This window comes from Engystomops pustulosus, chromosome 5 (genome assembly GCF_040894005.1).
Source record: "Engystomops pustulosus chromosome 5, aEngPut4.maternal, whole genome shotgun sequence".
Taxonomy (NCBI): domain Eukaryota; kingdom Metazoa; phylum Chordata; class Amphibia; order Anura; family Leptodactylidae; genus Engystomops; species Engystomops pustulosus.
In genome coordinates this window covers 31,088,841-31,233,019 of record NC_092415.1, presented here as the reverse complement: position 1 = coordinate 31,233,019, position 144,179 = coordinate 31,088,841, and the positions used below count along the sequence as shown (strand labels likewise).

Here is a 144,179-nt window from a genome sequence, read left to right as displayed (position 1 = left end):
GAGACACTGAAGGGGTTAACTGTGGATGGGCGGTATGTTTCCCCTAGGTTTTTCTTCTATGCAAGGCCTTAGTGCTGAGGTGGGTTTGTCCAGCACCTTGGACACAGGTGATGGGTGCAGACTAATGAGGCTGCATAAATTGACTCAGCAGAGTTGAGTTGGTTGTCTCTCTGTGGAAGGAGGCTGAGAGGACACAGCCCTGACCTCTGTGTCTGGAGCAGCCACGTGATCTCTGTATAGTGTGAGGTAGGGGACTACTTGTATAGTTAGTACCCTGACGGGTAGGTTTTTTTTGTTTGTTTATTCAAATACCTGAATGTAAAGGCTGGTTTATTTTGCTGCAATAAACGCAGGCAAGACCTGTTTGGACTGTATCCTGGTGTCACTGTCTTGAACTGCATCACAGCACCCCGCTACCACGGTCTCTACCGGGCCAAATCTTCCACATATGGTGCTTCGGATTGCGGGCAGTTCAAAAAGACATACACCTGAAGGGCTTGCTACATCCTGCAACATTGCATGGCCTGGGTGAAAGTGCAGGATAAAGCCAAGATGGAGGACTTTATTAAATACCTGCAAGAGGAGGCCAGAGCTAATCGGCAGCAGCAGCAGGAAGAGTCCCTGGCTAATCGGCAGCTGCAGCAAGCCATGCTCCAGCAGCAGGAGGAGAGGTCCCGCCAGCAGCAAGCCATGTTCCAGCAGCAGGAGGAGAGGTCCCGCCAGCAGCAGGAGGAGAGGTCCCGTCAGCAGCAAGCCATGTTCCAGCTGCAGGAGGAGAGGTCCCGCCAGCAGCAGGAAGAGTCCCGAGCCATGTTCCAGCTGATGATGGAGAAGTTTTCTGGCATTATGGCAGCACAGCAAGCGACGACTACTGAGGGGTCCCATACTGGTCTACAAGGGTACCCGGTTGTCCAGCGTTCCGCACGGGCTGCAGTACAAGAGGCTTTACAAAAAATGGCGACGACCGACGACGTGGAGGCGTATCTCACAGTGTTCGAGCGAGTAGCTGAGCGAGAGGAGTTACCGGCTGAGCAGTGGGCAGATGTCCTGGCACCGTTCCTGACCGGCGAGTCGCAGAAGGCTTACTACGACCTGAGTGAAACGGAGGCCCGTAAGTACCCCCAGCTAAAGGCGGAGATTCTGGCTCGTCTTGGGGTCACCATTCAAGTTCGCTCCAGCCGGGTCCATCAGTGGGCTTACTCAGAAAAATTACCCCCACGCTCCCAAATGCATGACCTGATCCATCTTGTCCGGAAGTGGCTACAACCAGAGGACTGCACCCCAGCACAGATGGTAGAGAGAGTGGTCCTCGACAAATTCACCCGTTCTCTGCCCTCTCGGCTCCAGCGGTGGGTTGGACAGGCCGGTCCCACAAAAGCTGAGGAGCTTGTGTCCCTAGTAGAGAGGTATCGGGCTACGGAGGACCTTCTACTTACCTCTCCGACACGAAGCAGTGCCAGTGACAGGGTCACCAAACCAGCTGGTAAGACTGCTACTGTGGAAAAGGGGAGACATGTCAGGTTGGGAGGGGGTTCATTGGGGGGCGTGGATACCCAGAAACCCAGTGAGGCTCGTGACAGAGGTCATGGCCGTATCCAGTGCTGGCGGTGCCATGAAATGGGCCATATTGCTGCCAACTGTCCACTGTCAGTGGAGCCAATGGACTGCAACCAGACCCGGCGAGTGTCGCTGTTTGCCCGGCCAGTTCTGGCGGCTGAGTCAGTAACGGATGCAGAACCCCAAGTATGCATGGTCACAATCGGTGATCACACAGTGGAAGCCTTGCTAGACTCGGGGAGTCTGGTCACCCTGGTGCGGGGAACTTTGGTTGATCCGGGACTATACAGTGGGCGGAGAGTGGGAGTGTTGTGTATACATGGGGACACTCGCGAATATCCCACTGCTGTCATCAACCTACACACCCCTTGTGGTACTGTTACCCATGAAGTGGGGGTGGTGGGGACCCTTTTTCATGAGGCTATTATCGGCAGAGACTTACCGGTGTTTTGGGACCACTGGAGACGAAGACCCACCTCAGGTGCTGTTGCAGATAATGGACATCAGGTATGTCCGGCCTTGGCCCCTGAACCCTTTGAGGCCGATGTACCCACACCAGCAGTAGGGGTGACCCCATGTGATGAATTCTCTCCCCTAGAGGTCCTAGCTGGTGAGGTCGAGGGCCACGAGGAGGTGGCCGACATGCTGGACCTTGAGATTTCCCGTGAAAATTTTGGGGCTGCACAGCTACAGGACCCTACCTTGGTTAAGGCACGGGAGAATGTTAAGGTGATAAATGGGGTACTCCAAATACCAGGGGCTGATAAAATATACCCCCGAATGGTGATTATTGGGGAACTGTTGTACAGGGTCGACCAGATACGGGGTGAGGAGGTTGAGCAACTGGTAGTACCCCAATCTCACCGTAGGCTGGTGCTAGAGTTGGCACACAAACATGTGCTGGGAGGGCACTTAGGGGCTGAGAAGACCCGAGAGAGGATCCTGCAGCGATTTTTCTGGCCCGGGGTGTGGGAGGAGGTAAACCGGTATTGTAGCTCCTGCCCTGAGTGCCAACTTACTGCCCCGGTCTCCCACTTCAGGAGTCCTTTGGTCCCCCTACCAATCATAGAAGTGCCCTTTGAACGGATTGCAATGGATCTGGTTGGCCCCATAGTCAAATCCTCCAGGGGGCACCAATACATCCTAGTTATCCTGGACTACGCTACGCGGTATCCCGAGGCGATTCCATTAAGGAACACCTCCTCCAAAAATATTGCTAGGGAGCTGTTCCAGGTGTTCTCCCGCACAGGCCTCCCCAAGGAAATCTTGACTGACCAGGGTACCCCATTCATGTCTAGGGTAATGAAGGAGATGTGCAAGTTACTACAGGTAAAACAGCTCCGCACCTCTGTGTATCATCCTCAGACAGATGGCTTGGTCGAGAGGTTTAATAAGACCTTGAAGGGGATGCTTAAGAGGGTGGTCAGCAAAGATGGGAAGGACTGGGATTGTTTGTTACCCTATTTGATGTTTGCCATACGGGAAGTTCCCCAGTCCTCCACGGGTTTCTCACCATTTGAGCTGTTATATGGCCGTTCCCCACGTGGGCTTTTGGATGTAGCCAAGGAGACCTGGGAACAGGAGAGGACTCCCCACCGTAGTGTGATAGAACACGTCTCCCTTATGCATAGCGGCGGTAATGCCCCTTGTAAAGGAGCACATGACAAGGGCAGAAGAGGCCCAGTCTAGGGTCTACAATAGGTCAGCCAGACTCAGGACCTGTAACCCAGGCGACAGAGTGCTAGTTCTGGTGCCCACCGTGGAGAGCAAGTTCCTGGCCAAATGGCAAGGACCATATGAGGTCATGGAGAGAGTGGGGAAGGTAACCTACAGGGTATCTCAGCCGGGGAGGAGGAAACCCGAACAGATATACCACGTGAACCTCCTAAAGCCATGGAGGGAAAGAGAGTCCCTGGTGGCCAGGGGAGTAGAGAAGGCGTCTGTCTCCAAGAAGGGGACACCGGAGGTAGGTGTACCCGATGCCAAGGTGCCTGAAGTACGGATCTCGGAGTCCCTCTCCAGGGCCCAGATTCAGGAAGCGAAGGAGTTTGTGCTCCGAAATGTAGATGTGTTCTCTAAGTTACCGGGACGTACTTCAGTCATCAAGCATGACATCATAACCGAACCCCACATCCGGGTACACCAAAAACCCTACCGGGTCCCTGAAGCGCGCCGGCTTGCCATATCCGAAGAAGTCAGGCAGATGTTAGACCTGGGGGTTATCGAGGAATCTAAAAGTGACTGGTCGAGTCCTATTGTGTTGATTCCCAAACCTGATGGTTCCCTACGGTTCTGCAATGATTTTAGGAAGTTGAACGAGGTGTCCAAATTTGACTCCTATCCCATGCCCAGGGTTGACGAGTTGATAGAACGACTTGGACAGGCTAGGTTCTTCTCCACCCTTGACCTGACGAAAGGGTATTGGCAGGTACCCCTGACTGACAGGGCTAAAGAGAAGACCGCTTTTGTTACCCCTGATGGGCTTTTTCAGTACGTGGTACTCCCCTTTGGGCTACATGGGGCTCCCGCCACATTCCAGAGGTTAATGGATCTCGTGCTAAAACCTCACCGGAGTTATGCCTCGGCCTACTTGGATGACATCATAGTCTATAGTAACGACTGGGAGAGTCATCTAGCCAAAGTACAAGCAGTGGTAGACTCCCTGAGGGCAGCAGGGCTGACAGCGAACCCCCAAAAGTGTGCACTGGGTCTGGAAGAGGCCCGTTACCTGGGGTACCGTATTGGGCGAGGGGTCATCAAACCCCAAGTAAATAAAGTAGAGGCGATCCAGCAGTGGCCACGACCTTTGAGCAAGAAGCAAGTGAGGGCTTTTCTGGGCATAGTGGGCTATTATCGCCGATTTATCCCCGATTTTGCGACAATAGCGGCACCCCTGACTGACCTGACTAAGGGTAGCAGGGCGGTGATGGTAAAGTGGAGTGAAGAGGCTGAGGGGGCGTTTCAGCGACTTAAGACGGTTTTGTGTGAGGGACCGGTACTGATCACCCCTAACTTCACCAAGACCTTTATTGTACAGACTGACGCTTCTGACGTGGGCTTGGGGGCTGTCCTGTCCCAAGTAGTGGGGGGTGAGGAACATCCTGTAACATTCCTGAGCCGCAAGCTCACACCTCCTGAAAAGAACTACAGTATAGTTGAGAGGGAGTGCTTGGCGATCAAATGGGCTCTGGAATCCCTGAGGTATTATTTGGTAGGGCGGCAGTTTACACTAGTGACTGATCACTCTCCCCTAACCTGGATGAGTCAGGCCAAGGAGAGGAACGCCAGGGTCACAAGGTGGTTCCTCATGCTCCAGAATTTTAAATTCACGGTGGAACATCGAGCAGGAAAGCTGCATGGGAATGCCGATGCCCTATCCCGTACCCACTGTCTGATGGCCAAAAGTGTTCGTCCCCACAGGGTCAAACAGAGGGGGAGGGTATGTGAGACACTGAAGGGGTTAACTGTGGATGGGCGGTATGTTTCCCCTAGGTTTTTCTTCTATGCAAGGCCTTAGTGCTGAGGTGGGTTTGTCCAGCACCTTGGACACAGGTGATGGGTGCAGACTAATGAGGCTGCATAAATTGACTCAGCAGAGTTGAGTTGGTTGTCTCTCTGTGGAAGGAGGCTGAGAGGACACAGCCCTGACCTCTGTGTCTGGAGCAGCCACGTGATCTCTGTATAGTGTGAGGTAGGGGACTACTTGTATAGTTAGTACCCTGACGGGTAGGTTTTTTTTGTTTGTTTATTCAAATACCTGAATGTAAAGGCTGGTTTATTTTGCTGCAATAAACGCAGGCAAGACCTGTTTGGACTGTATCCTGGTGTCACTGTCTTGAACTGCATCACAGCACCCCGCTACCACGGTCTCTACCGGGCCAAATCTTCCACACTACCTATTGACTTCAATGCAAAATGTATAGTTTGAGCACTATGGACCAATTGATATAAAGTCCCATTGAATATCACATACATAGCCACAGATGTTTAAAGGATTTTCTAGGCTTTCCTAGTTGGAAGCCTCGGTAGTCACGTGACCGTTCTGGCCAACCAGTGGTAGCGTTGGTCACATAAGCAGAAAACGGTGACAACTGAATGACCAGAATATGCATTGTGGGAATCGGGAACTTTATTAGTGAAAGTAGTTTTAAATCTGTTCTTCCAGCCCCCTGGCAATGTTAGGATACTCCTTTAATATTGTATAGCTGAAGGGATAGGCTTACAAATAGCACGAGGGATATCTTCACAATATTAAACTTCGAAATCTAAAAAAAAACATTTCATTATATAGTAAATAAGGCAGGTTAAGGCTAATTTTTCTGTAACCTAACTGTACATTGTAGATGGGGCAGCGCCAAATTTGGCTTCACTACCTTCCACAGTTTGAAAGCTCAGCTGTTTCACTACGAGAATTGGCTGCCAAGTCTACTCAGTATGTGCACATTTATTATGCTTATAATTAATAGGCCCTGCGCTTGCTAAATTTTTGGAAAGCAACTCACAGCCTGCCCAGGTAATGCCTTCTGACAACGTTTTGAAGAATGATTATGTCATTTGGCAGAGTTCTAGCAAAAAGTTGCTTTTTTTGTGTGTGTGTAATGCATAGCCCGCCATATGGCCAGAGAGAAGGCTCAGCCGGATTCCACAGGCTCGTATTGGAGAGTATCCCACAGCACTTGGAAAAGAATACGGATTTCTTGCCAAAATGTGGACTCTGTTAATCTCCTATTATTGTGAGGAAACCAATTCATCTGTATTAATTATAAACAAATTTTAATGACTTCAGTAAAAGCTCATTATGTACATATTGGTTGCCAACCCAAGTGTTTGAACCCTGTAAAGCTTTTAACGAAAAAAAAATTAGGCTTACAAATAACAGTAATTTCTTTTTATTGAACGGGATAAACTGATAACATGTTTTTTGCCTGCATGTGGCCGCATTCTTCACACTTCGACGTTATTCCTATAAGAGATGACAGCTAGTAAAATCCTGTGATTTGCATTCAGTAAAAACAAATGGTAACAGGCAGCGAGGAAATCTTGTGGGATAATGCAGAATCAGTAGCACGTTAATTTACTGCATTGATAGAAGCAGCATGGGAAGGGTATGAATGTATATAGAGACTTCCATACTATTATATTCAGCAATTTGTACATTAATGTATTTGGTGTTCTTAAAAAGACTTTGCCGATCTCTACGTTCTCTTACTGGTTGCCTCTGTGCTGCTGAGTATTGCACATGCACCACCTCTGGCACCTGCTCTCTTAAACGACAGCTACAATAAGGAATCTACCTATTAAGGTAGACCCGATGGTAGGTTCCTACTAGCATCCTAAGCTCTAAACTATAACAGCTCCTAACCTGATCTAAACTTACTTGCAAACTTTCGGAAGAGGCTCCTGGGATGGGGAGTAACCTCAGCGGGCTGTGGGAGCAAAGGCTACTCCATGCTCCAGTAGACTATGATCCTTCCGCATTGGTGCAATCTTGGTATACAGCTTATTCTTGCACCCATCTATATTCATGCCACCGGCTTCCTTAAGGTCTGCACATGCGCAGTAGCCCCTGCTCAGTGTCAGCAGCAGAGCACAAGTGAATCACAAGCTCAAAGAAACCGTCAGCATGAATACAGCCTGTGCACAAGCAAGTTGTAGTTAGATTTAGTTAGATAAAGTTTAGATCAGTTTAGGAAGTATTAAAGAGTAACCGTAAAGATTTTTTATTTTTCACAAATCAATAGTTCTTGGGATGTAAAACAACTTGCCTATTATCTCTGTTACCCATCTGCAGTAGTTTCTTTGCTATCCCCCTCAGATGACCTCATTGCTGCAATAGCTGTTTCCTCTCCCTTTGTGATAAGCCTTAGATTCACCCTTCACCACTGACTTTGCTTCTTCTGCCGACCGTTATGGGACTTAAAGTCTATCTATGTCCAGAGAGGGCACAGGTACAGCTGAATAACCAGATGGTCCAGGAAACTATGCCAGCAGGCAGAGTGATGGTGTCATCATCTGTCAGCATCACAGCACAGAGTAAGATAAGAAGAGGAGAGCTGCTGGGGAACAGGGGACAGGTGAGAATGTGGAGTTAATTTTTTTTTAATTAATTTGAAACGAGAAAAATAGGAAGAGTGGGGGGCACAATATGGGGGGGATAAGAAAAGTCTCACAATATGGTGAAATATGGGGGCCCGCAATATAGGGGGATATGAGAGGGTCTCCACATTAACGGGGGTATGAAAGGGGGCTCACATTATGGGGGTATGTTAAGGGGCCCACATTATGGGGGGTTTGAGAGGGGGCCCACATTATGGGAAGATGATGGGCAACAATATGAGAGGGAGATAAGAGGCCACAATATGATGAGGAAATGAGAGGTAACAATATGAGTGGGGGATGAGAAGAGGCCACAATATGAGGGGGAGGTTAGGGGCCACAATAGGAGTTGGGAGAGGGACTGATGGCTTTCAATAGATCATACCTAATGCTGGACCTTACATCCACGTTCACAAGATTGAATTAGATTTTAGGCGCATCTGGGAAATCTCCTCCCTGACAGTCTGTACTATGCCGTTTTCCTGTGTAGTTTGCAGAGGGCACCATGATTTGTGGAGCACGTTCTTCATGAATCTGGCGCTCCCTGCACTGCTCCGACAGAGTGCAACAACGTTTTTTTGGTGCACCTTCAACATAGGGCGTGCAACACACTTCTGTTAGACTCTGCATGATAAATGTGCAGCACTTCTGACTCATTATAATAATTTTAAAACTGGATTTGATTTTAAATATAAGAAGATTACCACAGTCACAGTCTGGATCTCTGAGTACGTTTCCCTGGTTTAACATACTGGATTTTAATGGTAAATTTCCTTTAATGTTGTTACCAAATAGAACCCATCATCCCCTCTACTACAAGGGAATATTTTTTGTACCAAAAGTCTCCACCTTTCTCTGTTTCTCAACTTAAAGGAAATCTACCATCAAAATCAAGTATGGATAAACCAGGGACACTTACTCATAGATCCAGTGGACTGTGGTAATCTTCTTCTGTTTGTTATCCATGGCCTCTTTCCTTCTAAAATCAACTTTTAACATCATGCTAATTATACTGGAAGGCTCTGGTGGGTGTTTCCAAAACCCCTCAATGTTGTATCTTCACAGGCAGTTACAATGAGCAGAACCTGTCTCCCCCTCCCCCTGCTCTCTTCCTCCCTCTGCCTGTGTGACTTAGCAGAAAGTGCAGGAAAAGGAAAAACCTGCTCTGCTCATTGTAACAACCTGTGAATATGCAGCATTGATGGGCTCTGGAAACACCCTCAGAGCCCTTCAGGATCATTAGCATGAATAACAAATATAAGATGATTACCACAATAACAGTGTCTGGATCTATGAGTAACTGTCTCGGGTTTACTGAGGTTTCACTTTGATGGTCATCAATTTTGAAGTCCTGAAACATCTATTAGAAGTTAATTGAAATTGGGAGTATAATAACAGGGACCTGCTTACTTATCCAAGACACCTCCTTTCCTTTTCCTTTGCATTTTTATTTGGTAAATCTCCATTGTGTTGGGAAACCGAGCGCAGCATAGACGCAGGTGTTAGATATGAAAGATGATCTTTAGAGCGTTTCTATTGTTGACGGTGCACCGGCCCCTTCCTATGAACAATCCCTCGGCCTCTGGCTGTTTTCTAATTTGTAAGGACTCGACGTGCGCCTTTAATTTGTTTAGGAAAGTCAATGGCCGTGTTTACATCTCTGTAAATGTTATTAGTAATGTGAGTAGGACTGTCTCTCGACAGGGAATGAAATGTGAGCCTGGACGTATGAGGGAGAAGAGTCAGGCGGAGGGAGATCAGAGATGTTCCCATTTGTGTTGCAGATGGCTTCAGCATCTCTCAATACTAGACCCATTTCCAAGGTCCTATTATTGTCTTTCGGAGATCTGGCACCAGAGACTCGGAAGTAGTCATTGTCCACGATGCTCTTAGATGTCTTCTCCTTCCAGCTTGTTTTGGTAAACAGTTTTTATGTGCGTTTATTTTATTACTTATAATGGAGCTCCAATTGTATATTGCAGGTGGCAGCACAGCAGGTGTGGATCTTAAGGAACCATGCGACTGTGTTTGTAGATGTCTCAGCAACGGTTTCCCTTCCACAACGGTTAATGCAATTCTTATTCCTTCCAGGAACCACAACTGTAATATATTTCCTGCTCTTTGCAATTGATGCTGACGGCAAAAGAAAAGTATCATTGCTCGGTTCTATAGAGAAGGATGGAGTCTCTTAATGCGTTCATCGCTCATTCGAGTGGAGCTCGCTAATAATTATCCTCCTTGGCAGCAGAACAGACTGAATGAAGGGAGTTAATATCTTAATCATAAATTAATGATCATTTCAATTGCTGTAATTTAAAGCACCATAGAAAACAAACACGAATACCAGGTTGTATTGGGGCTATATGTAGCCTATAACAACACGTCTCCTATCTTCATACTTGAAGCCCCGGTGGGATTTTGACCACTGATTTTACATGGCCTTTGCATGAAGAGGTGCTGGAGGGAGTGCAGAAGTGTATCTTCTAAGAAGATACATGTATTCTTAATAGTACATGATGTTCTGGTGGACCAGGAGCTGAAAGGGAACCTGTCTTCACATTTGTTCACAAATAAAGTTAGTGGCAGGTTCCCATAGAGCCCCAGTAGCTAACTGAACCCCTTCTTTTAACTAAAAATGGTTCCCCTCAGATTCCCATATATTCAACTTTATAATATTACCTGGTTACCAAGGATGTCTATAGCCAGTCGAGGTGGACGTGGCCTCCTCGGGCTGAATCCATCAGCTCCTCCCCATGTTTTCTCTGCATCTGTTATGTCATGTGACCAGGTTGACATCATCGCAGGTCCTTTGGCCTGACATTAGCAAACTGTACACGAAACATATATATATCATGAAGTCACAGCATATTATTTCACATTAAATCACAGCAGCCGGCATGGAGAGAAGTATAAGTCCTTGCAGGCATGCTGGGATTTTTAGGCATGGGGTACAGTTTTCTAATATTAAGGCTGAGATGATATCACCCTGTCAAATGATATTAGGTCAAACCCCTCGACTTGCTCTATAGATCTATAGAAAAATGTGATGACAGGTTCCTTTTTAAAGATAATTATCTCAAGATATACAGCCTATTGTTTATTCATTCCCTAATTTTAGAAGCCATAGATTAGAAATTAGAAATTTCCTTAAAGGGCTTGTCCCAAGCATTTGTGCTATCCACTACCCACGGAATAAGGGATCACTAGCTGATCGCTGAAGGTCCAACTGCTGGGTCTCCTTACAAAAATGGGACACCAGCTCTCTAGAGAACAGAAATCCAGTCCTCACTGATGGGTGAAACATCAGGAAAAGCATGTGCCCTGCCGCTTCACTCACTGTCTGTGGGAGTGGTTGGAGAAAACCTAGCACTGACCGTGGCTATTTCCATCATTCTCATACAACTGAAGGGTAAAGGCTCCACCAATTAGTGAGAATGGGATCTTTATTCTCTGGAGAGCTGAGGATCCCGTACTTTTTATGGTGGGTTTTCAGCAGTTGAGCCCTCACCGATCGGCTTAAATACTTGGGACGACCCCTTTAACACTGAGTTTCCCAGGATACCACAGCTTCTGCATACCTATTTTTAGACCCATAGAAAAGTCCTTAACCCAATGGGGCAGATTTACTTACCCGGTCCATTCGCGATCCAGCGGCGCGTTCTCTGCGGTGGATTCGTGTCTGGCCGGGATTCACTAAGGCAGTTCCTCCGCCGTCCACCAGGTGGCGCTGCTGTGCTGAAAAGCATCGGAACGCACTGGAGTTCACCGACCCGGTCTGAGTGAAGGTAAGTGCAAGCTCCGCAACAGATTTTTTTTTTAAAATGCGTCGGTTTTTCCGAATCCGCCGGGTTTTTGTTCGACCACGCCCCCCAATTTCCGTCCCGTGCATGCCAGCGCCGATGCGCCACAATCCGATCGTGTGCGTCAAAATCCCGGGGCAATTCAGGGGAATTGCTGGGAAACGCGAATCAGGCCCTTAGTAAATGACCCCCATTATGTCACAACAAACAACCACAACACAACATTTTGTGTATTGATTTCTCACTTTCCACATTCCAAATATCTCTTTTATTTTTAAAATTTCCAAGCGTTCTTGAGGACTTGTTTTTCGTGCTACTGGCTCCATTTAATATTTCAAGCAATGTTGTGGAAAGCTGAAAAAATCCAAATGTGGTAAAATTGCCAAAAAACACAATTTTAACAGGATTTCAATTCACAGATTTCAATTTGCTTTCCAAATTACACATCTCCATTATTCTTTGAATGATTCCAAAGAATAAAATATATGTACTGTAGTTTCGGTTTGCCCTAAGGGAAATCTACCATCAAAAACTAACACAGGGGCTCTTACTTACTCATAGATCCAGGCACTGTGACTGTGGCAATCTTCTTATATTTGTTATCCATGGCCTCTTTCCTTCTAAAAATCAACTTTAAAAATTATTCTAATGATCCTGGAGAGCTCTGGAGGACATTACCTCTCCACTGTAGCTCCACAGGCTGTTACACTATGCAGGAGCACTTCCCGATCCCATTGTGTCCTGAAACTCATGTGCTGCAGTGAGATTACATCAGACAGAGGGCGGGAGAAGCGCTGCGGGAGCATGGGAAGGGTAAGACAGCGTTACAGCCTATGATGCCAAAGCAACACCCTCCAGATCCCTTCAAGGTCATTAGCATAATTATAAGTGTCCCTGGTTTATCATGATGGATTTTGATGGTAGATTTCCTTTAAAAATTAAAAACACTTTGCAAAAAAAATGTCTTTGCATATGTCTTCGCCATATTCCTGCAAATGTAACTATTTAAGACTTCAACATACAGACTTGTGAAAGATTCATATTTTCCGGGATCGGCTGATGATTTCATTGACACAATTTCCGGAAATGCACAAAGTTTTGATTACTTTTTATTTACGGTAAATATTTATTAATGACAAAATAGGTCATGATCAGCGGACGATCGGTGGGGTTTTTTACACTTTTTTTTACAAATTTCGTTTTATACAACGGTTCATTATACAAATAAAAATCTGTGTTGTAGAGGACTAAAGGGGTTATATACCAATTTCCAGGACAATTGGATCAACATCAGTTCTGACTTACGTGACTCTGACCTGAACTGAATCTTTTGAAGCTTCTATGAATTGAATCTTGTTCCTGATTATTCTTGCATTTTCTAACCAGTACTAACAGAATTTGACGGATGTATTGACACCCCACTATGAAAAGAAAAAATGGCCACACCCATTTGTCAATTTTCTCATGAATTACTAGGATAAATAACAGAAGAATGACACAGGGTAGAATTATTACAAAATATTCTCTTTTTTTTTGGATCATGATATACTAAAGAGCCCAATATTTCTCACAGGCGCGGCCACCCCCATGAGATCCAATAACATTCCTAACGTACTGGTGATAATGTCCCCATAATGTACTGTCAGTGTTATAGATAATTCTAGTCCTCCAGCCATGTATGACCACAGCTCTCCCTCTAGTGTGAAGATGCCAACTCTCACAGCGCAATCTACAAATTTTCTTTGTGGAGAAGGAGGAAGCGGAGGATGGGATATCCCTTGTTGCCTGGAAACTAGTGCAACAGCTGATCCTAAACCTTGGTGTCCATTCTTCCTGCATGATGACAGGGGTGTTTTATAGACCCGGAGGCCACTGTGGGAAGGTGGGCATGGGCAGCATGGAGTCAGGGGAAATATCAATCAGACTCCTGATGAAATCCTGAGCACTCACTGTGTTTGTGCAGTGCGGCCGCCCTCAAAAGATAGGGCAGGTCCTTTGCTAGTTCTACGCCAGGTCTTTCTAAGGATAGAATTGTGCTGCACCAGTTGCTTCCCACTCCACTGCTGGAGACAGGCCCTCTTTATCCATCAATGCCCACTGGCACATAAGCCCTGATGAAATCCTTCCTGTATAATCTGCTCTGCTCCTGCTCTATAACATGCTGCCTGCAGATAGGACACTATGTACAATCTGCTCAGCTCCTCCTGCTCTATAACATGCTGCCTGCAGATAGGACACTATGTACAATCTTCATGGCTCCTACTGCTCTATAACATGCTGCCAACAGATAAAATACTGTGTACAATCAGCTCAGTTCCTGCTCTATAACATGCTGACTGAAGATAGGACACTCTGGACATTCTTCTCAGCTCCTCCTGCTCTATAACATGTTCCCTGCAGATAGGACACTATGGGGGTCATTTACTAAGGGCCCGAATCGCGTTTTTTGACGGGTTATCCAAATATTTCCGATTTGCGACGATTTTTCCTGAATTACCCCGGGATTTAGGCGTACGCGATCGGATTGTGGTGCATCGGCGCCGGCATGCTCGCGACGGATTTGGAAAAACCACCGCAAAAAAAAAAGTGTCGCTTCACACGCACTTACCTGCACCCAGCGTAGGATGGTGAAGTTCAGTGCATTCCGACGGACTTCAGCGAAGCAGCGACACCTGGTGGACATCGGAGGAACTACCTTAGTGAATCCGGACCCCAATCCCCCGCAGAGAACGCGCCGCTGGATCGCGAATGGACCGGGTAAGTAAATCTGCCCCTATGTTCAATCTTCTCGGCTCCTCCTGCTCTATAACATGCTGCCTGCAGATAGCACACTATGTACAATCTGCTCAGCTCCACCTGCTCTATAACATGCTGCCTGCAGATAGGACACTGTACAATCTTCTTGGTTCCTCCTCCTCTATAACATGTTCCCTGTAGATAGGACACTATGTTAAATCTTCTCAGCTCCTCCCGCTCTATAACATGCAGCCTGCAGATAGGAAACATGTTCAATCTTCTCGGCTCCTCCTGCTCTATAACATGCTGCTTGCAGATAGGACACATGTTCAATCTTCTCGGCTCCTCCTGCTCTATAACATGCTGCCTGCAGATAGGACACTGTGTACAATCTGCTCAGCTCCTGCTGCTCTATAACATGCTGCCTGCAGATAGGACACTGTGTACAATCTGCTCAGCCCCTCCTGCTCTATAACATGCTGCCTGCAGATAGGACACTGTGTACAATCTGCTCAGCTCCTCCTGCTCTATAACATGCTGCCTGCAGTAACCTTTACCAAACACTTTCCTGTACATGGTGATGACTGAAATGTGTTTTTGCGTGATAAATCATGTGTCAGCTGGCGCAGTTGAAAGATGAATTTGGCACAAAGCAGGAAAATCAGTGCGTTTCAGAAAGTCGCAAAAAAGGTGCAAATGCAAAGCTTGTTTAAAGAACTGGGGGTTCGGAATTCATTCAGATGCTGGTGCTCATCCGGCATATTATAGTATATACAGTAGTAGTAGTACTAATAGTAGTAGTACATATGTTAGTGCTTATAGCACCTTCCATTATTGTACATGACCTCAGGGACCTCCAAGACGAAGTTATAGTTACACTATTGTAACCCGAGTGAAAACATCAATACTTTAAGTTTATTGCCCCTTCATCTCACCATGACTTTGCTCTTCAGTAAGTATCCAACACCAAAAGGCCCCGTCTATAATGGAAGTGTTGTTGCCGGAGGGGGCAGAAAGTTAATGAATGACCTCTGCCTCATATTTGTACATCAATTCCATGTTCTGTCTTTGATCATCCAGAAAAACAATGACGTCTATTCAACGGACTGTAATGTCCCCTCTCAGGGACCCCCATGTATGAGCCCAAGGTTCAGTTAAAAGTTGCTGCATCCCGACCCTATAAAATTTACTCAGAAACGTTGAATATTTCAGAAGTGTTATTATATATCATCATATACCTATTATCTATCATCTGTCTATTTCACCATGGATCTGTGTGTCTTTCATGCATCATGTCTGTATATATATCCGCAATCTATAACATTATCATGACATGAATTACATCCATATGTATCTTTGTTACTATCAAGTGAACTCTTAAATATCTGCCATCTATCTGTCTCTCCATTATCTATTCATCACATAAGGAATTTTTTATTATTATAATAAAAATGTAATAGAAACTGCAGATAGATAAAAATTGCTATGAAATAAAGACATGATGGGGCATATTTACTTACCCGGTCCTGTAGCAATCCCCGATTCGGACGGTCCGACGAGGATGAAGTCCGGCGCGACTCATGAAGATCGTGCGCCCGACTTCCTGCATCCGTCACTTCCCCGCTGAGGTCCGCCAGAGTTCACCTTCTTCTTCCCGGTGCTTGTAAGTGCGTGTCTTGCGACACAATTCTAAATGTTAAATCTTGGGCGTTGTCCGAATCCGTCGGGTTGTCCGACGGCTCAGCCCCCAATTTGTGTCGCGTGCGAGGCGGTGCCAATGTGCCAAAATCTGATCGCTTGGACCAAAATCCCCTGTTAAATGCGGCGCAAAACAGGAATCGTCAGGAAACCCGACGTAAATGCGCTCCACGGACCCTTAGTAAATGAGCCCCGATATCTCTATTTCATAGCAATTTTTAGCTATCTGCAGTTTCTATTACATTTTTATTATAATAATTATATTATAATAATAATTAATAATTCTTTATTTATATAGCGCACACTGATTACGCAGCGCTGCACAGAACTTGCCAAATTGGTCCCTGTCCCCAATGGGGCTCACAATTTAATCAACCTAGACGATAGTAACCAGTGTTGCATGTGCCCACTTAGCCACAGAATGCCAGAATGAGGGGCTTACATATACATTCACATATAAATATAGTAATGTGTATACCCAATTGGACACTCCCTCGGCAGCAATGCCCCTCAACACCCTCCTAGCATGTAGGTGGTGCGATGGGAAAAATTTGCTACTTTAATAACACACCGTAGTCTTGTCATCACATAACCGGCCTATCAAGAATTTCTTGTGACTCTATTTCCATGTACAATCATTTTTTTACAATCATTATTGTATGAGCCCAGTATTTATGAACATTTTTTATTTAAAGACCATCCACTTTTGTAACATCCTTGTAACTCTCCAAACACTGAATTCCATCAAGAATTTATGAACAAAAAGCCAGATCACTGGTGGTGGAGTGTCCTAATTAGCCTGCTGGTTCCATCTAGGGGATGGGGGACTGTTTTTTACAAGTTTTTGGGGATTTTTAATTACGAAATATTAACTTTGTAAAACAGCCAAAGGCACTCAGGCTGAGGCCACCGAGCACCTCTCGGCTTCCCCATCTTTTAATTGATGCTTGCCGCCCGCTGCAAGCTTCCTACGGCTCCCGGTCGGCTGGAGGAGGCTTGCATCATTGGGCGTCTATAAATTAGAAGCCGGGGAAGCCGAGGGCACTCGGGCGCCGTCTACCTGAGCTCCTCCGGCTGTTAATGTTAACAAAGTTAATGTTTTGTTATTAAAGATCCCAGAAAACTTGTAAGAAACAGTCCCCCATCCCCTAGACCAGTGATGGCGAACCTTTTAGAGGCCGGGTGCCCAAACTGCAACCCAAAACCCTGCTTATTTATCGCGAGGTGCCAACCAAAAATTAAAGCAGTGACTTATTGCTCCCTCTTCAACAACTTTCAATCATATTGGCCTCCTGAGGACAGCAACACAGTAGAAAGATGGAAAATTTTCATCAATTTAGCTTCTTTCCAGGTACCCTCTGTACACAGAGAATCGTGGGGCCAGCAGGAGGTCCTCCAAAGATAATTCGGCCCTGTCTACTCATTCTCCCTCTTCCTACAGTCCCAAGTACCGAAGTAAGTATCAAAATATGACTGAAAGTAGCATCTTTTAAGTTTCTTAGAACTGCAGGAAGATTCTTTGAGTCCTGTCTGGTGTGCTGGGGCGATGGCCCGGGTGCCCACAGAAAGGGCTCTGAGTGCCGCCTCTGGCACCCGTGCCATAGGTTCGCCACCACTGCCCTAGACGGAACGAGCTGCCTAATTAGGACACTCCACCGCCAGTAATATGGGACATTTATATCATCATAATGTCATTATAAATCTCCAAAACTTGAATTGTATATTATATATGTATACATAAATAATGAATAATAATAATTCTATCTTTTAGATTAATATATAATAATTAATCTATTATATAATTAATTAATATTATATTCTATCTATCCATCTATCTTTCTATCATATATTATCTATCCGTCTTATTTTCTTTCTTTGTCTTTCTTTCATCTTAGTATTAACCATCTCTTACTTCTTATCTTTTCTGAAATACATTTTGCCCATCAGAGGGATATTTTCCAGGGGGAAATAAAAAAAACAACCCCCCAACAAACAGCAGCTGACATCATGGCACTCGATAGACAAATCTGTGCAGCTTCTTTTTATTAATCTCTGCATATTGTAATGAGAAAATAGAGGGTATTAATTACATCTCATTATGTTAATATATATCTTGGCATGTTATGTGCATGGTAGACATAGGGTTACACTGTCATGGTGCCAATTTCATAAGAAAAAGTTAATTAAATATAATTGCGCTAATTGTCTTAATTAAACATGTAATTAACATTGTTCTGAACATTTTTTTCATGATGCATATTTAAGCCCATTGATCTCTTCTTCTTTGACTCTTCCATGGGAGTCGAGTTCCACAAAATAAAGCTGTTTATGCTGCGACATTGGTAAAGACCGAACGAGAACGTTGCAGACTTTCTACTATGTCCAGTGATTTAGGGCTGGGGGACAGAGGCACAACATAGGGAGACAGAAGATGATGTCGTACCAAGGCCTAGAAGTCTTTATTTTTATCATATGTGGAGCAATAAAAAAGCAAAGGTTTTTCATGGGGTTCAGTAATTTTAATTTCAACAAAGTTTTATTCAATGAGAAAACAAGAAAGTGCCTTACGGGGTTTAGTAACTTTAAATCATCCAATGGATTATAAAATATATAATATAGTAGTGGGCCAAGCACAGAACCCTGGGGTCCACCACTCATAACTGGTGACCATTCCGAGTAGGAATCATTGGCCACAACTCTCTGGATACGATCCTTCAGCCAGTTTTCAATCCAATAATAAATAATTCCTACCAAACCATTAGACCTTATTTTACCCATCAGGCATCTATGAGGTACAGTGTCAAAGTCCAAGAACACAATATCCACAGCTGCTCCTCCATCCAGGCATCTGCTCACCTCTTCATAGAAGCAGATAAGGTTAGTTTGACAACTTCTATTCTTAGTAAACCCATGCTGGCTGTCACTTATTATACTATTTGATGTCACATACTCCTGTATATAGTCTTTATCAATGTTTTCCCCACAATGGGAGTTAAGCTTACAGGCCGGTAATTGCCTGGCGAAGTTCTAGAGCCCTTTTTATATATTGGTACCACATTTACCTTGCGCCAGTCACAGGCCCAGGAGACAGTTTAGTATATTACAGGATTCATGACCTGCACTGGCACCACCCACTCCGGATGTTATTTCTTCCATTGTATAAACGGAGCTTTAAAAAATCCATTTAGTATCTCCGCCTTCTCTTGGTCTCCTGTCCCCAAAGCCCCATTTTCGGAAATAGGGATCCAACCTGCTCTGACCAATTTTTTTTCGTATTGATTTACTTTTTGTTTTGCTATCTTTGGCCACCTGTCTTTTATTTTCTATTTTGTCTAATTTTGTCTGATTTTTTCTGAGTTTTTTGGAAGTATTGAAAGCCTACGGTGACTCTTTTTTATTTATTAATTGTACTTTTAACTGTAGCTGTAAGACTCGTGTGGTGTAATATAGCCCAGCTATACTTGTTACCTATTGGAATAAATTTAGAAGTGGTGTTAGTTCAGGCACCACATATGCTGATAAGACTATCATATTGGGTGCTGACTCTGAGGAGGAATTTATCAAGGTTTGCACTGGCATAAAAGCCTTAACAGTGTCGCAATTTGAGCCATACATCCAAGATTTACAACTATTTTCCACCTTACACCACTGCCAGGTGGACATGAAATAGGTTCACCATCTCAACCCAAAGTAGTAATAGAGAGGCTTGAAGAGGGTAACCGCTGGTGTCATGTTGGGGTGGCCTGGGGTGTCCCTGCCCTACGCCAGAACACAAGCTCGTTTAGGCATAAGCTATTGCAGAATTTTACGCCAGGCCGATGGGCGGGTATAGCAAACATAGTACCAGCATATGACAAATCGCCCCTTGGTATCACATTCTGAGCGGTCCACAATAACCAAACACTAAGGGGCACATTTATGATATGCTGACGTGTGATACATTCTGTATCCATGCACCCAATGGATTTATTAACCCCCTGGTAAATACCGGTGTAATACAGCGCTGCACCGGTGGTGCAGTCCTAACACCAGTTGCAGCGTAAGCTATAGCTGGTACACAGGTGTGGAACAGGAATTGCCCAACGTTGGCCAACTCTCCCATTAGCCTTGCCCCGCATCACGCCCCTCCACGCCCATTTGGCTTGGAGGTGGCTTAAGGGGAGAGGAGAGTGCAATTCCTAGCCATGCACCAGGAATTGCATCTATTTCAGGGCTTGTAAGTCTGTCTGCCCCTAAGTCTACATCAGAGCCACATTTTGCATTATTCAGGATGAGTTTACTCGATATTCTGTAAATCTTTACTGTATTAATAGCTAACAAATAATATATGAGATGCATTCACTACAATATTTAAAATTCCCATTACATCACAGGCCAAGTTTACAAGAAGTAAATGATGGTCTGCCCAATGATGGCCACATACCGGCTCTCTGTTTAATCTTGGGCGGCTGGGCTAACCAAACAGTGCATACCATCCATATATACACAGCGTGGAAGGAAGCCTTCACTATATATCTATCAACCGGCTCCAAAATGTCAGACGTCGTTTTGGGATATTTCGCAGTAAGGGTCTGCCAGCTAGCATTTTTTTTTAAAACCATGGAAGGAAAAATCTCTTAAACGCTTGGTTTAGTGGAAGCCACGCAATTCATCAGAGACTTGTTATTTTAGCCGCCAACATATATCTTCCTTGGGTCTATTCATCACCGTGTCTGGATCGTGACCCTGTTATTTTCAATACGTCCTTATAGAATTCAAGAGACGTTCTGTATTCACATTCATTAAGCTTAAATATTGTATCTCACTATACAATGCTCTAACATTCTTCATGTATAAATTCATTAGGTTTTTATGATCTCTAAGTCTTTGTAAACAAAAATATTGAAAAATAAATGAAAACGAAGAACAATAAAAGTTTTCTATTTACAGTCAGGAGCTAAAATCTTACAATAGGAGGTTCGCAAGTTCAGATATTTTTTTAAGAGAATGAAAAAAATAACTTGATTCAGGTTTTTTTTTACAACTTTACTTTTTCATCTTTTTTATTTTCACAGTTATTTCAGTTGATGGGACTTCTGTCCTATATGTCTTTCCCCCATATTTCATACAGCCGGCATCTATCGCCAAGGGTAAAATCAATACAAACCAGGAGGAACCAAGCTGTCCACGCAGCTATTCCTTCCAACCTCCCATATCCATGCATGCTTGGCTGGGCTGAGCATGCATGTCTACTCAATACCTCAATGCTCAATTTCCCCTTTTAAGCGGTGCCAGTTTTGTCGCTACTTACCTGCCCATGCTGGGTGCCCCTCTCACAGCACTATTTGTAGTACCATAGCTCTTGGTTGGGTCTTTTACATCCAGAGGTTCTTTCCTTCCTCAATAAATCTATATTAACAACAGTTTTAGGCTTAAGATATAGCCATCCATTACACTTTTTATGATCCTGAGTCCCTGACCAAGAAGACACTCAGCTAAAAATTTGTTGAATGCGTTACATTAATTGTGCATATTCTGTACCAATAGGTGGTCTCGGCATATTCTGCATCTACTGGTAGCCTGGGCATATTCTGCATCTACTGGTAGCCTTGGCATATTCTGTATCTACTGGTAGCCTGGACTTACTGATAGCCTGGGCATATTACCTACCTACAGGCCATCTGGTCTTATTCTGCACCTATTGGTAGCCTTGGCTTATTCTGTACCTACTGGTAGCCTTTGCATATTCTTCACCTATTGGTAGCCTGGGCTTATGCTGTATCTACGCGTAGCTCGGACATATTCTTCACCTATTGGTAGCCTGGGCTTATTCTGCACCTATTGGTAGCCTGGCCTTATGCTGTATCTACTGGTAGTTTGGACATATTCCGCAGCTATTGGTAGCCTGGGCTTATTCTGTACCTACTGGTAGCCTGAGCATATTCTTCACCTATTGGCAGCCTGGGCTTATTATGCAGCTATTGGTAGCATGGGCTTATTATGCAGCTATTGGTAGCCTGGGTTTATTCTCAACCTATTGGTAGTCTGGGATTATTCTGTATCTATTGATAGTGTGGGCTTATTCTGCACCTACTGGTACCCTGGGCATATTCCGCACCAACTGGTGGCCTGGGCTTATTCTAAAGATGTAGTATTATACCTCTACTTATTAGAGGGTTGTCTCCTTATATGTATTATAAAGAGTAACTGAGGAAAGAAATCTAATTTCCATGAGGTCTTCTCTGGGTGATGGTCCTTTGAAAAGCTTTCTGCGTCTTTAGGTAGTCTTCACTCCTCTAATGAACAAAGGTACAGTTGCATTTCATTACCAGCATAGGGAAGGGTTAATGTCTATGGGGCATAGCTCAATATTCGTGTTTGAAACAAGATGCTTGAGATGTTATACAAAGAAAATCTGAAATTTGTAGACAAGAAAACCTCTACAAAGCTGAGATTGAGTTTTTTAGCATTGTTTTACCATGTCCCCCTCTCTCTATATTCACCCATATCATTGTGCAAAGGGTGTGCACAGAGCTGCGGTTCACAACTGGAAAAATTCAATTTCCTTGACCGTGGAAATATTCCTTGGGGAAATCATCTCAGCCGTAGACATCATGTGATCAGATAATATTCGTTCAGGCCATTAATTAATCAATGGAATTTCCGAATACAGATCAAACCTGTCTGCTCCCCGACCCTATAGCACGTGTGAGTGCACTGCGCCGGTATTGTAGTCTGTAAATACAAATGTCAGAGGCTTGGGCTTTATCTGTAAGTAGATTCATACTGTTCTAACCACAACCAGCGCCAAATACTGAAGGGTTCCTAATTTAATAAAGAATTGATTTATAGATTGGTCCAGGAAGTAGTTTTTGGTGGGTGGTTCCTCTCTGGTTTCTCAACACCCAACTCAGCTGGATAGACAGGTATCTTCCAATATGCAAATAAAGGTAAACCTGCACCTAGACCCATCAAGACTGAGGTTACATGCGTCAATCATGGCTCAATTTGCACTTGATTTTTTCAGCCATAACAGGAAGTGGTAAAACTAAGTTTATGACTCCTTTAGGTCAGTCAATAACCCGGCCATCATTATGCCATGAGAATGTAGACCCATGACGATGAGAACAAGAGTCCTAAGAGGAGAATCCTAAACTTTATTTGGATTTTCAGATTTAGAGTCAAGAAGGAGAATTTCCTCTATGAGATATGAGAAAATTTGGCTTTTACATCATAACAGTTTTGCCGTTTTATGGATCAACATGGAAGGATAATAGGCTGAGGGCCAGTTCTAAGTTATTTCAAACCAAGAGTTGAGACTACATGGAGATGAGTTACAGGCAGTCCCCTGATTACTGTACAAGATAGGTTCTTTAGGTTTGTACTTAAGTTGAATTTGTATGAAAGTCAGAAGCATTATATAAATGTAACTGAAGACAACATTTTTTTTGTCCCTATGGCAATTTAAATTTCAAATTGTTTTTGTTATGGCAACAAGGATCATCAATAAATCATCATTACAGACACCTTACAGCTGATCATTGCAGCCTGGGACTAAGGTAAACCATCCAGAGAGCTTCAGCAGAGGTCACAGGGGGCAGAGAGGTCTGTCTGTAACTAGGGGTCCTCTATAAGTTGGGGACCACCTGTATAATGGAAAGATTTGCACCTGTTCTATGTGTTTGACCTGTCCTGATTTTGTCTTACAATAACTAATGCAAAAAAATGATAAAAGATGTCAACTGACCCTAAACTGGATGTCTTTTTTCAGTCTTGTGAACTATGTTACTATGCAATAAAAATCTGATTATGAGAAAATTAAAAAATGCCTAAATAATCATCACCATGAAATAAAACATCAAATCTGACACTCAAACCCCAACCTATTGATTTGTACATGTTGTCATATCCCCACTTCCATTATCTCTGCTGTAGGTCCTCAAACAGAAATTATACTAAAATACTAGTCAATAAAAGCAAAAAAATTGGAGATCACAATTGAAGGGAAGAGGCGACACAAACAATGGAAGAGCGTTGTTTCTCCCTTAACCCTTATGTTTTGCCTCCTTTTTTATGAAGAGGTCGGGGATTTTATTTCCACATGTAACAGAAGGGACTTAAGTGCAGTTGATGATTTACTTAAGCCAAATTAGGGAGCGGAGAGAGCGCATTTAATGTTATTAAACCTCCCCCCCCAAAAAAACATGGCAAGTCGTTTTAATTATCATTGACCTACATGTATTATTGTATTTCGCATCTTCATTAGTGACGGATATTTTTGGTTTGGATAGGAAAAACTGGTCATTTAGGGTTTTTATTTGACGGAATTTGGGGTCGTTGTTGTGTTATGACTGAAATAAAATCCTTCTTTTTTTTCTGCCTCAACTAGTAAGACAGGGCAGTACCCACAGTATAATATATAATATATATATATATATATATATATATATATATATATATATATATATATATATATATATACATATAATAAATATATATTTGTGTTTAATGCCCCCAAAAAATTATACCAAAAAAAATAAATAAAATTAAATTAAAAAAAAAAAAATATATATATATATGGATAGATAGATAATAATAATAATAATCTTTATTTATATAGCGCCATCAAATTCCGGATTGGTTTACAAATAGATGTATTTAATCCCTAGGCAATATTCATGTTTTTGTCAAGTAAAGTCTTAAATACACTTAAGATAAAAAAATATACTAGCAAAATGTATGATAAACCGACATATATGTAGCCAATCTTAGACTACGGCTAAATAAGACATTGGAAGATTTAGAAGTGGAGCCCCAAATATAGTATAAATCAATTTTTTTTTATTGAGCAATCTAAAAATACTGGCCATAATTTTAAATGTTTATCATTCAGTTTTTGATACAATACACAAAAAAATATTTTTTCCTTATTTTTCTTGATTTTTATTTTATTTATGTTCAGTTTTGAAACATGAAATGTAGCAACAATAATGATAATAGTAGCGATAATATTAGTAGTAAAGTTGTAGTAGTAATAATACAAAAAAATAAAAAATTAAATACTATAATAATAATAATAATAATAATATCGTTAAGACAATCTGACTGCCTGTTTGATCCTTGTCCCAATTACCAAGTATCTTTATTGAGCATCAAACAATCCTGCCAATATATATATATATATATATATATATATATATATATATATATATATATTATATATATAGTATATATATTGTATATATATATATATATATATATATTTATCTATATATATTATGATTATCATACCATGCCAAAGAAACCATGTAATGAAGAATTGTCTTTGATTTCCCATGCTATACTATTATAGTATGACTGTGAATGTCCATTGGTATCCAGGTAAGAGATGTCTACATGTGGCATCTGATGAAACTTTTGATATTGGCTCCTGTATTGGAGGTTTAGTTGACCTTTGGGTCTATACCTACCTTGAGTTCTATTATATCTACATCATCCTCTAGATGACGGAGCATTGTCTCCAGGGTTCCTCTCCTGAGTAAAGTCTTCCTCCTTGGGACATGTTAAGCAGCCTCATGAAGGGAGCCAGAGAGCACTTACACCTCTTTGTTTTCTGCAGCACCATTACTTAATGCAAAAACAAACAGATTGAGAAAAAAAATGAAGTAACAGAAGGGGATTAGTGGAGACATGTGAAAGAGAGGCTGGGATTGTAGCTGCACTGTCTGCACAGTGATGAGTCCCAGGCAGAGAGGCAGGAGCTCTGCATCCAGATGGCCAGGGAAAGTGCTGCTCTTGGGTTACTGCAGGGCAGGCAGCTTGGGAGCTTGTTCCAAGTCCACCAGGTCTGAGAGAAGAGAGAACAAGGGAGAGTGTGAGCAGAGAGAAGTAACTGGCAATGTGCTCTCCCCATTGTTAGCATTACTTGACCCCCTGTGACCTGGGCAAGACACAGATGTCTGCTACCTCTATCACCTCCCACTGCTGGGAGCCCTCCCACCCTTGCACCTGGGTAGCTGAGCCTGGCTGTCTGCTGCCAGTGTGCTGCCTGACTTTACAGGGAGAGCAAGAGAAATAAACATTGGAGAGAAGGAGGAGGAGGAGGAGGGGAGGAAGAAGAAGAAGAAGAGATTGCAGCCTTATGCTGGAGATCAGAGCAGATCAGGCTCCTTCCTCCTCCATGACAGAGCCACACAGCAGTGCTGCCTCTCTGCAGACCACCAGTGACAGCAGCAAGAAGCCTTGACTTCTCCAGACCACTTGTGTCTGCAACACCAGGATCTTGTCAGCCTGGAGGAGCCCCCTTAGTCCTGCTACCCCCCTTCCCCTCCTCAGTCAGGAGCTGTGGGCAGCTGGAGTTCTTCACTTAGTTTGGACTTGGATCATCTTGGACTTGCAGCATTCCTCTTCTTCTCCACCACTACCAGCACCACCTTGGTTATAATTACTTTGTGCACCCCTCCTTCTCCCCCCACCCCCCAAAACCTTTTCACTTCTGCACATCAGACAACAGGAACTTTTATTTGCAGTTACTGTACAAGCCTGTGGCGAATGGTGGGAATTTCAAGCCCCTTCCAGTGTAAGTAGCATCAAGTCAATGTCTGTCAGCAGCAAGAGCTGGGACCTCATACCATTGCATTACATTATTTTTATTCTAACCCTAACCCTGGTGTTTTATGGGGTGTTGTACAGTTTGTACAGTACGGTCAGACCCTATAATAATAGAAATGCACAACATATGTATATAATATATCAGGATGATGTATAAGAGATTTATGCAGCTTTTAAGTATTATAATGGTTTTTTTTTTGTATCATATTGTATTTTGCATTTTTTTGCATTTGTCAGTAAGCTGTGCAATTTATGGACATATGTCTTTATTATGTGTGCTTTGCAAAATGTCCTTTATTGATGCTTTGTCATTTTATCTGCACCCCATATTGGACATCAAGATTTCAGATTAGTTTTTTTATTGATTAAAATATAATGATAGAATAAGTCATATCTAATCAATATCAGACCAACCCTGGCTGGGTTATATACTAGTATAAAGCATAATGCCATGGCTATGCTACAGCCAGGGAGTATTACAGTAAAATCTACTGGTGATAACATGTATCCATGTATGTCCATCTCTGCCTCCTCTACTGTATACAGTCATACTGTATGTACAATATGGTGTGACATAAAACAGGAACTGGCTCACACTCCATATACAGTATGTTAGTAGCAACTTGAGATGTTCTCACTACATAGTGTCCTACAAGTCATCTGGCAAATTGGAAAAAAGCTACATTGTAATTATTATGATGATTCTATTAACAATATATATTAGAAAGTAACAATTCCATGTTATGTAAACAAATAACAATTCTATGTTATGTAAACAAATAAGACTGTTCTCAGGGAATGAGGTCTATAACCATGTAGGCTAGGGTTAGGGTTCACCTTTCAGGCTGTAAATCATTGCCACCTGATGACCTCTTTAATTGATTGATATATAGATGTAGGTGCCTGCTGTCTGGGCTAGAGCTTCAGTTCCTGGTACAGTATATAGGCTGACATAGATCTATGTTTATATGTATTGTAGCTGGAGCCTTTAATCCTGGGGTGGAAATGAGCAGGCATCTGGCCTTGCTGCAGAGCAGATTGAGTCTGGCCAGAGATAAGCAGGAGCAGCTTTGGGTGGCTGATAGTGAGCTCTGTGTTTCCTGGTGGGACACACAATGTCATGCATAGTTTCCTTACTGTGGAAGCAGATTTCCTTAGGAAACACAGGCAGCTTCCTCCAGTATTTTTCAGGCTCCAGTAAACCTTTCCAGGAAATGTTCCTTCAGATCCATTAGGTGGATTTTGCAATTTTTTGTTTGTGGGTGCAGATGCTCCTTATGGACAGACATATGGATAGTGGGAGCTCCCAGAAGCCTGGCTGCTTCTATATTTGGTTACACTGGATCATTTTACTTATCAAGCTGTGTGGCTGAGGCTGGATATTGTCATGAATGCTTAATACAGCAACAGGATTAGCAGGTCACATCATAAGAATCAATGTATGGACTAAACCTGCAGCAGGGGCCACGTGTTGTCTGCAGAAAATTTAGGTATATTATTCAGGTTCAGGAGAGAATGTATATGGTGTAGAGTCAGAGGAAAGACCCAAAGTTTGGGAATGTGAATGTATTCTTAGTAAGTTGCTATACCTTGCGTAAGACATTGATGCATCTGATGTCCCAGTGCCACCTGGCTATGCCACTGGGTGCCCCTGAGAGATTGCCAGTCATTATAGAGAGGGTTTATCAGGACAGAGCACTTGGCAGCTCCCTGCCCCTATTATGATGTCTCTGTTCTAATGACAGAAGGAGCTGATGCTAATAGTAGATAGAGCTGAGTGTATATTGTGTGATGAGAGCCCTGTGTGTGCTGTGGGAAGCTGTCATGTGTCCTGTTATCAGCCCCTTGCTATGGAGGGATCTGGGGACTGGGTGCTCTGTTCTCACGCTCAAGTCTGGGTCCCTCCTCATATACAAAATGCTGGGTGTTATCATCATCATTCCCAGCACCACATCACAATATATCTTCAATTACAGAGAGGCCAAAGCTTATATTAATATATAATTATATCTAATATCTATCAATCTAACATATATATCTATCTATGCATATCGCACCTATTTATCTATCATCTAAGTATCCATCATATATCTTTCTATTTTATGTCTATATATATCTATTTCATATCTATATTTCATCTGTCTATATTTCATCTATATATCATCTATGTAGCTTTGTATATCACACCTATCTATATAATTTATGTATTATAATAATAATAATCTTTTCACTATCTATAGTGTAGATCATATATCTATCTATATCTATCTACCTCATACCTATCTATATTTTAACGTGTGTATATATATAAATAAAATATTTTTATCTACCTATCTGTATATATATCTATATCACACATCTATCATCTATTTGTCACCTATCTCACATCTATCTATCTATATATATATATATATATATATATATATATATATATATATGTCTATCTGTACTTCATCTATCTATCATGTGTATGTCATCTTTCTATCTATGTATATCACAACTATCTATATGGTCTATCTATCTATCTCACATTTCTCTATGTATAACTTTCTCATATCTATCTATCTATATTTCAATTATCTATCTCAAATCTATCTATCTGTTTATCTATCATCTATCCTCAGTATCCATCCTACCATCAGCCTATGAAATATTATTAAGTACAAACTCAGTGCAATTAGGTTGATAAATAAGAACAAAATCAATATCTGCAAAGTCAAATTCAAAGTAACAAATGTCATAAAAAATTTAAGAAATTGCACTGAAATACCATTCTCAAAAACATCATATATGTATCCATGATAAAGTAGTAATTGCCATTGCTTCTAGTTGTAGGTGAGGAGCCCTTGGCTCTAGCGTCTGTCGGTACAGGGGATGGCACATGGCTGTGTTTTGAGTCTAAATGTAAAAAGGGACGAGGTTTAGATTAGTAGATTATTCGTTTTATTACATGTTACACAGAACATTCTGCAGATTTATTTTCTGTTGATTTTATTGTAATCAAGCTTTAATTCTTCTAAAGTCATAAATGTGTCGTTTAATAGACATAACTATATACATATAGAAATATATATCAAACTCATAATATTTGCATATTGAAGTATATTTACCTGTATGTTTTAGATCTATATAAAAATATACATATATAATTAGGATGGACTATATATTTATCTATCTACATATGTGAGAGTGTACATATAGAGGGTAGATACACTTTAGATAAACAGAAAGAGAAATAGATAAGCTACATAGATGACAGAGAAATAGACGTTTGATGGCTACATACATGTTCATAATATATATTTAATGCAGATAATATATATATATATAGGTACATTTTAAATATAGATATGTAGATAGCAGTAGATAGTAGTAGAGAAATATACTAGATAAATAGATTGTTGACAGTAGTAGGGATAGATATGAGAGAGATAGATAGATAGATAGATAGATAGATAGATAGATAGATAGATAGATATGGGATAGATAGATATGAGATAGATAGATAGATAGATAGATAGATATGGGATAGATAGATAAATAGATAGATAGATATGAGATAGATAGATAGATAGATAGATAGATAGATAGATAGATAGATAGATAGATAGATAGATAGAATAGCTAGTGACATGATTGGGCAGGACAGCTATGTACACTACATATGAGGATAGTGATGCAGGAGATATGTGCTGGTCATCTGCTGTATTTCTCACATTATCACATGGTACACTGCACCTCAGTATATGGGGCACCCCAGGGTGTTACACTTATTCATACATCCTAGTGTGCAGCCTCTTCAGCACTGCTACATCACTGCCTCTTACTTATATACCTGCATGTATTGGACAGTATGTAGTGGTAAATATAATAATGTCATATGCTGGAGCAGTACACATAGATCATATCTGGCTGTATGCTCAGCTGCTGTCACAGATATGGCCATAAATAGATGACAATGAAGTGCTGCTACTCCTGTGTTTCCACATTATTGGATTAGTGTTGGATTTGTAAGAGACCCCCTTGTATATTTAGTGACACTGACAGTGAGAGGTATGATCCCCTCCCCCACCCCATCACATACACACACACACACAATACATACCTGGTGCTAGCACTTATATTACTCCTTGCTCATGGGGATAGACTGAAGGATTAGTTATCAATACAATCTCATAATAATTATCTATATATCTTATCTATCTATCTATCTATCTATCTTCTATGTATATTTCATCTATTTATCATGTATATATCTAGGTATAAATCTATTTATCTATCTATCTCTATCTATTTATTCATCTGTCTATTATTAGTCTGTCTATTTATCTGTCTACTTGGATTTATTTCATAAGATGTATTCCCTATGAACCCAACATGTATGTATATTCAGACATTCAGCAGTAAATTGTGATGCATTTTAATCTATTTATCTATCGCATCTATAGCTACTGGTATTATACATGTATATACATACATTCCAATTGCAAATTGTATGATGTCTATACCTATTTCATATCTAGATGTATCTATTTTCTGTATGTATAATCTATTACCTATTATGTATATTACCTAGTATGTATACATACTGTATATATTCTACATCTCTTTACTTATATCTAATATCTATTAATCCATCCATTTGTTCTATATATCATTTTTAAGTATATATATCTGTATAAATGTGTTATATGTTTACTATCTATCTATCTTTTTTGCTTTTATTTATCCATTTGTTCTGTATATCCTTTTTTTACTATTTATGTCTCCCTCTTAATATATTTCTATGTTCATGTGCTATCTATCTATCTATCTATCTATCTATCTATCTATCTATCTATTTATCTCATATCTATCTATCTATCTATCTATCTCATATCTATCTATCTATCTATCTATCTATCTATCTATCTATCTATCTATCTATCTCATATCTATTTCTCATATCTATCTATCTATCTATCTATCTATCTCATATCTATCTATCTATCTATCTATCTATCTATCTATCTATGTATCTATCTATGTATCTATCTATGTATCTATCTATCCATCCATCCATCCATCCATCCATCCATCCATTCATCCATCTATCATCTAATATCTATCAAATATGTATCCCTCAAATTTATCTATCTATTAACAATTTGGTTTATGTTTCAATTTTTCTATCTACACATTTCTCAGATACAATATGTAAATGAGAAAATAATCCCAATAACATGAAAGATTACAGATTTCACCCCCTTTGTGTCCTCCTTGTAAAAACATGAGGGGTCGTTATATTATTATACCCCCAGCCCTGGCCTCTCACATGACTGAATCCCCATTCCCGCATCATCCTGTGAACTGCGAGGCTGGCACATTACCCCCTGTATATATAATGTCATATACAATCATTGTCAGTAATTAGCCTGAATAATTAATAAAACAAATTAAACACCATGGAGCTACATATTCCTAAGCATCTGCTGGAAGGGGCGAGCTGCTGGGGATTATATACTGGAATGTTCACTCTTCTTATTATACACGCGGCTTATGTTTAATTAATACGCGGAAGCAACGTCAACCCAGAACTGTGGCCAGATGTAGCAGAGCTGAGCGCGTGATCACGTTCTTATTGTACGATTCTATTGTTTGTGGCGCGGCGCTTTTTACAATGGTGTGAGATCTACATCCGTGTCACATCTTTAAGAGAAGGCGAGATTTTGTTATATTTGCTATTTTTTATAAATAAATTTAGATTTTTTTAATAAATTTTGGCTGCAGGAAAATGAATCTATGTGTAAAACGCTGTGGAATATGTTGGCGCTATATAAGTAAGATTTATTCGCATTACGTTAGATCAAAGATATCACATGATATCACTAGATGACAGACTTATGTGTATGATGTAGCCGCCATAGTTGGGCTATACTAATGTAGTGATATTCACAGGCCCAGGATTCACATTGTCTCAGGCACAGGGCATTGTCTCAATAGGCAATTTTTTTTTGAATCACTGTCCTAAATCTTTGGCAGCATCCGGCAGCCCCCCCTCCTCCTTCCTCCTGTGAGGCGCACACCTTCCTCCCCTCGCCCTGGTCCATGTGGGCCCTGCTGATACTGTAATCTGCGCACCGCACATTGCCTGCCTCCTCAGCCTCACACATTGTGCCGGCCTGATGACAAGCCTCTGGCTCCAGATAAGCTTCATGAATACCTCGCCTGCCCTCAACCACTTCTTTTTTTCCTCACCTTCCTCTCTTTTGTACTCAACGGTTTATTTTCTTCTTATATTTTTTTCACGCCCATAATTTTTTTTCTTGTCGTCCAATTCCGAGAAGTTTTATTATCAGTCGAGATACATTTTTCCTGTCAACTTTTTAAGATTTTAACCGTATTCCATTTTATGTTACATCTCTGTTATATCTTCCCATCTCATATCTATCATATCAGCTCACTCAAAGCAACTCTAGGATGGATGCAAGCACAGGACTAGGCCTCAAGTCCTTCAATTATTTATCTTTCTATTATCTATCTCATATCTGTCTATCTACGTGTTTTATCTATCAATCTCATATCTATCATATCAGCTCACTCAAAGCAACTCTAGGATGGGTGCAAGCACAGGACTAGGCCTCAAGCCCTCCAATTATTTATCTTTCTATTATCTATCTCATATCTGTCTATCTACGTGTTTTATCTATCAGTCTCATATCTATCATATCAGCTCACTGAAAGCAACTCTAGGATGGGTGCAAGCACAGGACTAGGCCTCAAGCCCTCCAATTATTTATCTTTCTATTATCTATCTATCTCATATCTGTCTATCTACGTGTTTTATCTATCAGTCTCATATCTATCATATCAGCTCACTGAAAGCAACTCTAGGATGGGTGCAAGCACAGGACTAGGCCTCAAGTCCTCCAATTATCTATCTATCTATCTATCTATCTATCTATCTATCTACCTAACTATCTCATATCGGTCGATCTATTTATCTCATATCTATCATGTCGCATACATCAATGAATGTCACAAATTTTACTATTTTCTTCGATAGACAACCTACAGCTACGTGTATAATCGCAGTTATACATGATTTTGATTTTTGTGATTGTTCACTGAAGTTTTATGATCAAGGGGATATAGGGGGAAAATTTTCACAGCTTCTACGCCGCAGAGGCCGGGAATTGAGGCTTCTTCACCCTCCACCTCGGTTGCTGCCAGGCTGTGCAATGGGATGGCGCTGGGTGCTCCTCCCTAGCTCCTACACACTGTCTATAGACCGCGCCATTTCCCGTGCTGGCTATGGCGCTGTACCACACTAGGTCGGACCTGGTGTAGTAGAGCCCCGGCGGTGCAGCACATCGCTCTGCTGCCTAGATGTATCAGGAGGCCGGAGCCTCCTTAGTGATCCGGCGAGTGCCACTGGCGCACTGTGAATAATGTACCCCATAATGTATGTTGTGTGTATAGGATTTATGTGGGTGTTCTTATCAGTATTAAAGTGTAGCTAACTGTAATTAATGAGTATGTATTGTATGTGCCTGTGTGTGTATGAGTATACAGTGTATGCACCAGTGCATGTATGTGTATGTAATATATGTGTCTGTGTTTAGGAATATATGGATATAGGGTGTATGTATGAATAATTAGTGTATATGCCTGTGTGGATGAATATAGTGCTTGTGCCTATGTGTATGCGTATATAGTTCAAGTGCCTATGTATGTAAAAATATATTATATATATATATGTGTGTGTGTGTGTATTTGCCTGTGTGTATGTCTGTGTAACAGCATATAGTATATCTTCAATGTTGCATGTGTGCATGTGTGTATGCATCCATCGTTTGTGTGTGTGTATATATATAATGTATTTGGATTGAGAGTGATTGTGTCTACATAATTTCAGTAAGTGCTTGTGTGTGTGTGTGTGTGTGTGTATGAACATGGAAAAGAGTTGAGGTTTATTTGTTTATTTGTATGTTTATTTGTATAAAGTTTATGTATGTATGACTATATGGTGTATGTGTATTGTGTATGTGTGAGTGTACATTGTTTGCGTCTGTGTGTATCGGTTTCTCTTATGTGTACATGTGTACATGTGTTTGTGTATATAGTTCATGTAAAGGTGTAATTTGACTATGTAATATTTGTGTTTATGTGTGTGTATGACTATTGAGCAGATGTGAATTTGTGTGTATATAGTGTCTGTGTGTATCTAATTATGTTTCTATGACTTTACAATGTATGTTTATATAGTTTATATGTGTGTATCTGTTTATGTATGTGTATAAGTATATTGTGTATATGCCTGAGTGTTTATGACTATGTAGTGTATAGGCTATGTGCCTGTATGTGTCATGGTGTGTGTCATGCTGGCTGCTTAAGGATACATCTTGACTTTATCTGCCATCGCCTCTTCCCTCCACAGCACTTCCAAGAGTGAGATTAGCAGAACCTTTATCAGGAATTTGGGGTTAGTCAGCCACAACAGAGCTGAGACCACTGGAAATTTATGATCTGGTTTGAGGGCCGCTTAACTCAGAGAATGGAGTAGGACTTTATTATCTGGAGGAAGTGACTCACATTGTGCCGGGAGCTCTGATTTATGACACATTTCATCCCATCATTTATTAATCTGAAGATCGATTGGCTGATCGTCCACTTTACCTACACGTGTGCAATGCATATACGTAGATATTCCTAGGTGTATACATATAGAATGGACTGTGATCACTCCCCTAGAACTAAACACAAATGTAATGTTGTTCCATTGTTTCCGAACAAATTAACAACTGAGAATGTCCTCCCACCCTATCAAAGTGGGTGTGGTCCTACATAACAAGCAGAGCAGTGATTGGTCTATTTTTCACAGTACAGAGAAATACCCCCAACTGATGACGAAAGTTCATAAACGGAATAACAGGGGATCAATACAACTCTGAACTGATGATGCAGAATTATTGTATTATGAGGAATGCATGTATTTATTGAAACAAGTAAGTCCAGAGAGTTAGGGCTCCCCTTCAATAAACAGGCACATATAGTCATTTATGAGTTATTGGAGCTGATTGTTGTTGGTTGAATTTACTAATAGACTATAATATAGACGGTTTGGGAGGTAGCCTGGGGCCCAAGACTTCTAGAAGGCCATGGCCGCCCAAACCACCGACCAATTTTAGGACCTTCACCCATGAAATCCTTCACATCTCTTTCTGCTCTCAATACACATGTGCACAAGAGATATTTCAGGACCTTTGAAGGAACTCCAAAGGACCTGAAATGACCAACAAGCAGGCAGAAGGAACGCATCCTTCATTCCCCAAGTAGTAAATTTCAGACTTGTAGGAGTTATACTGTTCATACAGCCCTGGACTCCGTGTCTTTGGCACTCCGGTTCCTAGACTATATAATAACCAGAAGGTACTCCAGTCTGCAGTAGGACCCCTCCCCTATTGATCAGTCTTTCCTGTGGGTACCATTAACCCTAAAGTAATCATTTTACAAGGGACTAGCACCCAATTTCCGATACAGACTCTATCAGCCAAATCCTTACTTCGAGACATCCCATGGTCATGTTGAGCACAGGAGATCAATAGGTTAAGACAATAAAGTCCCATTATTTCTCTTCCATGAACTGAACATATTGACATTTCAGGACTTCCATTGCTTCAGTGCACATGATAAACCACTACCATTTACAGAGCGACCGGCTGCGGTGACACTTATTCTAATGTATGTCATGTGTGCCTTCAGGTTAGAGGAATTGTAGATGCTGGTGCAAGGAATTACAATGGGTGAGAGCTCACGTTGTCATGCAGTGAGGCACGGCAGGAGATAGCAGGGTAGGATAGTGATTCATCACAGTTTATATACTTTTTAACCTGCTTGGATATTTCACACTACAGACAATGTGATTCATTGTGTGTTATCATAATGAGTACAATTACTACTATTACCGGTTCTGCACACCTGCGGAGCTTCTATGCTTGGGAATGCTCATTTTCTATGATCCGGTAATGATTCTGTATCAAATGCCAATAAAGAGGTGCAAAACCAAAACATGTTCTTAGCTGTTACATCAGTGAACTGAGTGGCCACAGGTATTTTTGAACAATGAAATCATTTTCAAAAAATTTCCCCAAAAATCCTAATGCATGGAATTTCCTATTATCTGTGTCAATTAATATTCCAATGCTCCAGTGATATAAACTGGAATATAATGGTTCAAGGAGTCAAAGGGTCAACTTAGGCCTACCCCTACTGCTGGTAGGAAATACTGGGGGAATTACCACGGATTTCCACTTGTAATCCAGTCCATGATGGTCTTGGTGAGGGGCAGGGGTAAAGACGCTCTAGGTATTGCTGTCCTCAGATGATGAATTGGTGGTCGGAACCATCTTCCTGCTTTGTGTCTTCCTGCTATTCTTATCTTATCTTCTGTGCCAGACAAAAATTCACAAGACCTCTGATGTAATTGCATCAGATGTCTGTCTTCCTTGTAGGTGACTTTTTTGCTGTCCAGTACCAGTGATTCCAATTTTGTAACTTTTAGAAGGCTTTATGTTTCAATTCTCTTTGTTTTGGTTTTCATTTACTAACAGGAAGCAGAGTTTTCAAAAACTGTTTAGGAACTGAACCACATAGGAGGTTCTACCACTTTTTAGGCCATTTTTCTGGCATACGATAAAAGTAGCATTCGGTATGAACAGCGTATGAATGAAGATCCCCAACTACATTTACCAAAAACAAAAATGTTTTCATAATTGTGAGACCGCTTTTGTATATTTTACTGCTATTTGATACACACCGCTTTGGCAAATTAAATGGAGTCAACTTATTAAGAGGAACGGCACAAGATATGATGCTCCAAACGTGTTATTTTTATGAAGAATTCAAGTACAGGCGGTCCCCTACTTAAGGACACCCGACTTACAGACGACCCCTAGTTAAAGACGGACCTCTATGCTCACTGTGACCTCTGGTGAAGCTCTCTTGAAGCTTTACTATAGTCCCAGGCTGCAATGATCAGCTGTAAGGTGTCTGTAATAAAGCTTTATTGATAATCCTTGGACCCATTACAGCAAAAAATTTTAAACTCCGAATGTCACTGGGGCCAAAAAAATTTTTTTGTCTGGATCTACAATTATAAAATATACAGTTTCGACTTACATACAAATTCAACTTAAGAACAAACCTATGGACACTATCCTGTTTGTAACCCGGGGACTGCCTGTATTTAATAACACAGACAGAACAGACAAACAAATAAGAACGGAGATCCATCTGTAGAGTAGTTGCCCTCCAGTTGCATTGCAGGTAGAGCTTTTATTCATAACTTTAATGTAACAGAAACTATGGATGCAGTTGTATTCTTACGTCTCTAGCCGTAATTGATCAGAAGGGGTAACGGATGTTACTCCCATTCCAGTAAACTACTAACCGTTTATACTAATGTAAGGTCATTAATAGTTTTGAATATAAAAATGGAAAATCCCTTTAAGAAAGGAGATTTAAAGGGAAGGTTACATTGTGTGGATATAACAATACTGATCATTCTTCCTCTTAGAAATCCCCGTAATACTACAAGGTTATTGTCAGATGCTATAAACGTTCTCTAAGACTAATCATGAACAAGAGGCTCTCAAGTTCTACCTCTCACCTGCTTACAGTTCTATTCCAAGGTTTTCAATATGTCTGCCTCTCCTCCGTGTAGGTGACAGATGTCCTCGAAGATAGGGAGGTGAAACCAGGTCGTTCTGTCAGTCTCCCGCCTAAATGTTAGATTTTACAGCGCATCGGCAGGTGCCGTGTGTAAATTTTCCCGAAGGCCAAGTGTGTCAATTCACAAAAGACGAGTGATAAGAGGGAAGAGACGAGCGCAATCAGTATTTTTTTTCCCCGTGTTTTTCAATTTGTGCAGGATTTGAAGAGCTATTTTGTTAAACTGCTACATCTGCTTGAATATGAATATTGAAGCTCTACCACTAAAATAAACACCCTGTAATTTAGGAGCCTCTGTAATCTTTTGTTAATGCAAGTGGTTTTCAAAAAACATCAATTTTCTATTCTAAAATTCCTTTGCCTAATGTGAATTTTTGGCTCTTATCACTTATCTTTTGGTGGATAAAAATGGTGTTCTGCAATTAGAATGCGCTGGATAGGCCGGGTTGAATGGTTTACTTCAGATACCATTAGCGTCTGCAGAGATGCGAGCAATAAATCAAATGGCATATTTCACATATTTTATATGGCACGTAGGGCATTTGCTGTTTGTGTAACTTCCCTCCGCTCGCTGATGTTTTATGGGAACGGAGCTTCAAATTTCCAAATACAGCTCTGGGATTACTATTAGTGCCCTCTAACAACCCCACATAGGTAAAATAATGACGGATGGAATGACTGTCAGAGCCACATCGGGTAGAGAAAAATAATTGTGCATTAAAGTGTTTTTGTAAAATTTATAATCTTCCCCGTTCTTTTTCATTTGGCCTTATGGCTGTCAGATTTTATTCTTAAAGGAAAACTCCATTCATGAAAAGAAACTCTGCGGTACTGCCCCCTCCTGCCTTCCTTGTCCATACTGATAAAAAGTAACGCCTAAAATTTTTATAAGCCGTGAGTTGGTTGCATAAACTGGGTCAATCTCGTGGCACCCATAAACCTCTATTGTCGAAGAAGAAGACTGCACCCATGATGCGTCAATTCGCCAAATTAGACTTTATCAGGCACGATGCTAGACAAAGATTGATTTGGCGGTCAAAAATTGTTCTATTGTTGTCTAGAACTGGTGCTGATGTTGTTTCTTTCATCTTTGAAGGCCTCTATTGTGCACGGGCATGGTGTGGTCTCATTGCACCATCTCTGTTGCACAAAAATAAAGCAGGTCTTATACCTGCCCAAATTTGCAAAGGTAATACTGATGTCCAATATACCCATATGGACATTGATGGGAGGAGCAGTGACACTGGCCAAAACATTTAGCACATGACTTTGTATATGTAGCCTAATACGCAATTTATAAGGTTTTAATGGTCTAATTTCTAGTGGTTAGAGGGCAAGAAAATTGGTGCAGTGACTACACAGGGAATTAAAGGAGTCAGTTTATTTTCTGGATGCTCGCTTGCTGAACAATAGGTCACTCCCTTTTTGTGAGCCACGAACCCTTGTCAAACTATTCATAAAAAGTGTCAGGAAAAGTAGTTAAATGCATATATCCCAGGTTTTTTTGCAAACTAGTCAAGAATCTGGAGTATTTTTTGTACGTAATGGTACTCCCACTGGGCTAATCCTGGTTCTGGATTAGATAATGAGTGGAGAAGGAATGTAACACCAGACAGAAGAAATTCACTTTAACTCGTCATAGATGTATTGGGAATGGACAACCATCTAAAGTGTTTGAGGCTCTTCCAGCGATTGTGTTGGTAATAACTGGCAGTTAAAGTTGCAGCATGCCCAATCACATATAAGATTGCATAAGAAGTGCCAATCAGCATATTTCTCAAATCTCCCAACACATCCAAACATCCAAGCCCAGCTCATCGTGCTTGTTAATAGGAACTAGAAAGAACAGTTGTTGACCCTACATCTATCCATTGACCAACATCTATATACCAAGATACGGGATCCTTTTTCTTATTTTAAACCTAGGACAGTAAAAAAATTCTCTTTATAGGCAGTTATTGTGTCCCTTTTTTCGCCTCAAGTCAATAAACAGTCAGTAAACAGTTATTGTAAATCCAATAGATAAGAGTCCACACACACAAAAAGACTTCATATCTTCAAAGGTGAGAATAGTTAACTCACCTGTAACTTCAATCAGGAAATTGTGACGTGTGATAATTATAGCTTCCAGTCCTTAGAGGCACTAATTACTTTTAAGTTGAAGGACTTTAGGTGCTTATGGTGTGTCCTTTATCAGATAAAAGGTGCACAAAAGAGGATGTTATTTAGTAAACATATACATTGTGACAGGTAATGGCCTGGGGGCTGAAGCCTACTGCTAATTCTAAGCATATTATAGAAGACCAGGGACAATGGATGACTAGTGCATGTACTAACAGCTCAGCATCTAACTCATATGATACACTACTTATAAGATAATATATAATAGGGTATAACTATAGCAAAGTTTCCCATATAACAACAATAAATTGGTGGACAACTAAAAAAGATAATATAATTTCTGTATACAGTGCCATAATGGAGAACTACCTGAAAAGTTACTTAATTAATCATTTACCTCTTGGGATAAACACATTATTCCAGTAACGGTCCAGTTCAGCTCGTTCAAACACATTATTAGTGGGTTATAATACTGTATAGGCGGTTTGAGTGGTAATCCAGGACCCAAGCTTTCTAAGGGGTCCATGGCCACCCAAACCACCCACCAAATTTGATACTGAGAAGGACCTTCAACCATGAAATCCTTGTACATTTGTTCCTGCTCTCAATACACATATACACAAGATCCATTTCAGGACCTTGGAAAGTCCTCCAAAGGTCCTGAAACCACAGATTTCAAGCAATCAGAAGGGATTGATCCTCCATTCCCCAAGAAGCTTGATTCTAATACCATACAATATTTAGGAAGTGACTTCCAGACTTGTAGGGGTTATAATAGTCATACAACCCTGGACACATAGCAGTCTTAATCCGCCCCTGAAATACAGGTGTATGGACGGATTTCAGTTGGACCTGTTGAAATTAAATTAAATCGGGGCACTGTTTACACCAGGCATGGAACCAAAAGAATGACACGACTAAAGACTGTGGGTGAGCTGTTGGTGATCTTTCTATATTTTCTGATCATAAACTAGTGTCTAGGTCCACTGAAGTATTCTCCAATGGGCTGGTCCTACCTTGACCACATCATGAGGTCAACTGAACCTTCTAATAGAGGACATTAGGTGTTGTTTAGTAAGGACGATATACAATATTCTATCTAAATCTAAGGATCTTCCTCTATGTAAGATTTGGGTTGTCTTCAGCAAGTTCTAATTGTACACAGGCCCTTTTACTCGATTCACCATTAGACCCGTATTTACTATAGCCCTATTAATGATTATGCATTGGGGCCAGGAGCTCACAGTTACTTTTCAGAATTTGTTTATGTGTTTATATTTGATGCAACTTTCTGCTTAAAGTTCTTTTTTCATTTTATTTTATTTTATCAGTTATGTGTTTTATCACGATTTGTTGCCATGGTTGGTGGCTTTATTGACTATGTTATAGAAATAACAATATAAAAAAAACATGTAAAATCTGGTCTATAAAGCCACTAATAAGATCACATGTATAATGTGATAATGAGAGCTGCTGTCTTATGGGTTGCTTTTGTCATCTGCTCAACTTTTTGTGTACATTAGACCCATTAGTAGGACGTGACCCCAACAGGTCACTGCTAACAATGCCTTGAATCTCCTTGATTCTTCTTACACAGTATAGGACCATTGTGCATCGCTGTTTATATGTTGGAGTCTATCTTTGTTGCAGAACACGATATGTGCAGAATCATTATACACCGCAGCGTCTCATCAGTGCTTTGTTGGTTCGGAGGCGCGACCATGCTAGGGAAAGCCTTGAAAAAGCGCCATTTAGTCGGAAGCCGCTCTTTCACATGTCTACACGGCTTTTGAAGTCACATCATCTATTTGTGTTCAGTGGTGGGATCAGCTGAGAGAACATGGATGGAATCATATTTGCAGCTGGGCAATTACAATGCACCCTAAGATCTGTGAGCTTCAACCATGAACACAGATGCCTTCAAAGTTCTGTTTTTCTTCCATGTGGAAGTCATTGGCATAGAACAGATGCCTTCATTTTGGAGAAACCAGCCTCTGGATATAATTGGTTCTCTCTTCCCATGTCCTCTAGGGACAGTCTATTGCAGATTAAATTAGATGAAAAAGAAGATGAACACAAAACAAAAGCTTTTCATGGGGTTTTTCACCGTTCTTCCCAGGACGACTCTACCGTCGAGAGATTTCTCCGTATTTAATGATAGCACGTTGTCTCTGGTACACAGTAGCATAAATTAAATACATATATCACCATGGCATTTGCAAAAGGAGAGCTCATCATTTATTCATCCTGATTTCTGGTTATAGTAGACAGATTATTAGACTTAGTTATTAAGCATTAATGGTGGAGGCCATTACGGTTGCCTTGCATTGTGATTTTGTAAAGCGTTTATTTTTAACAACCGCCATGCATTTGCTGATAGTTAAAGTAGATGATAAGGCAGACAGGATGTAAGATAATCAGAATAAAGCGCTGTACGCAGCACTGCACGAGGGCTAATGGATCACTACTATTAAAGGGACAGTCATTCAGAAATGTGGGATCCAAAGCTTTGTAATAGAGACCTGCCGCTTTAGGAGGCACTAAATACTTACGTATAGCATTTCCATATTGCTCTGCTATAATACAGAAGATGAGAGAGGGGATTTCTATGTATAGATTGAATACATTTTTATATATGTGTTAAATCGTTTGCCACAATCAGATTTCCTGCACAGCTATGTGCTGAATACAAAAGGGACATTTGCTGATTCAAAAGCACTGAATCCGTTTGTTATGAACTGGTATTAGAACTGCTGGAGTTGATAACTGTAAGGGATATTATGGTAATCAATTTCTGAGACAAAGTTTTGATGCTGCATGATCACCTTTCCATTAGAAAATCTTCCCCAGGATCCATTATGGTGCTTTTCATGATGGTGGCCATGTTGTCAACATGACATAAAAGATAGGTCCTCTCACTAAAGATGAGCAGACTCATACGTTCAGTTCCAATCGTGGCCACGGCTAGTAGCGAGGGGCGTTCACTTGACCACTGGGCCTCCAATCCGGCCGGATCATGTGGACTGAAACTATGTGTCCACTCACCCGTTTCTTGCTGGGGCAGTCAGATATGTTATTTTCCTTTTCTCTTATAATACCAACATATTGCACTAAGCCCATTGGCAACAAGTTATGCCCAACTATCCATGGTTTGGTCTGGTAAATCCCATCAGCACACAAAGCCAGTTTGTTGGATCGAATCACTTGTAGGCATAGGTTTTAGGTAAATGGATATCACAGAGTAGGAAAAAACCCTTAAACTAGGTCACCAACTTGACAACAATAGTTTAACAAACTGTATTGGCCAAAACTCTTTCCCTCACCTCGAGCCAAGGATAAAGCTGTAGTAGTATCGGACAGACTTTACGATTTTGACAGGAATGGACAACCATCTAATGCTATGGTGGTATATCCCAACTAAACCACAAGAGCAGATGCCAGAGAAAAAAACTAAGGTGTTGAATTCACACGTGAACTTCTCATTTAGAATGTGTCCATGCTCAGCCAAGCTGAGGTAAGGGATAAAACTATTCCTCCTCCCTATCCAGAAGCTTTATCCTATAGAGTTGACTATTGCTCATTGTGTAAGTTTACATACTTCCAGATGTGCGAGTGTGTAACTTGTACATAGTTGGCTGTGTACTCATTATATCTGAAATGACCCCTATTCCTTGGGGAAATATTGCATATATTGTACACCAGACTTGTGTGAGAAAGGCTGTGACATTGCGCTGAATAACCAGTAATACTATGGAATCCTTTGTTTATTGGATCATCTTACATTTTAGGCCGGTTGTGCAATTTGGAAACCTTAAAGATGCTTGTTCATCATTGTCCTCGGATAATCTTCTTGATGACTGCCTTATTTAGAAACTGTTGGAATATAGTTGTGGGAAACATAGGATACCCTCATTTTTCTTCATGTGGCGGAGAAGTAAATCTCACATCGTTAGATTGGGTTTCACACATTGTGGTAAAGTTCTGCACATCCAACAAGTTCTCTTTGTTTTACTTTGAATTATTGCAGTTTCCACTCTAAAATATTTCACCTACAAAAACGATAATTTCCTAGCAAGATCACCATAATTCTTAGTAAAACACATGAACACATGGCCCTACACCATCTACACCAAGGATATCGGAATCGAACCGTTGCAAGATAAGTTGTTAGGAGGATCTATCAAAGTTACGTGTCTCTCTAGAATTGTTGGTGGCCATAATTGGAAAAATTCTTATGGCTTCTATTAGATTAATAATTCAGGGAAGAACTCTAAATATGTTAATATAGGAAGTATAGGGCACATGGTAGGAGGTTGCCTAGTACATGACTACTGGGGGCCAGGGCAGTAAATTACATGAATTTTTAGGCAAAAAATGTATTTCAAATATGTTAATAGGTAGCAGGAAGAACGAGAGCCATCTACATGTAATAGGCATCACCTGGTCGTCCCTCTGGAGACCTTGTCATACAGATGCTTATACTGTGATGTCTTTATATGTGTATCTGGGTGTTGATGTATTGGGAGCCATTGAATGCAACTTTTTGGTCTGCTTTCATATAAATCTGCATTCAACCCAAAATAAGCAACATTTACAGCTTCTTATGGCAGGGACCATTACTTTATATTAACAGGCTCTATTACTGGATTTATTTCAATGACTTTTTTCCTATATCAGCAGTGGATACTCAAAGAAAGGAACACAGCGCAGACAGTGTGGTTGACGGTGTAGTGGTCAGACCAGGTTACTGCAGATTAGCCCCCATTAATTCACTCAGTTCAGCTATTACCGGTACATTGAATACTAGAGAAGAGAAAATGATTCAAAATTCGCTTTGCTGAAGCCTTGCCGACATTTTTGTAATATTCAATCAATGTCCAAATCTATTTAATAGGGACCAATGTTTCTTTAGTTGTCCTGGAAATTGGTATACGACCCCCTTCTAGTCCTCTAAAACACAGAATTTTGTATGAAACAGTTCCATCCATATTTGCACATTTTTGAATTTCAATTTTCAAAGCAAATCAGAAAGTATTTAATTTGGTTCGGTGCTTGAAAAACACCAGATTCATGGCAAATAGTTTGTTAATCTCCACTGAAAACGGGGACTTTTTTTAATACAATATTTGATAAATTTAGGACAAATTGGGCACATTCATAAAAAGACTCTAGCCAAACTCATTTAAACTTACCGTATATACTCGAGTATAAGCCGACCCAAGTATAAACCTAATTTTATCACAAAAACCTGGTAAAACCTAAAATTTTTTTACTCGAGTATAAGCCAAGTTTGGGTTTTCAGCACATTTTTTTGTGCTGAAAAACTAGGCTTATACTCGAGTATATATGGTAATTCTCGAAATTTCCTGGTCTTGATAGAATTCATAAGCAATTATATAATCTTCATGATTGTGCCAAGTCAACAAGTTAAAGTTGACAATGAATGTGGTCGGATAACAGATCGTTTGGCCGACTTACCTCCCAAAATCCATGAATGTGTTTGGAAAGGGGTGAAATGGGTAATTTGTTGTATCAAAAATTCAAGGTGCTCAAAGACAACAGTGTGAGCAAATACAAATTTGTCAATAAAATCAAATAGTTTGACTGATCCTAGTGTAAAGTGTATGGGTGCCTCTGGCCTATAGGTTCTGGGTCTTTTTCATGTTGGTTTTCAACATCCTATTTGGCTTATAAAGACCTACAATTTGTACAGATCAGCTCATATGGGAATACTCCGATATAAGTAAATATCAACGGTTTCCAAAAATGGTTTTTGAACTCCTATTCTGTTTCAACTTCTAAAATCCATTCCCAATGAAGACCAAATGGTGGCAAAGGGCCAACGGGAATTGTGTGTCTAATGGATAATGTCCATGGATCCTATATGGTTAAATATACATTATATCTTCTGCCAAACCTTAAAAATGTCCCTACTGCTGTTGAGGTCTACCCAACTTTTGTAGAGAGGAGAATGTTGGTGGTGGTGGCATTTTTGGGGGGAGATTAAAGTACCACAAGATACAAAAGTAGACGGGAATTAGGCAGAAACCTCTCTCCGATTATTATTGCATTCTTTCTAAAGAGAAATATATTTCGCATATGGTTTAAGATTGATAAAAAAAAAACGAGTTTTGGTTCCAGTGATTACATTCCCATCTGTGATTAAGGCTGTCTGTCTACATCTGGCTTTCACATTATATTGCTGTAACAAGAATCCTTTATAAGGCAGGGTTCACTCTGTATTTTATATTAGTTGCAGTCCCAACTACTGCACGGACTTGGTTTTTCACATGTGTAGCTCATTACTTCATACCATTGAGAAAAAGTAATATTTCTTTGGGAATGTATGTTTCTCACAATTTCCATAGCAATGCAACATGTTGAGGCTTTTTTTTTTAAGGATTTTTTTTTAGCTTTTTTTACGGTCGTCTTTGAAAGTTGCAGATCGTGTATGACATATTTTTGGATGAGTTATTGCAGTACAGTGGTCTATCGCTTAACATGGAGGCAAAATGTAAATCAGACACAAGTAGGGTATTGTTGGGGGAAAAAAGAACAACTTAAACATATGTATGTGCAAAAGGCATAAAACCCCTATGTAGTATATACAAAACAAAAGTCTTTGGGTTTTTTTTTAATTTTCAGATTTTAGGCTTATTGTGTATTTGAAAAAAATTTGTGTTGGCATTTGAAAAAAAAATCAGCTTAAGTGACTAATGCCATGGTAAAAAAAAATGGATTTTTTTTTAGAAACTTATGATTATTGATGCTGCCTTAAATTTTGACAGCTTGAAAAAATTGACATTTTTATAAAAGTTTTTATATTGGTGAATCTTGATGACGAAAAAATCTTCTTTATTCTACCTCTTGGTTGACATACTTTATGGCCATAAAATTTTGTCAATTTTATTTTGGCAATTTTACAAAATTTGCTAAACATTTGCCAATTTTTGGGGCAATTTTTATAAGCTATGGCATTTAAAGGCTCAAAAACTGTTTTAACAAAAAATAAATGTTACTTTTCTAGCATAAATTTAACTTCATTTAGGTAAATCTTTAAAATTTGGTAGCTCTTTACTCTCTACCTTAGTATAAGGATAGATTTTGATGGTTCTGGTCGGTTTTCTCAAGTTTTTGAGCATTTATTATAAGTTTGCTCAAAAAAGTGTTGAGTAGACCCAATCAGAATTTTGACTTTAAAGCTGAATTTGGGCTGAATGGTTTCGCTCATCACCACTCATGATATTATAAACTTATATGGGATTTACCAATCTTTTTTATAAAATAAAATCAACTTTTTGGATCCTTTTTGTTCTTTATTGACGTCCACTAAAAAATATCTAATTATCATTGAAATTGGCTCCTACAGTTCCCTATTTCTACAACTTTGCATTGTTTTATGAGTAATAGACCAGTATGGTGGCTTATGAGCCCCTTGAGGCTCTTGACCCCATTGTATGTCGCTCTTGGTGGATGCTAATAGAAAAGATACTGCAGTAAAAATTCAGGTTACGTTCACACTTGAATGTGTTATAAAGGAATAAAGATGCATAATTGGCACTTAACTCTACATATCATCTCTGGCTCTCGACTCCAGGTTTATTTATAGCCAGTTGTAGAATTATTAATAGTATCATGAATAATTCAAGGTCAGACAGATTTCCACTGCAAAGTTTGCACAAATTCATGTTATAGGTCACATGATCTAAGTCTTAAAGATGACTTCAACTTATATAATGAGTTTTAGGATCCTGGTAGATGTTGTGGATGAATGAGTAACCAGACATGGTGTTATAGGAATCCTGGGGTCAACACTGATCTTCCAAGATTTTCTCATACCCAATAAATCGAGACCTCCAGTGAGCTGGAATTAAGATCGGTGATTCTAAAGAAATGTCTGGACAGAGTAGACTAGTGTTACTACAAAAGTTCTGTACTTGGGGAGTAAAACCTTATTTAGAGCTGACATGAAATACAATCCAGAGCTCGTATGACACAACTCGTACCTGGTACGGAGAGAGTTATGTCACCCGAATTCCTTCTTTTATGACAATGAGTATGTTTTATACATCTGCATAAAACTTAACCTTTAATGGAGTGGAAATGAATTGTAATAGATACAGTACTGTATCCTGCACACTGGATTTATGGTAATACCATGGCTTGTTGCCACTGGTAACCAAAGTGATGATTTAAAGAGCATTTCTAAATGAAGAAGTAAAGAAAAAATAGGATTTTCTTTACTATTCGTGTAAAGTTATAATGTTGTAGTCAACAGTTTTTAGGTATAGCTTTAAATGCATAGTTATTTCCAATATGGCCACCAAAAAAGGTTTCAATAGAGGTTTCAATAGAGGTGTCTGTTAGCTGAACAGTTATTCCTAACAATTCCTTTCTTCGTTCCATGAGTGCCCCTAGCTACTAGCCATGGCTATGATTGGTCAATGACAGCCATGGCTGGCTGATAGGTGCATTCATTTGCCGGGTTGGCTGTTTGGCCCCTAATCCGGGTTATATGCCTGGGTCTGGCAGCCAAACCCAAAAACATTCATCAAGTCTGCTCATCTCATCGTCCTGTTGAAAACCAACTAATTAACTAACCAATGTTCTTCTTTCATGATATTTTCATTGAGGAAAAAGTTAGAAGGCTTCTAAAAACATTGGACCCATCAAGATTTGCAGATTTTGATCATATTAATCATTTGTGTTTGATCAGCTTTAAGAGTTGTCCAGTACTATTGATTAGTAGCATATCTACAAGATAGGTCATCAATATCTGTTTAGGGGGCATGACCTGGCCCTATTTTATCTTTTTATGTGTAGATATCCCCATGCTCTGTATAGTGGCCAGGCACTGTAAATGCAAGCTTGGTTCCCTGTAGCTACAGTTACAGTGTCTGACCACTACATAGACCACAGAATCATTTTCTTCCTCCTCAGTACTTTGTGATATGCTATAGGAACAATATTGATCAGATATTCATGACTAGTAATGAATGGACCCAATCATGTTCGGGACCTGGAGCATTTAAATGTAGATGGCACATGTGTACTGCCTAAATTCTGGTCATCTTGACCCCATAATATCAAGAGTTAACCATGAACGTGGGTGCCAGGGTTTGTTTAATGGTGTGGCAGAGGGGGTGGGGGTGTTTAGAGGCGAAACCCAACCCGAACTTGAATTTCTGACTGAAGTTCGGTTTAGAGTTCGGGGCCCCAAACTCTCTTTGTTTGGCACGGATACGAAGATTGTGGGTTTGGGTCAACTTACCGCTATTTATCCAGACCCATCTTAAGTACAATCCTTAAAAAAATATACTGGAAAACCCCTTTAAGCCCTAATATATGCAGTTGGGAAATACATCATCTTTATTTCGACAGAAGGTTAAGTGACAATTTCTGAAATACTTGTAAGGTCCATGATATTATCTTTTGGGATACATCATTCAATATTATTATTAGATGTTTGTTCTATAAGCTCTACATACAATAAATTAAATCTATATTATAATATATCAAGGGCAGAGTGCCCTAACAATAATCAGTATTTCTTATAAGGATATTTCTGTAAGGAATCATTACGGCCACCTTTTTTTAAAAATCTTGCTATAAAATTTCCCTTTTGTCACCGTCTTTCACTTCCGAATATTTTCTTAAATACCGTCTCCTTGACCTTGCCTAGCAGTATTCAGGTAGAGGAGAACTGCCTGGGGGCTGGTTGTCAGGGTCAGTGAAGCATAGAAATCTACAAATCTACCACATATAGAACAGATGATATCAGCAGAAAACATTCAATAAACAGAGATACATTGTGATCGATAAAAGGCACAAGACCGTGAGGTTCAACGTATACTTCTACACATAAAACACTATTTATGGCTATTACTGGATCTTTTCTGTGAACTGCGTCATTAAGTCTTTCTTTTTGAATACATCAATGGTGATAGAGACAAGAGTAGAAACATTTTAGTGAATTTAGATATGATGTTGGGTTTTCGTCAACACCCACCACAAGTGGACAAAGAAGTCATCCCAGGTTTTCTCTGACTTCTGTTCTTCTCAGAGGTCGGTAAAATGGGCAGCAGCTAGTGAGACTAGCCTATACATACTATGCTCTGAAAGTCTGACTGATAATTCAAAGGGCAGGGTTGAGAATCTCAGAACACATACGGCGTGCAACCTACTCTTAGATGGAGAGATTAAGAGCAAAGGCCTGGGGTACGAAAGTATAGAGCCCCTAGGGTAGAAACAAGTGTTTTACCTATATATTATGAATTTTCATGAATTTATACTGTGAACCAGTTTCTTACTTATTATAGAAGATGAAGTAAGACTAGTACGTGGACACCCATTCATTCTAAGATACATTAACATTCACTGTCTGGTTTGCCTAAGCACTGTAAATCATTTTGGTGGTCCCTGTCATAGAACTTCCTGAATTTCTTAATGACTGGGGACCCACCTGCTGATGCAGTTCAATTCTCCAACACTGGTATATTTCATACATTAAAATATTTTTGGTTTATCATGAATTGCTATGATGCTGGGAGTATGGATGCATCTCCCCTATAACTTTGGGGACACAGTTAAACTTTGAGGCACCGCCATGGGCACCGCTTTATCGCCTCACAGCAAAAATTTCAAGAAAAGAAAATATAATAGCAGATGTTTGATACATTATTTGAATGTTGCATCTGAAACAACCTTTATAGGGTGCTACACGACAATTATTGTATTTCAAACTTATCTTAATTTTGCACCAAAATTTGCATCTATATACGTCATTGAAGTGAACACTAAAATCTTTTAATATATTGTCTCTCTTTGGATTTTAACAACCTCCTTGTTCTTTCTTAAATCTCTGCTGCATTCTCTTGCATGAGAGTCAGCATCTCACTTAGGAGTCAGATTGCATAAAAGTCTATGCAGAAGGGAGGGGGGTCACAGCAGTTAGGTCTCCACCTACCAGCTCAGTCTGTATCAGCTAATTACTGATAGAGACAGCAGATAATAGAGCTGCAACTCACATAATGTCTAGAAACCGATGCTATCCTTTCATGTACACACACTGCATCCTATTTTTCAAAAAGTTTTTGTTTTTTTAAAGTTGAGTCACGCTTTAATTGAATTCCATTGTCTTTGTCTGCAGCATTTCTCTCTTTTTACATCTTGCTTGTGGTTCTCTTTACCCTTATTGTGATTTCTTTGTGAGATGCGTTGGGCATCCTTGTATATCTTTGTGTCCTGATCACAGACAGAAAACATCTTGCCCTCCTAGAATTGAGCTTTTCAACTTGTAGGAGACTGTATTTCCTCATGCAAACGTCTCCATTCATGGACCCCATCTGATTTAAGTCTTCTTTTTGTGTTTCTGAGATGAAGTAGTGGTCTAGGACCGGCAGTATTAATGGGCTGTGCCCCACACGGAGGTCTGAGAATAATGTAGCTGTGCTGGCTGATCCCGGGTCACTATGATGCGTGAAATCAATTTATCTGAATCTCTTTGCCTCTATAGGAATTTGGCTGTTTGCCAGTTGTTTTCATTTAATGTCCTTTGTGTTGAACACAGACAAGCAGGATTGCTTTGTGTTTCTTTCCCCCTCCATCGCCGGCTGCCGCCTCGCCACCATATTATAAGCAATAATCTCCGAGATGTAAAGGAATGGATTTTTGTATTGCATTGAAAGATTAGGATGAAATTAAATTGAAAATGAACACAAGTAGAAACTATTAGCCAATTTACAATTCACAAATCATTTCGCTGTGAATAATGGTGACGCGAGATGCAAAGGCGACAGCTCAGCTCATTTCTATATATATGTTTACATTAAGGTATGAGAGGATTCGGTAATCTCATGTGTATTGTTGTTGTGGATGGGAAGGCTCTTCTTGGAGGATTTATAATTGAGCAGTGATATAGATGTGTAAAAATGGAAATCCATACATAATATACTGTATATATATATATATATATATATATATATATCTATATATATCTATATATATATATTTATAAATATTACTGGTCCACCCGTTATATTACTTCTACTCTGGCATGAGGTCTACTTTATGTATATTATATTTGGGTATTATATTCATAAAGTTAGGTCAATAGTGATAATCTTGGTTCATCTACTGACCATATTCTTTAAAGGATCTGACCAGAAGACAGTGTTAAAGGGGTTTTACAAGATCATGGAAAACCCCCACGGGCCGGAGTGGGAAAAAAGAAAAACATACTTACCTACCTCTGGCTTCTCCTAGTTCTACATTGCTCTGGTTTTTCCATTTTTTAGACCTGTGGCCAGTCAAAAGTACCAGGACGGACTCAGAACCCTCTCCATCTAATGATGGACTTTTTGAACCACCGTGTCACTTCGATTTTCCAGGAAAAACTTACGGGCAAATTTACTTACCTGGTCCTGTCGCAATCCCTGATTCGGACAGGCCGATGAAGATGAAGTCCGGCCGAAGCTTGTGCGCCCGAGTTCCTGCATCCGTCGCTTCCTCCGCCAAGGTCCGCCAGGGTTCACCTTCTTCTTCCTGGTGCTTGTAAGTGCTTGTCCTGCAGCACATTTCTAAATGTTTACTCCCGCACGTAGTCCGAATCCGTCGGGTTGTCCGACGGCCCGCCCCCCGATTTGTGTTGCGTGCAAGCAAAATCCAATCGCTTGCACCAAAATCCTCTGTTAAATGCAGCGCAAAACGGAAATCATCGGGAAACCTGATGAAAATGTGCTCTCGGACCCTTAGTAAATGAGCCCCACTGTGTTCTTAGGTTTGAGGAGGCCACTCATTGGATGAAGCAAGTTCCATGATCCCAAGGCTAGATATAGTTCCAAAACCTGGAAGCAACATGGGAACTAGGAACATCTTTTTTCACCCACGCAAAGATGTTATTACGTTAGAAACATTTGCCTTGAACTTGTGCAGGTTTGTGCCCCAAAGTCTATTACTACATTCAGGTTGATTGTTAGTTTAGAGTAAATTTATTATTCTGAGTTCATGATGAGCACAATATGTAGTCGCTGTATCTGCTGGGTGAAAACCTGCCACTGGAGGGTATAGTGAAAAGTAAAAAGAGAATATGAGAAAATCCTTTTATTTAATAATAATGCAACAATTTTCCTATTCATCCCTCGATACAAAAAGATAGATGTTTTGGTGTCCTTGAAGGCAACTAGTAATGCTAGTTAAAGATTTCAGATGGCTTTCATATTATTGTGTATCGTAAAGTGCGCACTGATAGAATAGAGACAGTTGGGGGCAAATTTATAACAAAATCTACAATGTTTGTAGTAACTTGTGCAAAAAATATCCTAAATACCTGGAAAACGGGGTGTGGTGGCTTAGCTGAAAGGGGGTTTACCTTGCACCCAAAACTATGCAAATGCTTTAAAAATATCACGCATTTTTGTGATGTAAAAAAACCCAACAAACTGTTAAAAGTTGCAATGTCTAACCCCTTAGACTATGTAGGCGGTCGGAAGAACAAAATGTCCTTCCGACCCTAAAGTCAGAAGATCCAGGGTTGGATCCCGGGGCAACTGAAATTGTGTACAGCAGGACCGATAGAGACAGGTTGGACTTATTTCTGTGAAATGCTGCATTTTTGTTAATAACAGTGAATTAGAGAATGTGTTATTGTGTTATCCTGGATATATACTGTACAAAAAATTAAAACTGTGAGAGACAATTCTTTTTACGCAGACATCTCTCTTATTTATCAATGCTGTCTAATGGATTTCCCAAAAAAGCAACCAATCACAGCCACATTTACTTTATTAAATTGTTAGGGTAAAAAGAAAATGACACTGTGATTGGTGAAGGGGGCAAAAAAGATATTTCTACTTTTAGACAGTTTTGTATGTGGCATGTCCTGGTACTAGGATTCCTAGTAGTGCTGAAGCGGCAGTGGCCTCTGTGGGGAATTACAGCTCATAAACAAGGCCGTCTCTGATAATCTACAGCCATATGTTCGCCCTACACTAAACCCATTTCACATCACCATCAGGCCACACTGAAGCCCCCCTCCCCCTGACTGATTGGAAATGTACAGCGGATCCACATACTGCTGACTTTTACATGTAGACCCCGAGGGGATGTGTTTAACCCCTTTCTGACAGCGCTAATCAAATTCGCATGCTGACTGCAAACAGGGGAGGGGGACGGATTTTACAGAACGTTTCTATACTCCTGTATACTTGTATATACTACTCCATACAGTATATGACACCTGTGCCGCCTTTATACTATATACAGATGGGTATATGATGAACATATTGTAGCATTTAGTACATTTATAATATATTTTTGATTAACATTTATCCTGTGTATTTTAATTACCGAGATCAGTCTTATGACTAGAGTGCATATACTTCTATATATATATATATATAAATATATATATATATATATTATACATAGTTAATACATAGTTAATGTATGTATGTGAACCTGTGCCACTTATATTGATGTTTGAAACGTTAATTTTGTAAAATTTTTTGACTAATGTTATGTGATTGAATTAACCAGACACCAATCTTCTGATTAGAGTGTATATACTTCTTCATACAGGGATGTGACCCTGTGCCGCTGTATACAGGCTACACATAGAGATGTCTATTTTGTACATATATAATTCATTTTTTTAAATTAATATTCAAATGATTTGACTCAATGAACCAGGTAGCGATCTTATGATTGGAGCTTGTATGTTGGTCGTGTCACATCAAAGGGTCACACGTGCAAATACCAGACTTACAAGTTTTTTTGGTAAAAATGGCCGCCCCCGAGTACATTATGATTACACATGTACAGTATATATTGTAGACGGCTCGGGGCTGTGTTAACCATGTCTGGGGTATGAATGAATTTATATATCGATTTCTGTTCTCATCTTTGAAGGGATATAACATGCGGCTATAACATGATACTGATTACTGGCAAGGAGAAGACGTATTAGTGAGCGTTTGTTTCCAGGGGCTGGCCAGGATGGGGTAGCGGGGGGAAGGGCAGAGGCTATTCTTGCGGAAGTTGATAGGCAGAACATTGGAGCCGAGGCTCCGGGGTCAGATCCATACACGCTTCCTTGTTATAATTACCCGCAGAGCAAAACATCTAAGTACAGGGTGTGTGAACGGGCTGTATCTGGGGCTGCAGATCACACATCCTGCCGGTGTGTGACAGCGGGCTATCTGTGCGCTGCCTGGGTTCCTTCCATTCACTGAGCCCATTGTGTGCGGCAGGGCTGGGTCAGGAACTGGCCCGGCTTCTCTCCTTCTGCTTTCACTGCTGACAGATACAATATTTTCCCTCATACCTTGGCAAGTGCCCAGTGGCTTTCTATAGCCAGAAAATCCTGAACATTATTGATTGACAAGGTCACGTTGAGGGGCTGCATGTATGACCCCAATAACTGCAGCTGCTGCAGAATCTTTTATTATTATGCCTTTAAGTATTTTAGGGTTTTTATCTGGGATAATGCACAGGGCACCTATAGCCCAGTAGGGGGAGGTAGAGGCATACAAGTTAGGTAGATTCTGTAGGTTTGTTCTTAGGATTCATTTGTATGTAAGTTGAGACAGGTGTATTCTGCAAGTATAACCTCAGACATAACTTTTTTCCATCCCTGTGACAATGTTATATAGAATTGTTTCCCCTAAATCCCTTCCTCGTGCAATCCCTTCCATTCCTTGGGTGAACTTGATGGACAATTGTCTATTTTCAACCATATAAACTATGATACTATGAATAGGACTTCGTCATCAGAACAATAAAGCTTCGTTACAGACACCTCTGATAATTCTTATGTTGACCATTGCAGCCTGGAGCTAAAGTACAATATACTATCAGCATCTAGATAACTTCATCAGAGGGCACAATAGGCAGAGAGCTCCGTCTGTAACTAGGGATCGTGTGTAAGTCAGCACTTTTAAAGGGATTCTCCCAGGGTTGAAAAAACTTGGCTGTTTACTTTCAAAAACAGCGCCACCTCTGACCATGGGTAGTGCATGGTATTGCAACTAAGCTCTATGCATTGCTATACGGCTGAGTTGCAATACCTGCTCCAACCAGGTGGGACTGTTTTTGGAAGAAAGCAGCCATGTTTCTCAACCTCAGGAGAACCTCTTTAAGTCGGGGACTATTACATCAGTATTATAGAGAATAAAAGGGTGGATGGGATGCTCCTGATTCTCCAGGATCTATTGTAATAATATGAGTCACTTAGGGGAATCACGGAGAAAAGGGATGCTGACCCACATCCTCCTCAGGTGCTTAATCTGTATCAGCGTCCTCAGGTTGCCCATACAGTTTATGGCAGACTCCTTGCCCTGGCATTCAGAGTTATGAAGACATTCAGATCAAACATTTCAGACTCTTACTAAAACAAAGAAAACTAGCCAGGGAGCAACCCCACTTGTCTATCATCTCTATCTATCCATCTATCTAAACGCTGCACATGGCACAGATTATCACTTTTTTTTTTCATCTCACTTTTTGGAGTGCTGCCTTAGATATGTTGGATTCTGGCCTGGTACTTGGATCTCTGCAGCCAACCTTGTGAAGGCTTTGTACTCTGTGCTATTTAGGACTATCTATCTAGAAAAATAGAAAAACCAAGTCCGCACAGGGCAAGAAATCCTCAACAGAGGGGGGTGCAAAGCCTCCACAGGTCCGGGGGAGGTCCTTTAGTAATAATAGTAGAAAAAACACAGGCAGCACTCCAGTTGTCCAAAAATATAATTAGATTTCTGGACAACTGGAATGCTGCCTGCGTTTTTTCGACTTTTTTTGTAGTTTTTTCTATCTGTCTATTTATCTATCGTTGAAAAAAGTGTAGGCAGCATTCAAAAAATCCAAAATTCCAAAGGGTGAAGTTTATTGAAACCAGTTTCAATAATTTTCACCCTTTGGAATTTTGTATTTTTGGAGTGCTGCCTACACTTTTTTCAACTTTACTACTGAAAGATCTTGCCAGGATCCATGGAGGCTGTGCACCCCCTCTATTGAGGTTTCTCTCCACTGTACAGACTTGGTTTTCTTCTATCTATCTCCTATCTATCTATCTATCTATTGTGCAATCTAATTTTGCACAATCTCTCATCTTCGCAGTCATAAATGTAGTAGTAATCAAGTGAATCGCTGCTAATGGTTAGACGCTTCTAGTCCCGCCTGCCCGTAGACAGAGTTGGGAAGCGGTGAGGTCATTTTGTCATCTTGTCACATTCATTGCATCCTCTCGTAGCCTGGAGATTTCTTCAATCACTTTGTGTCTGGTGGTGATCGCTATCATTGCTCATTAGCGCCACCTTGTGGCTCCTGGGAGTAAATGTGTCACAATTCCAACCTTTGCATTCCACACATTCCAATTAAAATCTCCGGTTATCCATGTGCCGGTCTTCATGTAGAGGATACAGGACCCTAAAATAGGGTCCTCTTCACTGAATCTTGCACTAAGGTTGTGTTTCCGCTTCTACGTTCCGTAGTGTAAGTGATATATGAGCAATTTTTTAGAAGACGTTCAGGGATCTGCATATTATTACTGAATAAGGGGCGCATCGCAAAGAAAAATCATATAACAGAGCAGAAGGATTTCATCACAGTATCTTGAAAAAAAAAAAAAATCATGGGAAATGTGCAGAAGAGCAAAAGTGTAAGCTCCAAGCGGCCAAATCAGAAAATTGGATTAGGCCCCCACCCTGACCGGCTTTTATCTTCACACAATGCGCGTTACTAGGAGAGCAGAGAGAAAAAAGCAGATTGGGGAAGGTGTCACATCTTATTATGCAGGTCCTGAGATGAATGGACTGACTGGGATGGACCGTCTGCTAGTTACATGCATGATGGCATATGTAGTCGATATAGAGCGTTAGCTCTTGTTACATGTTTTGGGTAGTAGATGGTTACATTGATGGTATCGGTGCCAAAGAAAGATGGATACTACCTACCAGCTACACTTGTAGGGGTGGAGGTTATGACCGGGCCCTGGAGCCTGTACTACATACAATACATTATGCATCTCAAGTTATGACTCTGAAGCTACCATTTATTTGATACAGATACTTGGCTGAACTTACCAAATCTGGTGAGACTGGCTGAATCTCCTTACAAGAAAGGGACAGGCAGGCAAAACGTGATGTCAAATTACAGGAATAATATAAACAGTGCTGAAACAGTACAAAAATAATGCACAAAGTGATGTCACAGGACAGAGATACTACACACAGTGATGTCACAGTAAATGAATAATACACACAGTGATGTCACAGTAAAGGGATAATACACACAGTGATGTCACAGAACAGGGATAATACACACAGTGATGTCACAGTACAGGGATAATACACACAGTGATGTCACAGTACAGGGATAATACACACAGTAATGTCACAGTACAGGGATAATAAAGACAGTGATGCCACAGTAAATGAATAATACACACAGTGATATCACAGTGCAGAGATAATACACACCATACAGTCATAGTACAGGGTAATACACACAGTGATGTCACAGTACAGGGATAATACACACAGTGATGTCACAGTACAGGGATAATACACACAGTGATGTCACAGTACAGGGATAATATACACACTGTGATGTCACAGTACAGGGATAATACACACAGTGATATCACAGTACAGGGATAATACACACAGTGATGTCTCAGTGCAGGGATAATACACACAGTGATGTCACAGTACAGGGATAATACACACAGTGATGTCACAGTACAGGGATAATATACACACAGTGATGTCACAGTACGGGGATAATACACACAGTGATGTCACAGTACAGGGATAATACACACAGTGATGTCACAGTAAAGAAATAATACACACAGTGATGTCACAGTACAGAGATAATGCACACAGTGATGTCACAGTACAGAGATAATACACAGAGTGATGTCACAGTACAGGGATAATACACACAGTGATGTCACAGTAAAGAAATAATACACACAGTGGTGTCACAGTACAGGGATACTACACACAGTGATGTCACAGTACAGGGATTATACACACAGTGATGTCACAGTACAGGGATAATACACACAGTGATGTCACAGTACAAGGATAATACACACAGGAATGTCACAGTACAGGGATTATACACACAGTGATGTCACAGTACAGGGATAATACACACAGTGATGTCACAGTACAAGGATAATACACACAGTGATGTTGCAGTACAGTGATAATACACACAGTGATGTCACAGTACAAGGATAATACACACAGTGATGTTGCAGTACAGGGATAATACACAGAGTGATGTCACAGTACAGGTATAATACACACAGTGATGTCACAGTACAGGTATAATACACACAGTGATGTCGCAGTACAGGGATGTCAGCTGGGACTACTCATAACTTTGAGGATGATGCTATGCACTATCCCAGTGTCTATGGGACAGATCCCATGGGCTCAGCTCAGGGCCACTACTTATGTTGAATGGGATTTGGAGGGCTGCTGCATCGTTTTTAGTAATAATCCCGCCATTCATTGCTTTCCTTATTAGCATTTATTGTTGCAAGCGTACAAGCAGAAAATGTGAAATTGTGGTGTCATGAATAGCTGAGCACAGCGCCACAGCCTTGTAATGGTGCCTGCAGTGCTGTGCGGGGTGGGGACGCCGGGCGGGCTGGCCAGATGGCAGCCTGCATACAGCAAAGCTGCAGGTTTTTGTCCCTGATGATGAGAGGAGGGAAGATTCGCTGAAGCATATGCAATCCCCCTCGCATTTTAACAAAACTAACTCGCCATCAGTCACAACCCAGAGTGGCTGACATTAAAACAATGGCTTTTCAATAAAATGTTAAGAGAGCTTGTGCAATGAATTTAGTTGAACTTAAATGCTGCCATCTATTTAGCCGGGGAAGAATCACCCAGAGCACCCAGCAGTCTGGAGGGAGACTCCATAGACAATCCCATTTTATTTCATAGACTGTTTGCAATTCATCAGGATTCTATGCAAAGCCACCTGTTCACTTAGCGGATGGAATAATTTATACTCCAGCCTTGTGTGTATATGCCGGTAGTCCCTTCCCCGCTGTGTGTATATATAGAAGACGCAATGGCGCCCATTATTACACTCAAATATTTGCTTTGTGTTCCTGAACTATCATATATGTACATTAGAGGGGGCGAGATGTCACTAGTTTCTGGTTGTAGTCGGCACATGTGCTATTATATCATACACTGACGGTATATGTCATCATATTCACTTACCATATGTATTATATTGTATCATATCAATCTATAGTATGTCATATTCATTTATGTGTTATATTGTATCATATACATCTATAGAATGTCATATTCATTTATGTGTCATATTGTATCATTTATATCCATGTACTATAGTATGTCATATTCACTTATGTATTGTATGATATACATTTGTATATCATATCCTATACATACTATTATATCATATATACTCTCATAGACTATATTATATCATATACACTTCTATACTCATATACTATATTATATTATATACTTCTATACACCCTAAGCATTATGTTGTATCATGTATTCATATGTACTACATTGTATTCTATACTCCTATATGATATTATACATTCCTATATGCTATAATACATCCTATACACTTACAGAATATATAATATTATGTCATAATATCCTATATGCTATATTACATCCTATACACATACTGTATATATAATATTTTGTCATATATTCCTATATGCTATATTACACCCTATACACATACTGTATATATAATATTGTCATAATATCCTATATGCTATATTACATCCTATACACTTACTGTATATATATAATATTATGTCATTATTTCCTATATGCTATATTACATTCTATACACATACTGTATATATAATATTTTGTCATATATTCCTGTATGCTATATTACATCCTATACTTTTCAATTCTATATTTATTGATGTCATTGATTGCATAGGGTTTAATTGATTTCTTGGCTGAGATGAAGTGAGAGTAGTCCATAGGGCTGGACCCACCCATACAGATCCCCCATTACGTGGGTCTGCCCTGCCAGTGGGAGACTTTAGGAACCCACTAATAGCCTACAGCTCGCTGGAACATTGAAGACTGTGAAGAAACAAATTAGAATTTGAAAGCCCCACAATTACTTGTACTTTTTGTGCTGGGGAGAGATCATTTTCTAATGGGGAAGTCTCATTTGGTAGCCACCGGTCTGAGATTTAAACCGGGGGGGAGAATGTGGGCATTAGCAAGTCCACCCATCCAAGCTGGTTTGTCAATAACTCATGAAGCCCACCCTAGAATGAGGGTCTATTGACCATTCATCAATGCTCCATGGCTGATCATTGAGTGCCGCCTCTTCATTCAGTTTATCAAGTCTTGCACATAGAAAGGCAAGGGAAAAAAAGCCTTATTCAGCTTTGTTAAAGCCAACAAGGAGTAAAACTTGCCATTTGAACCCTTTCTGGCCCTGGTTTTCTCTGTTAATGCAGCTCTGCTTAGAAGAGCGCCTTTATTTGGTGGGTTAGAATATCTGAGACTATTCTCTGCCTCTGAATAGCTGGTGGCAGGAAAGAGCAGATGTGGTAGGAGTGTATTTGGTCGGGTGTATTGCTTTCAATTAGGATCAATCAGGTGTCAGCTTCTTTACAATGCACTCACTTAATACCCACTGTGTGAAGTCATGAATTCTCCATGCATCACAACAGAGCAGCTTATAAGTAGGAGATCATAGCCCCGGACCAAGACAGAGACACCAGATCCTTGCTGAATCCTGCTCACTGCCATCCTCTCCCGATGCATTTCTATAGTGTGTTAGACCATGCCGGTAAGTTCTGTAGATCTGTCCACTCTATAGTGTCTCAGCTTAGCACTTGGCTTGGGAAGACGCCTTCATTACGATGCTTTTAAGATGTAGATCAAAAAGTCTCTTGGTACCTAGAGATAGACCAAGCTACGTTCTACGTCTTGTGTTTTATCTCCATCCATCCTGGAAACGATCCGCGTCTTCCGACGCCTCGCCCTATAAATACGAGTATTAAATGATGCAAACTGTTATTGTAGCTGTGTTAAAAAACACCTATCAAGGAATATGTATTCAGGGAGCGCTGCCAAAGAGGTTGAAGTCTGCAACTATTAAATAATGAGGACGAGGGGAAAAAAAAAAAGTGAGCTTGCAGCTGGCTGCTGGAGGAGAAAACACTGAAGTAGTCTCAGATGCTCAGGCATCCTGTCAAAGCCTTCTCTACAACCAGCTTCAAGGTGACAATCCCCAGGGATCCTGCTTCTGTTGACGTGGATCAATTTAAAGTGGCAATTACTCCAGTCAGATAACGACTTTAAAAGCCTTTTTACGCAAGGAAAGGATGCATAATCACCCGGCTTATGGGAGGTGAATTTTAAGTCAAGGCACTGCAAATTTTTTTTGTTCATCCAGATTTGCTATCGGAGATGTTGTACTTTAGAAAGAATTGAAGTAGATATGTGGATGTGGAATGAGCATGGGTGGCTAAAGGGGTTTCTAGAGTCTGGGTGATCACATATATGGGGTGCGGTATGGGTGAGAATGGGTTAAACACCAAGAAAAAAAAGTTACAAAATCAAAAAGTTGGGTTTAAGGTTTTTGTGGCTCAAGTTGGACTTGCGGAGAGACACTGGTCCTCATTGAAGGGTGTAGACCCAATGACCCATGGGAATGGCATGTAAATTATCTTGACTCCAGTATTGGGCTAATATGAGATTTCCAAAGGCTAATGTGCATACTTATTTTTTCCTATGTAAGTTATATCCCCCTAAAGAGAGAATCATCAAATGTAACCTCTTTTTAAGATTTTATTTTATTAATGTAATGTTGCAATGTTTCATTGTTTCGCGCCCCTTAATTTTGCTTTTTATTTCTGATTTACCTGCACGAGACTTTAAAGGGGAAGTCAAGTCTAGAGATATCTCATCTATGTTTGCTTTTGGAAAAAAGATAACTCTAAGGTCCGGGCCAATGAACCAGTAAGTTCTGAAAGGCGTCGTAATACTTTCCACTATATATTTTTATTCTGCATACCATGACTATTGTTTGGATTTTATGGAAGACTAGATAGAAGTTGGATAAAGGAAGATATTGATGATTGATATCCCTCAATTTTTTGTTATCCAGGCCATTGTCTACCCTCAGAATCTGTATATTATGTCACATCTTTCCAGATTGAGATAAGTAGATGCAGCTGCTTCTAAGAACCTGGTTTTAGTGGTCCTTTAAGGTGCCTAAATCAGCTCTCCCACTCTTGTACGTCTCATCAGAGAGGAGATGTTTCTTTTCAGTAGACGGAGGAGGAAGACAGTCAGGGAGGAGGGGACATTTTGTCACTGTTTAAACACATAGATCTCATTAGTTGGCTGTATAGAAGGCTTGGGTTGAAATTGACATCAGCTAATAGACTGCAGCATGGAAATGACTATCCAGGAGATGGATGTGTAGAGCCTGCAAGAGTTAAGGAACAGCTTGTGTGTCTTGAGCCTTGCTGGAATGATGCGGAAGGGACTTCCTGAAGATCTGGAATCTAATAATTGCTCCATCTCTCCTTGACTGAAACATACACTGGCACAGGTACTTTCTTGAGAGGCGTTCATGTGCTGCAAAGATGTTCTCCACAGACACTGCTGAGGTTTAGGAAGGGTTATGTTCAAAGAGAGAGTTTGAAGCAGCAGTTATGTTCCTGGGGCTCAGCTTTTCTGTAGAAACCTGAGCTCGCTACATAAGACAGGCTTGTCAGGCGTATGTTTCTCCTATGAGGTAAGGATCTTATACAAAGGACTAAAGAGCCACTGCTGAGAGGAAAATAGCCAGCCTTCCATAAAGCAGCCTAACAAAAGCCTGCAGCTTTATGTATCATGGTGTCCATTAAAGCTTATTAGGGAAGAGTGCACTGAACCCAGAGAGGGTTTGCGTTATTCACTGGAAGGATAAACATTTAAGGGTGTACAAAATTCACAAGCAGGAGGACATGATTGTTAAGCTTTGAAAAGGCTTCGCAGGAGATACTTTGTTTTCATCTCCTATGGATCAGCATGGAAAAGGTAAAATAGCACAAGCTGTAAATGTTTGGAGACTATCAATCCGCAGTTCCCAGGGGGGGTAGGACCGCTGTGCCCCTCTTCTGAGTGTGTTTTTACACATACTTCAAGGGCTAACAAAGACAAGGCATTGGATACTTTTGTTCAGTGGGATGAATTGGCCTATTAAGAAGGGAAAAAAATCATTAAAAAAACAGTTTATTGTGCGATTTCCAAAGGCAGACAAAGAGCGTGTTTACTGGTAATTGTGTCGGGGGTGACGGAGTTGTCGAAAAGGGGGGGTCAGTGGGATCCTGGAACTGGTTTTGTGACCTGTGTTTAAGTCAGGGTTAATTGATTTTTCCCCCGGACTGCGTTATGGTGTACGTTATCGTAGCGTTACCTGTAGTTTCTCGTTTTATGCCGTACGACCCTACGGAAGGTGGCGGCGCTATGTAAAATCAATGAGCACGGCCGGTGATAATAATCAGGGAGATATTGTAAGCGGCAGACCGTCCTGGCGCTAGATAGAGTGAGACGAGTCAGCGGGAGAGACCTGGGCTTGTGCTAATTTGCACACACATCCCTGTCATTGTTCTGCCTGAAGAGACAGGGCTGGGTTCAAGGCCACATGTGCTCCTGTCATCGTTCACATTTCTGCTCCAAGTGCAATACGGAGTGTCAGCTCTCCATCTGTCTAGCATCATCCTGCCTGCAGCCAGCAGCCCGGCATGGCCAGGCAGCCAGTCCAGAGCTGGAGCGTGTAGACCTGGGAGTGCGAGACGACGAGGGAGAGCTGCCTAGATCCGATGCAGGATGCCCGGTAAGTCAGGATGTCTCCTTCACTTGTATCTTGGCCGGAGCAGACATAATACAGCACTGGATAGACCGGTGTAGAATGACACCATATGTATAGTTTCTTTATATAGGATTCTTAGACCAGGTATGAAATTCTTCCTTTACACTTTGACGTCTATGTTGCCTTTATCCGGTTTTACATCTAAACTATTTGTCTAATTCTTGTTTCTCACTCAATCCTGGCTATAAATGGAGTATTACAGCACGTAGAACTAGTATCGAGGCTGGGAATGATTTTGGCTGCTTTTTTTTTTTTCTCTCTCTTGCTCAAATATGCAGAAGAAAATATTAATCTTGGATGTGGGTCCAGTCCCCAATTTAAGAAACGTTGCCAGTACAAACACATCTGGCTTAGCTGGAGAGGGCCGATGGAAAGAGCATGGACTGGGTGAGTGTGTCGGGGGACGAGGAAGGCTGTTACACTTTCTATTGCTGGAGGGCCCTCTGTGGTCCTGGAAGGATGTGTGTGTGTTCGAGCTCTGCTGCTCCCGAGTCCTCGCTCTTATTTAGGTAGGACGTCTCTGCTTTTTTTCGGTTAGGCGCAGATGGTGTTTTGAAACATTATCTGGCTGCCAGCTTGCTGTGGCCACATTTGTGTGAAGGTATTGGCAGTTGTTTGAAGAATGTCTTCTCTTCAGGGTTGATCTGTGGTCACAGCACTGGGTTGGCATGTGACAAGGTAGAAAAACCTCAATAGATCTTATGGCTGGAGGTTTGATTATACAATACGTTGCGATAATACCATGGATTTGTATTGACTTTTTGTGCATTTTTACTCGATTCAACTAATTTGAATATTCTATTTATTTATTCATTCATTTTTAAAAATATTTATGGTATTTATTTGGATTTTTTTTTTGTTTATTTTTTGAAAACTGAATGTATTTATTTAGAATTTGCTGCTAAATCATTTTTACATGGTTAAGCAATTTAACTTTTCGTCATTAGGTGTATATAAACCCCCCCCCAAAATCTGATTTCTTCTTCCTGGACGTTCACCCTCGTTTTGTTATGTGAAACGGTAGCGTTTTTTGGGTGTAAGAATAAACCAGATGCCCCCTTCGTACTTCACGATATTAATATAAATAATCCCAATTGAATCTGTCATCAGTATTTATACCACATTCCTTGTTAAACAAGCTTAAATTATTACTGCCTCCCTCTAAAAGTAGACGCGAGCAGCACTAGTGTTGTCAAATGTTTGCAGTGGATGCCAGCAAGGCTTGCACTTGGAAACAGAGAATACATTCACAGCTGTGACTGTGAGCATGTGCCAAAAGAGAAATACTTGAGCGAATCTGACACTTGGCTATTTTTGACACCCATCTGTAGGGTTTTTTTTTTTTTTTTTTAATACTCTCCGCTAGAATGAGCGGCTCCTCAATCTGTTTATTGCATATTTCAGCGTTTTCATAAATATATTGGCTTCAGTGGTCACTTTGTGCTTTGCTTAGAGACAAGATTTGATGTACTGCTGAACACTGGGATATTCGCCTTTAATGGAATCTCGTCTCGGTGACTACATCTTTAACCCTTTCGTCACCCGCCCATCTGTGTGGCTGGGTCTAGGTTTAATGGAAATTGTTATTAATGGAAAGGATGAGTTATGGAGAATTATAGACGAGGGGCTCAAACACAGATGTACAGAAGCCAGTAGTACAAAAGAGGCCTAGATATTCGGTTATCTATCTATCTATCTATCTATCTATCTATCTATCTAATCTATATCTTATTTATCTACACATATGTATGAACGTATTGTGATTGTTAAGGTCTTATCAAAGGCCTAACATACCAACACAATTTCTTTGAATTGAGTATGTATATATATTCTAAATATCTACCTATCTATCTATCTGTTATCAATCCATGATACTATCACAAACTATTTAGCAGTGTAATATCAATGTGCATTATGATAATCTATGCATCTATCAAAATATTAACTATCTTTTGATCTACCTGTTTGTCCACTTATAGTCTATATAACATGTATATACAAATGTTCTAGTCTATCTATCTACCCACCCATCTTTCTATCATTTACTTATCTACTTCTATCTATCCACCTATATTTTATCTATCTCTCCATCCATCACTTATGTACTCTGTATCTATTCCTATCTATCCATTTATATTCAGTCTATCTATCTATCTATCTATCTCATATCTATCTATCCATACATCCATCTATCGATCAGATCTGTACTGCTATCTATCCACTTATATTCTATTTCTATCTATCTATCTATCTATCTATCTATCTATCTATCTATCTATTTCATATCTATCTCCTATCTATCTATCTATCTATCTATCTATCTATCTATCTATCTATCTATCCATCCATTCTCATGTCTATCTTTATTGTGGTTACTTTTATCTACCAGCTGATTACTCATTTATTTTCTTGAGCATTTACTCAATCGAGTAATTATTCGCAAAATTTGCATTTTAACCCTGTGTAGCCCTACTACTGTGAGGCCTCGGCCTTTTAACATTATGGATGCCTACATGAAAGCACCTCCTCCATGTAATTAACATACAAGACAATGAGCCATAGACAAAAAAATGAAAGTGAATACTAGCAAAACAAGGCTTGTTCTTGGCTTATGATACAATATTCATAATATGAGTGTGGAGGTCTAAAAATACCACAGTGAAAGGTGCAGAAAGCAACATCTTATTTGGAAATGGTGGTATGTGTCCAGATGTAGCAGTGCTGAATTTGTTATGAAGCTTTTGGAGATGTATATATGATATAGGTTGAGATGCAGTCCTATGTAAATAGTGATATCAGGATGAATTAGGCCGGGCAGCGGTTTCAGCATTGCTACATCTATACCCTCATGGTTATAACACACATCATAATGTTATAGAAAAGGGTTAATAATAAAGAATTATCTCATTTTTAAGCTGAGTTACGGAAGTTCACAGGTTTATAATTGTGTGAGACATCAAATAGAGATTCTGATTATTCGGAATTTTTAACAATACTAAAAATCATTCATCAAAACTGTCCCTATTGCATCCCACAAGTCCCTACAGATACAATGTTATTATATGTTTGTGATATGTTTACGTACATCATTAACTGTTATAATTATATTGTATGCTGATACCAAATAACAGAACCGACATATACCATAGCGCTGTACACAGATCACATTCCTTTACATTAGCCTCTGTCCCCCCTTACTATATCAGACACATACAACACATGGCCTGTGCCCAGACTGTTCAGTGGGGGAACGTAAATTAGCATATTTCCCAGAAAGCATTGCCTGCCTCATGCTGGATCTCCACAAGGAGAATCACCGTACCTTATGATTACACCATGCGCACAAAGTTTATGACCCCCCAAAGAATAGTAATAAAATAGTGTAGATCAACCGGGATGGTTACTTTTTCTCCATGTCCAACCAATACTATCGACCAACGACCGATAGTGTAGGGTCAACCGGGAATGTACCAAGCCCATGTAGGTTCATCTACCACCAAATCTGCCTGTGTATTTTCTTTCCTTTTCCAGGGTATAGAGACCTATATACTGGAGCCGTCTGACAGCATATGCCATACAACAGACATACGCAGTACAGGGACACAGATGTAGAGCAGTGGTCTGCTAAGGATCTCCTGTACATCTGTGTATCTACACAGCAGATGGTGCCATGACATCGCACACTCCTATGTCTCCACTTTAAAGCATAAAACCTTTGGGGTTAGATAAAAAAAAAAGATAATTTATTTTAAAAAAATGTTGATGCGTACCATCCAATCAGATCTCAGCTTTATCTGATAAAGTAATGATTAAGGAATCAGTAGAGATGAGTGAATGGATTAGTTGATTTGTTGATTCCTTTATTAATTTTCCATTTTTCTGGGACTAGTTCTCCTCTTTTATGATTTGCTTTGGAAGAATCTGTATTTTTTTTTAAAAAACTGTATTTATTGGGAATTTTTCATTTTTGTAAAAGAAAAACATAGACCCCAATATAGGGTCACCAATACAAACATTGGGTCTGAGAGCCATAGGAGAGAGGGGAAGGGAGAAGGAGGGGTATTTTTCAAAGTGGAGTCTTTCATTCATCCCATGGCTCTGGGGGTGGGGGAAGGGAAATGAAATGAAAAAAATCTTGAAAAATTCCTAAAAAAATTCATGATATGACGTATGTTTTAGAAGGCTTCAGGGGGTGATATATAGAATTTCCAGGACAATTGGAGCAGTGTTGTTTCAGACCCAAAGGAATCTTTTGGAAAATTTGGCATATCTCCAGGGAATCGAATCTTATATGATTTGCTTCTCTCTAGTGATAACCAAGGTTTGCAGTGATGATGTGATACTCCACGTAGTCAAAAGTCAAGTGATGCTTCAGGAAGCTTGGTTTTCATTGCAACTTGTGAAGAACAACAGATACCATTTTTTTCTGTGTTTTTTTTTTCTATAGATTTTTTTTTCTATTTGTATAGAGATGAAACAGAAACTAAGGCTAAGTGCCGAAACATGTAGTAGAAGTCAGGGATGGGGTTTTCTGTTCTGAACATGTTTTATCGATATGAAAATATAGAATTCGATGGACCCTTTGTTTGCTGGATGAAGTCTTTCTTATTTCAAATACATAGAGAGTAGAATAATATAGCCCCTGCTTGATAGAAATCTGTAACCAATGTATAAGCATTTATCAGGAGAAACATATGAGATGGATAGATAGAAAAAGAATTGCCCATCTCTTCTCCAATGCAACTTTTTGTAGTCATAGAAAAAGTATACTCTACTACGTGGTCTTACAACACTGCCCTCTCTGTTTAAAAGGCGGTACTGCGCCCAATTAAAACCACTAAAAATATATTGTTATTTTATTTCGGATAGGACTGATAATTCCTTTTGAACACCAGTAGACTAGGACCATAGGGTTATTATGTTGTTTGTGTGACTTAAAAAACTTAATTTCTTTTTTTTTGGGGGGGGGGGTAGGTTGCTGTTGAGTGACTAAATATCAAGTTTGTGATTTGGCTGTAAGGAAAAAAAAATATTTAAATGACAAGTAGGTTGTATCTGCTCTCAAATTCTATTGAGATTCATTATGGCAAAACTGGACATGATTTTTGAGCATAATATTAGAAGATTTGGGTCTTTCATTTACAGTCTTGTTATGTCACTTGCTACAGCACAACCACATGGACAATCATCAGTGTTACCACATCACATTCCTCATGTCAGATCTAAAGGTTGTCACGTAACCTTAGACTTAAACCTTAAGCCCTGAACCTGTCCAGTCCAAGGTTACTTACAATGAAAACCAATGATCCAGTAGATCAAGTAGAGGAAGATGCATGGTCGAGAGATCCAGAACCCCCTCTCTCGACCAGTTTCAGTAGGTTCCCTATCGTGCTAGAGTAGAATATACAAGATAAACAAATTTCTTATTGGAATATACCTTAATATTTCTCTACATTCAGGCCACAGATTTCATGAAAGTATGCAGACTTTACCTACAAGGCTGTATGTTTAGCTTATATGTGACCTTTCAACTTTCATCCATCGGTGAGGTCCCTCGGTAATATATCACATAGGCCCAGGTAGAAGACATACAATTAGTATGTGTTGCAGATAGAATTGACTCTTGTAGGATCCATTTGATAAATGATTCAGTATGTTATTCTCCAGTGCCCGTATAAAAGCTGCGCAGGTTGGACTGCTTTAGCTTAGCAATAGGAAGAACAGATGCTGGTCTACAAAATATGTCTCTATCGCCTGTGGCTCAATATGAGTCTGTTTCCATAAAAGGACAGTCGGTTATCAGTCAACATCGGCCAGCAATAATAATCTTCCTTTAGAAGATGTCTTGGCATTGGGTCAGACCACCCTTTCTATGCTCCTGCTCGCCAGATGTGCTTGGAACCGTTCCTTTTTCAAAGTTCATGTTTCAAAAATGGATTTGTTTTTAGAATCTGGTTTTACTTAAGACATCCCCATCGTGGAGCGCATTTCATAAATTAGCCACATATTTTTCTTAGCAGAGAACTTAACTGACTGTAATTTTTAACACATGGCTACATCATGTGAGATTTTCAAAACACTTGCACATAAGTTTAAGATGGTCCCAGTAGAAATGAGCCATCAACTCACAGCCAGACCCCCTCTTTTTCTTTCTTTTACAACATCTCCGTATTTTCCATTTAGTCAAGCGATATATCACAAAGACATCTTTCTGGTGTATTATAATGGCGCATTGTTTATTGAAAACTAAACTTGATTTGGCTTTTACGGTTGTTCTGTTTTTAAGGCCATTTCTAGTTTTTACATTTGTGTCTTAAAAGTAATTATTTGTTTAAAAAGTGAAGAGCCCAAATGGATATGGTCATAGACAGGACAGTTTCAAGTTTTGGGAAAGTAGAGGGTTCAATACTACCAATATTCAAGATTAATGCAGATGCTATCCATAGTTGCCGATGGCAGACTGGCCAAGTGTTTTCTAAATGGCGAGAGGACTACATGACTCCATCAGACCAATTATTACAAACAGATAGGAGAAGATCTATTACCACCTTGTCTGGTTTCTTGAAGTACTTTATAAGACTTTTTAGTTTTAGTTGGGACTTTTTGGTCTCAGTTGAGACTTTTTGCTCTTAGTTGAGACCAAAACGTCACAAACAGCACTACAAAAAAGCAGACAATGTGGTGATCTCCACCCCTGAGCCGTCTCGATCTGGTCATTTACTATCAGCAGAAAGTCAAGCCATTTCCAAAAATTTTGCATCTACTTTCAAATTGACATTGATCTTTTTGATGAGCTCTCTTGTTTTTTTGGTCTTTTATGGAAGTATTTTGGAGATAACAGTAGTTTGTGGTCAACTTGATCTATCTGGACCTTATAGTGAATGTAATGCCCTACATACAGTCTTGAACTCTTACCAACTTCTGCTCAATTTAATGGGACATTCAGACATTGTGGTCGACAAGCAGATTTCTCATACTTTCCTTTGTGCATAGGACCAAGTTGTCACCATGTTCAGTTTAACCCATATGTCTTGCTTTCATTAATTTCACTATTTATACATATGGTAGTTCTCCCTACAATGACTACAGGAGGGAATTATTAGCATTTCTATATGTTTTTCATAAAACCCTCACACATGTAGTAAGAACACTTTTTTTTAGCACATGGTCTGAAGGATATTTCAAAGAGCTTCAAGAAGTGAACACAACCTTCCAATGAATACATTATTTATCCTGGAGTATTGGTCATGAACCTGTTGTGAAGCTTTTTTTTTGTGAGAATGGTAACCTTAACCTTTATGGGGGATGTAAGGTGAGAGAAGGGCCAAAAATGTTACAATTCAATGTGCTCGACACTTTTTACTCTTGGAAAGACCAGGCTTCCCAAAAATGTCGGTTTCACGTCATCCAAAAAGTAAGCTTGATGGGTTTCACTGTGTTCATGTACTAATGCCAAAAGTTATCGGATTAATTATTGATAAATGCTGCATATTAAATATAAATCAAGAACTTTTAATAACTTGGACCAGGTTCCTCCAGCCCTTTCCAAAAATTGATCACTGAGCTCTATTCGGTCATCTGCAATTGCAATCATTAGCAGCTGTTTTGGGCTTTTCTTAATTCCAGTTACAATACCGAGTTGTTAAGTTTACAAACTGATGTAATAACGTAGATGTAAACTATGGGGATTTATGTTATGTGCTCATTAAGAATACATTTACCTATACTGGTATGAGTTGTTTACATATAATGGATTGTCTACATAGTGTTCATCCAAAGCCTCTAATGGGGAAGTGCGTATTTCAACACTAGGAAATCCCACTGGAACACTTAATTTTAGTGTAGATGGTCTTAAGAAATGGTTGCCAACTCTTCTCTTCTAGTACTCTTTTAATGTGTTACTTAACAGCTGCTATCAGGGATGACTATGTCTTATCAATAGAGATGTTATTGTAGAAGGATCTTTGGAAATATACATGTTTATATATTCATGGAACTTGGAATTTCAGTGTTTTCCTATCCAAGGTCTAAGTTTTAAGTGTACTAGACCTGTTATTAGTGCGGATGTTAGGGTCAGATGCTGGTCCGGACTTAAATTATCCATATACTCTCTAGTTATCTTTTTGGTATATCCTGTTTATTCCACAATTTTATCCCTGTAAGCACCTTTAGACATACTTTATTGTCCATTTTATCCCTCCCATCCACCTTAGTCAAACACCACTACAGTTCCCTCCCTTAAAAGAGTTCTATAAAATATTTAGTAAAATTTGCAGGAGGGTGCTGAAAACAATACAAATATAATTATCCAAAGGTTCTTTTTGTATTTGAAAAATTTGAGAACCAGTCAATTGTTGCTTTACTTTGCAGCAGTTTTAACAGTGAAATATACAAAATTACAAACTTTTTATTGCTGCTATTCTATTTCTAAAATGTTTTCTAGAAACGTGTTTAGTAAAAGTTGCAGTAGGGTATAGAATACAACAGCAATATCATATGGACCAATTATTTTTACAATGTGGTGACCTATCCTTTCTTGTCATAGACACAAAATAGTAACTAGTGTTAATGTTCAAATCAATTTTTTATCAACATGTTCCAAAATTCTTAGAATATATATATAAATTTTACCATTAATAGTATAATATTTTGACTAAAATCAGCATTTTAACCTAGGATAGAAAACAATAGATGTGTATCCACTACCCAAGGGATTTTTTTTGATTGACTACAATGATTATAAACCTCTCTGTAAGCTTAAAGCTACGACCATGCCTTTAATTCCACCATCCGACCCCAAGCACCAAGGTGGGTAGTAATTAGATTTCAGTTATCACTCTGGTAGTTGTAATCCATGCGGATAATATTTATTGAATAAAAAGCATCTGAGATCTTCCCGTCTATTGACTCGAGCTGTTGTCTGCCAACGGCATCCAAATGTGATTCCAAACCCATGATGGCATTTGCAGATTAAGCAGAGAAAATTGTTTGCCAACCAGATGTGGAAGGAATAACAACATATACAGGTCTCCCCAGAGGAAGAGAGATGTTTGTTTTAACCAGAAATCCCTCCTCTCTTTGGAGTTAATACCTCATTTCCAAATCATTTCATATGTTTCCCACAATTATGAGCGGCTCTAAATTCTTTTGAGGAAGTCTTTACCGAAAGTAGACATAATCAATCCTGCTTCTATGTGTAAACATATGGAGATGGGATGTGCTTATTTTGGCTGATAATGTGGCCTTTTATCTGATGCACTGGGTCTCTGCTTCTCTTCAAACTGGCCATAAATAAAAGCTTTTTTTTCCTGAGATAACAATTAGACATACATCAGCATTGGTTAAGGTCTTTGGGACCCTGTTTGCAGGCATTTGGTATGCAGAGTACTGCCGTCTCAGCCAGAAGAAGTCTTTCTCTAGTGCCACTTGTCAAAGGTGTCTACCCCGAAAGTCAACATTTTACTCATTGACACCAGTTGGCCACAGAGAGACTTTCTACTTTTGTTGTTCTAACGCAAAAAATTCCCAACAAATGTTGGTGACCCAATCAGGACAGTTGCCAAAACCACCAAGTGTTTGGTTGAGTTACCGTAAACTGCAATAAATGTTGGCCAGGCTCATTTCATGTTCACTTTACTAAACCTTTTACAGCATTCCTTCTGTGATATAAATCCTGATCAATATTTTTGACAGGATTTTGCCTGGAGGAGCTTTTGAAGCTCAACAATGGTCAGTCATGGACGTAATTCGCTAGCGGCCTTTGCTTGAGACATCAGATTCTGAGCTTTTAAGCTTCTAATACCTTTTAACACAACAAGGAGATATTCGACTTTACTAATCAATACCATCACAATATCCAGGTTTTAAGAAGGTTTTAAATGGACGGAATTTTTTTTTCTTACAGTATAATAGTAGTATCCTAATTAGATGTCTCCGAGGAGAAGATCAGGAAGAGATGCTGACAGTTTTGAAAAGAGGCTTTAGAGAGTGAAGCCATTGACAGACCTTTGTATATAGAAGCCCTCAAAATGTAGAAGCCCTAAAAATGTACTTTGCTCCAATCTCAACCCCTAGCAATAAGCTGATTGGGAATAGTTACCCCAATGTGATGTCTATGTCCGAGCAATCATTTCACCCACTTTTTATCAATGGAATGATTCTAGGAAGTAAGATCTGGTTCTGACTAAGAGATCCAGTAAATGTAAGTAGACTTATTTACAGGCAATGTTCTTTTAGGAAAAGTATGCAAATTTATATTTATATTAGCCAAAAGGAAACGGGATGAATTGCCAACTGAAAAATTAGGAAATCTATAATTTTGCAGAACTTTTGGTAAAATTAACTCAAAAGGTGGCTACAACATGTGCACAATAGGAAATTACTCAACATATCTAGTCTATGCTGCTAAGAGTCAAGCTAGTAAAAAAAAATTTGCATATTATACATATGGCATTAAGCAAGAGTGACATAAGGAAAGGAATATGAAACTACTTGTTATTATAGATAATTCCATGGCTTATCTGGCCCCAGCATAGGATATCTTTGTAGGCTTCATATGGTTCCCGTTAGCTGTGTACATCTAAGATGCACAGGAACCTAAATGTGGAGCTTTTGTTTGTTAATATCAAGTTTTATGAGTTGTTTAGATAACATATCAGAGCGTTTCCTCTGAATATAAATAAATCAACAGAATTTGGTTGCAATTACTGGAAGCTTGTAGTAATGATCCCATTCTGCTGAGTTAACATAGCAGAGATCTGCAGCGAGCTAGAGAACGGAACGGGATGACATTAGGAGGGATGATTCCTTGTCTTGATGTTGAAGTGATGTTTGATGTCAATAATTGACCACTTAGTATTACATCCATAATGGTTCTAGAAATGTCTGAATCAGGTGAGTGTCTAATATCCGGTACAGTACACGATGCTCTAAAGGGGCCTATAATCTTACAGTGATGTCACTCAGATGCTGCAGTGCAACATTATGGATGGGGACATCAGACAAGAGGAACACAAGGAGGATTGTCCTTCTTTTCCGCTTTTTTTTTGCCCTTTATCTTCCCCTTTCTCTTTTCCTTTCTCATTGCCTCTTCCTCATCTATTCTCTCCTACTCTTTCTCACCTGTTTTATTTCACTCTTTCTCACAACTTCTTGTACCATCGTTCTTAACCCTTCTTGTCCCCCATTCCTCATCCTTTATCTCCTCCTCTTTCTCACCCCTTATCTCCCACTCCTTATCCCTTATCTCCTCCTTTTTCTCACCCCATATGTTCAACCCCTTTCGCACCACTTCTTGTCCCCTCTTTCTTACCCCTTCTTGTCCCTTCTTCCTCATCCCTTAATCTCCTCCTATTTCTCACCCCTTATGTCCCCTGTTTCTCACAGCTTCTTGTCCCCTAATTCTTACCCCTTCTCATCCCCTCTTCTTTATCTCTTATCTCCCCCTCTTCCTCACCCCTTATCTCCCCCTCCTCCACATCTCTTATCTGATCCTTTCTCACCCCATATGTCCCCCTGTTACTCACCACTTCTTGTCCCTCTTTTTTACACCTTCTCATCTCCTCTTCCTCATCCCTTATCTCCTCCTCTTTATCACCCCATATGTCCCCCTGTTTCTCACCGCTTCCTGTCCCCTCATTATTACTCCTTCTCGTCCCCTCTTCTTCATCCCTTATCTCTCCCTCTCTCTCACCCCTTATTTCCCCCTCCTCCACATCTCTTAGCTGATCCTTTCTCACCAGTTATGTCCCCCTGTTACTTACCACTTCTTGTCCCCTCTTTCTTAATCCATCTTGTTCCATTTTCTCACCCCTTCTCTTCTCCTCTTACTCCACCTTTCTCTCTTACTTCTTCTTCCCTCTCTATTTATTTCTACTTTTTAAACAAAGGATTCAGTGACTTTTAGATTTATGGGTACATTATTTATAAAGCATTTGGGGAATTACTACACAATTAAGGGATTTGTTTCTTTTTCCCATAAGATTTAACTGTAATCCTATTACTTAGACCTATAGTAATACATACAGCATGAACCACGGGGAACCCTGCCATCCTCCATTTACTCTGTGGCTCCAATTAATGCTTAATAAACTACAATGCAATTCCTTTAGCATTCTGTGAATAATTCATGGTTCATACATCGAGGCCAAATAGTCCCTGGTTAGTTTATGCCAATAGTCTACTTTAGTTCAGGTTGTTCAGACATCAGGGGATTTGCTCTTTAGGCCATACTTTGTACTTTCTTATATCTGAAAATGGAACCCGATTGGTCAGAATCAGATTCATTATGGAGACACCCCCCACAATAAAATCCCAGTTAGCAATTGACTCGGAAATTACCTTGAAGAACAGTACAACCCTGAGTTAAAACGGAAGATGGTCCATAAATCTTGTTTCTTGGGGAATATGTGTATATACTACTATAATTTAAGGAGATGGGTCTACCGTAACAGCAGAGTGGAGGAGGATTGATATCTTGACTATAAATCTTGTTTTTGATTTCAAAAAAGGTCTCCAAGTCTATGTTGATAATGGGTCTGAGTGATGTTGATAGTATTGGTACTGTTTCTTTAGGGAAATGACCATACTTAAACACAAAGCAAATTATTTGCAGAATTTTTGAAAATTATAGCGTGACAAAATTTGGTAGTTATAGTTTATATTTTAGCTATGTGTGGTCTTGCAATACAGTCCCAGTTAACTCAGTGGAGTACATACAGTTCATGGACTGGTGTGTGAGTGTTTCTAGAAGTAGATGTGTTTGCAAACAATATGGCTGCACTTCCTGTTCTGGATGTTGAACAAATGGCCACATCAGCAAAACCAAGAATGGCATCAACCCAATAAGTAAAAGTTATACCACAATTTTGTATAGGACTAAAAAAAAAAATTAATACCCCTGTATCCTTAATATCATCGATTCTATCTGAGTCAGTAAAAATTTGAAGTCATCCGGATAAGAGGAAGATTTTCCATAGCTTAAGGTTGAACATGTTAACACAACTCATATGCTAGGGCCTGCAGCCAAAATTCTGGGATCATTATTTGGTCCAGACGGTGCCGGGTAACGAGGGCGGGGTATGTGGATGGAGACGGTGACCATCCCAGCATGAGTGTGTCGGTGATCACAGAATGTGACAAAAGCCAAAAACGGCTCTAAATTACATATAAATACAGTTCAGTTATGTTTCCATGTAGATGGTTTGTGTTACCAGAGAAATGAGTGGTTGGAAGCCATTATCAGTGGTGTCGGTGAATAAATTATCTTTCTTGGGGTTTGTGGCATTAGGTTACAGTGGTAACAGAAAATGTTCATTTCCCAAGCACACGATGAAATATCCTGCTATCTGCCTGGAAATCGATTGGTCTCTCTCACATTAAACAATAACATATGTTTCTGAATGGAAGCCGAGTCCGCAGTCCGTAGCTGAATCCAGACATTTTTTTTTTTAGCTTAATATTACACACATTTGTCAGGAGTCACAGGGCCATTTTCAGTGCCATGTCCTTAACCTCCCAGTGTTTCCTGGTTTTTCTACAGTTATTAAAGAGTAGACGGAATCGGAACATCAAGCTGAAAAAGTAGATTCCGGCTCCAATAGACTCAGAAACCACATATGGAATCCGAACATCCTCATTTGGTTTTTTTAAGTGGATGTAAGAAGTTTTTATGAAAATTATCCATTGTCATTCTTTGATTCTCTTTATGAGAACAAATATGGATTACCTGTCATATCCATAGTCTAGCATAGTCCAGTAGTAAGGATGTAACATCACACAACCTATAGTGGAGCGGTTTACCTGTGGGTTAGCTCAATAACCTTATCATTGGTTATTGACTGAATAATTCATGCACTACATTCATGAAATTTGTTTTTGGGCAACCAGTTGTTACCAGTTAGAGCATTATCTAGACATATAGGAACAAAGACACTCAATTTTTTTTAGTGAGCAGTTCCATTGCCCCCATTTTAACATATATTCCAGACTCTTATGATATCACTAAGTTTTTGTTTTTTTTACAATTCACCAGCACATAATCATTGTAATGGTGTCACCATTGGCACCTATGTATGAAGTGCTGCTGACTGGTGGTACGCACTGCCTCTCCCCGACACTGCATTACAACAGGGGTCTATATAACCCAGCACAATCCATTTCTAATGAAGGTCCGAGCTTGAATAAAATACTATTTGTCTGGATTGCAGCACCTACTTTAGAATAAAAATGTCTAAAAATAAAAAGGCAGGTAGAACATCATGAGATTACTCATCTGGGAGGGGCCTGTTTCCTCGAAAATCAAAAGGATGGAAAGGCTAGTCGTGAAGTCCTGAAACACGGAAGCTTGATAAAATTGATGAGCTTTGCCATCAACCATGTGGAATATGTTGGTGCTATGCATATAAGAAAAATCAACAGTAGCACTTAAAAAAAATAAAATAATAAATAACATTACAATTGACTCCATTTTATAAAACAAAAATATGACAGATTTGTTTTCTGATTTTATTTTATTTTTTTTATATGGTAGCATTTCAAGCTATTTAAGCCCTGACTGTTTTAAACTCTTTTATGATTAACTAACCTTTTCAATGCTCAGGGGATCTGGAAAACCTTTTTATTCTCCTACCATCTACCCAATTTTTGTGTACTCCGCAGCTGGCTCATTAGCGTAAAATTGCCAATTTATTTTTCAAAATAGTAGCTATTTCTGTGACACCAGCGAGCAGGTGGCAAATTGTTTACATTCTCTCCACAAAATTGCATTGTATCACAGGAGTCAAGCTAAAATCAATAATATTATCTCTTAACACCGCTTTTTGATTTTTCTGCTTTTGGTTTTGCCATTCAAAAGAATTGTTCTGGAGAAGGCGATTTAAGAGCACAGCACAAGCATATTAATAGAGATGGAAACCAGGTTAAAGTCATCTGAGGCTTTTTTCCAAATTGAGTTGAAATTTCAGACATGAAGAAAACAGCTTTTCTAGAGTGAATCTATGTCCTGGATAATATTTTCAAAGGAAGGGGATACTGTTATCTTGTTTTTCCTTGCTTGGTGGAATGATGTTGTCATTGGGATGTGTCTCAATGCATCCTGTCTGCATTTCTATCACTTTTACTAATCATTGACTTGGATTTGAAAGGTCTATAATTAGGAAATAGACCTCATTCTAGTGAGTATTTGGTCATCTGTATGTACCACGTATGAATAAACATCTCTTCTACCAGTAGTGATGTGGCCCTTCTGGGGCGTAGAACAAGTAGATTATCTCCTGTAACCACTTTGTCGTAGAAGGTCCTTTCCGAGGTGGTGGTGTTGAGATGGCGGTGGAATCGTGTCTACCATGACATTGTCTGAGCTCTCAATAGCGTAACAGTTCTAGGAGAAAGAGGTTCTAAATTTCAGTATTTACAATTTTTGTAAACCAAATACAATGAGGATTTCGGAATAAAAAGGCATGTCCATAAAACACAAAGAACTTCTTCAAAAGCTCAGAATTTGTTAAAAGTGTAAAAGAAAGCATACCCAATGATAAACTTCTACTTTTAACTCAAAACTTGGCAGGTTCCCACTACTTTCTTCATCCTAGTCCCACATTGATGTGCAGAAAATGCCCAACCAACCAATCACTAGCTCATTAGCTCAACCACTGATTAGTAACCACTGATAACTCGGCATTCAACTTGGCGACCAAGTAGAGACTGTAGAGCATCCCATTAGAATGGGATTGCTGTTTTGAGTCTTAGAAGTACAGCAATTCCATAAATAAATAATTACAATTTTTCACTAATATGTTCAGAGGACCATGAGGCTTTTGGGGAAGGAAAGACTATCTATACAACCTTATGGGGATTTTTTTATATACCTCCTCAAAGACAAAAGAGTTGAACAATTGAATTTCAACTTGTCCAATTTTTATCTTGCCTGATATCTGCTGTGTGGAGAGAGTCAATGAAGACTCGGTAGGCCCACATACACATGGTCATCTTGAGTTGGATGATCAGATCAGAGGATTTGTATCAAATTTGTATGAGGACCTTAATTGCTCCTTTAATTACATTTCTAACAAATCATTTATCTTAAATTTTGCAATTGGTGTCTGTTTGTACATGCGTCACTATTGGCTACCAATGTTGGGGTCAAGGGGTTGTTGGGCACTCTTTTCTCCTTTATAGTCCAGCTACACACCAGAGCAAGAGCTGCTGTATGGGCCTTGTAATGGGGGTCTTCAATGAGGTTCCCCATTCTATCATGTCTATATTTTAGCATTTGGCTGAATTACTATAACAAGCAGCATGTGCGATTTGTTATCCAAAAACAGAATCTGCCAATCACGGGAATTATCTCTGATTTCCTCAATATGTAGCAGCAGTCTGTCTGCAGGTGGGATCCTCATGCAGAGTATAGATTGCCATAAACAATGTTGTATAGTCTTGCATCTCTGTATTATAAAGGATTGGCTTCTTTGTATCCAGACCCGCTTGCAGAGAACTATAAGATTTTTTGCAGCAAGGTAATCAAGTGATAGTAGTCTAGGCTACTTGCCAAGTCTCATTGTAGTGGGTAGGGAATTGAGGGCGATGTAAGAGAATTTTCCAGGCCACAAGTAGATTGTTATGGTTAGACGTCAACAGAAGCTCGTAGCAGAAAAATGTACAAATCATCTCATTATCAATCGGGGAACAATAATTTTCAATAAAAATGCGTCCTGCGCCCTGCAAAAAGGGATATTGTCTACATAAAGATGGAATTGTGAATTTGTATTGTTATTTGCTTTGGGCAGAGAGCAGCATATTTAAGTGTTTCCAGGTGCGAGGCTTCTGCTCAGTAATACAGTCCAGAGAAACAGAGTCAGGACGTTCCAATACTTTGATGTTCATTGTTCCATTAAGTCTTTCCTCATGCTTGTGTGTATGGCTGTGTGTGTATAAATCCATTCGTGTGTATGTATGTTTGTGTCTATGTATATGTGCATGTATGTTTCTACATGTGTGCATGTATGTATTTAGGTATATGTGTATGTGTGTGTAGGTATACATACATGTATGTTTCTAGGTATGTGTGTATGAATGTGTCCAAGTATATGTGTATATATGTATATAGGCATATGTGTGTTTCTATATGCGTGTATGTATGTGTCTAGGTATATGTGCATGTATGTTTTTTTAGGTATGTGCCTATGAATGTGTCTATATATATGTGTGTATATATGTATGTATTTTTCTAGTTATATGTATATGCATGTGTCAAGGTATATTTTCAGGTATGTAAACAGGTGTATGTATGTTTCTATATGTGTGTTTATATATGTGTCTAAGTATATGTGTACGTATGTGTCAAGGTATATGTGCAGGTATGTATCTAGGTATTTGTATGAATCTAGGTAAATGTGTGTGTATCTATGCATGTGGGTATGAATGTGTCTAGGTATGTGCGTATGTATGAATCTAAGTAAATGTATGTGTATGTGTGTATGTCATGTATGTCTATGTATGTATGTGTCCAGGTATATATGTATGTACAGTATGTTGCATGCTTATGTAAATTTCTTCTTGATCTTGCAGGGTGACATCCGCCAGAATTGTATTGGTTGTCCCTGTGTTTGATTGTCATTGATCCCCACACTCAAAAATAGGTTAATTTGGAGTTAAATATACAAAATATGTTTCTACAATATAAATAAATGATGCTTTCATGTGTATATGGTGGTCTATAAATAAATGTATGTGTGTCTGTATAGGTGTATGTATGAATATAGCTCTGTTTGTATTTTCTTGTATTCTAAATGTATGAACATTTGTAGGTTCATGCCTATTTATGTATGTGTGTATATGTATGTTGTATGTATGTGTGTATATGTATGTTTTAGTGTCTGCTTTGTCCCTGTGTATGTGTATTGTATGAACACTAGGTGCAATTTATGTATTATATGTGTATTGGAGCAGCATCTGTGTATCTGGTATACCATGTGTGCTGCTTTCCCTGTATTCCAGTGTAACTGCCAGAGAGGAAATGCATTTTCCTTTTCCACCTGGCAGGACTGTGCCCACAGGAGACAGGAGCGGCACAGAGGAGGCAGGTGATGGAATGTGAAGAAATAGGAAGTCTGGAGACCCGGGCAAAAGATTGCAGTTGAAAACCCTGAGTGGGGACATTAATACATCGTCTTAAGGCTTGATGGGACATGTACTGCTTACTGTTCCATCTGGTGCTTATGATAGCTCGGCATATTAGCATGCTGCCAGTTCATAATGTATTCAGGGCAAGACAGCATCCCTTGCATACCAATTGAGGCATCTTCCCCGTGAAAGCTGCTTCTGAATTTCAATGATGTTTTTGCTCCAGTGCCAGGACTGAGCTCGCCATCTCGTTCATAAGACAAACACCTACTGCTTTGTTTCTTTCAGGAGAATTTCAATGAACGTTCATCTTTCTTCTTTATATCCTTTGGAATTTAGGATTATATTATCCACGGTTCTTACATTTCTTTTTATCCTGGTCAGGACTAATATTGAAATATGTTATGAAGAAGCTTTAACGTCAAAGACCGATGTTGATGACTGGGATATCTATATGGATATTATAATTTATCATTGATCTTAAAAAGATGTAGTTATAGATTTAAAGTATTTTACACCAATATAAGGCTTGACTTATGTTGTTATTCAATCATTTGGTAGACGAGAGGTCCTCTCTTTTCCGTAAATTAATCAGGTCCAAAAATTCCAGCCTATATAACATTGTATCATCTCTACAGAGAGGTTCTATCTCAGAAGTTTAGAGAATATGATTATTGGAAATCAGCAGTGTCCCCAAAAAAATTTCTGTTAGACTCAACTCCTCAATCCCCCCAATTTTCTTATCTGAGTTTTGGAATGATAGGCAAGTTTTGGTAAACTGGCAAGCCAATTCTATATAAAGTATTCATGACTATTATCATTGGGTCTTTGCATTAGAAGTTCAGTTATTACGACAGTGTTCTCCTATATGTTTCAGTGTAGGATTGAACACTTACCTGGTGGCAATGTGCTCAATGTTGTATTGTATTGTACTAATATGGCAAAAGTGTGCTTTGTTTTGTGGAGCTTAATGTTTTAGAAGACATTTTTTTGTAGATTGTTGAGAAAGGAAAGATTGTTGGGAGGAAGCTCTAGGTTAGTGTATTAAAATCCTGGAGTCCTACTCAGGTCCTCTTGGACCAAAATGTGTGGTGATTAGCTCTTACATACGGCAAGATGTATTTTTAACTATTCTGTCTCGAATTTATAGATATTGATAAAGATTAAAGACTGATAAATATCTCTGAAAGTGCTAAAGATTTTCATATGTTAAGTTTTGGTCACTCTTTATGTGCACCCACTTATTGATGAAGATAAAGGTCTGACCTTGTAACTTCCATGGTCGGAGTCATAGAAGGTGTTGAGTTCAACCCTGGCAGCTACTATGTAGACACCAAATTTTGACATGGCTGAAAGCTATTCCTTGCAACCCCGGTATACATGAAGGCTTAGCCGAATATCTGTGTGTTCTCCCAAGGGAGAGGTTAGTAGGCCACTTCTAGATGCTTCCATTCTTTCAGAACAAAGTGTCTGATGTATTAAAATTCAACATGTTCTTTGGTAATTGGTGAAGAGTCACTATAGCACCAAACAAATTGGTTGGCTATCTTTTTTTTAAGTGGACATCCATCCTTATCCCCTGGTTATAAATGATAACTGAATGTTTTTTAGACTGGTGGTAACAGTAGAACTACAGGTAAATTGGGGTCTAAGGAAAGGATAAATGACACAGTGGACTGAATGGGGACCAAAATAATCCTAATATTAAGATTTTCCCTAATCGAGTTCTATGTCCTGACCTAGTACAGTATAGCTATGAATTCTCCATCTAATTCAGTGAAGCAAAAGAGCAGAATAAAATCATCTTGTTTTCGAAATCCAAAAATAAAAAATTCCAATTGCCTCATTCACAGCAATGTTTTCCTAAAGATTCACGGTTTAGTCAGCATCTGCTTCCTGCGTTCAGCCCATCCATAGACGTAATGACTCTAAATTGTATGTGCCACAAATTCGTTCTGATATAGGTTTCTCCACGAGAGAGGTCGGCTCGCTATTTTTTCCCCCTTTTCCAAAATCAATTGTTAACAGGATTATGCTATGTATAAGATTTTTCACAGTAACTGGCAATTTACCATTGATAAGCGGGCTGTTATACCAACATGTGCAGAGATAATTGAGGGTCATTTTCTGTTTTTATATTGGAATTCAGGACTGAAGCCAGCCGTGCATCAGCAAAATGCTCAACTAATCCAGCTTCTCTCCCCAGGGACTCAATGGGCTGCTGTGCCCTAGTGATGGCAGGATTTAAAGGGACAGTTAGCCTAAAGAAAAGATGTATGTAGTGATGACTCAGGAAGGAAAGCTTAATGGCTCAAACAATAGCTCTAAGCTTATAGCAGACAGAAGAGATTCTGATATCCACTATATTGTAATTGAGTTAGCAGAAACGCGTTTCGGGCTGCAGCACAGCCCTATTTTTCATTATTGTCTTGCCTATCTACAATCATCAGCATAAAACATTATACATACAATGGCATAAAGGGGAATTTATTAAAATTACAGGCGGTCCCCTACTTAAGAACACTCGACTTACATACGACCGCTAGTTACAAACGGACCTCTGGATATTGGTAATTTATTGTACTTTAGTCCTAGGCTACAATGATCAGCTGTAGCAGTTATCAAATGTGTCTGTAATGAAGCTTTATTGTTAATATTGATTCTTATGACAACCCAACATTTTTAAAATCCAATTGTCACAGAGACCAAAAAAGTTCTGGCTGGGATTACAATGATAAAATATACAGTTCCGACTTACATACAAATTCAACTTAAGAACAAGCCTACAGAACCTATCTTGTATGTAACCCGGGCACTGCCTGTATGTTGTAGTTGCTTTGTATTTGGTTTCCTTGTATTGTACTATGGTTATAAATTACAGTCCACCAATACCTAGTGCAGCGAGGCAGCCATTTTTATCAGTTTATGCAATATTCATGAAGTCTAATATTACTTCAGGAACCAGAGCTTTGTCAATAACTATAACATTCCGTTTTACCAAGTCTTTAGATTTTATTAAGCACATTATTATTCTGGGTTGCGCATCTTTAATTTTGCACTGTGTTTATGTTTGCCATTAGATTTTTTTTCTATGTAGTCTGGAGAAATCTTTTTGTACGTTTATGTGAGTTTCTTTTGTAAGAAAAGATTTGCTTCTAATCTTTGGGCTTTGGAAAGAGTTAAAAATCTACTATAATGATGTCTATAGGGCCAGTAGTAGTTGTATCTGCATGACATGCTTGATATATTTCAAAGTTATTATTTTTTTACAAAAATACATGGTAAATCCATGTAATTGGTGGCCTTCCATATGCTGAATCGTAAAAATGATTGTAGATTATAATTTTTAGAGTACGTGGTCTTCTAGATAGAGGAACAGCACCCTAAGCCAAACCTCTCTCTCTCTAGTAACACTCTGAGCGAATCAGATTCACTGTTTGCCATCTGTTGGTTCCGCAGGGGTGGTGCCAGCACAGACATTCAATTCATTTTGAAGCTCTGTGTTGTGCAACCTGCGTACTAAGTAAAACAAAGTATATACATGTATCCCAAATTATTCCTTTAACTCTTTCCCATTCATCTCTGGACACAGGATAATGATATTCAACCCAGAACATAAATACTGTCATACCCAGAACAGCCATTTCAGTTTTACAACTCTCATAATGGAGTCAAAGTAAACACCCAGATGCAAGGAGAAGGGAATACGCTGTTCACACCAGCGAACATATAATTGTTATGGGGCTGACATGTGTTTATTATGAAGCAGGATTTATATTTACTCCGCTTCATACATATGGATGCATATAGAGGTATTCCTGTTGCGGTTGGTCTGGTGGATTTAAATGGTAATAAAACTTTAACAGGAAATTATTGGAATGTCATCCTTCAAGGAGCCGAGTCATTTATAGTAATAAGCGTCAATGGGATTAGACTATCTATACATACTGCGATGCTTGTAAATAGTCTACAGCCTTGGATTAAGAAGCAAATAACTATTATACATGTTTATTAGACTTAGAAGTACCTGAGGCTACACTGATTGAATATGCATGTTCTATTCTTACCATGCATACAAATGGATGTGTTTAGGAAACATTTGGTAGCTCTTGCCAATGTGACCAGGGGGCTTACACTCCCCAATAAATGGGGAATCATGGAACATTAAGCTGATCAATCAGTGTTTGGAGTCCAATGGCTGAGAATAATACGTAATGTGGTCATCACCTACCAAGAGTTGGGGTGATAGTAAGGTGATGTCCAATAAGTGTTTCCTTTTGCTTTTTCATTATTGATTAATCAGGTCTATCCAATTTAGTATATAAAAACACAAAAAGAAATATATATATCATGTTTTTATTTTTGGTACTCAGACTGTGATTAAAAGCTTCGGCTCCAAACGCGTCAGTCTGGACTATGTATGCCGTTCTTATTTATTGTTTCAATAAACCTGAAGTTTTATATAGTTGACAAGCTGTGCCGGAGGATACTTACTTTTCCTTCTATTTGAATACACGCCACTCAAGTGAGCCTCCGTAGCACGCTTGCCTTGATTGCCGAGGACCTGCAGCCTGTATTACATACATGTTTTTTTTCCTATTTAGTATAGTATCTTCTTTTAGTAGGCTACTTTTTGATTATTTGGTTGTTTAGATATTTGTTGTAATATTATGGATATTGTTACTTTGCTTGGAAATGTATGTTTTAAGCAACAAAGACATCTCAGATCGCTCTTTGAAAACGTATGGTAACCGTACGTGTATATTTGGGTTTCCTTCAGGCCCTCCAGAAAACATACACCTCAAAAAACATACTGGTAGGTTGATTAGATTGTGAACCCTATATGGGCAGGGACCGGTTTGGCAAGCTTTGTGTAGTGCTGGGTAATCTGTGTACACTATATAAAGGAATTATTATTATTTTATACGGCCTATTTTCACACATTGGTGTAAACGTACCCTTTGCCTGTATTTGCACTGAAATAATTTTGAGGGTCATGATTTTACCGAAGCAACATCATAACATTAACATAAAACTAACCCTGAAACCCAATGTATTTGGGAAAGTAAATCTAACGCTGAATTTGGACTCGCATGCATGTTTGATGATGATGCAGTTTACAGAGATGAGTGGAACAATCTGTTGTGTGTCTTTAGTGCTCTTTTGTTTTATTACCTAATAAAAACGATATCTTGGATATTGCCAATAAGACACTACAGTTTCCTAGGCCTAAAACCGACGTCATATATCTGTGTGTATTATGGGCTCTTTCCCGAGACACAGACACGTATTTGGTGACAAGTCTAAGAAAAGGTCACGTAATGAGTTAGGACTATTATAAGCATCAAAGCCATTACTAGTAAGCGTGAGCTACTCCTTAAGGCCAGCGTCTGAGACATGACATGTTTTACTGCTACTTCAACACTTTACTTTTCAAAACATTATAACAGGCTAGGGTTTCTAAAAAGGGATGTGGGAGGCAGCGTGGGTAATTCTAGCTAGTATTGTCAGCACTTACAAGATTCCTCAAATGTTTCATGATGGCCAACAGTACTGTTAACATCTGGACATCTAATGAGACAAGTCCCATTTATTACAGTGAAAGCAGAACATTGTGCAGAGGATAATACAGCTGGCGCTCGCTCCAGATTTATCATGTCTTTGCTCGGCCGCACTCACTTGGGGTCTCCAGACAGTTTATTCCTTCTGAACTTGTGACTGGCAATTTGGAAACATCACATTCACCCTCGTAAATTCTTATACTGTAAGGACCGAACAAAGACAGAGCCATAGAAATGAGGATAACATTTACTAATATCACTATTGCGTATATTGTCCTCTTCTCCCTGGGAGGCTATAAATTTTGGGAAACTAATCAGCGCTTATAGTTGCTCTCCTTGTGGTGAGTCAACTGATGTGGGGAGACAGACAGGCAGTGCTCCATGGGGGAAAAAAAATGTAAATTCGTTTTTTTTTTTTTTAAATCCAGAATAAAGTATAATGTCTATCTTTGGGTCACTGCACTGTAAGTAGAGAAGAATGAATCGATTCATAGATTTGGTAGGAATCTTTCATTTTTTCTGGCACCGAAATTAATCCTAAGATTTTATGATTTGCTTTTTATGAATCTTACAAAAGGGGGGCTGTCATTTATTCCATAGCTGAGGGAAAATTTAAAAATTTGTAAAAAATTCTATGAAATGACCAAAACTAGAACTTATTATATATGGGAATGAGCGGACATGATAAAGTTCAGGTTCGTTCTAATTTAGCCAAACCTGAACCTGGATCCCCACTGGTAACACTTGTGATCAGTGCTGTTCTGTTAACGACTGGGGGGTGGGGTGAGCTGAACATTGAACCCAAAATTTAGCTCTAGTCCGGTTTTGGGTTCGATTGTCACTAGTCACTTCCACGGCCAATGGAGCAACATTGGTTTGGTGCCGAATTTGCATACTCGTTTCCCATGGAGCATTCGTCTGAGACTGGGAGCCAGTACTCCCCATCCACAGCTCTTCTAATGTAGACCTGTCAACAAACTTTGACTGACAAATTACTGTGGAGGCCACTAGTTGTAGCCATATGGGGAATTTCTGGGGTCCTACATTTCTGATGAAGTCTATTAATAGCAGCAGTGTCCTTTACATCATAAAATATTTTAATTTATTAACAAAACACAGGTATATAAAATGTATTCCAGTTCTTTTCTACCATCTCTTATGCATGACGGAAATAGCATTTCATGTACAAGTGTCCTCTTCGCTTTGTACTTGTAACCCTGTCCGGCTTTTATTCCGCCACTTCACTCATGGAGAGCAGTAGCCGGCTCTGCTCCGCCATCCTCATTGTCTACACAACCATAAATTATTCCAAAGCATTAAAAAGGGGAAGTGAAAGATGGGGCAATTATGTTAGAAAATATATTCCGCTGGATATTTATTCCCCATTAAGCGTGTGTTTGCGATGATTTCTCTGCATTGACTTGTCACTGAGGTCATGTAATAGACATGAGATGGGCGATATCTAATTTATAGAGAGAGTAAATCTGCCCCCGATGACATTTAGGAAAACATATTGCCCTCATTCAATCTATGGAGATAATTTAAAGTATTTACAATAATTTTTTTTCTAGTCTGTAATAATGAACATATCCAAATATAATAATGTTCATTGCCAGCAATGTCTGGGAAGCTGCATTCCTAAACCTGGAAGTGAGGATTTCCTGTTTTTTGGTTGGATATTAAAATATAATTCAGATGATGGATTAATAAGGTGAAAGTATTAATTTGGTGTTAAATTTGTATTCAATTTTGTGTATGTTTGTTTTTTAAGACTGAAGTTGGTTTATGTTACATTATAAGTAGTGATTTGCCGACCCTAACCACATTGTGCAAGTCCATGCCGAAACATTGTGGCTTCAGGTCCCGATTCCAGCACCGATTACGGGTGTTAGCGGTAGGAGTGACCGTTCTGGGTTTCCACGTGTTAACTGTTACCAATTAGCTACCAGTTTTAGACATGTTTACTCTAGAGCCTACCATTCGAACCGTTGTCATGTGAGGTGAAGATGGGGCATGTCACCTCTGCAGTCAATCACTGGCCTTACATACACAAACTTCACATCACTCTACTACCTAGGATTTAACTACCACTATAGAAGCCATAGAGACTAATGTGGGGTCCAGGGAGTCAGGTGGGCACAGCCTAAGAGGAAACAAAGAATATTCATGCTTAAATGGAGGGGAGTTCAACCATAAATTTAGGCCTAGCCTTTCCAAGTAGTGCCCTGCCTTTTAAGTCCACAATAGCATTCTAAGCTCAGATACCCCTGTCTTTTTTCATTGATGATATAAGATTTTGGAAACTTTTAGTATTTTAGCTATTTTGGAAGGTAAATGCTTGAACAAAAAATAGCTTTATCAGCTTTCTTGTATAGAGTTGTACTATTCGATTTTGGTAGCTTCACACTTTCAATGACTGTGCAGCCTGGCCCTGCCCTCATACAGTTGCTAGAAGTGAATTAAGGGGCGGGCCAGACTACACAGCCTGACAACAATACCACAGGCTCTATGTCCTGCTTTCATGACCAATCAAAGCTCATACTATATTACTTTTCTTTCGACTTTCCGCCTCTTTAAGAAGATGCGTTTTCAAAGTGAGTTAACATTGTGAATTTGCATTTCATTTTAGTGTACTGCATCATTTTGCTTTATTCAATATAGTAGTGTCCTGTTTTGCTATTTTTCACTTGTTTTAAATTTCCAGGGCCAATCTGTGGTTAGTATATGCTGATATGTAAATTGGTTTGTTATGTAGTGTCTGCGAAGCATGGATACTGAATATAGAACAGTATTTAGCATAACGGTGCATAAAAAATATACCGACTTGTAGTCAGCAGAAGAATTAAATGCACATAACACAGCGCAGACATTGGAACTCTTATTAACTATTTTCAGATGTCGATACATTCCCTAGACCATAAATATTAAAATGTTTACTTTTTGTTTAAGAGCAACCCAGTCCCCGCTTACATATGGAAACATTTAGCACGGCTGACATCTGTGAATGGATATCGTGCAATATATTTTTTCCATCTGTGAATGAAGTTTAGAAAAAAAAGGCCTTCAGAGTTGACATTAAAGTCATCATTGAAATGCTGATATATTCCACATTGTTTGGTAATGTAAACATCCATGGTACCTTTGCCCTGGAAGCATAGGGTGTGCATATATAGCAATGCCGATACCTTGTTTTGCTGCGCTATAAGATTGCGCATCTTGGATGAATTACCTACTTCTTACATAGCGTTGACTCCTGCAGTAGGTCTTCATTACAAATGAGGAGCTTGATCTCGGCAACACGTATACGGGTAAAAGACACAGGACGAAGCCTAGACAGATTCTTACATTGGTTCCCAACACTCATGTCAACTGTGAGTGTGATCAAAGGCCGTTCTGTTGGCCCAAGAGACAAGTAATGATATCTGTTCTCCAAGTATGTGTAAACAGAGCGCTACATGGTCTAAGGACATGGAAAAAACTAGGCAATGTCCTGATCTCAAACGATCCATTCAGTGTGTTACTGTCTTACTGGGAAAGAATAATAAAGAGAATTCTTTTATTTTCCAGGGAATTGGTTGTTCTGTTTTGAATCCTGGGTATATTTGTATAGACCTATTGTAATGCTATCATGCAGAGGCATTGGAAGTGCTAAGGTCACCCTGGACATTTACTTACCCGGTCCAGTCGCCATCCTGCGGCGCGTTGATCCAGCAAGGATTCGAGTCTGCCGGAATTCACTACGGACGTGTGCCCGATATCCAGCAGGATCGCGTGCGCCAAAAACCTGGGGCAATTCGGCGCAAAACGGAAATATTTGGGAAAACCCGACGGAATCGTGGTCCGTGGACCCTTAGTAAATGTGCCCCTTTGTGTCTGATGGAGGTTGATGGACCATCTACCTTACACATAGAACCGATATTATAAATGACACATGGTATGTGGGGGACCCCATTACATATTTAGCAGTGAGACTGAATGGGAGGAATTTATCATGGGTTTTTTTGTCTATGTTTAGAGTTGTTTCGGCGCAGTTGTGGTACAAATGCTGTTTGTGACTTTCCATTGCACCAAATGAAGATAGGACAGTGCAAAGTGCCTTTAAAGTGGACCTATCTTGCGCCAAATTCATTATTTGCTTAGACTAGTTTTCACAATACTGAATTCATGATTTGTGAATTGGCTCAAATTTCCTTTAGGCCCATGTTTTGGAGCAAAATTAAACTAGTCACCCCATGGCGTAGAAATAGGACAAAAACCACTACCAAATTTATCAAGACAAATTGTAATAATAAATTCCCCCCAGAGTGTTGCTCCCTGTATATCACATCATGTACTATATAGACAGAACAATTTTTAGTGTGTAAACTGGGCAACTACCCAGGACCCAAGGACAGGACCTTCCGGGACAAGCCAAAACCTCCTAGCAATATGGAGTGATGTATGATGTGCAATATTTAGTGGTAACAATATGGCAGTATAATGTCGGCTCTTTAGGCGAGCATTACTTGGATGCTACATATAATTTGCAATCAAAATTGGGGCTTTTGCTGTATATGTCACCAATGTATTGGCAGTTTTAGCCGTAATACGTGGCCCATCATTTGGGCTAAAAGTACGAAACAATGCTCAAGAATGGCACATGGCAATTTTTTGTACTTATTATAGAAATAGATGTGCAGCTAATTTTAAAGATCTGATTACAATTGACTTGTTGAAAATAAATCCGTGTCATGCAGTAGAGCTTATGTGTCACCAGCAATGATTGATTGTCCTCTGGAGGTGGCCTCTTGTCTGGACATTGTCAAAGAGGACAGGGTTGTTTTTCTGTTTCTCAGTTAACGTCTGTAATGTTTTTGCTTCTAAGAAGCCATCAATGACTTTTTTCCTTCTCTTTGCTATAATCTGAAACAAAAGTCCTGGTCACTTGCCTGCTGAAAACATGTTTCTTGAATTTACGTTCCTATCTTCTACTTTACCAGAGGGTTCTATGTGTGTACAGGGATTAAGATTGACCCATTATATCACCATGTATCTCCATCATGAACTCGATGTAAAACGAGGAGCAGATGGTATTATTTTGGCTCCATTTCAATGACCTTTGGGTTTAAGTCTTGGTTGGTCAGAATCAAGTCTCCATTCTAAGCTAGGTCTTGACAGACAGCCAAGTTCCTTAGTGGAAGTAAAACGTAATCATTGCCATTCCTCTATTTCCTCAAGTTAGAACATCCAAAACCCAAAAAAGCTTGGACGAAACTGAAAACATATCCTAAAGTGTGACTTAATTGTATCATAAAACAGCGTGCTGTCGACCGCAGTCCATTAAAAGCAAGAGAGTAGAACACAAAAAAATGGGAAACAAGGGAGCACCAGTCATGCCAGCGCTATATTTACTGTGCTGTGGCAAGTGTTAATGACTGGCATTAGCCATCGTGCCACCATTGTCCTGCCATCTTTCTTTTCCATCCGCACATCCTGCTCTAATTCTAAACAACAGCGTTTTACTGGATAATCCGCTAAGAGAAAACAGATTGGCTGGGTGCCGTCCAAATGACAGAATGATGTTTTGTTGTAAATAGTTGAATTAGAGGATACACATTGTGCCTTATTCCTGTACAGCAATCCCTTAGCCGAAATCTACTCCCTCCCTTTACTGGTCCCACATGTTTCAAATCTGGGTATCTGGACAGTCTTTTCCAATAGTTCAGGCTGAGTGTTAGCAGAATGGAATCCAGATGGACCGGCATTCTCGCTGCTATCTGCAAACTAGGTCTGGCAAATGTCCTCCTATCTTTATTTCCTTGGCAAGAGAGAAATACTTGCGTGTATTTAGATGGCGCGCATTAATTGTCGCCCTTCACTTTGTTGCCGTCTATGCTAAAAGCAATTTATTCCCTGCTGATAATGAAGCAAAGGTCGGCCGAGGTGAGGCGAGTGCGACATCGCCGGTGGGATAAATGTATCACTCATTAGCCACAATAGACACTACATTTATTTTATTTTTATTGATACATATTTTTATCTTTTAGAGTGTCTTTATATACTATGGTGTTAATGCCTGTAAGTGAAGGAGATTTGTAGCGTAGAAACATAAAAATATGGAAACAATCATAATGCAATCTCTCAGATAACTAGGAAGGGGACTGAAGATGCTGCGTGTAATAGACCTTCTTTGGTCAAGGAGTAAGAGTTCTCTTTACGGAAACTTTGCTAATTAAGGCTGCCTTGCAGGCGTGTGGAGACTGTAGCCATTGATGCTCGACTAGGGGATTCTGGGAAATATGCAAATATGTTTTCCAGGATGGGACCAGGACATGTAAACAGCGTTTAACGTCTAATGGCATTGTGGATGGTCCAACAATCATACAGCTTATAATGCGCTTAATGCCACCCCTAGGATTGGTCACATCTAATATTGCTGATTTTTAAAGATGTGTTTTACATATGGGGGTAGATTAGTAGCCTGATATTGTATATGGCTACACATTGGAAGCAGGCCGGGTCAGTGCTGAGGGTTAGCGTCATAAGTTGGTGGTGCTGATTTTGGCACAACTGGAATGGAAGCAAAGGCATAGGAAAAACGTTTCTGATAAAGTGGGGGGGTGTCACATTCAAGGAACTCCAATTGTTAACCATTGCACAGAGTCAACGTAGACTAAAGGGTGGTTCTAATTTTAATGGACTATGAACTACCAAGTATTTTTTCTATTTTTGTGCACTTTTTTTCATGTTTTTAAGCATTTATATGGAATAAACTATTTGGTTTTACCTTACTTGCTGGAGCCACCTCTTTTTCTCTACGTCAAGTATTGATGGTCTCAGCTATGTGTCCTACATGTTTGGAAATTTTATGTGGTTTGGGTTGCGTGTTGGTGCAATGCTTGCTCCTTTTTTCTGTTAGCTCTGATTTAAGCGCTTGGGGCAGCAGAATCTGTACGTTAGGGGCAACAACATGAGGCCACCAGTGAACAACTATATACCCCCACTGGTCTTATAACGGAACAGACCACTTGGATTTTTTCCCTGTAGAGTCAATTATATACAACAAACATCTTCAACTAAAAAATGTATTCCCATGCTTGGTATTGAAAATCCTACAGTTGTTTGCAATCTTCACCAGTGATCCCTAGATCCCCAAATGATCTAGTTATTTTCTTTAAAGTTTAATTTTTTTTTGTCTGATTTTCTCTCTGTGTGAGGTTCCTCTTTGTAACCCAAACTAATGGGTTCATTGATTGTCTATGACAGCGTATTTCGGAGTTTGTATTCTAAGAACTGCAGATCATAAACTCTTGGAATCAAATAGATTCTCCAATATTAGAATGAGTATAATTTTTGTTATTATTTTTGTGTGCGTATAGTACAATATCTCTATCTTACGGTTTACATACATTAAATGAGCAGAGTTGTCAAGTCTCTCTACAGTTTGCACTTATTTGAATGAATATTAGCCGATTCTGAGTCACGTTTTGGCCCGGTGCCACGGTCTTCATCACAAGCTGCACACTTATCCTTTGTGCAGTCGAGGGTTGGGGTTGTTTCTAGTTTAATAGCTCACTGGGAAAATCTAGTACACAGGTGTCAGCCATAATCTCAGCCCACTTCTGAGATCCTTCAGCTAATGATTCCAGATGATGATGCAAATGTTTATTCATTTGAACCAACTTGACCTAGAAAGAATGAAGTAGAGAAGCAAAAGGATCTGTGCTTTCCACCATATGACTCTCCCAGCGGCCGGCACAATAGTGTACAGAGATGATGACTGACTAAAGGGAATTATAGAGTTACAGTCCCCAGTAGTCCAAAGCCACTGAAGATTTGCTCCAAACACTTTGCCTTATTGTTGTTTGGGTCCATAAGTTGTTGGAACCAGGGGCATAACTAGGAGAGGCGGGGCCCCGTAGCAGACCTCTAAATGGGGTCCCCTTAAAAATGTACATATTACACTCATATATACACACAGATTTCTAAACCTACATACATAAAAGTACAGTTTTTGCACTTATACACATACATTTATACACTCACACACACATATAGAGCAAATACACATCACATATAGATACACATACAGTGCCATATACAGACTACAAAATATATATGCTCCATACACCATATGCACATAAAGCATAAATACATCCCAGATACAAACATACAGCATTTATATTTACACATACAATATATTCACACCATATACACATACATAAAGTATACATCATTTATTTTAAATAAATTTATTTTTCTCAGTATTTTGTCTGTGCAAACAAGGCGGGTTCCGTGCCGACTTCAACGTGACCTTGGAGGTGAGCTGGGAAACCCCTTTTTTTCTTCCTGATACATCATTTATACATCACATATACATACAAATAAAGTGGTATATACAGACATACAGCATATATGTATACAGGCGGTCCCCTACTTAAGAACACCCAACTTACATACGACCCCTAGTTACAAACGGACCTATGGATTTGGGTAATTTCCTGTACTTTAGTCCTAGGCTACAATTAACAGCTATAACAGTTATCACAGGTGTCTGTAATGAAGCTTTAGTGTTAATTCTGGTTTTTATGACAACCCAACATTTTTAAAATCCAATTGTCACAGAGACCAAAAAATTTTTGACTGGGGTTACAATTATAAAGTATACGGTTCCGACTTACATACAAACTCAACTTGAGAACAAACCTACAGACCCTATCTTGTATGTAACTCGGGGACTGCCTGTATATACACATAAAGTATATACACATTTACGAAACACGTCCATACTTTTAAGCGGAGTGGCAGAATTCATTCTCAATATGCTGCTCCATCAATTTGAACACGACCCACATCCCTGTGATTTGGGATCCAAAAATATGGTACTTTTAAGAGGCTTGACCATTTCACTGAATACGATGTGAAGCTTTCCAGTGCAACCAAGACAACTAAAGGGAGCTCCATCCTTGTGTATTTACCAATTTATTTGTCAATGGATCGAATCTCAAAATACTTAGACTTTGTCAGACTTTGGAGGGAACACCTTGGTGACAAGAGGGTCAGTTGTCATTTTCATTTTACTTTCCTAAAAGGACAAATAGGGGGCCAACACAACAAAAAAAATCTGTATTGCTAAAAACTAAAACAGACTAAAATCAGGAGAGTTGACCCAGCGGCAGATTAAGGCATCCATGGGTCCTGGGCTGTATCAGTATTATAGCCGCAAAAATTCCCTTAGAATCAAGCTAAACTTGAGCCTACTTTCAATTTGTGGTTTCAGGACCTTTGGGGACCTTCAAAGGTCCTGAATTGGCTTTCTGTACATATGTGTTAATAACAAGAACAAATATAACAGTACTTCATCGTTGAAGGTCCTTCTTAGTATAAAATTTGTGTCTGTGTGTATGGTTTAGGTGGCCCCTAAAAGGCTTGGGCCCAGGGCTACCGCCCATACTGCCTATATTATTAGCCACCAATCTTTATATCTTTATATACTCATTCCCTTACACACACTTATATAATAATTCCCATCTCTGTTCCCAATTTTTGGTTTTAAATGCCTAAATCCCTGCCAAGCGCCGCCTGCCTCCCTGCTGTCGTGCCCTCCCCACCATATTTTAAGTAGAAATCTCCTCTCTGTAATAACATGTCTAGTGCTCATGTTGTCACCATCTAGACACATAGACTGTGAATTACGCCAGCTTGCAATATTTACAGTAATTGGAATACACCTGTAATCTTTTCCCTTTAAGCGGCAGTATAAACCGGACTATTTGTGCATTTTCTCCACTAATGAACAAGTATAAACAATCGGCTGCTGTGTAAACAAAGGAAAAGCTTTTTACTATGTGACATATGGTATTTATCTATTGTTGCCTCGGAATAAAACGAGAGAAAATAGGGTCGGAGATAGGGCCAGGAGACTTGCCGCATTATACAGGCTAGCAAAACAAAAGCGGGAGAGCGGGCGGAGAGCAGGTGCTGCTTCCAGGGGACGGATGGCGAGCGCTGCCAACACTTCACCTGTAGAACAGAGCATCAGGTTTGGGTTTGTCAGAGCTGTCATAAGGGGATTCATTACCATCTCGCCTTTTCATTTACTTCCTTCCTCTTCTATCCTTGGGTTATAGCTTTCACTATTATCTCCTTCTGTGGGAGAAGCATCTGTGCCGTGTGGGAAAAAAAAAAACCCAATCCTCTAAAGATTATGGATCGCAGTTTAATGAGGTCTGGCTGTGTGGCTCAGAAGTCAAGCTTGTATTGTCTTTACACAAGAGTATATAATAGTATATACATATATTTTATATATATATAGCATTTAACACTTGTATTTTACCCTTTCGGCAGATCGTACTGAGAAGCGCTCCACAATGCCAGACTCACCTGTGGATGTGAAGACACAATCCAGGCTGACGCCTCCGACAATGCCGCCTCCCCCGACCACACAGGGAGCCCCAAGAACAAGCTCATTTACTCCCACGACATGTAAGGAATTGTTTCTTTCAAAATGTTTTAACTGCTTGGCTGTTAATGAAACCTTTTATAATGGATCTTTCATTAAACTGTTGAACGGTGGAGGCACCATGACATGTGTCACTAGTCACACATGACCCCAGTCCATAGTGGGGATAAGTATCATATCACTAAGTGTCCAACCACTGGCACTCTCTATGATAACAAGAATGAGGGCAGCTAGTTCTCATGATTGCTCCATGGATATGTAATGTTGGTGGATAAAATGCCAAGATCTAGTTATTTCAGAAGCCCTATAGAAGTTTTTGAAGTCCATATGGTCAACATCGGTAAGAAAACAGACCCTTGTGACCCTTGATCACTTGGAATATCAGCATTTGGAGCACAGTAATCAGATCCTTGAATCTTGTGGATGGAGAATAACTGCCATTATTGGTGCAACCCCTTTAAGCTCCCAGATAGCTGTTGACTAAGCATTTTTTGGCTGACAACTACCCCTCCTGAATACTTCTAACTCAGCTGTGTTTCCATATTGCAGACAATCCGCCTAGTGGATTATCTCCCCCCAGGAAATACAATTAGACATGTTGAAATCCAACTGGCCGATCCCTCTCTTATAATCTGACATTGTATAGACCAGTGAGGCCTATATATATATATTACCTGGTTCTTTGGTCCTGGTAATATTGTTGTGTCCAACTGGAGGAGTCTCAAGTTTGAAAACCAACTGGGGTACCTCTGGTTAAGAGGCTTTTTAAACATCTGGACAATTGTTTTTTTATATTACAAATGTTGTAAATTATTTTTGCACTTCTTTCCACCATTGTCTTCATGACTGTTACTTTAAGTGCTTAACTTTAGTTAGGAAATATGGTCCAAGTCTTTTTCTTAAGCAAAGACCATGACTTGTTTGTCAGGTAAATATAATGGAAATGCTAGCATGACTCCATCTTGAAATTTTCCTACTAATATTTGTAAAATCAGCCATTTTATCTTCTTGTGAAAGGCAAATATTACATAAAACAATCTTGCCCTATGCCCAAGGCACAGAATCATGTATTTTTGACACCCTGTCCTGTAAGCACCGTATTAATGACATCATTAACAAAATGATAGGGTTTGGGTAAGTTCTTCGCATAAACGTGATTGCTATGTTCAGGATAAACGCTGCAAATGGTTCGCTCTTTAGAAATAGGCGCTTAAAAATGGCCCCTGAATGGGACATTCAAAAGTATATATCCTGCTGCTTTAATGCCACTGAAGTGGCCAATCAAACCTCGTGAATTGGACGGTGTCAGGTCGTAAGATAAGGCATTTACAATTCTTTAAAGGGAAAGAATACAATACAAAACATTTTGTAGAGTTATCTAGGAATCGTGTGTACTATGGAGTCATTACATATAAAATAGAATTTAGATAGACTTGTTGACCAAATAGAATAGTCACATACATTGAAAGAAAATAGACATAATAGTCTATACATTTACAATATTTTCACTGGATTTAATTCCCATGTAGCTTTGAAAACAAAAATAAATTGGTGAAATAGGTAAAATGGGCTGAAATACTAAGAATAGGTTCAGTATTCAGTTAAAAAAATTAAAATATTATACACCCCACCAATCTCTTGCCACTGCCATTCTAAATCTTCCTGTATTCCCCAGATGGTGTCTATTTACTGTTTCTTTTTGGCAAACAGGAAATGGCTACTTAGCCAATTAAAGGCCACACATTTTTGTTCCACTTTAGCCAATGATTGCTTGAGTTTTGTTTTTCTTTTGACAAAGAAGAAACAGGAAGTAGAGAGCAGTAGGGGGAGTTTCTGTTGGTCCCATCCTCTTTATATTGGATAAAGGGAACCTGAACACGATAACCCTTTCCAGGGGAACATCATTTTAGCAAATAAAGGTGTAGGCAATGAGCGCGAGGATCATGAAAATGGGAGAAGACCCTTCCGTCACTCATGGGGTATAGGCAAATCCCATACTCTTGGGGAAGGGGACTGTCCATGTTATTTATGGTATAAGACAATGGTACAAAGATGATGTTTTAAAGATGTAATTCTTCAATACAAATGATAACCACTCTATTTTTTCCTAATTAGTGACAAATGGGACAAGTCATTCACCAACAGCACTGAATGGAGCTCCGTCCCCTCCTAATGGCTTTAGTAATGGACCATCATCCTCTTCCTCATCTTCACTGGCCAATCAACAGTTGCCTCCAGCGTGTGGTGCCCGGCAGCTCAGTAAACTAAAGAGATTCCTCACCACGTTACAGCAGTTTGGCAATGATATTTCACCGGAAATTGGTGAAAGAGTACGCACCCTTGTTCTTGGATTAGTGGTAAGAAGAACCAGATTGAGAAATGATCACAAGTTTTCCTTCACATATTAGTGGGAAAATGGCATGTGATGGAGAGATGAGATGTGATGTAGCAGGAAGCTTTATATATAAGATATTGGGCAAACAAATTATGCTTTTCCCTCCGTGGCTTCTGACTGTCACACAGATTTAATAAAGAAGAGACTGTTTTATAATTTTTTTTCTTCTCCCCAATAACGTAAAATATGTTAATATGATTTCTCCCCTCTCACAGCCTGGGTCTCACACAAATAATGTTGAGAGAGAGACTGTAATATGATGTCCCCCTTCCACTCTTACAGCATGTTTCTCACACAGATCATTTAGAAAAGAGACTGTAACATGATTTCTCACATGTGTCTGAGACTGTTAAATCAACCCCCCTCGCAGTCTTATATAAATACCCTGGAAGGTAGGCTGTATTATTTATTTCTTCCTCCTCCCTCTTATAGAATGGACCAATGAAAAATACTGTGGAAGAGAGACTGTAATATGATCCTTCTCTTAGCTGGAGTTACATTGTGGTTCAAAGACAGTGATATTCATCCCCTCTCCTCTTTCACAACCCAAGCAACACATAGACACAGCAGTTATGATCCCTCCCTCCCGCAGCATGACCAATTCATAGGGAAAAAGAAAAAAATAAGGGATTTTATATATATATATATATATATATATATATATATATAAAAATAATAAATTCGGTATTATAATATAACATAACATTTGGTAAATGCTGTTTAATAATGGTAAATTCTTGTCTTTGCCTTTCATCCATGTCATATTGTGTGATCATTGTGGAATACTGGAATGATGTGCTGACAGATTTATAGGCTCGAAGCCTCAGATTGAATTGTTAATTTATGCAGAAATATCGGAGCAGACGATATGTAATAATATAATTATAATTACTTGCCTGTTTCTCGGGCTTTGATTTATTATTTGCTTTCTCCAAAGAGAGCCTTGACGTTTCCTTAAGAGCTCTGTCCTTCATATGAATAAAATAAAGAATTGGAGATGTTATAGAAAACATCAGGCTACAAATTCATTTTTATTTTCAGATATGACAATAAAAAGGCAATGATTGGATGGAAACATAGTTGTTTCCCGTCAAAGTCTTTGTTAGAAATGGACGTGGCTCTTCTGAGATTTCACAATGGAGGCTTTGTTTTTGATTGGGTGGAAACACGGCCGGCGCCAGCACTGGGCTTACCGGCCCGGGGCCCGTAGCTGCTGGGGGGGCCACATAAGGCTTTACATGAGGAATCCATGGAGGTGAGGGGGGCTGTATCTAATGAATCTATAGGGGGTGAGGGGGGCTTTATATAAAATTAACTATGAGGTTAAGAAACCATAAGAGTGGCACACATGAGCATGTAAGTGTGCTTGACTTACAATTCCCAATCCTGGTGGAAGATTTCCTTTAAGGGGTCCATGCCTTTAGTAGGGATGCCTTTTTGGTATTGCTAGGGGCCCATACAATATATAGATGCCTATACGATTTCCATATATATTTATAGATACATTTTCCTCTTCGTGTGCTTCTTTTTTCCATATCCAACAGAATTCTACGCTGACAATTGAAGAATTTCATTCCAAACTGCAAGAAGCGACTAACTTTCCACTGCGACCCTTTGTCATCCCATTTTTAAAGGTATTGCACAGTTCATCGATCTGGAAGCGATTTCAAACCTTATTGTTGCTAGGTCACAAATGTGTGTTTTACTGTTTTGCTTTTTAAGAGAGAAAATGGAAAATAAATCAGAGATGTAAGGAGCGAGCGGTGATGGACACACTTATCTAGGTGACTCCTGCCCTGTCGCTCTCGCTTTGTGTTATTTCTAGTTATGGGGCGTGGGTGGCACCATGAGTGTATAATTTAGGGGGATTTAGTTCCCTCTGTTCCTGGCTTTGCCACTGATGTTGGTTAATAAAATGAAGATAATATTCAATATCTTGCATTATGTACTCCTTTTATATTATCTAGCTGACTTTTTTTATTTTTTACTGTAACTCCAATTTACCCAAAATTCACGTAAATTGGATATCTATTATAATTATTGTCATCTTTAGAGCTGCATATACATACGGTGATACTTTCAATGTGATGGTAGCAATTATTTCAATTTCTTTAATGGAAAATTACCATTAAAATATGGTAAACTTGTTTAATCCCCAAACCGAGTGGTTTTGCTAAAAAAACAATTGTAAAATCCAGGATCTTGGGAAATTTGGGTGCCTACATAAACACATAACACACTGAGCTTTCTGAATTGACTAGACAGGACTATTCAACCTGAGCTGGATGACTCAAACACAGCAGCTCTGGGATGGTGTGATTGATTACTTCTGCCTGTTAGGGACAACACAGTGATGACGTATTCCCGACTTATGCTGGGCAGGGGCAAGGCTGGAGCAGTGCATAATTAGGGTAAGGTGAAGCAATGGGGCAGCCACAGGAGCAAAAGAGTCTCATTATCATAATAGTATGGTAGATTGCCTTTAAAACTGAGAGATATAAGAGGATTTTGGTTTTGCTATGAGTTGTAGTGAATGGCGTCAACATCTCTAGTAATTATCACATTATTTAGTCACTATATAAGAAATGCGCTTTCAGATGTCTTATAAGCCATGACCCACAAAGTGAAAACAATCTTCTTAACATCACCGTGTTGTTAGACGCCCAGCCTCCATTATCTGCCCACAAAATAGCACCGATAAATATGTATAGCACATTATGTTCTTAACTCACACTAACAAACCCCACACAGAACCCGGCTCTGCCAAGTAATTGCGGAAAATGATAGACGTACGCTCGGCAATACTGCAGTAAGGATGTGTCGATGACTACTTCAAGACGAGCATGGTGTGATCTTGTCACTAATGGCATGGTTTACCCTCCGGAAATACATAATGGCATGTTATAAAAGCAATGCGTTTCTCACGATGGACAATTTACTAGTAGAAGTTCAAGGAGTGTAGAGCACTGCGCGTATAGGATAAAACTGGTAGATCAGAGTTGAACGATTCTCTTGTAATGTAATGTAAGATGATCTTTTATTTCTACCAATGTTCGGAAATTTTAAAAAAATATCGGACATATTCCCATCAACTTAAAGGACACTTATTTGTAGATCCAGGCACCGCGACAATCATGGTAATCTTTTTATATTTGTTATCCATGGCCTCCTTCCTTCTAAAATAAATATTTAACATTATGCTAATGATCCTGGGGTTTAACCAGAGCCCCCTTTGCTGTAGCTTCATAGCTTCACAGGCTGATACACTGTGCAAGAACACTTGCCCCTCCTATGAAGCCAATATGGTAACCGCCCCCCCAGAGCCCTTCTGGCTGGAGACTAGGTGGACTAGACGTTGAAGTTCAGGTACACCCAACCCAGACATATAGCCAGATTGGTGGCAAATGGAGGTCCCTAGCAACTAGCTGGGCTATGAATGGGGTGTCCATCTGGCCAATCATAACCACGGATAGTTGTTAGGGAATCTATCTGCCGGATTGGCTGTTCAACAGCCGATCTGCCAATATGTCAGGGTCAGGTGGCCGAACCCGAACACCATTCCCATACTTGAAGGCCTAATCCACTCATCTACACTTCTGACTTATTAGCATAATTATAAACATTGATTTTAGTTGGAAAGAGGGCATGGATCTCTTAACATATTAATACAAGCAGTCCCCTACTTAAGAACATCCGACTTTCAGATGACCCCTAGTTACAAACGGACCTCTGGATGTTGGTAATTTACTGTACTTGAGCCTTAGGCTACAATAAACAGCTGTAACAGTTATCACAGGTGTCTACAATTAGGATTTATTGTTAATCCTGGTTCTTATGACAATCCAACATTTTTAAAATCCAATTGTTACAGAGACCAAAAAAAATTTGGTTGGGGTCACAATTATAAAGTATGCAGTTCAGACTTACATACAAATTCAGTTTAAGAACAAACCTACAGCACCTATCTTGTATGTAACCCGGGGACGGAGTTGTGTTTCTTTAAAAAAAATTTAATCAATCCTGCCGTGTACCTTGGTACCCTAATTTTTTCCATACCATAAACCCTAGTTAGTCTTATTGATTTCATTTCTTATTCCCTGTAGTGGAAGAGGATGAAGTTAGGGGGCTGTTAAACACAACCATGAGCGCCTATGATAGGGTTACTATTCTTAGCACTGTCAATTCGGTTCAGACGTTGGCAGCAGTGCTGATTGTTGGCCATCTTCCAACAGTAGTCCATTCAGCTCATTAACATAATCACCTTGTTAACATTGTGTGCCAAATGCAGATAAACCTAAGGCCTAATTCATTTCAGTTGTCACTGGGTAAAGCAGGGCTGATTATGTATGGACTGGTAGGTGGCAGTTAAAGTAGCGTATAGAGCGCGGCCCATATCCCTTTAAGCAGCAAGTACTTAAACTAATAAGCAAAGCTGTTTCTAGAAGTGCCGGGAATGTTCGCTTCATAAAGGGATGTTTTCTCTCTGAATTTCATCATGTTAACATCATTTCCTTTGTGAATACTGCTGATTTCTTTGCTTTGTTAAAAAAAAAATATATATGTTTCTCTTTAGGGTCAAATTGGCTGCCACAAAAATAAAAAAATAAAAAAAATAGGGAAAAAAAAAGCCAAGCTTCCAAGGACACTTCCACATTCTTCTATCAGAGCTGCGCGCCATATGGTCGCCATATCATTTACTTTGGATCACTGGAATCAAAGATGCAACTTTTTTTTTTTTCTAATTTTAGTGCTTTTCCTCAAAGGAGACATTAATGACAAAAACCATATGGTTGTGGGAACACGGGGCCTTAATAAGTGCATTCAAACGCAGCTGTAACAATATGCATTAAAATCTTGTTTTCATTAAGCTAATGCAACCCGCAGACCCACGATTCCATTCTGCGTTTATGGAGAAACATTTACTGGAAGGATATTAGACACCATCCTAATTACCTAATCTGGCACCAGAACTAGAACAAACAAAATTGCTTTGTATTACCGTTTTTTTTTTTTTTTTAAATTGAAAGAACATGTTTATAGAATTGCTGAATAAAAAAAAGGGGGAAAAAAACAAAAAGCATTTTAACCGTGTCATCGTTACTTTTGTGTTTGTCAGAGGCAGCGGTTCCGGGTTTCGTTAGCTGTAAATCTACAAATCTGCCTACGATGGTAATAGGGATCGGGAGGGGGATGGGATTTTTTGGAGTGATGTGGTGTGACTGTTACGCCATACGTGTGTTAATGGTTTTTACATCTGAGTGGCACTTTATGTGGCACTAAGGCTTGTAGGGCATTATATTAGGGGGTTCCTCTTCTGGCAACCGGTTATTAATGTAAGCTATAAGATGGCCCTCCAGGGGATGGGGTTTTTTGAAACTGGAGAGGTAGCTTCACCTGGAGCTTAGTTTATTGCCATTGTTATGCAGTAACTGAACCAGTATCCCAATATATGTATATTTGTATATAAGGCTGTGTCACATCACGTTTTCATGATACACTCAACGTTTACACCAGGATAGCTCTCAACATATGTTGAGCGTGTATGTAGACAAGTTCTGGCAGATGGAGGCATCCTATTTGCCTCTGTCTGCCCAGTATACTGTGGTAAAACACAATTGCCCCATCATACTCCCGCCTACTGATGACACATTTATGCTCTGTGGAGGCCATAATAGCCTATAAGGGACAGATGCAAAGTGTTGCATCCCTCCCCTGGCCGTATAAGGGTATTGAAATCAATTAGGGTATCACCCATAACACTGGCAGAACACAATCAGTGCCTGCTGCTGTTGTTCATTTCTCCTCCCCCTTTCAGGGGGGAGGAGAACAGATCAATGTATCAAGTAAAATCCATAATGGTGGCCCACCATTAAACCACTTATGAAAATATTACCAGAAAGCCATTAACAAATTCCTAAAATGTAGCCAACTATAATTTTATATAGCAGTCTGCTTCCTTGTCATGGACTATCCTTGCCCCTTGAGGCTCGTTTGTATACTGCGGGAAATCTTTGCCTTGAAGTTTTGCCTCTGAGAGACAGGAATACATACCCAAACAACAGGTCTCCGTCATACACTGCCAATGCAGGGACTGGGCGCCCACCTGGCTTAGGGGCTAACCGGTGGATCCTCCTGTTCACGTGTGGGACAGTCTGGGCCTGAACATATCCCACTTTATGTGCATGTAGTCATAAGACATACATTGTACGGACACATTGGGAATCCATCTAAAGGATCTTTACAACGGATTTTAAAAACACAATGTGAATGAAGCCCAAAACTGACACCTTGCACCCCCCCTATAAACTATGGCTTTGCAATAGGGGCCGAATTAGGTTATTTACACCCAATACATGGCCTGGTCACTGCAGTCTTATACTCTTATTTGAGTCAGTGAGACTGAGCTGCAATCTTTGTAGATTACAGATACCTCTGTAAGACAAGATGGCTTGTTGAGAATAACATAGTTAGCTTTACTCGCTAACTACATGCCCATGTTCCTGTCTAAGCCACCATAAAAATGTGTAGGGGACATTCTGTTAACACCTTCTTGTTGACATGGCGTGGTGGCAAACTTTCAGCTTTGAGTGATTGTAGCCCAGAATGGTCTTGTATCCTCAAGTTCTAAAATGTTGAGTCTGAAAAGAAGAAAAAATTATTTAAAAATTCACTTCTGAATTTTATGGACCCATACTTTTTAAGCTACTGTAAATTCCTTGTAGATGGCAGTGGTGCTGCCACCATATTCCTGCGCAGCTTGTGGAGACATCAGTTTAAACTTTCCAGGGGCATGAGAATGGCGGACTATTATACGCATTGTAGGCAAAGTCTGAGCATTTTGTAACTTTAGATTTTGTTTTGTGTTGTTGTTTCGATTGAATAATTATTAGAGCTTTACCGTATTTGCTTCTGGATGTTCCATGTAAACAATCTGTAGACAATCTATTGAGGTTGATCCTGGCGTAAAATCAGCTGGCTTTGCCAAAAGTCATCTGCACACAACATGGGTTGTAATTTTTCCTAATTATCATTCTAGAATTTAGCCTGTGAGACTGCAAAAAGTAAACATATAAAGTAAATGTTCTAGGACAAACATTATCAGTTTATCAAATTATTTGTGTTATATTAACTCCACTGTTTTCATGGACCCATTATTATTATTATTATTTAGAGAGCACCATGAATTCCATGGTGCTGTACAATAAATAAGGGGTGCACATACATTACATTAAGACAAGAACAAATGCAAGTACAAAATACAAAAACAGCAAAGATCCAGAACAGGGGAAGGAGGGCCCTGCCCTCGAGGGAGCACAATCTACGGTATATGGGAGGGTAAATTGGGTTATTGCGTGTTGTAGATGGGTTTCCAGGTAATGATTGAAGGTCCCTCACCCATTCTTTTTAGAATGTAAATCGGTCTGTTCCATCCAACACGTGGATGGAACATACAGCTGTGCATATAGTCCTAGGACACTTTTAGAGTAGACCTTCTTAAAGAACCCTACATATCAAAGTCCAGTCTTGGACTGAGATGCCTTGGGTCCACAAGGATAATTGTGGACTGCCTGTAATATGAAGTATTTAACTTGTTAATATCTACTATTTCATTTTGACTTAAGCTAATGACTGACCTACTTGCACCTCAAGTATTTTGAGAGTCAGGCTTCTTTCACATGAACGTATGCTACACCCGTGCCAGAAATGTAGAATACGTTTGGCTGGTAAGGTGGAGGGGTGGTGCTCCTCATCCCTCCCCTCTCCATAGTGTGCTCACCGTACCCTGCCGTGCACAAGACCTACCTAGCTGCTGTTTGGATGGGTAGCATATGGCCTCCACATATGTTCGTGTGAGTGGGGCCAAAGAGATGAGGCATCCAAGCAAATATTTAGTTTTTTTCCAGTTTAAATTAAATATTTTTTATGTATTTCTCCAGCTACTACTAATGTTTAAAAATGATGCAACTCCCTAGACAGTGCACAGATTATCTGCCATTCATGACTTTTACTTCCCCTGGCAGCATTGCATATGCAAAGTTTAGAACACAAGGAGGAAGAATGATTAGAGATTCTGTCAAACTGTTAAGAGGGTTTGAAAATAAAATAACACGCATTCTTGAGTTCAGATTTTATAACAAGCTGTTCCCTCAATGTTTGTTGTATATTTTATAGGCCAATCTGCCTCTGCTGCAGCGGGAACTTCTGCACTGTGCAAGACTGGCCAAGCAAAACCCAGCCCAGTATCTAGCTCAGCATGAGCAACTGCTACTGGATGCCAGCACAACCTCACCTGTTGACTCCTCCGAGTTGCTTCTTGATGTGAATGAAAACGGGAAGAGGAGAACCCCTGATAGGTAAATAAAAACAATATTTCTTGACATGTATGATTTTTCTACCATTTAGTACACTCCATTGCTTTTGAAATTAGAAGTCAATTTTACAATATCATTCAGCTAATTCCTAGAAATCCTGTTGTTTTATGGCTGATAGAGCTCTATTTTTCCAAAACATTGCTCCAAATATCAATAAAATTCTGCCTGCCAGCTCCACGACTAGAGGGAGCTTAGGATACGACTGCATACTATTTTATATTGAGTTTGGTTAAAATATGTTGACAGAAAGCTACAAAGTACCAAACTCACTTTATCACTCTTGTTTCAAAGCTGCAAGGTCCACTTTGATCTCTTCTTCCTGGTCCTGCCTGGTCACACAGGAAGTACCTGTAAATTGCACACAATCAAAGAGGTAACCTGTCTCAGTCTGTGTTTATCTGAGTTTACATTTCCTATATGGACTGTGGACTAGGAAGAAGAAACCAGAATGTCACTCTGAGCTCAAATCACATAATTAATTGGAAACAGTATTTGTTAGCTCCCCCTAGTGGTGACTGTCAGCATGCAGAATGCAAGTAAGTTGTGTTTCCACATAAATAAATATAAGCTACTCTCAAAATTCTTTAAAAAATTGGACATAGACTGATGTGAACAAATCTTCTTAAGAATATGATGATGCTATTGTAGTTATAGTTAATCGGTGTCATAACTGGCTCCATTGTTCCTCTATTGTGAAGCTTCTTTTTGGGGATGTTTCACAAAACTAGTATGACATTTTTCTGGGAAAGAGCAAACCTTGCTTCTTTCCATAAAAAAAGTAAAAAAATGATACATTCAACAGATCAGTGTCCCAATATCTTTTAGGCTAGGTTTGGTATTACTAGTATCCTCATAAAGAGATTTTATCTGGCTTCTACGCTCACATGGCCCCAAAATGCTTCCAGCAGAGATTCCTGGAAATATGAACTAAAAATAAACAGTACATAAAACATGGTTAGAGGGGGAAGACATGTAAATTACAAGGTCTTTTCACTTTCATGTTTGCTTTATTTCCAGTAGAGCATAATATATACGTGTAACATATATGTGGTCAGAGTGGTGCCTATGAACATATGGTTCTAGACTTTACATTTCGCATTCTTGTTGTCAAAGATGGAAGTGAATTGCCAAAAAAATCCACATTTGAAATACAAAATAGAATGCAGATTGGGACCTTTTGATTTGGAATGTCTAATTTTATTTCTTTTTAATTTTCCTTTAAATATAGGATTTCTAGAGTATTTTACTTGTCCTATTTGTCATAGCTTCAGATTTTGCTCCTAAATGCAGGCAGATTTTAATTCTAAGAATGTGGGGGCTATGACACATCGAGCAACAATGGGTTTTCCAAGATGACAGATCAGTGTTGAATATAATGCTTTTTTAGGCTCATGATAAATTGCCCATTTTAGAGTTCGAAGTTTTAGATAAAAGACACAAAGAATAGTTTTAATACCGATTACACAGTGTGAAGAAATTTTCCAAAAATAAATTAACAATCAAATGCTACCAAAAATCCACTCTTTTAGCATCTTGGCAGTTGAGACCACTAGATAAATTAGATAATGGTTGCCCCAATTTTCCAATTTTGGTAAGAACAATAGAACATATATGTGTATGTTGGTTCACATTTCTCCCCCAATGGCATGTGTTGGTGGAAATAAGGATCACCAGGGGGTGAGACGGATGCCAAATCTGAACTTGCTGAAGTCTGGGTTCAGGGACCCAAACATTGCGGGTTTTGGCTCTACTCATCGCTAGTCACCACTAGTAGTGTCTGATACTGAAGACACACACATGCCATGAAATATGTAGTCTTGCACCACAGTTATGGTGGATCTGTTCTTGTTACTGGATCAGAATGATCCTATTGACTCATTGGGGTAAATTAAATTTCCATCAAGGTCCTAATCATTTTAACTTTTTAATGTCACAGACACAATAGAAAAGTCAACAATACAAACAGAGTCTTCTTGTGGACTGGAGCTGGAAGTAATGAGTTATGAGTAATATAACATATTAAAAAGAGATAAATAAATAAAAAATGGCCCAAAAATTTTAATTCAGTCAATGACTTTAAGAGAATGCTCTGAAATGGAGCCAGCTCATAACCATACGTCTGTTGTTCTTCCTCCTTTGATGGGGTTATCTGTGCACACTCACTCTTTTCAGGCGTGAAATTAGACATGTCAAAAATTTTTCGCCCAGGAGCTATTTTTCATAAACTGATCATATGCAAATTTCTTCAACACCATGCTAATAAGAATTTAAAGAATATTGAGTAGCCAAACACTGCAAAGATGTTAAGAGCTGTGACTTATGTGAGCACGATGCCTTATGTCCTTATAGTCTGCCGCTTAGAGATAGATATGTTTATATTATGTTTATTTTTTTAAGTCTTTACATTTTTTACTTTAACTTTAGGTTTCTTAGTCAGTGGGAAATGTTCAACTAACATTTAGCAATATGATAAGATTCATTTTAAAAAATATAGGATATTGTACGTAACTTAAAAAATTATTCATGAAGAAAACATATTTTGGCAAAGTTATACATTGTCAACTCCTGAGAAATCTTACCAGTAATAGTTCGGTGATAAAGTTTAACAAAAAATTTTATAAAAAATACTCACTTTACTAATGGTGTGTTGGACCTGTTCTTTGCTGTCCCTGTAGACTGCCCTAGAACACTATTGTGTCAATACGGACATGAGACCACTGCAGTCATTGACTGGAAGACGAAGGGCAATCAGTGGTATTGGCTCATATTCATTGGACGCCAATATGTAGTAACTGTGTGAAGCATCTGAATCATATCTGAATAGATTCAGTAAGATGTCTTCAACCTATTCATGGACATATTCATTCTTGATCTACTTGAAGCTTATTTTTTTCTTTCTAATAGAACTTGAAAATTAGGCTATTGAAAATGTTGCATTTAGTATATGACTAGATGGAACCAGAAGTTTACTCTAAAAATTTGACCTACAAAGTTCTTCTGACCTATGATATCTCTGGGATCAAAATAGATCCAGACTTTAGCACAAATAGATGCCTTGGTGTTTTCTGTTCTTAAAGGAAATCTACCATGAGGAATCTACCATCAGAAGGTAGATTCCTCCTTCCATTCCTCTTCCTTAATCTGTAGTATAATAATTATGAATCCAAACCTAATTTGTTAAAAACTTTATTTTGGTAATATGTAAATGAACTGCAGAGGCTACTGGGGCGTGTACTATCCTTAACTCCCAGTGCTCGGCCAAGCTAGTACACGCCCCAGTAGCCTCTGCAGTTAGGTTTGATTCCCGGATTATTAAATTACAGGTTAGGGCTGAAGTCGGCAGGAAGAATCTACCATCAGATCTTCTTCTGATGGTAGATTCCTCATGGTAGGTTTCCTTTAAAGGACTTCAATTTACTGATGTCATGGTCATCCCCCACCGAGCTGATAGAGCAGGTGATAGGTGAGACTACCAGCACTATAGAGGGAATGCATATATTAAAATATGAGGCTCTCTGAGGTGCTGGGGTGACATAGCTGAAGCGCCAAATGGTAATTAGCATAACTTGTATGACTCTAAATTTCCGCATATAGAGTTAAAATAAAAGAAGTCCTAAGGAACAGTGTTTCTCAGGAACTTCTTATTAGGACACATCTACCATCAGTAAACTGATGTCCTTTAACCACAACAATAATTCCCATCTATCTCAACAAATGGGCCAGATGACATTTATGTAAAATATTTTGGACAAGGAAATGCAACTCCATCTTAATAAAAAAATATAAAATATTTTTTTTTTATTGCGATGAACATAGCCTTAACCTCATTGTGCTTGTTAGAAGATAAATATCTATCTGGAAGGCTCAGTAGATTGGAGGAAAGAGTGTAGCTGAAAACATATTTATCTCAACAACACTATCGGGTTGTTGCTTTTTATATATACATTTCCATTATGTGCACTTTCAGGCAGAAATGTAGATTGAGGTTTATTAAGGTTTCAGTAGTCTGACAGCGAAGCTTTATGTTTTACTGAATGTTTTCTTGGTGCATATGGTCTAACACGGATGAGCAGCCACGGTGAGATTTTGGAGTCTATTAAACTGGCTCATTAAAAAGATCAATCTGTTTCAATAATAACACTGGGAGCCATCAGTCACAGAAAGAGTGAAAAAAAAAATCCTGACACGTGAGTGGAAAACACAACTGAGTAATTTGTCCATGACATGTCATGGTTGCAAAGAACTCATAGTATTTATCTCACTATCAGACTTTATTCTCAGCAAGACTAATAATTTGTTCTACATCACAGGTTTTGTTTACTCCGTTTTTCCGGCTTAGTGTAGAGCAAATCTGGGGGTTATTAAACCTGTAGAAAAGTTCTATATTTCGGAATTTATTTTTTGTTATTCTAACTTTTCTCCAAAGCTTGAGACATTGCTTGTGGTTAACTATGTATATAGATATGAGTACAAGGACCAGGAATGACCTTCCCATGTTGTACATAATCTCCACGATGTCAAGCCTACGTACCATCAAAAAATACACGTAGATTACATTTTTAGTACATTACACATATTTTCTTTTCAGAACCAAAGAAAATGGCTTTGACAGAGAGCCTTTGCACTCAGAGCATCCAAGCAAGCGGCCATGCACTATAAGCCCCGGCCAGCGGTACAGTCCAAATAATGGCTTATCCTATCAACCCAATGGTCTGCCTCACCCTACCCCACCACCACCTCAGCATTATCGTTTGGATGACATGGCTATTGCCCACCACTACAGGGACTCGTACAGACACCCTAACCACAGGGACCTCAGGGACAGAAACAGGCCTATGGGTAAGAGAACTGGAGGTCTTTTTGTATTTGTCCTTTGTTAGCCTAGCTTTGTGGAGAATATTAGCTTAATTATGGTCATTGTTATAGTACAATGTGTGGGAATATTAAAAATGCTAAATCTAAGTCAATAAATCACATTTGCTATTGATTCAAGTGTAGGAAAAAATCACTTGAAATAACAGGCAGTCGCTTTCTGCGGTGAAAGTGGTAATTAAACACTTGGAACTCCCACTGAAGACCTGACAGCCAAACTAGAGATGCTTATCTCCTACACTCGAAATCTGATTTATTGATGACAGTGGGGATGTGCCTACGGAGACCATGGTGGGCACCAATTGCTTGACAGCTAGGAATTCAATGCATTCTGACATTGTGTGTTGTCTTTATTGAGCCGTATGTTATGTTCTATTGTCTTTATGACATTCACAGAATGTATTAATTCTCTAGCGATTCTTATTTTCTTTGTTTTTTTTTTATATTCCACTGAGACAACTCTCCACCAGTTAAAAAAAAACATTAAGACAATTGTTGAAAGACTTAATCCATTTTTCAGAAGGGTGTTAACTAGTGTTACATGAGACTTTACATCTGCTTTGTCTAGGGTTGCATGGAGCACGTCAAGAAGAAATGATAGACCACAGACTAACAGACAGAGAGTGGGCAGAAGAATGGAAGCACCTTGATCACGTAAGGACCTCTTAACGTTTCCACAACATACAGGAGATCCTGGTGTCAGTGATTTCAAACCTGACAAACTTTTCCTATGTAAACCCTACTTATTCTTAAATAGGTTGTCCATTTTATGTTATGTTTTTTGTAATGTGTGGTACCGTATATACCGGCGTATAAGACGACTTTTGAAGACTGAAAAATCTTCAGTCTGGTCTGGGGTCGTCTTATACGCCGGTAATGTTTCTTCTCACCTTTTCCGCGATCCACCGAAGCTCCGCTGCTACGCTCCGGCCGGCGGTGACAGCTCCGTGGGTGCCGGCGTCGCAGAGAATATGACGTTGGCACGCGGCTGACGTCATATTCTGTGAGCCGCCAGCGCTCAATGAGCTGTCACCGCCGGCCGGAGTGTAGCAGCGGAGCTTCGGCAGATCGCAGGAAAGGTGAGAAGCTGTTGTATTATCAATGTGCCAAGCAGGCTGGCTATATAGAGGGGGAGGCGGCAGGATGCAAACTGGGGGGGCTGGCATTCTGCACAATTGGGGGGCTGCCAGGCTGTATAATAGCTGGCTGTATACTGGGGGTACAGGCTGGCAGTAGGGGGGCAGTTTGGCTATATACAGGGGGGCTGGCTGTATACTGGGGGTACAGACTGGCAATATACAGGGGGAGCTGGCTGTTGGAAAAGGGGTAGTCTTATACGGTGAATATATCTTAAACTCTATATTTTTAACAGGAAAGTAGGGGGGTCGTCTTATACACCAGGTCGTCTTATACGCCGGAATATACGGTAATTTAGGTAATTTACTGATATACATCTATTAAAGGTTCAGCACCACTGACATGATATTTAAAGTAAAGCCCCTGGTTTAGAAATGTATTTTACCCCATCACCTGATATTCCTTTCCATAAAATGACCACAGATGAAGGGTCAAGTGATCCTAACTGTCCATGACCGATCTCCCTTCCAGGCCCTAAAGGATTTTCGCACGAACACAAGTTAGGCCCTATCCATGGGATAGGGTCTCACTTGCTGATCAGTGGGGGTACCAGGCTGAGACCCCCACAGATTGCAAGAACAAGGGGTCCAACCGACCCCTTGCTGCTCCTCAGACTAATGGAGTAGACGGCAGCGCATGACCGTTCTGTTCCATTAATCTCCATGGAGCTAACGGAGATTGCTGACGGATGGTTAAAGATAGTTCAAATATATTGTATGTTGGTAAATTAATTAACATACTACCCCCTACACTTTAGACACATTACAACAAATATGAAATAAATTGGCCAACCCCTTTGAGTATGTAAGCACCAGCTACGTTCAAACTTGATTCAACTTATAAAGTCAAAAGTTCATTGCTCCAAGGCTCCCACCTATACTTCCATCTTCTTGGTAACCTATGTGATGACAGCATACACGTGAGTGTGGGTCCCTCACTATATTGCCACCTGTACTACTTTTATGGTGCCATTGACCTTAATGATCTCCAGTTGACCGTGTCTTTAGAAGTGTGCCAGACATAAAAGAATCGTGTCTCTTTGAACTTCTTGAGGATTAATTATTATGATAGTTGGGAGTGTTTGACAAAAGTGGCAGAAATATTAAGGGAAAGCATTTAATTACAAAATAAAAATGCATGATATATATTTTAGGAATAAAAAGCAGAGTTATATTGAAAATTATATGATGCCTCATGTAAAAAAGAAATATTGCCCACTTTCTGTTATCCTGTTCAGCCAATTTTTCAGCACTTTCCATAGAAGCTACTTGAATTGATTTTTTTTTCCTCGGCTATGCTTCACTTGCCTAACTCATTTACAATATATCATCTTTATATCTTGTACATTGTCTTCATGTACCGCTGTCGAGAGCTAAATAATGGCCTACATTTCCATTGCCGTGTGGATCAGTCCTATGCAAATTTCGAGTACGCAAGATTACCAAGTCATAATATATTTAAAATGAATAACTTTACCATCATCACAGATGGCAGATGAAAGTACTATCCAAGTGTGTGGAAGCTAGGCTTAATGAATGTTGCATGTTCACGGACAGATCTTGTGTCTTTTCGAGCCAAGCTCGAATGTGGTTGCAAAATCGAAAATAAAATGGGAAACTTAAGTGACTGTTGTCATATTGGTACAGGGTATATATGTCAAATTTACTTCTACATATGTTGTGGATCTCATGATGAAGTGGTAAGTAACTTCTATTTCTGATCTTGTCCTTACAGCTGTTAAACTGCATAATGGATATGGTGGAAAAAACAAGAAGATCCCTCACTGTGCTACGACGATGTCAGGAAGCTGACCGGGAAGAACTTAACTACTGGATCAGGCGGTACAGTGATGCGGAGGATTTAAAAAAAGGTAGCAGTAGCAGCAGCACCAGCCATTCCAGACAACAGAGCCCTGTGAATCCAGATCCTGTCCCCCTAGGTATATTAGCAAAACCAATGAAGTCTCCTTGGACCTTTGTCCCAAGGTTCTAAACTGACCATTCTCTTCATTTTGATGATGGGTTTTATGTATTCTTTATGTGATGTTATGTATTAATTTTTTTCTTGGCCTCCATAAACTGTATTTATTGTAAAATAAAGCCTATCTAACTTGTTAGGCAAGGCAACTACCTCTGCCTGTATCGGTACATGGAAGGGGGTGTTTGATGGCTTTTGATTAATAATATGTAGATTAGGCCCTTAGTAAATGACCCCCCTTGTGTGCCTTATTTATTGGCTCTGATTTCTGAGGAACGTTGACGATTTTATACAAAACTTCCAACTGTACCACAATTGGTAGAGCTGCCTTAAGTAAAGGAAGGGTTTGAATTTTTTAAAGAGTTGGATTTGGTGAAGGTGGGAAAAGCTCCTCTTTAGCTTTAGATCAAGGGTGGTTTTTAAATAACAGTTTTTTTCATATATGACTGGGGGAAGCTTTAAAATGTATAAAGAGCCTATACACTTCTCTCCTCTCTCCCATTCCCCTGTGTTGGCTCCCATCACCGACGGGTTTCTGTTTGTATACAGAATCACCACTGCTGCACGGCTAATACACCATTAGTTTCAGGCTGTAGCAGAGGTGCTTCAGTGGTCGGAATGACACGGCCAGAATCTCAGCAATGATGGGCAACATCATAGATGGGGGGAGAGGTAAGAATAAGCTCTTTATTATTTTTAAAGCTCCCCCCTCCATATACTAAATATTTTATATACCTGGACAACCCTTTTAGAGATAGTTTGAAACCACTTTCCTAACTGTACTGAAAACCATACAAATAACCATAGTGCACAGTATGAGATTTTTTTTATTCATTAGGAATCTGTGGCATACAACTGTTTAGGCATCTGGATAATTCATGGTGCACAGATGTCAGGCCTTATGTAACTGTAATATTTTTGTGTTAGACTTGGATTAAGTGTGCTAAAACCTGCCAAAAATTCCAAGTCATTCTCTGATTTTTTTAAATGTTTTTTTAAAACATTATATGTTTTATTGCGTTTATGTTGGCTCTATGCTACATGTCGGGCTTCACCACTCGAATGTATTACTCTAGTGTAACCAAGATGTGGAGACATGAGGCCATCAAGTCATCTATTCACTCCTGCTTTATTCCCTAACATATACTTTGTATGAATCCTGATATTTTGAGAACAGGCTGCATCCATTTCCTCCCTTTCGATAAAGGATTGAAATAATACATATGCAGATTATTCCACCGCCTCAATGTTATTCCACCGCGTCTACATTTATAGTTATAGAAATAATGTTGCCCAAATTTTTATGATTTTCCTCAAGCTTTAGGTTAAGTAAGGTTTAGCACGTGTGTTTTTCCACAAAATATAAAATAATCGATAGTGCAGGCAGTTTTGTTTTTCTCGGGATTTTACAGCAAGCGCTTTGTGCCAAAATAAATACTTGCTCTTTTATTGTCTATACCATTTCCTCAGACGGCCTATTTCCATAGCTTCGCCCATGTCTTGCTTTCTGTTAGGTTTCATCATTTTTGAGAGGCTGAGTTACTTTTTATTAGTGTATGATTTATGATTTAAAGGGCCAGTAATCCATAAATTGAATGTCTGACATTAAGAAGCTAATAGTCACATTCACAAATGAAAGGTTCCCATACTTCCCATACGCAATTTACGTTGGAATAACATCTGCTGTGTAACTGAACACAAAATACAGTTGTAGATCGTAGATATGTTTTCAGTAAATATAGTAATAGCTCCTTAGGATTCATCATTTAAATAATAATTTAAAAATGTTATGCCACAGATATTCAGTTTTCGAAAATATGTAATTCTTCAAGAAATTACAAATAGGTATTTTCCCCTAAATATATCACACTTTTATTAAAGGGTCTTACACGATAAGGAAATAGCTTCTACAATGACGCCCTACTATAGTTGTCATACCCCCTTGCTCCATTAGAGGCAGAATTCCAACATGACATATATTATAAAGTTGTACATCTCCAGGCTTCATTCCCTATAGTTTTAGACTCTTTTTAGGCCTAGCTAAAGAGGTGCATGTAAATTTTATATGGATAACTCCCATTAAGTAGATGACTATAAACAGATGCCCCTTTGACCTTCATCAGTTCCTTCCAGCCCAAACACTTGCGTCCAGTTGTGCATAGTGGGTGGGGGGGGGGGGCACAAAGATACCTCCAGCTCCCTTCTTAATTTTATAATGCACTTTAGGTAACTATACATTTCATTTATAACTCTCACTTTTGAACTATCTAGTACTTATTGGGAGTCATTTACTAAGGGCCCGAATCACGTTTTTCCGTCGCGTTACCCGAATATTTCCGATTTGCGCCGATTTTCCCTGAATTTCCCCGGGATTTTGGAGCACGCGATTGGATTGTGGCGCATCGGCGCCGGCAAGCATGCAACGGAAATCAGGGGGCGTGGCCATAAGAAAACCCGACGGATTCGGAAAAACCTCCGCATTTTTTTAAAAAAAAGTGTTGCTTACCTGCACCCAGCATAGGACGGTGAACTTCAGTGAACTCCGACGGAATTCAGCGCAGCAGCACATCTGGTGGACATCGGGCGCACTACCTGAATCGCTGGAAGACCCTAATCCTCCTCTGAGAACGCGCTGCTGGATCTCGACAGGACTGGGTAAGTAAATCTGCCCCATTGTGTCTTACATTCCATTCTTTTGGGAATATTGTTTCATTGTAGTTACCCTGTTTGTAGTTCGAACTAGTACCAGGTCACCTTACTTGGTCACTATTATACACTTATTGTTGCAACTATTTTAGGGACGGCTGTTGGAATTAGTTATTTGATGAACATGGAGAAATTTTGTGCGCCTTTGCTAACCCCACGACTTCATTTACCTAACAGTAAAATGTTGTAGACTTCTGACTTTCTTCCAGTTAGGGAGTTTACCCCAGGCTCAATGAACCTTGGTCTCGATAGCAGACTCCCGGCTGAGACACATAAATATAGAGACAAATTTGAATATAATTGGGACGAGGCATATGACCATAAACCAAAATCCTTACAAATTACTCTATTTTCCTAGCGACTATCTTTGAACGGCTGAAACGGTCCCATGCCACCCCCTTATCTCCTTCTTAATGAGAAAATATGACTTTCTCTGTGTAGCTGAATGTTACCTCCAGTATTTTGGCTAGCAGACTCCCAGATAGAATAACACTGCAAATAATCAGATATAATTTGAGTCTGATGAAAATCACAACAAAGTATTTTTAGTGCCTAATTTGTAATACCACATAGTTTTGTCATATATTTTTCACAGCTGTTCAACAGCTTGGCTAATCTGTTCTTGGAAGAGTTCTCTCTCCACTCTGAAATATTTCTATGGTTACAACATTTCGTTTTTATTCTCACGGAAGAGGTGAAAGCCTTTTTTACATCTTCAGATGAATCCTCAACACCAAAACCTTATGACATCACTGATGCACCATTAGGGTAGTATGAAAGCAGTCAGATTTTTGTGCAGTACAAAATTTTTACGTGTTTTGGTCATAGCTCTCTATTGGACTTTGTGGTTTGGTAATTATTGTAGGCCTCAAAGAACGTTAAATATATTCATATATATTGATAATAAGTGGCTTAAAACATTTTTTGCAGTAATCCCTTTCTGCTGGTGACCTTTTTCGTTTTTGCATTTTCAATTTTTGTTCCCCTCTAAACATAAGTGGACCAGCACTCTCAGTTTGGATCTGGGGTACAAGTGCGTCCTGCACCATGGACATATTGCAGATTGGTAGTCGTAGAGCCAATCCGGCAAAGTGACGCCCCTGTCCAACTAGCCAGAGGTGTTTTTCTGGCCCATCACAACCATAGCTAGTTGGCTAGGTTCATCAATTTGCCAGAATGGCTCTTTGGCTGCTAATTCGGCAAAATGACCGGATAGCCCGGTACGCACCTAAATTCTAAGTTCGGGTCCGCTGATCTTTATGAGGGCATTTTTTCTGCAAAATAAATTGGCCCTTCTAATGATAATATAATGACCATGTATGACCATGTATGACCATTCCTTATGGGGTGCACTTTACTTAAAATCATTTGCGCCAGTTTTTTCTAGGCACTGTTTTTACGGCTCTTATTGTGCGTTTTAACTCACCCTTCCTCTTTATTCTTGTGGTCAGTATGATTACAGGGATACCAAATGTATATATGTTTTATTGGGTTTTGTGATGGTTTTGGTAAATGTTGGCATTTTTCAGATTTTCTATTGATTAAAATGCCCAAATATAGACCTTTGCCAATAGACTTAATTGGAAGGTTCCTATCATTTTGTGGATGTAGTTCATAAATAAGTGCATCCCCCAAATATTGTCCCTTTGTGCTTACTTAACTTTGTAAGGCTAGAAGACATCTTATTATGTGAGTGCACAATCGACTTCACAGAGTCAGTTTCTTATCTGAAACCATGGAGATATATGAGTAAGAGCTGTAGACGGGAATAATGTTTTAAAGTGAAAAAATATCTGCAAGGTTGCCTAATTTTTCATTTATACGCATTCAAGTGCTTAACTTTGGTTGTGTAGATAGGCATCATTAAATACATTGTACGGCTCTTTGACTTTATGAGTGAAAGGGAATTTACCAGCTCCCAAATCACTTAACAACTAAAACCAGCGTGGTATATGGCAATTTATGAGCTTTGCAGTCAGACATTTCCTGTTTCTCATCAATCTTTGCTGAAAGAAATTACCAATTTTGCTAAAATGCAAATGGCCTCCTTAGTGCTCTGGGGGCGTGGCTGTGTCTGCCGTTGTGCCTTGTTTCTTCCTTTGACACCTTGTTTCTATGAAAGATGTCTGTACTCGATGTGTAAGTGGAGATATTGAGTAATAGACAATGTAGAAAGAAGAAAACAGGCGCAGCAGAAGGTTTTGCCCAAACCTTTACATTTTCTCTAAAACGACAGATCACTTGGAAATGGGAATGCCATGTATGGAAAGCGCATGAAGTAGTCTTTTCCATGCTGGTTATTATTAGGTGAACTTAGAGGTGGTAGTTAAGTAAAATCTAGGCGTAAAATTCTAAAATAACATCATGTAGTATATGATCGACAATTGTATATGACTACTATTATGTATTGCAACTTAAAATATTATATTGTATGTATGAAGGACACACAGAGGGGGAATTTTTACATGTCTCGTCTGCCAGATTTCCATATTTTTTACTATAGTCTCTACCAGAATACCGATGGAGACTACATGGTAAATCTCCACCTGGTCGGACCTGGCAGAGACTTCCGACTCCACCTCTGGATTTACCAAGAGGCTGGAGCATCTTAGTTTATCCGGTATGCACCGGTGGGGGTAAATTTTGACTGGCGTTCAATACACCAGTCGTAATAAATTCCCCCCACTGATACATATACGTATTAATATTAACCAATGAAATCCTTCACTTGTGTCAGACATGCTTGACGTTGATATTGTTGAGCCCGGTGCTCACAGTCGACACAGTCAGTGCTGCTCGCCGTATAAAATCCCATTTGCATTAATTTCTTTGGAATATTTGCAATCTGTCAGAGAATGTCATGGTGTTACGCCGTCGACATTCCTACAGAAGGCATGAAACAGCTGTGACAATGAGATTTCTGTGTACAGTAGACAATACTTGCAGCGTGATATCAGAGTGGGCTTTACTGTCAGTCTCAAGTACTAACAAATGAGCAATACTCTCAATGTGTTCTTTTTTTCCCCTCTCTCTCTTCCTCCTCTGCAGAATCGCATCGGGAATTCCTTCACAGGCCCGCTTCTGGATATGTGCCAGAGGAAATTTGGAAGAAAGCTGGTAAGGATTGTTTAAAAACACAGACCTAGTGTTCTGGCAGATGTGTGCAGTTGTTAATGCACTGATGTGAGGAATCAGAAAACAGACTGATTAGTAACAGAGCAAAATTGCAATAATCCTCAATAACCGCTCAAAATTATAATATAGGTTACTGCGGAATTCCTTTGTAGAAAATCTTCAACCCCCGGAGATACTATTGATCTTTTATGTTTGCTATGTGATTACTATGCATGTACCCATTAGGCTGTATTGTTGAGATGAGTCCTTAATGTTTCGGGGGAATAAATTATAAATCGTGAATGAAGTTTGCTTTGAATTAGTCAGAATGCGTGTTCTTTTTTACCCTTGAGCTTATCATATTAACAATAAGATATAAAAATAGAAATATTTCTTTGATATTTTATTATATTTTTGGAGGATTTTTTAAATATTTTTAGTTCTGTTCACTTAAAAAAAGAAATCTAAAATATACTGTGACAGGAAGTGGAAAGGAGGAGTTTAGAAGATGTTTTGTGGTTGTTTTTTTTTACCATTTTTAGGCAAGGGTAGCCTAGATGTTTTATAGTCATAGTTTTGTTTTTTTGCATAATATCTATAGAGCCATAAACTATTTACAATTTAATGAAAAGACGATATGAAAACCATTAAATATATTTTAGAACCTTTAATCAGTTGAAGGTTCGGAATCATATTTAATGTTTTTTATATCGATGACGGGACAGGAGAGGAAGAGTTTGGTAGTTATTTTTTTTGCCAGTTTTGTTATCGTTTACACCCATTTTTTTTGGTAAGGGTAGCCTAAAGGGTCTACATTTTGGTGTTGTGTATGATGTCTATAAGCTGTAAATTGTTTTCAATTGAATAAAAAGGAAATATAAAAGACGTTAAATATATTTCATGGCCTTTAATTGATAAAATTATCCATGACTAACATCTTATGCCTTAGAAATCTGTAAATAAATACAATATTCCACATTTAGGCAAACATGAAATTTCATTTGATTGTAAACTATCTATTCGATTAATCACTTCATTTAACAAAAATTTTAATGATCATAATAAAACACTAGCGAGACCACGTTCGGTATGTGCCTCTTTTCGAGTAACCAAGGTTTGTTTGCATTTTGGTAATAAATATGCAAGCACCTTGCGAGCATCCTATCAATTCTCTGTGCAGAGCTGTGTGTGCCTGTGGGACTAGAATAGGAATGCATAATTTAAATATAAATTGCCTGATTAGCATATACAATTAGTCAAGCTGTAGCTTTGATCGTAAGCAAAAATTATTGTCCTGTATTGCCACTCAGATAGAATTTTAATTCACCTTGAATATTCAAAGTAAATTAGGCCCAGACTGGATCGTTGATGCTTGAAATATTAAGAACCCCCTTACATTAAAATTTTTTTCTTAAAAAAAGCCACGTTGACAGTTTTTAGTATAATAATGAAACAATATTTCTAGAACGTTTTTTTTTCTGATTTTCCTCTGATTAAATTCTATTATTTGTAGTTATATTTAATTACGGTTTAATTTTATAGAATTTTTAAAATTTGAGTAAAAAAAAAAAAATTTAAATCTGCCATTTTGCTCATGGATTGTGGGTAAATGAATTTCATCCGTGGTTTTAAAGATTGCTTTCGGAAGAGTATTCATTCATTCTTAATTTTTAATATCTGGTAATATGATTCTATTAGAAATCTATGTTCTTAATTAAACAGAACATTTAATTAAGGTGCTTTTTAAGCGAGGGAAACAATTAGGTGAAAACACTTGAATGAAACATGTCATAATTAGTTTTAATAGAGTGTTAATTGGTTACAACGTTTGCCAAGTTAATAATTACCGCTTATTCAATTTTCAATTATTCATTGTCATTTTGGTTTGAATAAAGATGAAATTGAGATAAACTGGATCAAGAGGAAGATATCTTTTCACAATAATTAAATTAAATCATTTAATTTTCATTTTTATTTAAATAAAATATTTTAGTCTCTGTTTATGCAATGAATAAGAATAAAAAATTCTTCAATCAATTTTTTTTGTAATGTGTAATATTTTTTTTTTTTAATCTTTTTTCTACCTATGTTACAAATCAAACTTAACATAACCAATTATATCACTGTAGAACAAAGGATTTTCTCTGTATAATGGCACGATGGAAAAAAAACAGATGACAGATTCCACGGGCCTGTTTTAATTAGTGTCAGTAATTTTAAAAAAATCTGTCATATGTGGGAAATATATTGCAGGCAGCGTTATACATTTATTCGGTTATAACTTTAACATTGATATTTGCTGGTGATTGTAAAACACGGCAACATAGAAAATAAAATTTAAAAAAATTGTATTTTAAAAAAAATTATGTAATGTTGTGTATCTACAATCATACCATATCAATGGGAATGGGAAGTGAACCCACTTAATTCTCATTCCTAAATTCCATATTCCGTATTTACCCGACATGAGCGATTATGTTTGCTCAATACTTTTTAAAAAACAGACTAAAACTAATTGATGCAATGATTCAACTTTTATATAAAAAATATTCCCCAATTTGAGGCAGCCTACACATTATGGAAGACATGTATCATGGTTTTTACTGGCATGTGCCAGGAATTGTGACTATTTTCCCCATTATGCCAGCTCCATGTCAAAGAGGAGTAGAGGGGCATTGAGAGGGGTGTACCAGACTGTGGAGGGCCTGTTCCTGGAGCAGGCTGAAATGCAGTTCTATGCTAGGCAGGACCTGGCATAGAATAGTCTGGGCACACGAATGGCCGCCAGATATATTAAGAGGCTAGAGCCCCTTGTTATACAATGTGGGAGGAGCCTGTATAATATAAAACAGTGTATGGACAAAGATTGAGCTTTTCCACTGCTGCCACATCAAAATTGCACTATATAACCGCATTACCATTCAATCAATTTCGGTTATTTCCAAATCTTTCAGAATGGCGGCAGAATTACCCTAACATACATTCCACAGCCATTCTACATAGTCCGTATATACTCTATAGTCATTAGGGCAGTTCTATAGTCATTAGGTGCTCTCCAGAGTGCCCCCTGGCTGCGGCCACTCATAATTTATGCACACCCCTTGTATGTAAATTGTAGCCAGGTCCCACTAGTGTTTGTCTTTGACTGCCGGTGATGTCAAACAGCAGACTGTAAACCTCACATGGGTTTCCTTGCACAGGCACAATCCAATCCAGCCTGTTGTGCAAGGAAAGTCTTAGTGTTCATGCACGAGATTTGCAGACTGCCAGAGCTAGGTAAAAACACATTTTTCCCCTTTAATTGGAACATAAGAAAGACTAGGACTCAGCACTAGGACTTGTAAAACCAATGGGTTTTACATACTGGTTTGAAGGTGATGGATATCCATCTTTTTACAACCGCTTTGAACTGCATACACTGCATACACATTATATAGACAAGTCTGCAGTATTCTAGGAGCCCAGGTTATATGTACAGATTAATGAACCTGCAGTGGAGGTACTGCTTATTTTGGTAAAGATGGATAAAGGTAAAATACCATCAGTTTCCAGGATAGGAAGTCATTATTATCACTATTTAGAATGTACAACCCCCATCAGTGGTAGTAATTATGAATGGTTCCAGTTCTCCTGGGTCCGTGGATCTCAACAGAACACGTATTTACTGACAATATTTTGTTTTGTAGAAGAAGCTGTAAACGAGGTGAAAAGACAAGCGATGGCAGAACTTCAGAAAGCAGTGTCGGAGGCAGAAAGGAAAGCACATGAAATGATAACTACAGAAAGGGCAAAAATGGAAAGGACGGTAGCAGAAGCAAAGAGGCAAGCGGCGGAGGATGCCCTCTCCCTTATCAACCAACAAGAAGACTCAAACGAGGTAAGACAAAGACACAACAAATGAGCGAGGCTCCATCTTTATGGGAAGCACAAAAAAAGTTTTGTGATAATTGAGGAAAAAATTGATCACCAATCAGCTAACCGATTAGGTTTCACAGTTTCGGTGATAGCTGGTTCTGCATTGCAGGCCTATGGGGATTCATTCTTCAGTGTAGCAACTTAGTCCTGTTCAACTGTGTAGGGCTGAGCTGCAATATCAAGGACAACCTTTGTACAATTGGGGGGGGGGTAGTCTCATACCCCGGCACATGGTTAAAGGTTGTGTGCAGGGACTGGGCAGGAATACAGTGGCCCTCTTCTCTACCGCTGCCAGCCTTGCCCTTTTCAAACCCCTCTTTGCCCAATTAGCTTGGAGGTGGGGTAAAGGTGTAAAGGAGTGGTACATATTTCAGGGCATGTACTCCAGAAAACTGATGTAGAAACCCGAATAAATCCTGACTAGTCTAGTGACTAGTCTTGGAAAACCCCTTTTATTCATTTATAGGACTATATCGCTAAAATGGAGGAGACCTAAAAATGGGTGTAAGTCAGCAAAAGGGGTGTGGTCAACAGTCCAACAGATTAGATAGTTAGATAAGATTGATAGCTAGAAAGACTGACATGAGACATATAGATGGATAAAGATAGATAGATAGATAGATAGATAGATAGACAACAGAAAATGGCAGCACTCCAATTTGTGTGAAAAAAAGGGTGTTTATTCCATCCTATGCATAGGATGGAATAAACACCCTTTTTTTCACACAATTGGAGTGCTGCCATTTTCTGTTGTCTACATTTGGACTCGACTGGTGAGAGTACAAGGATAGCACCCGGATCTCTATCTCTGTATACTGGATAGACTGTGCTGCTGTTTTTTTCGTTTTTTAGATAGATAGATAGATAGATAGATAGATAGATAGATAGATGTGGAAGTGACACTCTTAACTTATCATTGCCTGTACAATGTACCCCCGCCTTTTTGCTGTCAGCTATCTCACATCATTCACATGAACATAATCTTTTATGTATTGGATTAAACATAAACTAAAGGCTGAAAAACTCCAATTACAGAAGTATGTCAAAACAAAAAACTAGCGTTGAGCTCCAGATTCAACGTGTAACTGTGTCTTAATAAGCAAAGCTAGAATTTAATTTGTTGCAGACATGTTTGAGGATGAAAGACCCTTGTGGGATCAGTAGATGCCCAGAGTTTAATTTTAATGCAAAGCAGATGAGTTCCCAAAGACAAAAGGAATTGATTTGCAACATCTGAAAGTTTCTCAGGAAGGGAGTTAAAGGGAAGCACACTGCTCCATGCAAGAATCAAATGAGACCGGCCCATAATTGGCTTGGCATCTTCGTGTTAACAAGTCAGATATTGATGAACATATTTGTACACATTCAATTGGGTCTTTGTTGTGTAACCGTAGTACGCTTTCCTTCTACAATTACTCATCTTATAGGCAAAGTTTGTAAAAGTTCATGTGATGCTCTTAAATTGAAGAGAGAATTACAAAAAAGTGTTTCTATTTCTCTTTCTATTTGTTTCTATATACTATACTATATACACTATACTATATATACTATATACTGTTTCTCTTTCTCTATTTCTATTTTGGAGGACCCAGTGCATGGATTTTAATGAGTGCAGTGTAATACCCTGTTTTACCTGTGGAGGCACTGCAGGGATTGTGAGTGCTTTCTATCAGGGTCCTACACAGCTGATTCAGGGAGCCTTCAATTTTGCAAATATAATTTCATCTTTTACTAAAATAATTTCATTTATTTTTACAATTGATTAAAATTGAGCTACATCTTTTTTTTCGGATTTGTTTTATTATCCAGGATATTAGCCTTCATCTCAGGAAGAGAACCCTCATTATATAGGTCATAGACAAGATGTGGTCCCCGGATTTATATACTTAGACAGAAGAACATGGAGCTCCTATCTTATATCTTATAGGCTTGTCCATGTAATAAGCCATCATTATTGTTAATAGTGCAGCACTTTAGAACAATCACCTTAATGGGGGTTGACAATGTAAAGGTGCAAGGCAGGAGATAGGTTGAGTCATGGCTGCTGAATGTGGTCATAATTTGCTACAGCTCTTACATATGTGAAAGGCAGCTGTAATTTGAGACTGGGATTGACCAGATGCACACACAAACTAAATACATATACTACCTGCTGCACTATAAATCACCTCTATAGGGGTCCTGTGCTACACCGTGAACTATGGGTAATTTATCTGGAAATAGAACTTAGTGCCCATTAAAAGTAATGTCATATTATTATTAGCTTGAGAGAAAGTCCTTTTGAATACATTTCCAACTTGTTGTTACACTTACCTTTTAGTATGTAGTATATGCATTCGAAAATGTTTGAGTAATGTCGGACTGTACAGAGACACCCTCCCAAATGGCACGCTTCTGAAACAAATCATAGACCACCATAAAACTTTAGGCTAAGTAGGTTCAGTATAGCCATGGGTGGATTTTATCTTTGTGGCCAAAAGAAATCATACCAACCTTCTCCGACAAACCTCATGTTGATCCAGGGTTGATTCGGTAGAGAGGAGGAAAATTGGTTAAAAGTCAGTTTAATTTACCACTGAATTCTTCATCAAAGCTACAATAGTCTCCTGTGGGGATGGGAGGAGAGTAAAAATAAAATGAAATTACATTGCTTAGGTCTCAGTTCCTCAGACGGCAATGGCTAGACCGGAAATGTTGATGGTCACGTGAAATTTGAAACCAATCATTGGACTCCGTGGTCATCAGATGGAAAACAATCGCTCTCCTTTAACCACCAAGGCTTCTGACCAACATCAACATAGACTTGACCATTGACACTTCTGGCCCAGCCAACGGTGTAAACACCGGGGCAGCAGCTTCAGAACAAGGATCCACAAAAACTTCCATAAATTTTATTTTCTTTACCTTCACTTTATCAGTCCTCCAGAAGAGAAGAATATGTAATTTAATGTCAAACACACACCCACGAATAAGATGTTACTTAAATTTGTAATAAAAAAATCATATTTTGTAGACACACAGTAATCCTACAATATTGAAGAAGTCAAATAAATAATATCCTTGTTTTACTACCACGTCTGGTAGTAGCTATGCGACTCCCAGCGTATCGATAAAAGTCCATTGTTGCGTGCTATATGGGAAAAATTGCACGCTATGGCAAAAGTAAATATATCCTGAATCCATTTGCTGCGTGTTGTAATAGATTTTGACATCTCCAAAACGCGGCTAAGTTTAGACAATGTAAACCTGAAACCAGAAGGAGTGAATTAATAGCAGGTGATGCCAGACATCCAGTCTACAACCTCAACGTTTAACTACCAAAGAAAAAAAAAAAACATCTGTTTCTGCGTTTGGAAACTTTTTTTTCTTGGGATATTTTGAAGTGTTTTCAAAAGATGGGAGCAATTTTAGAAATAGAAAGAAGAAAAAAAAAGTTCCAGCACATGCATTTGTAATTATCTGGTTGATTCTGTACACTCCATGCTTTTCAATGGAGCCACATCTGATTTTAATCTGATGGAGCCAGAAAGTATTGGACAGATACCATATTTCCACATGGCAAACTTTCCAGTACCTTCTAAAATCTCAGAAAGGCTGTTCCATAGTTTACAGGCAGATATAAAGGGTTTTAACCAGTTTTTTTAGTATTTGATATTTCTACAATTTTACTAAATATTAACCATACCAATCTGTTTTCCTATTATTGTTATTAGATTGTTATAATGTATTACAAGGGTTCGGCTCAGAAGCATCATACATAATACTAGTGGAAAAGATGCTTAAAGGAAATCTACCATCAAAAGCCATCATGATAAACCAGGGACATATACTCATGGATATAGGCACCATGACTTTAGTAATCTTATTATATTTGTTATCCAATACCTTTTTCCTTCTAAAGTTATGCTAATGAGCCCAATGGGCTCTGGGGGCATTACCAGAGCCCCTCACAGCTTCACATGCTGTTACATTGTGCAAGAGCAAGTCTCCCCCTCCACCTGCTCACTTGGAACTTCCCGTCTCTGTCTGCTGTAATCTCACGCTATGAAAGGGGGAAGTGCTTCTACACAGTGTTACAGCCTGTGAAGCTACAGCATGGAGGAGCTCTGATAACGCTCCCTAGAGCCATTCTGGTTCATTGGCATTATTCTAAGAGTTGATTTTAGAAGGAAGGAGGTCATGAATAACACGTATAAGATTACCACAGTCACCGTGCCTGGATCTTTGAGTAAGTTACCTTTATGCTTGATTTTGATGGTAGATTTTCCTAGGTCAACCCTATACCTCTATATGCCTTTAATTTTATAGATAGGGTACTTGACATTTTTCATCATATTCCATATAAACAGAGGTATTCCCCTGCATAAGTATTGCCTCTTGTAGAGACTACCTCCCTGCATTGGAACCTTTACAGCAGCACATGGAGTCCAGAATCCATATTAAGGCTGGTTCTGCCATCTAACAATAAATGTTCTCTTTAAAAACAATAACACAGAAGAAATAGGAACACTATCTGCCAGGAGTTCAGAAATGTAGTGTCATAGATGTTGACAATCCTTTAGTTGACCTTGGGGGATAACATGTTGATGTAACATAGGTGGTGGTCATACCCAATAAAACAGTGCAGTCAAATCTTGTAATAGAAGAGAAGAGAAAATCAAAGATATTCACCAATTTAAAGTTAATATCCTGGACATAGGGAGTGGGAGAAGAGCAGCAGCAGCACAAGGCTAAGAAAGCTAGAAGTAGCACCGGTAGATTCTGAACCAAATAGTTTCTGCATGTTCCTACTCTTCTCCCTCTCCCTATATCTACTGCTCATTTTAGTTTTTGAAATAAAAGTTATTAGCTATTAAATTAGTGAGTGCCACCTATTCTCTCATCTTTTATTTCAAATCTACAAATCTATATACAGTAGGCGTTAGGAACCTCCATCTCAGATACTGCAAGAGAACTTTTTGGCCTAGTAAAATAACACACACTATAACAGAATCCTGGAGGAGCCCATCCTGGCAGGTGTTATCAGTGATGGTGAGTGTTCGGGTACCTGAACCAAACCTTCAGGTTCACCCGAATTTGGCCGAACCTGAACCTTAACTGGTCCGGTCCTTCCTATCTGTGTGGTTTTTTGACCACCATTGTCGTCCATTATGGCTAAATCCAAGTAAATAATAATTGTAGATCAAATAATAATTGTACATGGAAACTAAGGTTGTTCCCCAAAACATATAACTTTCCAATATCTATGATACAATAAATATATTAGAAATATTTTTTTATTTTGTTTATGTATGTATTGGTATTTCCATTTGGACTCCTAAAGGTTTCCTTTGATCCTAGAATTAAGGGCAGGTCCCTTTCTGTAAAATACATGGTGGTTCAGTTGATTCTGGCGCTAAATTTTCTCTTTTATCAAAGCTTTGCAAACTTATAAGTAAAGTTTGGCAGATGACGGAAACATATCAAACGCATTTTATAGACTTGAAAAAAGTAGCTCAAAAGAGGTAAAAAAAACATGAAATTTATTTTTGAAAGTCAGAACATGTCTTTGCTGGTAGCATCTTCTGTCATCTGCTGCCGAAAAACCGGAGCAGATTGTTTACATAGCATTTTGCAATTTCACTATAATAAGGCAAATTCAGTGGATTTGCACAAATGTCTCACCATGTGTTCAGAACACATTTCGTACTTTTTCCACCTGTGCTTGTAATTTACAGTTCGTTTAATGTTACTCTTTGAGGCAATGAACATAGTTAAGCCATTAAATGTTCTTATGGAATTTTCTTGTTTATTTCATGTTTTTGTAGAGTTGCTGGAACTGTGGACGGAAAGCAAGTGAAACCTGCAGTGGGTGCAATACCGCCCGGTATTGTGGATCATTCTGTCAGCACAAAGACTGGGAGAAACATCATCATATTTGTGGACAGACTCTTCAAGCTCAACAGCAAGGAGAGACTCCAGCAGTCAGCTCCTCGGTCACACCAAGCAGTGGTGCGGGAAGCCCTATTGACACTCCACCAGCAGCTACTCCACGATCGACCACTCCAGGCACACCGTCCACCATAGAGACAGCTGCCCGTTAAATTAAAAAAAAAAAAACAAGGACAAAAATTTTGTTTGAAAACTTTACAGACTCAATGAAAACCAAGTCCTCATTCTCAGATGTTCAAAGATTTAAATGAAGTATCATATTTCATTGCTACAATAACAATGGACTACTTCTATCTCGCGGTAGTAGTGTAATAGTGAAGGCCAGTAACGGGTCACAATGACTTCTTATGGAAATCAAAGATATCTTTTTCTTTAGAAAACTGAAAGAGAGTACAGAATATAACACAATGCTAGATTTGACCTCCTCCCTGGTATTTTCCAGTAGCTGGGATTTAAAACTAGATGACCTCATTAACAAATGCTTTACCAAACAGCAAACCAAGAGATTGCTAACTGCTGTTGAGAGCAAAAACTGCTCACATGAAAAATAAAATCACAATGTTCTTTATAGCAACAAAGGGAAAAAAAATAGTCAAGATGAACCCCCTCAAGGGCATAAGCGTTGGATACAGCAGTAGACATTTTAACGAGAAGATGAATGGCGTCCATGGGTTACGAACTGAACTTTGAAGACCCGCTACAAAAACTCACAGATGTGCAGCAGATTGGAAGAAACCACAGATGTTCATCATTTTTTTTGTTTCTGAAACAACTACAGTACTATCCAGGTCAACACGGAGAAAGATGAGTTGCAGTGGGGATATATGAAATGCCATCATGTAAAAGCTCCTTTCCTGTGACACGGAATTGTCTGATCCAATAGTTACGTAGCAAGTTGGCAATCACGACACCAAGCAGTTGCCCCAAAAATAAACTTTTTCGATGCTCAATCTCTTTTGCAAGGTTCCACAGAGACAATCGGGTCTATTCTAATATTTTTTTTATTGAAATCGACAAAATGATTAAAAAAAAAACAAACATGATGTATTCACGGTGGCTTCAGCTCCAGCCCACTTCAAACTGAAAAAGAATTTTCCATCCCATACTGTTTCACCTTTAAAACAAAAAAAAGCTAGTAGTTCTCTCGGTGTTTCAAACACTCCTGTCCTGTGAGGTTCCCCAATGGTGTTTTTTCTTGTAAATGTGATGGACAAATGTGAAGATGCATCGTAGTTCTAATCATGCCCACATTTAACCTCTTTATTCTTAGCTGGTGAGAAACCCATCTCTTTCTATGCTGCTTTTATATCTGTAAATGTAAGTGATAAATCTCTAGTAGTACAAACAGCCCTTTTTGTCTTTAAGAAAGTTAAAAAAAAAAAATTAACGCTATTTACCGGAGCTGCTAATTCACTCTGTTATAAGATTCTTTTTTTTTTCCTGAAAACTAGCATGCTTCACGGAATGCTAACCTATCGGTGTTTTTGTAGGAGGGATGTACATAAATGTATTTTTGCACTGTCACAATGACTCCCTAGGCATGCATTTTTTTTGAATACTCCTTTTTGAATATCCTAGGTCCACCTCACCATTCGATCTAACAGTAGCATAGAACCATAGTGGATATTTTGGTTTATCTTCTCATTTTTTTTTTATTTTTTCATTTTGCCTATTTTTTTTTTTAAAGACTCACAAAATAGGGACTTTTTAATAAAAATGAAAAAACAAAAACAAAATATCACGTCAATGTTAAAGGGCAGTGCATGTGTATTGCTGTAAGACTATGTATTTCTGATTTTAAATATGAAAATTAGATTTTTTTTTCCAAATGCTGAGGTGTAGATTGACAGCTTTAACTGCTGAATGTCAGGTCATACAGTATTAAACAGAAAGGGAAGTCAGCCAAAGACTGATCTTAAGGACCAAAATTTTAAAAATTTCCTAAAGCACCAATACTATATTCCAAAAGATCAGCAGGTTAAACATGTCCAGTAAGGTACAGTGCGAATTCTTTGATCTTTTTATTTCTAATGTCCAGTGTCCAGACCAGATATCTGGGTTCAAAACAGTTGAAAAAACATAATAATAATAATAATAAAAAACCTAAGTCAAGGACAAACCAATGTTTCAGCCCATCTGTTCTACATCTCCCATGATAGCAAGTAATGCAAGTTAGAGGGAAATGTGTCTTCTTGATGGTCATGGGACTTGTAGCTTTACTTTTTGTGGTATTTATTTATCCCTTGTTTAGGGACTGGTTCTGTGCTTTAAAGTTTCTGGGGTATTGGATTATACACTAAGGTATATTACCTGCATCACACGATATAATACCATACTGCAGTATTTTTACACTACTATTTAATGTTTATGTTGTTTGTCATATTTTTTGGGTATGTTCTCTATCGTACTTCATACTAAATCGGGTCTAAAAATCCCTCAATTGAAGACATGGTCACTAACTGCAATTGTATTGGGAGCCAAAGGACAGTATAAAAATGAATGAAGCACATGACCAGGACCTCCAACAAGTGATCTCTTGCCATGGTGCTCCGAGATCCATTGTGTATTATTCTTGTCTGTCTCTGACACTGGGCAGTCTTTTCTATTGGAGTTCTTGTACGTCGTGTGTAGGAAGGAATGAAACAAATTTCCAAAATTTTCAATAATTTCTAAAAATCATGTCATCTGTCGAAGTACCTAAGCTTTTATTTCTGTATTATGAGTTAGTAACAGTACGTCTCATTACTTTGATTCAGGGCACCCTGAGTGACATCAGATACTCCTTTCCCTCCTCCTAACTTTGAGCTCTCTCTTCTATCTTCTTCTTTCTTTCCTTCTATTTTGCTACAGTCTCCTCAGTGGCAAAAAGTTTCACTCTACCTCTGACAGCATGTATATTGCACCAGTAGCTATCAAAACTGGTCTAGTCAAACCAAATGGGCATAAAAAACAGATACCAAAAGCAAAGCTCATACAGCTGCAAACCATATCACTTCTTGGTAACAAAGCAGACCTCATTATCTTAATAAAAAAAGAAAAAAATTACTTTCCTTTTTGCTTGTCACTTATCTGCAGGCTACGTGAGAGTATAATTTGTAGGTATAACACATTAAAAGTTAAAAAAAAAGTTCTCATCATTGGATATAACTAAATGGTGGTCGCTGATAGGCTTAGGGCACCCTCTCTCTAACTCTTGCCCCTCTTCTTCTTCCTTCTGGTCTTTCTCTTTAACCCTGTCACATGACTCTGTGATAGGGCCGCCTATCGTCTTGTTTTTTTTTAAATTTCCTTTTCCTGTTTTTTTTAAGCTTTAATTTTTGTAGGTGCATGTCTTGGGGATATAAAATACAAGGCTGGTTCACTAATGCAAAGCATGCCTAAGTCTGGAATACTTTAAAGTTGGGGTGGGGTGGGCAAAGGTGACTCCATGTTGTCCGAATTCTTCAGAGGACAGTAAATCAAATTGGAGACGGTTGAAATGCAGATTTGAAGTACTTTTTCTAAATCATAATTTTTGTTTTGGGTTCTGCAACGTTATTGTGAAAAAAAAGTTGTTGTGCAATACTTAATTCAGACATGTACCACGAGTTAACGGTAGACTAACACTGGGTGAATGGGGGGGGTAGACATCATGCTTTTGTCAGCATAATCTTGAGCTTTCAAGTCTACTATGTCTGAACTGTGGGTTCTTGTTTATTCTTTTCCTTTAGTTGGACTGTAATGTATGGTCTGTCAACCTGTGAATCTTTAAAGTATGATTCAGGTATTGTTGTATTCTTTACTGTGTAATAAAAACATAAAAAAGACACAATATATTGATTCATTTTTGGTGATTATATTTACATTATTTATATGTATTTGTGTAAGAGGGGCTTCCAAATCTACTATAGTCCATGAGGTGGTCTTAATGCCCATAAACACAACATATTGGGCACTCATATAAGCAATAAACGTTCAAAGAGGTTAAAATTTGCCAAAAACTAAAAGTAATAAGTAGAGAGTTGAAAAAGATGGGACATGGGAGAAGGTAAGTGTTGTGCCAACTAGGATCTGGGTGGCTGATACTTGGACCACTTAATCTGATATCTACTAAACTCCTGCTGGCAGTGGTGGCTCCGATCTGAAAAGTCTAAGAATCCTTGCTTTATATTTGTAGCCAAATAAAAGGTGTAGTTGTATGTAATGCATAGTACTGAAGGGTCTATCATATTTAAGGTAGTCAAAGTGAAAGGGGAGCTTTGAAATCTACTTTAGTCTACAGCGAGGTCTTACTGCCCACAAACACAACTTATTGGCCACTCGGAAGGCAATGTGTGTTCATAGATGTTAACATTAGTAAAAACCAGAAAGTTAGATGTTGAGACTTGAAAAAGATGTGGCGTGGGAGAAGGTAAGTGTTGTGCCAACTCGGGGCTGGTTGGCCAATATTTGGACCATTGATCTGATATCTACCAAACTCCTTCAGGCAGTGGCGGTTCCGACCTGAAAAGTTCAAGAATCCTTGATTTACATGTGTAGATAAAAAAGAGGTATGGTTGGACATAACGCAAAGTACTGAAGCGCTATCGTATTTCAGGTGGCCAAAACTTGACGAACAGAACCTCCTATATATCCCTATGGCTGGTTTTTAATAAGGTCTTTACAGGAAAAAGTGGATTGTGCAAGGTACCTGAAATGAATACTCACCTACCTGCGATTCCTGCAGTCAGCTACTCATCGGTATCTATGACCCAGCACCGCCTCCGTCACTGCTTTGGTGATGGCGCCCAGATCTTGTACACCGGATGCTGATGTCCATTCCTCTCTGTGACCCAAGCACCATTGCCTAAGCAACAACAGCTGTAGCAACTGGACCGCACAACAGATGCAGGCAGCGATAACATAACTACCTGTGTCCAGTGATCAGTGCTGTGTTAGACACACACAGCCACGATCGCTATTTATTAAAGAGCCGATGGCCCGCAAGTCAGATGACGCCATCAAAAGAGTCACATCTTGCTTAAGAGCCATAGGTTCCCTACCCCTGCTCTAGTAAGTTGTATGTGGGAAATGGAGCCTTTAAATTCTGGGCAACCTGATACTGATACTGTTCTTTAACCTATTCCTAGAACAGAAGACAATACACAGACTTGATACTTATTATTAAGAAATGTATATTTTAAGAATGTATACCATATCTCAATAAGTCAGGTGAAAACTGATCTTATACAGTTGCTATGATAGGCAGATTGTTACAGTATTTGACCAGGATTGTTTGATGACATATTAGAATAATACCTCTGAAGATTTGGCTTGTCTGGTAATTTACCTTACTAGTATTATTACCCAATTAACCAATTTTATGGCGCACTATGGGGCACATTTACTAAGAATGTTTTTGAAACAACACTAAAAGTGGGCTGCCTATGTATAATGCTCGGTGCAACCGTTTCACTAAGAATGTGCGCTAGAAGTCATGAATCTGTCACTTCCCTGCACTGGCCCGATAGAGTTCACCAATTTTTTTCTGGTGCACCACAAAACAAAGGGCGTGCAACAGACTTTGCATGTTAAATCGGGTGCACGGTCCGACTGAGCACCGGAGCGCCCCCTAATTTGTGTTGCATTGAGGCCTAGTGCAGCTGCACCACAAAACGGTGTGCATGTGCTGGGGCTACTTATCTAGTAGGGGACATATGCATATTGTATGGCTCTCATTGAATTACATTTCAAAATATGTGTGGTTCATGGCTCTATCAGCCAAATAGGTTGCCGGCCCTTGCTTTAAACTGCCTTCAGCCACCATTGAACTTCTCTGAACACTAGCAAAGCTTTCTAGTCTAAACATACAGATGTTACTGAGCTTCAATGTTTTGTAATAGTGCTCCCACCTTACATAGGCCACCTTAGGGCCACCTTAAATGTTTCCAAGTTTGCATTTAAGTTGGTCATGATACCAGAATGAGAAGACAAAAGGCTTATTTATTATATCATTTCAGGCATAAATATGTAATTATGTGCACCGACAAATGTCCCTGGTCTCATGAAATGATCATGGAAAGATGTGAGTAGTCAAAGTTATGTAAAAAATTAGCAAAAAATTGTGAGATTTTAACATGATTTTGTGGTGTAAAGAAAATCTAGTAGAAGAAGTCTTCAACGACACAAGATTTCCAATTTAGCCTCAGGCACATCGATCAATCTGGGTCAGTATAAGACGGCCCCTCTAACTTTGTACTCTCGAGTTTTAGTTAAAATTCCTGTTAATTTTTTTTATACAAGATGAAATGTACTTTGATTCCAAGATTTCCCTCGAATTGATTGAAATGCTAATAAATACTGCACTACAATGTCCTGTACTTTACCTCCTGTGGTTCCCAAATCTGAAGCTTCATCTACGAGTCGCCAGGTTATTATGTTCTTATGCAAAGTAAAGGCGGTTTTCATCCTAAATGCCCAATATGATCATTTCTTATTTTAGATCATGTTCCAGCAGAATGATATTAATAATTCAGTGACACTTAAGCGTGGCATGGGCCATGGGTTGTTCTTAATTGCACTGTCGTGTTTTAGGCCATCTAAAAGCAAAATATTTATTATTATAACATATTGGGGGTCATTTATCTAATTTCCCCCTTCTCTGCGTTCTTTTTGTGCCGGTTGTGAGTCTATTTTCTTAATCTCATTTGTTTTTGTCGTTTTGACTCGTAGTCAAATGCACGTTTTTTTTTTTGCGTCTTATTAGGCGCAAATTTTTAAAAAGGAGCAATTTGTTGTGCAAATCATACCATTGCCTTTCCTAAGCATTGTCAGGACTGGCAGGTTATTGTGCAATTATTTGCACCCATAAAGGCGCAAAAGTATATTAAAGCGGGCGCAAACATCTGTAAAGAGGCACAATGTAATGAGTAATAGGGAGCAACAACAAACGGCGATTGAGGCGTTACATTCCCATAAAAGCACAAAATAGGCGCAAAACAGTCATAACGCAGCAAAAAGTCACAAAAACACCAAAGGAAGGATAAGATAAATGACCCCCATTGTTTTTATGACCATAGATCGTTGATAATTTCGTACTTATATCATGGTATATTCCAGCAACATAATATGGGGATTGTGTAGTTTACAAAAACTCATTTTCAAACTGCTGAACTTTGTACAAAGATCATCTCCTACTCTGGAGGTTCTAGAACTCATGTGCATTACATGGACAATTCATTGAACTCAATGGGGCAGATTTACTTACCCGGTCCAGTCGCGATCCAGCTAGGTGTCGCTGCTGCGCCGAGGTCCGCTGGAGTTCACCTTCTATTTCTTGGTGCAGGTAAGTGCGAGTCCAACAAAAAATACCACGGTTTTTACTAATCTGTCGGGTTTTCCAATGACCACGCCCCCGATTTCTGCCGCATGAAAGCTGTCGCGATTGCGCCCAAATCCGATAACATGCACCAAAATCCCGTCGGAATTCAGCGCAAATCGGAAATCGTCGGGATACCCTGTGGAATCCCGCAATATTGACCCTTAGTAAATGAGCCCCAATGTGTAATTCTACATAGTTCCTGTGGTGGCGCTGCAGGAGAAATAAACGCTTCTCTAATAGAACACGGATGACTATTCACAGGGTCGGCTCCAGATATAAGTAGGCCCCTGGGTGACAGAGCCTCAGTGGGCCCCTTTGCAGTGAACTTACATGGCAGCATTAAAAATTAGAAAACTTAAACAGTCTTCTGTTCCCTAAAATATTTCCTAGTTTATCTTACCAAACAGCCTTCACATGGTATCTAGTTTGCATTGTGTTTTGTAAACATAAATGTTAACAGTAATGTAATTAAGCAAATCACCTCTCCTTAGCTGTTGTAATGTGTTTCAAAATTCAGCCAAAACGTTATACGTGTGACTTCACCCTTAGAAGTAGCCAATAAAATGCAAAGAAAATGTAAATGGAAAAAATTCATGAATTTTTAAAAAACAGGGCAATGTGCAAAATTTTAAACATTTAAACTATGTGAAATAATTCCAATTTACATTTTAAAACAGGGTCCATGAAAAAATCCTTCCTTTGCATTTGCCCTGGTGCAGATTTGCGCCTAAAAAGTTGCACAAATAAGCAAAAAAAGTGATACGTAAGTGAAAAGTTGCACGGAACATGTGGAAAGATACATAAGGCACAAGGTCCAGACAGATGTGTACTTGAAAAACGACAACAAAAGTTGCAAAAATAAGACAAATGAACTAGCAGAAATAAGCATACATGGCCCCTATCTTTTTAGTAGGGCTCTGTAACTCACACACTTCTTGCACCTCAGCTCAGCTGCCTAGGCTCATTGACAGACGCAGGGGCATAACTACAGCGCTAGTAGCTGCTATGATCAGGGGCGTAACTAGGATAGGCTGGGCCCCATAGCAGATTGGGGCCCCCCTTCCATATATTATATATATATATATATATATATATATATATATATATATACATATATATATATAGCAGACACACGTCTGGCGCACTGGAGAGGAGAAGAGGTGATCGCGGCTCACCCCTCCCCTCTCCATAGAGAATAGAGCCGCATGGCCGTTCTTACAGCCAAAGATTGAGCAGGCTCTATCTCTTTTACTCGAAACAGTGAGTACTCGTTGTGCTCACCGTACCGAGCCCCGGCGGTATAGAAGCTTATGGGGGAAGTATATCCGGCAGCAAATTTGAAGCCAGATATACGTCCCCCATACGTTCTTGTGAATGTACCCTAATACAGACATGTTTATACAATTACACACATTTATACACTGATATACATTTATACACTAATACACAGAGTATTTACAAACCCATTCAGTATATAACCACATACAGTATACACATTATATACATATACACATATATATATATATATACACACACAGTATACACTGACCATATATACACATACATGCAGTATGGCGTAGTGTAAGCAGTGCTTCCCTGCAGGGAGATTAATGGGCGGGTCAGAGAGGTAGCGGGCGGGTCATTGAGATGAGCGGGTGGGTTATTAAGATGAGCGGGCGTGCCAGGGAGATGAGAGGCCGGAGATCCAGGAAAGAGTTGGGCAGACCAGGAAAGATGTGGGCGGTGGCCGGGATACAGTGGGAGGGTCCCGGGGGCACGATACGGCAGGCACCCGGCAGTGCAGCCCCCCCTGCCGTGGCAAAGCACTAGTCTGCAGGGAGTGGGACCGTGCATCCCCAGGCCCCTGAACCTCACGGCCCCGTAGCAACTGCTACGGCTGCTACGGCGGTAGTTACGCCACTGGCTATGATCCAACCAGACTCACTAAAGAATGGAGAATGTGCACCATTATATACACGTTGGGGCACATTTACTAAGGGTCCGAATGCCGCACTTTAGTCCAAAATCCAATCACGTGCGCCAAAATCACGGGGGAATACGGAGCAAAATTGAAATCGTCCCCTATGTGTATAGAACTGTATGTGTATAAGTATATAAATGTGTGTGATTGTAACTCGCATGTGTGAGTATTAAGCTTATGGGGTCCTGCATCTCCTAGTTACACCCCTGGACAGACCGACATAGAACACGTCGTAATGCAAATGCTGTAGTTTGGACTGACTGAGCAGTTGGTGTTGGGAGATAATAGGGGCTACTTTATATGCTGCTGGTCCTTTAATCACACGACAGAAGATGGCCGCTGGTCACATGTCCACATCACATGTCCTCCACCCTCATGTGATCATCACTATGGCTGTAGTCGCTTGATTGCAGTGCATCCAGTATGGCCGGTGCTGTGGTTATATAGTGCCCAGAGGCATGCTTCTGTTGTCATGTTGAAGATAAAAAACTCATCTTTAAGATAACATCAGGATTGTGGTTCTGTCAGCTACAAAACTGAACATACAGGCAGTTAAAATATAGGTACTCCATGTTAGCGTGGGTTTCCTCCGTCAGTTTCCTCCCACACTCCAAAACATACTGGTAGGTTGATTAGATTGTGATTGGGGACATGGACCGATTTGGCAAGTTCTGTGCAGCGCTGCATAATCTATATGTGCTAATAAATAAAAGAATTATTATTAACTAAAGGATCAGGGAATTGTAGTTTCCAGTGGCGGCCATCTTGGTAATAACTCCGCCTAATTTAGAAAGCCTCTAACATTTGGGGAATCGCAAAATAAAGCTATTTATGCTCCATTTTGTAACTAATTACATAATTACTAATTACTATTGTCATATTCATTTATTTATAGCATCATAACGTTCATATTCCCGGAATACCACTTTAAGTCTTTATGGACATCCCATAAGTAAAAAAAAATAAAAAAAATTCCATCCAATGGAAAATAAGCCAAAAAAAATCCAAATATGAAACAATTTCTCATTCTTGTTTAAGGAAAAAAAAATTCCTTGTCTTGGCATATGATTTTCTGTTATCAATGTGCAGATGG

The 144,179-nt window shown here is 39.4% G+C and overlaps 1 protein-coding gene across 7 annotated transcripts; it reads left to right on the top strand.

Moving 5' to 3' along the window:
• The first annotated feature begins 25,606 nt into the window (after positions 1-25,606).
• RUNX1T1 (RUNX1 partner transcriptional co-repressor 1) lies at positions 25,607-136,078 on the top strand. 7 transcript variants are annotated; one of them, XM_072151522.1, is made up of 11 exons: positions 25,607-26,445; positions 99,233-99,370; positions 101,463-101,704; positions 103,287-103,376; positions 109,915-110,096; positions 114,703-114,953; positions 115,555-115,640; positions 117,858-118,062; positions 123,855-123,923; positions 127,607-127,797; positions 133,643-136,078. In XM_072151522.1, exons 1-11 carry the CDS (start codon positions 26,418-26,420, stop codon positions 133,916-133,918), a joined length of 1,758 nt encoding a protein of 585 aa, XP_072007623.1. In that variant the 5' UTR covers positions 25,607-26,417; the 3' UTR covers positions 133,919-136,078. The 7 variants fall into 7 exon arrangements, with proteins under 7 accessions (XP_072007623.1, XP_072007628.1, XP_072007622.1 ...); XM_072151527.1 differs by lacking the exon at positions 25,607-26,445 and adding an exon at positions 62,044-62,147 and having other exon boundaries at positions 117,858-117,993; XM_072151521.1 differs by lacking the exon at positions 25,607-26,445 and adding an exon at positions 62,046-62,147.
• Positions 136,079-144,179: the final 8,101 nt, after the last annotated feature.

What these genes read in the sequence shown, in the direction of transcription:
- RUNX1T1 (XM_072151521.1), top strand. Translation starts at nt 62,117, where the DNA reads ATGCATTTCTATAGTGTGTTAGACCATGCCG. An exon ending in TTGTCATCCCATTTTTAAAG is followed by an intron (nt 103,377 to 109,914) that starts GTATTGCACAGT and finishes TATATTTTATAG; the next exon opens with GCCAATCTGCCTCTGCTGCA. An exon ending in GGAAATTTGGAAGAAAGCTG is followed by an intron (nt 123,924 to 127,606) that starts GTAAGGATTGTT and finishes TTTGTTTTGTAG; the next exon opens with AAGAAGCTGTAAACGAGGTG.